Genomic DNA, 113495 nt, shown 5'->3' with positions numbered 1-113495 from the left:
TGTCTTTTGAGTATATGGTCCTCAAATCATGAAACATAAACACACAAACGTATAATGAACACCTTTAATGTAATAAACTGCACCTATGGTTATTACGTAGTGACATCATGTGAACTTGAGGGTAAGCGACTAAAAAAATCCCAGGACCAGTTGGTAATCATAAATTTGCAAATATAAATATATAAATAGCTATGAAAAGTGAAATTAGTTCTTAAATGTTTAAGTGTACGATTGCCAAACTAACTTTATTTTTTTCTGTTTCATCACTATAAGAACATGAACATGTATTAATAAAGTAAATAAGGTGATTTCATGATCATCTTAAGTGTACAAATAATACATAAGCGAAAAAGGTTAACACAGGCTCTTTTGCCTATAGTCTAAACTTGTGTTTAACCTCCCAGAGTCATAAGATACAGTCATATGAGCTATGGTATAATGGTCTTATTAAACAAACCCCTTTTGTGCCTTTTTTTTTCATATGGAAATATGATGTTTTTCATGGTTTGATATTCAGGTTTGTACAGTTCAGGATTTTAGTTAGACTTATTTCAGCATGTCTTCGTGCTATAAGACCTCAGCTACTTCTAAGCGATACTTGTTATGTGATAAATATTGAGAGATCCGTTGTTTATGATACATTTATTGTTTGCATTTCTGTTCAAGAATGACATCACAAGCTTAAAAAGGATACACTAGCTTTTTTCAAGTATACAGGAGACAATTGTGCTTAAAATAACTAAGCTTTGATGCTAAAAAATTAAAGGGTTAGTGTACCCTAAAATGAAAATTCCGTCATCATTTACTCGCCCTCATGTCGTTTCAAACCTGTTAGACTTTCGTCCATCTTCGGGACACAGATGAAGATCTTTTTGATGAAATCTGAGAGCTTTCTGTCCCTCCATTGACAGCTACGCAACTACCACTTTGACTCCTCAAAAAGTTCATATAGAGATCATAAAACGAATCCATATGAATTAAGCAATTTTATGAAGAGACGTGAATGCTTTGTGTAAAAAACATAATTTACCATTATTATACAAATATTAATCTCCAACACGCGTTCATGCAACGTCTGCTCTCGCGTCAACACGCGTCGTAATGCTCTCGTGAATGCGTGTTGGAAATTAATATTTTTTAAATAAAGTGGTAAATTATGTTTTTTTGTGCAAACAAAGCACTCGCATCGCTTCATGAAATTGAGGTTAAACCACTTGGGTCACATGAATTACTTTTATGATGCCTTTACTACCTGTCTGGGGCTTGAGAGTGGTAGTTGCGTAGGCTGTCAATGGAGGGAAAGAGAGCTCACAGATTTCATTAAAAAGATCTTCATTTGTGTTCTGAAGATTCTGAACTAAAGTCTTACGGGTTTGGAACGGCATGAGGGTGAATAAATGATGACAGAATTTTCATTTTTGGGTGAACAAACCCTGTAAGATGATGAAACAGACAAATATCATTGCTTAAAGCTCATTAAAACAGTGCAAAGAATAATTAAGTGTGCTTTCTATGCTTGCAGGCGTAATACACTGTACAGGCTCATGGTTGGTAGGTTGCTGCACAAGCTCCCATTGCTGAGGCTGGAAATTGGGGCCCTGAGGCCCCAGAGCTGGCTGATGAAGAAGCAGACCGACTTGGCCCTTGGTACCTTGAGGAGGAAGAAAAGAGCAAGGTTTAAATGTGGACAATTCATTTTAGCTTTCTGTGTAGCAGCTGAATTATGTACAATATGCAGGGTACTCACCACGATCTAGCTTTCATGACCCGTGATGCAGTCGACTTCTTCCTATAATGGACAAAGTCACGAATCAAGTCTTGGGTTCTTATATCTGACCTCTGAAGATCCAAGGGCACCATGGCAGGTGGAGAAATGTCCAGCTCCAGAAGCATGATGTTCTCAGCCTGTGCCAACAAAAAACATTTTTTAGTCAAAATAATATACACTACAGTTTAAAAGTTTGGGGTCAGTAAATGTTCTTTTTTTTAAATTGATCAACAGTGACAGTAAAGACATTTATCAAATGTTAAATGTTTTGAGCACCAAATCAGCATATTAGAATGATTTCTTAAGGATTATGTGACATCACAGGTCAGTTATTTTAAATTGTATTAATACCTCACAATATTACTGTTTATTTTGATGTAGCCTTGATGAGCATGAGAAAAACATTAAAAACTCTTACTGACTCCAAACTTTTGATTGGTAATGTCTTTTTAAAATTCACAAAAATATTATTATTATCATAAAATGCTAACATTTTATTTCGTAATGATTGAACATTTAAAAAATGATTAATCTCTGTACAATACCAACCCTGTATCTAGAAGGAGACCCGGTTGCCACGGCAACTTGAGCATACTGACTAATTGGTCTCTTGTATCCCACTACAGAAGTTGGCCTTCGTCGAACAAGAGGGGAGTTACTGGAATATAAGAGAAAACAAAACATAAGAATATCATCCTCGTGGTCCTGTAATGTTTGGAACAATGTTGTTCTTTCACATACTTTTCTGAAGGGAGAAGAGGTAAGACTTTCCACTGGTCTTCCTCGCTATCAAAGTTGAGACGATTTATGATCTTATTCTTTTCCTCTGGAGGAATGAAGTTCTCAATGATCAGATTTCTGGGGAAAATGTGACAAAATCGAAACCATTCAGAGAGGAGCTTTGTCTTTTTGTAGTTTATTTTAGGACAAAACTGTGAGGATAGGCGGGACGTACTTGAATTTCATCTCTCTTGTCAGCTCATTCATTGTCTGCTCCAGTTCCTGCCTCATTGTGACATGTTCATTGATGATATCGCCAATCTCAGACCTCACCAACTGCAGCTTACTGTAAAACTGAGAGGAGCAAGAGGAGTTCTTATATTTCACTCAAATTTAAGACATACAGTAGCTGCTGTAATATATTAAACATGGTTAATACAATGTACAGAACTGCAAATATTACAAACATAATTTAAAAAAGTGCATTCAAAATGTGACAAAAACTGACTGATAAAACACAAGCTAAACAAGCAATCTAAAGGAAGTATGTCATGCCATGTTGGGTTCCGGAATTAAACAACTCCAATCATTTTCTCCATAATGAAATTGATTTTGAATGATAACTTATAAACCTATAGAGACTACGATGTTGTTAATCCATGGTATTTGCTTCTGCTAAAGCCATCAACCCGCATTATTTCAGCTCATTTTAAATTATCAGTGGAATTCCTGGTGAAAAACTACATAACCCATGATTCTCTACAGAAAATTATACCAATCAGAGAGTCGGAAAAGCAACATGTGCCAAAATAGCTCTTTAGCTCCGCCCACTGAAGCCCACTGAATGATGTAATCGTGTTGTTCTCTCTACACTCTCAAAATACTGAAATGTTTGTATATATATATTTTTGCAATAAACTTAAAATATAGTTTTTATTCATATACTCAACATTTGTAAATGAGTAGTGCATGTAAATGAGTAATACCCCACTTGTGAAAGAAAGCTGATTAGGATGATGCAAGATGATGAAGGTGGTTGCTAGCAAGTGGATAAATGGGAATACAGAAGTTGTCAGGGACTTTAAACGTCTTCATGGCGAACAGGAAAACTCATTGACTTTTACAGTCTACTGAAAATAACTATTCTTTTCAACTTACAGATTTTAAATAAACACTGAAAGGGCTGTAGGAAGATTAGTGATGGTGACATTGAAGTCATGTATGGTGTAGTTCATTTATAGCATTACTTTAGCTTTTTACTAAATATGATTGTATTTAGGCTTCAAAATTCATAAAAGTTGTGTTAATTTGTGAAGATTATCTTATCTTGATGAACAAAACGTCTAAGAATCATAAACTCTTGTTGGTCACGGACCTTATTTTCTGCAATAATCCAAAAGCCAATAGAAACATCCTATTGGCTTTTTGTCGAGGGAACCAGGGCTATGCAATTATTGTACATTATCCAACTTGTTACATGACAAATTACCAAATAAATGAATACCGGGGTATTAAATGATTTGAGCAAAAATGATTGAATTATGTGAGAAAACAGAGACTATGAAGTGATAAGAAAGACATTAGCACAGTCTCAGAGATGTTTGTCTGTTTACAGTTTAGTAGTCATTTTAGAAAGATATATGACTGCAGATTGCCATGACTCAGGATGGAGTATTCATTACAAGTTAGAATTGCGAGATTCGCAATTCTGACTATTTTTTTTGACTTTAGAATTCCCAATTGCAAGTTTATATCATGCAATTGTGAGAAAAAAAGTCCCAATTTTTTTATATTCTGTGCCAGAAACGAGTTTCCATGGTGTGGAGATGAATTGTGACCTTACGCACCTTTCTAAGTTTCTTCGTCTTAAATTCCACCTCTTGCTGTAGAGTGGAGAACGTCTCTTTCAGTTCAATCGTCTCTTCATCTTGATCAAACATCAGCTGCTGCATCTCTCTTTCCTGTCTATCCTAGAAGGATTTATCGCACACATATGAGATTCTAATCCTTAAAGGATATTTATGTTATGTTATGTTATGTTATGTTATGTCTAATTTTGCACTACAGTTACCTGTTCAGCAATCTCCTGCCTCGTCAGTTCCAGCATTTTCTGCTGTTCATTGGTGTGGTCAATGATGTTTTTCCCTCCAACAAGAAGCTTACTTTCCATAGCCTACAAAAAACCATGGCACACAGTAATGATATGATTTATGAATGATATGGTGTATAATTTCCATGAAAAGTCATGTGGAAATAACTAACCTTGTATTTTTCAATAATAATTTCCATAGCTTGTTGCTCCTTCAGCAACTCTTCCACAGTCTTTGCTTTCACGTCTACCGTTCCAAGTTTCCTGCTAATATCTGGCTTGTAATTGGCAGAGGTCTTGGCCATCTGCTGCTTCCACCAATATTCCTCCACACTCTCCTCCCGAACCGTCTCAACGACCCCAACCTCTCCATCTCTCTGAGTTTCCACCTCTCCGCTACTCATACTTCTCGTAATCCTCATACTGTTTCTCCTCTTTCTCCTCCTTTCTTTTGCCAGCATCCCTCGTTCCTCGAGCTGTGCCTTCAGACGGGCTATTTCCTCTTGGAACTCGCGGAGCAGGGCGTCTTTGGGGTCCTCGTTGATCTTTGGCTTGTTCCTGATGTTCTTTGCTCTGTTGGCGTACCTCAGTGTGGTGAGAGTCTCATCGTAGTGGCATGAAGCTGGTCCAATGGTGGCCACCATAACAGTTTTAGCGTTGCCTCCGAGGGAGTCCTGTAACAGCCGAGTGAGCTTGGAATCCCGATAAGGAACATGGGTACTCTTCTCATCCACCAAAGCCGAAATAACATTTCCAAGAGCGGAGAGAGACAAGTTTATCTTCGTAGCCTCTTTAAGCCTTCGTCCCTGCACACCTGTTTTGCTTTGCCGCTCACTGCCGGCAAGGTCCACCATGTTTAACTTTCCGACACGAATGTGGTCTTTACCGTCAATCCCCATTTCGCTGCATTCAACGGTTATGACAAAAATCGCATGAGATCTGGAGCTACGCTCATTCATTTTGGTGAATCCGACAGATCTCGATTGGTTCCCCAAGTTCATGACATGTTCAATCTCCTTTATGTTCTTAGTCACCACACACGAGAGATCTTTGACATAGACGCCCAAGTCTGGATTTTCCTTGATCTCCATTTTTTTATTGTTGTCCTTGCAGAGGAGGTCTCGTATCTCTTCTTGGTATATTTCGAAGTAAGACACTCTCACGAGATACTGTTGGTTCTGAGATCTAGATATGTGAGTGAAAATATGCTGGAATGAATTTGGGATGACTCCCCTCGTCTCAGGGTTTGTGGGCACACCTTCCATTGTGTATGTTTTGCCAGTGCCAGTTTGCCCATAAGCAAATATAGTTCCGTTGAACCCGTGCAAAACAGAGTCAATAAGAGGTTTACATGCATAGTCATACAAGTCGTATTGTTTTGAACCCACGTCATAGACAGCATCAAACGTGAATGTTTTGACGAGGCTTCCGGATGATTTGGGATTACGCACGCTCACCTGTCCCAGTCTGACATCTACTTCAACAATTCTTTCTCGATTCATCGCCTCTTCCTTCTTGTTTAAAGGGCGGCACCGCACCACCACCTTAACCGCCTCTGATTTTTTGCCAATCGACATGGAGCGTGGTCGCAATAAGCTATTTCTCTTCATCATTTTTATGATAAAGCCTTTACGTCTTTAATATTCTGCAGTGTTATGGAGGCAAGGAACGATCAAATAAAATACGCACATTCATATGCAGGCTACAAATGCGCGTTTGAATGCAGCGAAATGTATGTCCGTCACATGAAAAAGTGAGCGCAGATCATCTTGGTCCAACGCCATCATTACAGTCCGCTCATGCATCGTGTCTCGCGCATCTCCTCTCAGTCTCCAGCTCTGGCTGCACAGTGCACACGCCCTGCTCCTCGCAGACAATAGGCAGAGCGCGCTCACAGGCGGCGTGATGCTGATAGGTAGATCGCGTGCTTTCTCTCTGCGTGAGGTGTGACGCATTCGGTGTGGGTTATAATTATTCAATGATAAGATTACTGGTGATTACGTTATTAGAAGTCAGGTCAGTATAATAGAGCACAGTCATTGTATATGGCTTAAACAGTTTAGGCCTATCAATAATTAGGTTATTATTTGACTAATAACCTTCATGATTGTTTGGTTTGAGACGTCAAGCCCTTTAATAGCTTAAAACATAATTTAGGATTTAGACTGATATACTTAAATTTACAATGGAAAAATGGCAACTATGAATTTTACCATAGAAACTCAATGATGATGATACAAACAAGCCTTATCTTATGGCTTTGTGTGTGTGTGTGTGTGTGTGTGTGTGTGTGTGTGTGTGTGTGTGTGTGTGTGTGTGTGTGTGTGTGTGAGAGTGCATACAGTGGCCTTCTGTATAATGCATAACTGTACGTAACTGTAGGCACTAATGTTAATATGTTAATATGGGCCTTCAGTGGCTACCACCATATTTGACCTATTAAGGACATCTTGTTTGTGTGTGTGTGTGTGTGTGTGTGTGTGTGTGGGTGGGTGTTCTGGTAAACCCTACATTATGGGGACAAAATGTCCCCCAAAGATGGCAATATCCCAAATCCTTGTCCTTGAGGGGATATATTTTGATCCCCATGAGGAAAACATCTTATAAATCAGACTAAGTGATGTTTTTTTGAAAATACATGTAATGTAAAAATACAGAAAGTTTTCTGTTATGGGTAGGTTTAGGGTTAGGGGATAGAATACAGTTTGTACAGTATAAAATCATTATATCTGTGGAAAGTCCCCATAAAACATGAAAACACATTCATGTTTTACACACTGTTTCACCCTTTACCTATTAAATTCTGTCAGATGTCCTGATTTATATACATCTGACAGAATTTTATATATAACGTGTGTGTAGGAGGAGGAACATGTTAAAAGAAACAAATGAAAAATTATAAAAAATTGCAATTATAATAATTTTTTTACTATTGTATATTTTTTTATTATTTTCTTACAGCACCAGTGTCCGTGTCCCCCAAAATAAAATAAATAATATAATATAATATAATATAATATAATATAATATAATATAATATAATATAATATAATATAATATAATATAATATAGTCAATCCGAACAGATAGGCTATTAAATGTTATTGCAAAGTAGGCCTATACTGATTCAGAATTACAATAATTAAGTTTCTAGGTAATGATGATCTTTCTTTATTAGCCTACTTTATTTCTTTTGTGACTAATGCATGCACACCTTGGAGTAATTTTCATTCATTTGCACTGATTGCTATGATTTGCATTGTTCAACCGACAGCAGAATGTGTTCTCACTGACCATGTGACTCCGACTCCAGCATACAGTTATGTTCGGCCAATGGGGACGCATGGGACTGCGCGTCCCCGCTCAGACCGTGTGGAGAAGTTTACCGGTCCGAGTGCAAAGTCTCAAGTTTCGTTTAACTTCTCCTGGAGATTCACGAGCGTCTTTTATTCCATCCCCAGTCTATGGCGGCCGGTGTTACTCTCTAATAAGTATGAATGAATGTTTCGCTGAGCTGAATTCTTTAGTGCGTGCGTTGCGCAACGGGTAATTCGCAAGTTGCCATTAGCAACAGCATTTGCGCGTTTATTTTCAACATTAATCTCTTGTTTATGACAAACGTTCATGCCATAGACATCTAAAGCCGTTTTTGTATGTTATTTTAAAAGACTATTCGCTAAACTAAATATCATTTTATTTGCCGTTAAAGACAAAAAAATGGGTTTGGGACAGAACCGTGTGCGTTTGCTGTGTATGCTGTCTTTAACGCTTGTGTTTTTCATTGTTGAAGTTGTGGTAAGCAGGATAACAGCATCTCTCGCAATGCTGTCAGATTCTTTTCATATGCTGTCGGATGTAATAGCCTTGATAGTGGCTTTGATTGCCGTGAGTTTTGCGGAGACAACTCAAACCACAAGTAAAAACACGTTTGGATGGATCCGCGCAGAAGTGATGGGAGCTTTGGTGAACGCCGTGTTCTTGACGGCCCTCTGCTTCACTATTCTGTTGGAAGCCGTCGAGCGCTGCACGCTGCCTCATGAGATTGAGAATCCACGCGTGGTCATTTGGGTTGGCGTTGCTGGTCTACTGGTCAACGTACTTGGTCTTTTTCTGTTCCACGGACACGCGGGGTTTGGAGGGCACGGGCACTCTCATGGTGGTCACTCTCATCGGGGACACGGGCACTCTCATGGTGGTCACTCTCATCGGGGACACGGGCACTCTCATGGTGGTCACTCTCATCGGGGACACGGGCACTCTCATGGTCACAGCACAAAAAGCAGACATTATGAAAAACCAATAAAGGCGCATAAAGAGGAACACAATCTTATGATAAACAGCAGCAGTTCTCAAGGAGATCAAACTTCTGATCTGAAATCAGGTAGGTGTTCAAATTAACTTTTGTAAAAAAAAAAAAAAAAAAAAAAAAAAAAAATCTATTAAATATAGCCTAGCCTATGCTTTTTCATTATAATTGTATTTAGGCTACACTGCCCAGCCAAAAAAAAAAAGAAAGAAAAAAGTCACTGTTTGGATTTAAATAAGCAAATGCTTAAGAGTCTATGATTGGATCATTATTGCAGTGATTATTATGTTTCTAGTGTGTAACTTAGCTGTTCACTTCTTAATCAACAATGTAGGAAGACACATCATGTCAAATAACCTCTTGATGGAAATAACATCGCAAGTTTATTTCCATTAAGAGGTGCATCAATTTTTGGTCAAGATCTTGTATTGACAATGCAAGAGTTTAGTTTTAGTTAAGAGTTTTATTCTTTTACAATTTTAACCTGATGAATCTTGGCTTTGTCATCCTGGAATATGGCCATGATGTGTCTTCCTACAAGCTACACACTTCATCAATTAATGTTAAAAAACTGTTGCCAAACATATAAAATGCTAACATAATAATCACTGCAATAATTATCTAATCATAACCTCTTAAGAATTTGCCTATTTAAATCCAACTTGGGGACTTTTTGGGCGCACAGTGTAATATAACACATCCATGTAAAATTATGGGTTCACAGTCTTGGAAAACCTGGAAATATTGGGGAATTGTAAATTTTTTATTGTCGTAAAAAAAAAACGTGGGAATTAATAAAACCTAAACAGGATTTCCACAGTCCTGGAAAATCCTTAAATATCAAAAGTATGATTTCAAGGCCTGCAGAGTCATCAAAATGTACAATATCTTAAAAGCTTATTGAAATGTTTATAGTAAACATACATTTGTGTAGCTATTTTGTAGTTAAATCTGTATCCAGACATCACACACGACTGGAAAAGTAATGGGAAAAACATGGAAATTAAGAAAGTGTGGGAACGCTGATATAAAAGGCATGACATTTTCAGTGCTATTGAATATTTTGTTGTTGTTTTTGTAGTTGTTGCCTCTTTTGAGTGCAATTTCTATACATTTTCTATCTTCCTCTTCATCTTTATTTTTATGATCACTTTGCGGTCTTTCTTTTTTAGACAGCCTGGACATCAGAATCACGACCAACGGCTCATTGGAGGACCTGGATCGCAGTTCTGAGTCGCAGCTGAACATGCGTGGAGTGTTTCTGCACGTGCTCGGCGATGCATTAGGCTCCGTCATTGTGGTAGTCAACGCCTTGATTTTCACTTTTGTGTGGACGCCATGCCAACCTGACGAAATCTGTTTCAACCCCTGCCGTAGCACCCACTTGACTGACCATCAACATGTTAATACCACAGTCCTGCTGAGCATATCCAAACCGCACGACAGGACCCCAAGAACCGTATCTGTAGCCGGACCATGTTGGGTGCTTTATCTGGACCCAATGCTCTGTCTAATAATGGTGTGTATTTTGCTCTACACAACTTTCCCTCTCCTAAAGGAGTCGGCTCTGATCCTCCTACAAACGGTCCCCAAACAGATCGACATGCACAAGCTGAATGGGAAACTACGGAGCCTGGATGGTGTTATAGCCGTTCATGAACTGCACATCTGGCAGCTGGCTGGGTCTCGCATTATTGCAACCGCTCACATCAAATGCGCAGATCCAGCTACTTACATGGACGTAGCCAAACGCATTAAAGACATTTTCCATGACGAAGACATCCATGCTACTACTGTTCAGCCAGAGTTTTCCTCCATTTCTGAAGGACCTGGTGATTCCCGGTGTGAGCTTTCCTGTCAAAGTCAATGCAAACCCAAATTATGTTGTAATCCGACTAAAAGGGCTAAGCCAGAGTCGGAGCTGACCAAGATTAAAGAAAAGACCTGCAGGCATGCTGTCGGATGGGGCGATCAGAAGGAAGTGGAGGAAACTGTACATAGTACAGAGATGGAATCAACAGTTTAGGTCAAGAAGGACATTATATTGCATGAGTTGCACATGACCACTTTGCTCACAGCTCACAGTGGAGATTAGGGCAATTGTCTGGATTATTTCAAATCTTCTTATTGCACAAGTATGTCTCAGAGTGTTGGTTTTGTTGAACCCAAAAACATTAGATTCCATGCTGTGTTCTGCATATAAACGTGATATATAAAAAACAGAATACAACTTTTTTTTTATATTACGTTTGTTGGTTCTTATTGCTGGCTATAGATAGATATTAAAGGGTACGACAAATAAAGACATATTGATGCATATTAATAGCAGATATTTATTTTTCATATGTATTACACTATAATCTATTAATTATAATGATCATGCACTTTTGCCAACCAATAGAGGCGTATAGTAGTTGCCAAAAGTGATGTCCGGAGGGGATTGGTTTGGGGATTTATTTTTAATGACTCTACAAGTTTGATTAAACCATCAAAATATGATGAAAATAATGATGAACTTGATTAAGATTAAGACTAAATTATTTGACAAAAAAGTTGTAAACTACAGCTAGCGTTTTTTTTATATATATATATATGCATAGAAAAGCAAAAAGCTCACAGGAAAAAGCATCCATTAACTACAACATAATCAGTTATTAATATTTCGTTGGTCCTCTCTTGTTTTTGCATGTGTTCATTATCATAATTGCTTTATATGACAGTCTGGACAAAAATAATGCACAGATAACACAAATGACTTCAAGCACAACTACGCAATTAGCTTACAAAATCTTAAGCAAATTTTTTATAAATTAAGCAAAAAGTGAAGGTCAATTTTTCTAGCCCGGACATCACTTTTGGCCACTACTGTACGTGCTAAAATGACAAAAAATACAAGTTAGATTTTAATCTGTCTATTATGGCATTGTAAACATTTTGAAACATATTTGTGGATTATTTTTAAAATAAATATATAATGCTGTATTATATTTTTAAACTTATTTTATTTTCTGCTTTTATCTTCTCAAGAAAATTATTAAATTCCTCAAGACTATTAAACTCCTCAAGATTATTATTAAAATATACATGAATATTATAGGATACATGTTTTTTTTTTTGTTTTTTTTTGGTCATGCTGCAAAAGGAACTCATGCATGTTAATGTGTCTGATGTAAAGTCGTCATGAAACGTAATTGCGTAATTTCTTCCCTATGTGACATGCATATACATATATATCCAAATGAAAGGGCTTCTCGAACAATAAAAAATGTAGGAAAAAAAGACCAAATAATTGGATCGTTGTGGTTTCCTATTGGTGGATCTCATGTGAGTGACAGGTTGCCACACCCTCACACCAGTAAACACATCATCAGACAAGAGATTTTGCTGCAAGAGGGCGGGGAGGGGAGGTTATTTTAATAAAAAAATTACGAGGGCACATGAATTAAAAAACATTATGATGTTCACAGATAAATCATTTATTATAAATGCAATATTCCATTAAAAAAGTCCATTTTGATTTCATGGTGACTTTAAACAGATGCAGCAGTCAGTGTTGTCCTCTCACACAAAATGGCAGCTTGTTCCTTGCACAGCTGTACAAACAGATCATGTCTTGAATGGACCTTGGAGCTACACTCGCACATGGGCACACAATCACTGTGATAAGTATTTAGTGACTATGTTGAATTCTTTAAATAGATTTCTACTCTTGTATGGCCATATGATGGATCAGGGGATGTTTGTTGTGAAACAACAGTATTGGGATAAGGGTGGGGAGCACTTAATGAGGACAGTGTGATGCAATCAGTAAAGCAGTGTATGGGGCCCTGTTTCAAAACAATGGAGAATGGTTCTTATTCAGTCATTGCACAGTCTTCAAATCAATTCTCTATAGGATAAGAGACCTGATGCGTGTCTACTATTGTAACAATTAATAATTGATTGACCGTTATTGACAGTTATTCAGCAATCACAAATTTAGCAGTCTTGTGCTGTTTGTGTTGCTGTAAATCCGTAAGGAGTTTTTTGCTTTTTAAAAAGATAAAAAGTGGATAAGTTCAGTTAAACTGCTGAACTGAGAGTATGATGAAGGGGCTGGGGATGACAGAGCTTATCATGTGAGAATGGTCCCGAGTTCAGATGGAACGTACAAGGAAAGTACAAGCCTTACAATGAGACCACTGTAACACACAAAAACAAAATATTAAAATAAAAATCTGCCAGAACATAGTTCAGAAATGTATCATTATTTATATTTCTTCCCAGTTAACACACAACATATAAGCTGGTCATATTTTGGTTATATGAACTTGTTGTCAACATACTGGGGTTGGAAAATGAAACTGAAACACTTGGTTTTAGACCACGGTAATTTATTAGTATGGTGTAGGTACAGAATTCGTCTTGGGAATGACAGATACAAGTCCCTCACAGTGTTCAGAGGGACTTTGAGCCATACCTCTTCCAGAACAATAATGGCCAGGTCACAAAGTATTGCTGGTGGAGGACTTGCTCCTCCAAAATGCCATAAAGTGGCTCAAAAATATTTAGATCTGTTGAATGAGCAGGCCATGGGAGATGTTCAACTTCACTTTCATGTTCATTAAACCATTCTGTCACAAGTTTTGCTGCGTGTATTGCTACATTCAGGGTACAATGTTTGAACCATTGGTGCACATGGTCCTCCAGAATGGTTCGGTATAGTCCCTATGATACCCTATGATATAATGGGGAATGCCATGATATTGCAGCCCAAACCATTATTGATCCAGCCTGTGCTTCACTCTGGACAGCAACAGCTGAAGCCTCTTTGGGGCTTCACCACACCCTAACTCCCATGGATGTGGGAAAGATAGTGAAGGTGGACTCATCACTGTCATCAGTGAACAATGCATGTTTCACGTGTTTCCACAGCTCAAGATTTGCACAGTTGGCGCCAATGAAACTGACATTTGGCATTGGCATGCCATGAGTGACCAAAAGTTTGGCTATAGCAGCCCGACCATGAATATTGACTTGTGGAAACAAGTTGAAGTGTGCATTTAATTCTGCAGTGAGGTTTTTTGTGTGTGTGGATACAGTCTGTGAATTGAGTGGTAAAAGCCTTAATTAAATCTCTTCATCACAAGCGATCGAGTCTCTTTAGAAAATTTGGACTAAACCGCTCGATTTATATGGATTAGTTTTATGATCTCTTTATGAACTTTTTGAAGCGTCAAAGTGGTAGTTGCGTAGTTGTCAATGGAGGGACAGAAAGCTCTCAGATTTCATCAAAAAGATCTTCATTTGTGTTCCGAAGAAAATCAAAAGTCTATCGGAACGGCATGAGGGTGAGACAGAATCTTAATTTTTTGGGTGAACTATCCCTTTAATGCAAACGATTTTGTTGCGTGTTTGCCATCTTGTGGATGCATGTCACATTGCAGATTGTGATGTTTATAGAATTTTATAGAATTGCAACTGATTGCATATTATGGTTAATTTATTTGACTTCAAATAAAATAAAAGTTTGGCTAACTGAAATAAAATAAGATATAAAAAACGTAAACTTATTTGAGTTAATTTTTAGTTATTTTATTTCTTATTTCCATATTTTAACTTGAAAAATAAACTAAAATGAAAACGAAAAAAAATAATGAATTAACATATAAGCATTTTAAAAACAGTAACTAATAAAAAATGCAGTGCAACCAACTGGTTGGCTGTACATAATGTACTGTATGTAAAGGGGTCCAAAATGCTTGTGTTGCCGAGTTTGTCTAATTTGATGCAACATTATATTTTTAGCATAACAAATTCAGTAAAAAGTTCAATAAGAAATTAACACACTTCTAAATATGTCTCTATTTTGCCGTTATCCAGCATGATTTGAGAAGCTTGATATATATATATAGGCTACTATAGGCAATTTTAGAGAAATAAATACATTTTTGAAATATATCCACCCATTCCCAAACCACTCATCCTTCTATAAATAGCCTATATAATTTATATAATTAATACAAGTACATTTAATTGTTTTTATTCTTCTGCTTATTTCTAGGTTTAACTGAAAAACAATACAACATAAGTTCAAGGTTTATCAATGATTTTTAACATTTTATTTAAACCCACAACAACAACAACAACAAAACCCATAATATAATGATGTATTATCTGATGCGGTCATGATATATAGAGTCGGTGGATTGGATGTGTTCAGCAAGTCTCTGGCAGTGTAGAAGTGAAACACTGAGACACTCCTTCCGCCTGCTGTCTGTCATTACACACATTGACCTCCAAACATGGCCGGCGTACGAGCCCTCGGTTCCCTCTCCAGACTCACAACCAGAAGATATACCCTGTTTCCAGGTACTTCACACCGCTACAATCTTTCCTTAAATGACTATACATCCCTATTGCATTTCGCTTATACACTTGCGTAAATAAACTACTGTGGAGAGTCATCAGTCACACTTCACTGAAGTAGCTTAGCTCACCTGCTAATTAACTCAAGGTCCAGTGATCAATGTTTTGTGACTGTTTTAAGTTTCACGCGCGTGCAGTTTACTTTACTGCGCGTGCAACGAAACGCGCACGTCTATCAATGCTGTTTAATTTAACTTAATTTATTAGCATTAGAGTTAACGCAGTGACATGTTGTTCCCATTCAAAAAAGATTGCTAATGCTGGTCATTATCTTATAATGCATGAAGACATTTTTTTTTAAATAAATATTTGTTTTATAGACTAATTAAACGTTTTTAATAATCGTTAACGCCAGAGTTGTTACCTCTGCCGTTGAAAACTGGTTTAATCGAGGTTGGTTTAATGATATCTGCTAATATATCTCTGCATCTATTAATATTATAGTTAAATTATGGCTAATATGACGGATTTGTTTACATAGAGCCTTTGCATTCATTTCATTATGTTTTCATCATTACTGAGAGGTGGATGACATTATCACTATGGTTGTAGTGTAGGTTAAGAGGAAACTAGGTTAAAGTTCATCTGTGGCTTTACTGCTAGAGTCATGTCCTCTACAGGCCTGTCTACATTCTGCTGCGTGTAATATATATTCACTGTCTTCCAACTTAGCCTGATATGACCCTCACTTCTTAGAGATCAATTTATATTAGGTATTAGCCTATGACTTCTGAGTCCATTTCTGTGATTGTACCTTCACATCACTATTGACTTTTTTTGTCACCCAATAAAGGTGTCAGCAGGCGGACCTTTAAAGTTGCTGCTTGTATGATGGGTAAAATATTTTTATATTATATGAACTGAAAGTATATATATATATATATATGTATATATATGTGAAGAGTTCAGATGCAAAAGCCTCTAAGTGCCATCTGAAATTTTCTTCTAAAATGATCATTTTAATCAAGCTCATATATTTAAGTTCAGTAATTTCACTTAAATGACAATTAATAGGTCATTTTCATTACCATTTAAGTGAATTTACTGAATTTAAATATGCAAGCTTGATAAAAATGATTATTCTAGAAGAAAATTTCAGATGGCACTTAGAGGCTTTTGCATCTGAACTCTTCACATATATATATATATATATAGTGTGTGTTAAGTTTTTATGATATCAATTAATGTATTGCATACTTTTTCATTTTTACGTCTTTTCAATATTTCCTCAGCTCGTACACACGTAAACTATGAGGTCAAGGGAGATGTAGCTGTGATCCGTGTGAATGATCCCAATGCAAAGGTAATAGTTGTCTTTGCAACCACGTTAATGCGTTCAAATGATGTCGTAATATTTCATAATGTGTTTTTTTTGTGATGTCTAGGTCAACACACTGTCTGTTCAAATGCAAAGGGAGATGACAGAAGTTATGGATGAGATTTTGGGAAACAATGCTGTTCAGGGTGTTGTTCTCATCTCATCCAAACCCGGCAGCTTCATCGCAGGGGCAGACATTAAGTCAGTATCAGAATTCGGGAACACTTTATTTTAGGGTCCAATTCTCACTATTAACTAGTTGCTTATTAGCATGCCATGCATATTACTAGGATACTGGTAGTTTATTATTGCTTATATAGCACATAATAATGCCTTATTCTGAAATACCATATTCTATATCCCTTAATCCACCCAATACCTAAACTTAACAACTACCTTACTAACTATTAATAAGCAGTAATTAGGAGTTTGAGGCAAAAGTCATAGATAATAATTAGTTAAAAGTGAGAATTTGACCCTAAACTACAGTGTGACCCAGAATTCGTAATGTGTTTATTATTGGTGGTTATGGTGATCATTATCAAATACAGTGCTGATATCTTACCTGTTATTTTTCTGCACCATGTATTTAGCATGATTCAGGCCTGTAAGACTGCAGAGGAGGTCACCGGGCTTTCTCAGGAGGGCCAGAGGATGTTTGAGAAGATTGAGAATTCTCCTAAGCCCATTGTCGCTGCCATTAATGGATCGTGTCTTGGTGGAGGCTTAGAGGTACTGCATTCATGTTCATATGTCACCATTTTTATCCACCCACAGGGTGAGCATAGGATTACTGTAACATTTCTGATGTGATTTTAAAGTGCCCCTATTATGCTATTTTAAAGGCTCCTAATTTAGTTTTAAAGGTCTCCTGCAATAGGTTTACATATATCCAAGGTCAAAAATCACTTTAATTTTCTCATAATATTCATTTGCAGCATTACTTTTTTTCTCACAGTGTCTGAAACGAAATGATTAAAGATAGTCTTTTTTTAAACCCCTCCTTTCCACGAGTCTACTCTGCTCTGATTGGTCAGACGGCCCAGTCTGTTGTGATTGGTCGACCGCTTACAGCGTGTGTCGGAAACCAAACGCCCATTACAATATCTACATTTCTGCTCTGGAAGCTTGATAAACAATACGAACAGTAACGATGGCGTCGGTTTTACCATACCAATTCAAGCCCGAGTCCTCATTCTTTTAAAGTGTATGCAAAGTGGATTTGCTTTCGCAACACAGAAAACAGCTGAAATGTCGAAAATCCCAACCAAACTCTTCCAGGCCTCAGCAACAACTACAGTGTTTGAGGGCATGTCAAAGTAAACGTTGTTCTCGGGCAGCCAATGAAGACCATAGGCTGCCATTATAAAAATTCATTATAAACTTACATAGGTTCATACAGGAAGACAGACTGGAATAACTGGCAACTCTTTTCAGGCAGTTCAGATCCATTTTGATCTTTGAAACTTTGCAGACCTTACATTCACAAACAGCTATATAACACACCACACTTTAGGAAAGTGTTTGCATTCGTTTTGTAACTTTATATAGACAAATATCTGATTACTATAAACTGATACAAACAATAACCTATGCAATAAATTAAACAATACATTTGCCTAAATTCAACACAAAAATTGTGCGTTTAGTTTTACAGACAATACAAAATTGATATTGTGTTTTATGTGTTTGTAGTTTGCCATTGCCTGTCAGTACAGAATAGCCACCAAGAGTAAGAAGACGGTCCTGGGCGTCCCTGAGGTCATGCTCGGTCTTCTGCCTGGAGCTGGAGGAACACAGAGACTGCCCAAAATGGTCCGTAATTTGCCACATACACGTTTCATAATTATTATTTGAATTGAATCTTCACAACTCAAGCGTGGTTGTTTTTACACCTTTGCTTTTATGTAGCTTGGTCTTCCCAGTGCTTTTGATATGATGCTAACAGGAAGGAACATCCGTCCAGATAAAGCCAAGAAAATGGGCCTGGTTGACCAGCTGGTGGATACTCTTGGTAAAACATTTTCTGTGTACTGCATTTGTGTGTATATATGTAAAACAGAGAAGAAAAAAATCAGGATTCTTTGATGAATAGAAGTGTTCAAAAGAACAGAATTTGTTTGAAATATATATTTTTTGTAACAACATAAAAGTCTTTTCACTTTTAAACAATTTATTGCATCCTTGCTAAATAAAAGTATTCATTTCTTAAAAATAACAATAAAAACAGGACCTGGACTGAAGAGTCCAGAGGAGAGGACTATTGAATACTTGGAGGAAGTAGCTGTGGAGGCAGCCAGAGGCCTTGCTAACAAGAAAATCTCACTTACCAAACAAAAGGGCTTGATGCAGAGTGAGTATTTGCAATGGTCGACTACTAGACGGTTGTAGAAATGATTTAGACACAAGTTATTTAGGCTTTTGCAAGATTAATATTTATCATCTTAATCAGTGTTGCATATATATATATAGCATACTTTTGCTTTATTGCTTTAATTAGTATATACAATTTTTCCTTGCAGAAATTCAAGACTACGTCATGAGTTATCCGTTTGTGAGACAACAGATCTACAATACAGTTGAGAAGAAGGTCATGACACAGACCAAGGGACTGTACCCTGCACCACTGAAAATAATTGAGGTTTGATTCTGTGCTCAATGGAGTTATCATAAATCATAGTAGAAATAGCTTATATTGAGTTGATACCTGTTTGTTTTCTCTTTCAGACTGTGAAGGCTGGTGTTGAACAGGGTCTGACTGCAGGTTACCTGGCTGAGTCACAGGTGCTTTGGAAATGTGTAAACTGTAAAATCGTACAATAAGACACAATCATGTAACTAAGGCTGCCCCCAACCGAATATTTAAAGGGATAGTTCACTTTGAAATAAAATTTTGGTATGTTTTAGCTTACCTCAAGGGCATCCAAGATGTAGGTGTCTCTTTTTCCGCAGTAGTTTCAATTTTGATATTTTTAGGTCAAACCGTTCTTGTCTGTCAGTCGTATAATGCAGGTCTATGGTCACTGTCTCAAAGAGCATGCACAGAGTCCAAATTAAAACAATTCCCCATCGTCCAAATTAAACAATTCCCCATCGTAAGTACACATTGATGGCCTAAGACACGAAACGAGCGGTTTGTGTGAGAAAACGAACAGTATTTATATCTTTTATACCTCTTGTAACACAGCCATGTCCAAGTGATCTGTGGGCGCGCGCGTTTCCTGCTGTGTGACGTGTGCGCAGACTGGTGCATAGAAATATATACTCTACATTTCGCCTAGGCTACGGCAGTTCATTGGAACGAATGTCTTTAAGGCGACATCTAGTGTATATTTCTATGCACCAGTCTGCGTACATGTCACACACCAGGATGCGCTCGCGCCCTCAGATCACTTGGACGTGGCTGTGTATAAGAGGTAAAAACGATATAAATACTGTTCGTTTTATCACACAAACCGCTCGTTTCGTGTCTTAGGCCATCAATGTGTACTTACGATGGGGAATTGTTTAATTTGGACGATGGGGAATTGTTTTAATTTGGACTCTGTGCATGCTCTTTGAGACAGTGACCATAGTCCTGCATGATATGACTGTCAGACAAGAACGGTTTGACCTAAAAATATCAAAATTGAAACTACTGCGGAAAAAAAGACACCTACATCTTGGATGCCCTTGAGGTAAGCTAAAACATACTAACATTTTATTTCAAAGTGAACTATCCCTTTAAGAAACATTCCTCAGAGATTTTGCTCCATATCGACATTATAGCATTACGCAGATTTGTCGGATTCTGTACGTTTTCCGTTATGTAAATGGTCCCTAAGGCTCTTCTCATCGACTAACGTTTGATCGACTTTTAGGGGGCAGCCTTTAAACACTCAATATAATTCTGAATTATTCCACTTGACTACACTTGGAATCTGTTGTTGAATCAGATCCTCACTTGCATCTCTGATCTGGTGAATTTTTGCAGGGGAATTACAACTTAAATTTTTTCAAAACAAAGCATTTTGAATTATCTGCTAATATTCATTTAATAATATTATTTGGTAACTGCGAAAGATAATGTTATGCGTGTAGCATAATAATCTAATTATGCACTTTTTATTTCCTTTACAGAATTTTGGCAAGTTAGCTATGAGCTCTGAGAGTAAAGCACTTATTGGCCTTTACTACGGTCAGGTCACATGCAAAAAGAATCGATTCGGAACCCCTGAAAAGGAAGTAAAGTATGTATTTTCTTTGTCTATTACTATATGTAAGTTTGAGGGAAATTTACAGTTACTGCAATTTATAAGCAGCAACTTAAGTGTTACATCTATTTCCTGTAGAATAGTAAATAATTTATCTTGCTTATTGATTTTCTATTTTTAGAACACTTGCTGTCTTGGGAGCAGGTTTGATGGGTGCTGGCATTGTTCAAGTGTCCATAGATAAAGGCGCTCACATTATTCTTAAGGACACCACACTGGAGGGACTCAGTCGTGGAGAGCAGCAGGTCTATAAAGGGTGAGTATTAAATATACTGGAACTAGAGCTGTGTGACCATTCGGTAGCAATCAAAATAGAGTAAATCACCCTTTAAAAGTAAATTGATTCGTCAAATAAAGATTGTATCAATTACACCAGTAGGTGGCGACAAGTGACTGTTAAAAAATATTTGTAATTGAATCATTCATTCAAGAGATTTGTTCAAAAATACTGATTCATCTAGTAATAATACAAGTGTATTCTTTGTGAGTCATTGAATCATTCAGTCAAACAGTTTTATTATTTATTTTTTATTTATTCACTCAAATTAATTAAACATTTTTAAATATTTTTTTTTCTCGTTCAAAAACGAAACCGTTATTGTCTCTGTGTAAATTAAAAAAACGCAAATTTGTTAAAATGGTGACATGCGAATTACATGTTCAGTCTATAGGCGCGTACGTAGTGTTTCTTTACAAAGTGACATCGATACAGAATACAGCGTTTTTGTGGATCCATGTGAACGGGGATCATTTTGACAATGTTGTCATCCTGTACGCAAAAAAATGCAAAGGAAAAACGTTTCCATTTTTAGTACATCGTTGTCATGTAAATGTGCCCTGAAATAAGATTAAAATTGACAAATAGATCAAACCCGTAACCAAAGTTAAAGCTGCTTTGATGTTTTTCCCCATAATATTTATTTTTATGTATTGTATTTGAATTTTTTTTTCTTTTTTTTTTTCTTCCAAAAAATGTTTTCAGGCTAAATGACAAAACTAAGAAGAAGAGCATAACATCATTCGAAAGGGACAGTTTTCTGTCCAACCTAACGGGACAGCTAGACTACAATGGCTTTAATAAAGCCGACATGGTCATTGAAGCCGTTTTTGAGGATCTGAGCATCAAACACAAAGTCCTAAAAGAAGTTGAAGCAGTAAGTTAATATTAAACAAGATCAAGATTTCAAACTCTCTTAAATAAATAAAAAAACTTTTGATGATAACATATTTTGTCATTGTAGGTGATTCCTCCACATTGTATATTTGCTACCAACACATCTGCTTTACCAATCAAAGATATTGCAGCTGTGAGCAAGCGACCTGATAAGGTAAGAAACTTTGAATGACTTCGCAGATGTGAGAGAGTTTGAGCTTATCTCAAATTTGTGATTGTGTTTTGTTTCAGGTAATTGGAATGCACTACTTTTCTCCAGTTGACAAGATGCAGCTACTGGAGATCATCACCACTGATAAAACCTCCAAGGACACAACAGCCTCAGCGGTGGCGGTCGGCCTGAAGCAAGGCAAAGTTATTATCGTCGTTGGGGTGAGACACTGCATATTCTTCCATCAATCCAGAATACACGTTTTACGGATCTACAATCCATTAAAAGAAATGGGATGGAATGGCTAATTGCAATGTTTATCTTCAGGACGGACCAGGATTCTACACAACCAGATGTTTAGCTCCCATGTTAGCTGAGGCAGTGCGTGTATTGCAGGTTTGTGTGTTTCTATTTGAGTTATTAATTTATTCCCATCTGTTGTAAAAGTGTTATGTGCAAAAATCAGGCTATGGTGACGTTCTTCATAGAAACACACCTGTTCTCTACATACAGGAAGGTGTTGACCCCAAGAAGCTGGACTCTCTGACCACAGGTTTTGGCTTCCCTGTGGGTGCTGCTACCCTGGCTGATGAAGTGGGCATTGATGTGGCAGCTCATGTGGCCGAAGACCTCGGCAAGGCCTTCGGCTCCAGATTTGGAGGGGGAAATATTGAGGTCTTGAAGACCATGGTGGAAAAAGGATTCAAAGGTACATTCTTTAGCTTAAGCAAAAGCACACTTCAGTTTTGACGCGTATGTGTACAGGCGAATGCATAGCCTTTCAAAGTAGACCCTGTTTGATAGCATGCATGAAAAGTGTGCTTTCACACTGGCAGTTTAGTTAGAACCAGGGCATGGGTTGCTTAAAAATTGGCAATGTGAAAGCTGGGGAACGAACCCGAGGTGGTCTGAGTTCAGCTGCACTGGAACTGTGGTATAATTTGTGTGAATGAGAAAGTGACTTAGACTTAGAAAAAAAACCCTGAAAATAAAAATATTTAATGACTGTCCTATATAGTATATACAGATGACTGTACTATAGACCAAATATAATGCTGAAATGAATGTTGTATGAACCATTTATGTTAAATATGGTTTAGAAAAATCTGCAGATCTATAAAATCTATTGTGAAATGGAAAATGTGCAGGAACCCTGCAGGAATGAAAACAAATATCTTCAATTGATTTGAACTGTTGTTTAAAGGGTTACTTCAGGATTTAGCATTAAGCTTTGTATTAGTAGAAAACCTGTAGTATTTTCGAATTACCATGCTTTCCCCCCTCATATCCCCCTGAGAGGAGAGATTTATGTATTTTTTGTCTGGAAAAAATCCTCCGATGACGCAAAAATCGTCATTTTGCGTCATCGGAGGATTTTCTGGCCAGAGGCTAAAGACTACAGCCAGTAGATGGCGTTGTTCCGCATGTGTTCAGCCCGCCCATAGAGGGTGGGATCTCACTCACAGAATGTACACAGTATCAGCCGTCTTTCTTTGGAAGCTAAGCTAGCATGCTCTTGTTCTGTGGAGAAAGCTGAATAATAGGAGAAAGCTGAGTAAGTAGGGGTTACCATCTTCCTTTTCCCGGACTTGTCCGGCGGGCGAGACTGTTAAAAATGTCCGGGATTCGGCTTTTGTGTTCTACGGTCGCCATTCATTGTTTACATGCACACCTCTCGTTTCAATCTAATTGAATTAATTCCGATCGGTGAATCTGACTGTAGTGTTTACATGGACGCTAAACAAGTGCGTTTGATGCGGTTGATGTGCGTTTTAACATTGCTAAGAAAATTCCCGCTCCTCCGTGAGAGATGCGTTCTCCCGCGGCCGTCAGCCTCGTCCTGCTCGCCACAGTAAACATGATGAATGGCGACTGTAGAACGCAAAAGCCGAATCCCGGACATTTTGGGTCTCTAAATCCCTGGCAAACTCATCACTTAGGCTAGCCTTGTTGTTTTCAACTGTGCTCTCTAACCGGTAGGCGTGGCCTCCTAAGGCAGCGAAGCAAGTGCATTCTGGGAGTTGTTGTCTTTCATCCACATAAGCCAAAAATACATTTTCTGGCTTTTCTCAGTCTAGAAAGCTCCAAATTCAAAAATTTCTCCACATTTCTTCTACTTAAATGACATATTTTAAATACACATTCATCTTCCCAGAGGTGAAGTATCCCTTTAACAAAACACCAAATGTTCAGCTGACAAAACATCTTTCAGTAGACAAAAAAATTACATGATCTCTGACAATTCAGTATGGCGTCTACCCTGATTAATTCTGTTCTTTGGGTTTATTGACATTAACATGTTCAGTAAAATATTTCTTCTCAATTCACAATTTAGGACGGAAGTCTGGCAAGGGCTGCTATATCTACCAGCCAGGACTTAAAACCAGAGATGTGAACCCAGAAGTTCTGGAGATTTTGGAAACATTCAAGCTGGCGCAAAATGCTGCCGTGTAAGTACCTCAGACTGTTGTTAAAGGGGCATTCCACCCATTTGAACATTGTTTTTTATTTAAAGTGGGTCATATATGTAGTCGAAATGTAAAATAAATTTAGAATTTGGTGCCTTCGTGACCGAGGAAAGACAAAAAATAACTTCAGGACACATTTGTATGAAAGACAACAACTACCACAATGCACCACATTGCACAGCTCCACAAGCCACTCCCACTAATCCAGAAAGCGCATATCTGCCTATCAGAGAAATCACTCTTCCGTCTACAAGGCTAGCTACCACCAGAGCTTGAAATTCATTTCACGTTCACACAAAATGTCTAGTTAGTTGGCGAACTCATTAGTGCATTACTCCTCGTTTGTATTTCTTTCGAAAAGGTGAATTATTGCCTGGTACCTGGATGTTCAGTCAGAACATATGCGGTGCGAAACTAGGATAGTTCTCAACACAAACGTCCGTGTCCTCGTCTGATTCAGAGATTTCGTCCAGGAGAAATTGTCATCGTTGAAATTCTTTGCCGCAGACGGACTCTATCTCTGTGTTCGTAGCGGTTCGTAGTTGCATAGTGAGATCACCGGCGCCACCAGTCCGCCCTAACTCAGTTATTGTCATAACTGTACATCTGTCTCCACAGCGCCTGTTAGCTTAGCTTCAAACAAGATGGAGGAAATTGCTTTCAGTTTCAAAGAGTAAAGTCCCACCCACTGATCTGTAATAGGTCTGTAGCGTGAGCGGGTCCCGCCCCCTGGGAAAGATGAGGAACTAGTGTCTGTAGTCTCAACAGAAATCCCCCCCTCTTACACTTCCTCCTACAATGACGCAAAATGACGATTTTTGTGTTTGAGTGTTGCACGACCATTCAATAGAATGACTGGGTTTCTAACAATGCAAAGCTTAATGCAAATGGGTGGAGTGTCCCTTTAAGGTTAGATGTATTTTAATTCGTAAAATGACTTCTCATCAGGACAAATGCAGTGTTATTGTTTTGTAGTAGATAATGCATAGTTTATCATCCAGCAAACAGTATTTCTGCTCAATCATCACTGCTTCTTTCTGTCGCTCCACCCAGATCTTCAGACTCAGATATACAGTACAGGCTGGTGTCTCGTTTTGTGAATGAGGCTATTATGTGTCTACAAGAGGGCATCCTTGCCAGTCCAGTGGAGGGTGACATTGGGGCAGTGTTCGGTCTCGGCTTTCCACCCTGCCTTGGAGGTGAGATTCTAATATCTTAATTTATTCTTTGGATTTTTTCTTTAAAAACTGTCCTTTTCAGATTAAAGGTGCTATACTGTATGTATTTGTAAGATACCATAATATGTTTGCAGATATATAGGAAACATTTTAAGTTCACATAGTTGTTTCTATGAAAAACAATGCTACAGCTACAGCCAGTTATTCTGTGTCGGAATGTCTGTTTTTGTTTTGGACCGTGATCCTGCCCACCGCCAATTTACCCAATAGAGTGCAACAGTGCCCGCCCCCTTTTTCAGAGGCGCTGGTTCCAACAGTTTTTTTTTTTAATTAGTTTTTTCCCAGGGCATAAGGGATTTTAAAATAGTCTTCGTTAGAGAGTTATAAGACATGAGCCAAGTCAATCAGCTACGAGGTGAATCCCAACATTACAAACTCTGATTTGAAGCAAAAAAGTTTTTGAAAATCTGACAAAAAAACAAAGGTACAAGAATGTGAACTTAACGGCTTTAGTAAGGGAAAGAACTATAATCCCATTAAGCATTGCGAACAGAATAATTGAATTAAAAATGACAAAGAAATAAAAAAAAAAAAATCTTCTCATTTACGAACATTGATTATATGTATGAAAACTTATATTTATTGTTTATTGCAAAATATGCATATTTAAATATTTCAGTATTTCAGTATTTTGAGCATATGGAGATCGACTCGATTACTTCATTCACAGTGTGCTTCATGGGAGTGGGTGGAGCTAAGTGTTGCTTTTTTCGACTCTCTGATTGGAGTAATTTTCTGTCGAGCATCACCGGTTCGGATGCCACTGTTAAACACGATTATTAAAAAAAAAAAGCTGAAATAATGTGGGCTGACGGCTTCAGCAGAAGCAAATACCATGGATTAACAACCGCACTGAAGGTCTGTCTCTAAATGTTTATAAGTTATCGTTCAAAATCGATTTCATTATAGAGAAAATGAATAGAGTTTTAACTTCCGGAACCCAACTGTTGCACTCTATAGTACTTCGACACCCCGGGTTGCCAGTTGGCGGAAAACACAGCGTATTGCAGCCATGGAGGCCAGCAAACAAACTTGGTCAGATATCGTTGATTCTGCCCAACCTAAAAAGCCTTGGCATCCATCTAAAAAGCTCTATGACCAGAGGCATATTAAAACTCGTATAAATCAACTCATTAACTCGTTGCCTTACATTGCCAATTGCGCTCGTTCCTGTTGCGTTTCCTCAATCTGGCAACCAGCGTGACAATTGAGTCTGAGGAGGAGATTGCGGGGAAAATGACTCTCTCCAATATTTTGAATTTGGACTGCAGTACCCATTTTAACCACTAGCTGTCAATATTACATACTGCACCTTTAAGGTATATCAGCATTCAGTCCTTTTATTATGTGAATTGTCATTGCAGGGCCCTTCAGGTTTGTGGACTGCTTTGGTGCAGACAAACTTGTGGAGAAGATGAGAAGGTTTGAGGAGGTCTATGGGAACCAGTTTACCCCTTGTCAGCTGCTGCTTGATCACGCCAAGGATCCAAGCAAGAAATTTCACAAGTGACTTCAGCCGTCATGTGCCATTACGACTTCATAGAAGTTTCACAGATTTACGTGAAAAACAAGCAATCGATTGTGCACTTAAAGCAAGAGTTCAGAATGTCAGGGGCCTTTTTGTTCCTTGTCAAGGAAATAACAATTTCCCCCCCATAAGATGCCATGTACATGACTAATATTCAGGTAGACTTTGGCCAAGTGATAGCCTTCAACTAAATTAAACTATTTAGTTTTTGGGTTGTGTTTGTATATTAATGAACTCTTTAGGTGAAATTGTTTTCTAATGGTTGTGTACAAATAAAATGTACAGGCAGAGACATCAGGCACGTTCCATTACAGCCCGGGCGTCAAAAGAAAAACCCTAATGTATAGTCCAAAAGCACTTGTCTGTAAAATAATTTTTCATTTCAGCGAGCTTCGGTACTTGTACTCAATCTCTCTCTCTCTGGACATAGAAAGTGGCCTCAGAAAAAAAAAATGTCAATGAATTAAATGAAATGTTAAAGTCTTCTGTGATTTATGGTGTTTTTATTGACTCTGGGTCTGGAGACGGGTACATCAACATCTCCCCTAACTGTTATTGTTCGTTTGTAGTTTACCCCTAGACTGTGAATTAGGAACGTAACAATTGGGGGCTCGTCCGGGATCAGCAGCACGTGTCCGTAATCTGCACAAACAACGGAGAGAAAAAGAAACAGAAAACAAACAAACAAACACCAGAATGCAGAAACACATTAAAGAAAAACGCACGTCACAAGACGTAACAAGTGGGACCATTTAAGCATTGTGAACTTCTTTTTCTGATGTAACGCTTATTTAGATGTTCAGAGATGTTATGATGCATTTCAAATAGGGTCATAATATGTACCTACTGTACCAAAACGTGTATGAAAAGTATAGTCATTTTATAATGATAAAGCTACAAGATTGATGCAATTATATTAAAATAGGATGTACACTCACCTAAAGGATTATTAGGAACACCTGTTCAATTTCTCATTAATGCAATTATCTAATCAACCAATCACATGGCAGTTGCTTCAATGCATTTAGGGGTGTGGTCCTGGTCAAGACAATCTCACATTTTTTCACGCACAACCATTTCTAGGGTTTACAAAGAATGGTGTGAAAAGGGAAAAACATCCAGTATGCGGCAGTCCTGTGGTCGAAAATGCCTTGTTGATGCTAGAGGTCAGAGGAGAATGGGCCGACTGATTCAAGCTGATAGAAGAGCAACTTTGACTGAAATAACCACTCGTTACAACCGAGGTATGCAGCAAAGCATTTGTGAAGCCACAACACGCACAGCCTTGAGGCGGATGGGCTACAACAGCAGAAGACCCCACCGGGTACCACTCATCTCCACTACAAATAGGAAAAAGAGGCTACAATTTGCACGAGCTCACCAAAATTGGACAGTTGAAGACTGGAAAAATGTTGCCTGGTCTGATGAGTCTCGAGTTCTGTGGAGACATTCAGATGGTAGAGTCAGAATTTGGCATAAACAGAATGAGAACATGGATCCATCATGCCTTGTTACCACTGTGCAGGCTGGTGGTGGTGGTGGTGGTGTAATGGTGTGGGGGATGTTTTCTTGGCACACTTTAGGCCCCATAGTGCCAATTGGGCATCGTTTAAATGCCACGGCCTCCCTGAGCATTGTTTCTGACCATGTCCATCCCTTTATGACCACCATGTACCCATCCTCTGATGGCTACTTCCAGCAGGATAATGCACCATGTCACAAAGCTCGAATCATTTCAAATTGGTTTCTTGAACATGACAATGAGTTCACTGTACTAAAATGGCCCCCACAGTCACCAGATCTCAACCCAATAGAGCATCTTTGGGATGTGGTGGAACGGGAGCTTCGTGCCCTGGATGTGCATCCCACAAATCTCCATCAACTGCAAGATGCTATCCTATCAATATGGGCCAACATTTCTAAAGAATGCTTTCAGCACCTTGATGAATCAATGCCACGTAGAATTAAAGCAGTTCTGAAGGCGAAAGGGGGTCAAACACAGTATTAGTATGGTGTTCCTAATAATCCTTTAGGTGAGTGTATATTAAAATATACATTTTGATATTAGGTTCAATTAAGCTCTACAGCTTCTTTATAGTGACTTGAATATTGCAACAAAAACAGTATGAGAACATTTAATTTAGTCCATTATTGTAGCTTAAACTGTCTCTGTCTTTCCTACAGACTTTCCTAAATGCAATAAGCTAAATTGAGTAGAAAGGCCATCGTTATTGATGGGCTATTATTAGCTTTTTCTTACAGAGAGAAAACTGAATCTCCTACTGGGGGCGCTCTTTTGATTAATCAAATAAATTCTAAATAATACATAAATGAAATATGCACCCAATCTGGAAATATTTGCTAATTAATCAACTTGAAGTTGTTTATTTTGTGATAACTACCAAGCTGATTATACAGTATTACACTGCTACTTACCAAATAAATATATTTATTGGCCAGTGTTATTTTAGTTATCTATATACAATTGTAGTTTTTATTAATATTTTTATATTGGTTTTTATTTTTTTATTTTAGTTTTAGTAATTCTAGTAGTTCAAATTATTTTATTTCGATTATTTGCCTAGGCAACATTTCTAATTTTCAGATTTTAAAACTCGAATATTCATACTTTATTTCATCTTTATTTCAATTAACAAAATGTTGTTGTTTTTTTTTTTACTATAGTTTTAGTTAACAGTAACAACACTGTCATGGACATGAAATATTGATTTTATTTGAAATTTTACATTTTTTTTTTTTTTTTTTTTGGATGATGACGTCCCAATGTGATCACACCTCAGTCCAGTAGATAGCGGTAATGCACAATGATTGCAAGCTGCCAATAAAATTTACCGAAGAAGAAGAATCCTGCCTCCCGGAAGTTTCCCATTGATGATGTTGGCGATTACAGCGCGCTGATTTGCTCGTCCGCAATATTGCGCCTCTGTCTAGCGTTCAGTGAACCGAGTGACCGAGGATGTGAGGCTGTCTGAATTCCCCATTCGGCTCCTTCAACATGAAGAAGAGAAGCGCGTGACCGTGAAGTGAGGTGAGGAGAGTGTGTGATTTCATCAGGATGCTCAGGCTGTTCGCGGCGCTGATGATTGCTGGGCTGCTGCTCGCCTGCTTCACTACCTGGCTGTTTGACAGCTATGACACCGCCTGGCACCCGAAGCGCAGTTTACACCAGTCCAAGAAGATCAGCCCACCGTTTCCCAGCGGGCAGCGGGACAATATATTTTGGTTTGTGCAGGTAAGCTCTAAGCAGTGAATGAGATCTGTCATTAGGCTGTCAATGAACTGATCATGTGATCGATCGGGGAATGGCTTTTATTTTGTGCTCTATCATAATAATTTATCCTTCGTTCAGGATTTTTTGTGCGTAAAATTTACATTTTTAGGTGATGCAGTTTACAGTTATAGGTGTTACAAAAATGAAATGAACAATTCTTTGTAAAGGACACATATCGCACAATTCCAGTGTACTCAATTATTTGATTTAATATTAAAGGGGTCTTATAATGGCCTTTTCACAAGATGTAAAATAAGTATTTGATGTCCGCAGAGTGTGTATGTGAATTTTTAGCTCAAAATACCCCACAGATATTTTTATATAGCATGTTAAAATTCTCACGTTTGGAGTGTGAGCTAAAACGCACAGTTTTTGTGTCTGTCCCTTTAAATGCAAATGAGCTGCTGCTCCCGCGAAAAGGGGGAGGAGCTTCAATTACCTCCTCACACAGACATGCACTGAAAATTTCAAAAACTTTTAGCCTTTTAACTGGAGTCAGACAAAGATGGAGAGACTCGAGAAGAAGTGACAAACATGTAAAATTCAACAGGACATTTCTGAATGGTCAACTGATGAATTTATGTAGCTTATGTGTAGTTATCTTCTAGTCATTGATTAGCATGTTCTGTCTTGATAGTCTGTAAATCATGTTCCCAGGGGTGGGGTTTATGCAAATGTTAGGGTTTGTGATGTCACTAACCTGGAGGAATGTCCTGTTGTCCCAACCTGCCATTTGTTGTAATCCTTAAAAAGCAATTTCTTTAAAGGAAAATATCTCCCTTTGCTTTGAACTTTGAGCGTCGTAACTTTGCAGATGTTGTTTATGATCAAGCAGCAACATTACACACTAACTAAAGTTAGAAAAGTGAAATCATAATCAACCACCCCTTTAATATTAACTTTTCTATTGTCATAAGAAATATTGGGTGGGCCTACAACTCTAGCCTTAAGATTTTCCTCTAATGAAAATTTAGAGGATTTAAAAAACTAGTCTTTGGGATGTGCTGGAGTTGGTCTTCACAGAGTGCTCGACTCTTGCATTGTCAATACAAGATCTTGACCAAAAATTGATGCACCTCTTGATGGAAATAAACATTGTGATCCCAACCAAACCTGATGAATCTTGACATTGACATCCTGGAATTATTCAGTGGAATATGACCATGATGTGTCTTCCTACATTGTTGTTTAAGAAATGAAAAGCTACACACACTTAGGGTTAGAAGAACTGTTGCCAAACATATAACATGCTAGAAACATAATAATCACTGCAATAATGATCCAATCATAGACACTTCAAGTCCCCCTGTAGTCAATAATTGTTTCCCTTAAAACTCATCTTTGATCACCAAAATGACATATTTAAAGGGTTTTTCCTTTATTTATTTTTTTGGCCGATTTGTGTATATTACATTATACATTCAGTATTTTTATTGTAATTGAATTACACAATTTCAGTAAAAACAATATGTTAATGCTGGGACAACTTCAGCAAAAGGCATTTTATAATATTTAATTTATCTTGGAGTAAATTTGTTATATATTTCTTTAGAATAACTGTATTATTAATCTGTTAACAAACGGTTAGAGCTACAATTTTAGTTGATGTGTCTTTCACATATAAATCACTTGGGGGTCCTTTTGGCCCGTTGTACCTTGTCATAGAAAATAGTTCATAATTGGTTCTTCAAAGATGAGTAAGATATGACTCTTGGAATAGTTATTTTTATAAGAACAATTTAATAAAATGAAATAGAAGGCTTAATTACTGTGTGTGTCCTTCACACTCCACAACACAATACTCTAACTCTACCATTTCGTTGGTGTGTATTTTGATGAAACTAAATGTTAAACTTTCATAATTTGTTAATTTTTTGTGTTATAAAATAGTATATTTTTATCTACTGTATGACATCCTGGAAACAAAAAGCATGTCACTCTGATGTGTATGTACAGTGTGGATAAAGCCCTTATGTTATAGTTTGTATGGTAACATGAAACCTTCAGCTGTGTACTAACTCACACATAAGAGATGCCTCCTCTAATATGCCACTGACACTTGTTCTATAAATAGGCAAGTAAGTTTTATGTGTGAGATTTCCAACACCCACTGTTAACTACACACAGGCCTGCATGAAACTCATTATGAACTGTTTTCCAACTGTGCTGATTTCTCTGTGTAGGTGTCCGACATACATATCAGTCGTTTCCACGATCCGAGGCGCATTCCAGACTTCGAGAGGTTCTGTAGTGACACTATTGATGTGATAAAACCTGATCTTGTGCTAGCCACAGGTGAGCTATGTTATTTATAGATAGAATTCGATTTTTATATGCAACATAAAACACATAAACACGCACATGTCTTTTACTTCGACTATTTAACAGGTGACTTAACAGATGCAAAGACTGAGAATAAAATGGGCTCTCTTCAACATGAAGTGGAGTGGCAGGCCTACCACAACGTCCTTAAAAGATCACGAGTGCTGGAACGTACAAAATGGATTGACATTCGAGGAAACCATGGTGATTATTTTTTATGATTTATGATTAAAGGGATAGTTCACTTTGAAATTAAATTTTGGTATGTTTTAGCTTACCTCAAGGGCATCCAAGATGTAGGTGTCTTTTTTTCCGCAGTAGTTTCAATTTTGATATTTTTAGGTCAAACCGTTCTTGTCTGACAGTCATATCATGCAGGTCTATGGTCACTGTCTCAAAGAGCATGCACAGAGTCCAAATTAAAACAATTCCCCATCGTCCAAATTAAACAATTCCCCATCGTAAGTACACATTGATGGCCTAAGACACGAAACGAGCGGTTTGTGTGAGAAAACAAACAGTATTTATATCGTTTTTAGCTCTTATACACAGCCACGTCCAAGTGATCTGAGGGCGCGCGCGTTTCCTGCTGTGTGACGTGTGCGCATCCTGGTGTGGATGCAAACCGCTCGTTTCGTGTCGTACGAAAACCCTTTAAGGATGAAGTTTTGAAAATATCAAGGTTTACCCTAACACTCCAACCTGATCTATTGGACCTGAACCTGAACAATGTAACTATTTTACAAGGCGGCGATGTTGTATGAGTTCGTACGGTTCATTTCACATCATACGTTTTTTAGAAGAAAAGTAAGCATGAAAGTCCATCCCTAAACGCAACCCTCACTGGGGTGTCCATCCCTAAACGCAACCCTCACTGGGGTGTAAGCCGATCTTACAAAAAACAATTAATTTGAATTAGCTACCAATTCGACAAAATGTAAAATAGTTACGAATTGCCATGAGATTGTGTTGAATACTCAATTGTGTTGAATACTGACTGGTATACTGACCCAAAATCACAGCTGGAGCCACAGCAAGAAAGGCCTTGTCCACACTAATACATTCTCAATTGAAAACGCATCTTTTTCTCTCCGTTTTGGCCTTCTGTCCACACTGAGGGTCTGTTTACACAACACTGATTTCAACTAAAAATGGAAAACTTATTATGCGACAACGCCATTTTGGCGGCCTGAAAACGTAAGCTTTTGAAAACGGGTTTCAAAGTGCATGTTTTTGAAAACGATACCGTTATCGTCTCCATGTTAACTATAAAAACGTGAGTTTTTGACTACAAATTTGTGAGTACGGTGACATCATGCGCATGCAAATTACGTGTTCAGTCTTTAGGCGTGTAGTGTTTCTTAACAAACTGACATCGCCAACTACTGGCCTGGCAGCAGAATACAGCGTTTTTAGTTATTTTCACAGATCCATGTGAACTGGTTCGTTTTAAAATCGTTTTATCATTGTTGTCGTCTGTTTTAGACTGTACATGTAATGGCCATTTTGAGCGCGACCTGGACTCAACAGTGAGTGGTGGGACATTTTACTAATAAAATGATCGTGCCAGTAGAATAACGTGAGAACTTTATTATGTCTGCTCTCTCAGTATCACCTAGTGAGCTTTTATACATGCACAGTAATGTGATTTAATTGTTTTCAGATGTTTCAGTGTGGATGTGAAACTTTTGGAAAACGCTAGTGTGGATGGAGAGCATTTTGAAATGAAAACGCCATTTAAAGGGATATTTAACCCAAAAAATGTTGTCATCATTTACTCAACCCTCATGTTGTTCCAAACCTGTATGATTTTGTCTTCTGTTGAACCCATTGAATTCCAAGGTGTTTTTTTTTCCTACTATGGAAGTCAATGGGTGCCATCAACTGTCTGGTTAGCAACATTCTTTAAAATATCTTGTTTTGTGTTCAGCAGGACAAAGAAATTCTTACAGGTTTGGAACAACTTGAGGGTTAGAAATGATTTTTTGTTTGGGTGAACTATCCCTTTAATATAGACGTAGCCGAATGGAGATTACATACAGCTGCATATTTCAGTGGGGTAGGAAAAATATTTCAACATTCCAAAAATGACCCACTTTAGCTTTGTTTTCTATTGTCAGTTGTGTCCAGATTTCATCTTAGACATGTCTGAAGGTTTGGGTGGGAGATCTAAATAAAGATCAGAATTGAGTTTCCTCTTCGCACGTCACTGTTTGTCAGGGACAATAATTGTACATCTTGTCCCAGTGTCTGTTGGCAATAAAACAATTAAAGCAAAGACAGCTGGACACTATTATGTCACACTAATGACTTGAAATGAAGCCCAGCTCTATTAAACAGGATATTGCCTGCTTGTTGTGACACAAGAACAAACTTCGATGGATTAATGACAGCTTTGCCATCATGAGGCTGCTTATCATCTTATTACTCTCGTTATCTTGATTTAAAGGGATAGTTTAGCCAAAAATTAAAATTCTGTCATCATTCAGACAGCCTTGTTTTAGTATATATTAATATTTTGGGTTCACTTTTGTTTTTATATTTTTCATTTTAATGTTAAAGTTTTAATCATTTTTAATACATATATATTTTTTTTAATCTCTATTTTATTTTAGCTTTATTTCAATTATTGAAAATAATTTTTTGGGGGGTTCATAGGTTTAGTTTTAATTAACAATAACAACACTGTTACTCAGCTACTCTTCAAACCCATATGATATTTTATTTGTGTCTGTCATACACAAAAGGAGACTGAATGTTCATTCTGCACTTTTCCATAAATCTGATTGCGATAATATACGACAAAATACTCATAAACTGCATTCCAAAACTTCAGAAGCCATTTGATTACTTTGTGTGAGAAACAGACTGAAATTTAAGTCTAAATTATACTGTAAGAATTATATTTCGCCATAGTTCTACTGACATATATCCCTTTAAGCTTCTTTTTACAACCAACCAGATGTGAGTTTGCAAAGACAAGTCAGTACTAAAACAGAAAATGCTATGCAGCACAGCAGAATCACAGCCAATCAAAATACATGTTTAATATGCAGTTAATGTTTCATCTGGTATAAGTATATAAATATTGAGGTACAAAAATGGCATCAGCATCTCTAATAAACTCGCATAGCTCACATATCATTTTTCCCCTATTCCCATTATCCCATTTCCCCACAGGTCGTGTAACTGGTATTACATTACGAAAGCTGCCAGACATGTAATAAGAGCTCCATTATCAGTTATTTTGTCCCCACTCTTCTTACATTTCCAGGAAATCTTGACTAATATTCTCCTCTTGTCTCCTCAGATGCCTTTAATATTATTTCTCTGGAGAGCGTGAACAATTATTACAGGTCTGTACAAATATGACAGATGCAGAACATAATGGCTATAAAGCTACACAAAGGTTCAGATATTAAAGTCAACATCCCTTTACTTTTTTAATGCACGTTTAGTAGTCATGTGAAATGACTTTTCCAGTCAGACCAGTTATACAAGATTTACACTGACTTGTCAACTGTTTTTTTATATCCATTCCTGAATACTTAGGAAATACTCTGCCAATCAGAAAGTTGGATCCTTCCACTACATACACAGAACCCCCTTTGGGAACTACTCGTTCATTTGTGCCGATGCCACTCTGACCCCTGGACCCAAACGGCCCTATAACTTCTATGGGATTATCAATCAAGTAGGAGATATGTTCATTTTAGCTTTGCTTATGTAAATGTAGAGCTGCACGATTAATCGTTAAAAGAAACCGCTTCACAAACAGTCTTTTAACCACACAGTATAATTACTTCTGTTACAAATATCCATATTATCACAGAATTACTGGGGTTAAAGTTTATAGTTCTGATATAAACACTGATGTCTATGGAAGTGATCAGAATAGAGCACTCTTTGAAAGTAACATGGCGCTTCAACGACTGTATCAATTACATCGTTACGCCAGTAGGTGGCGACAAGTGACTGTTAAAAATATATTAGTCATCCATTCAAGAAGTTCGTTCAAAAATGCGGATTTATCCTTTAGTGAAATGAGTAAGTAATGAATGTTTGAGCGAGTCATCGTTTTCTTTTTTATGATTCATACAGATTAATTAAACATTTTAAATAGACTGCAGAAATTAAAATTTTGTTCAGTTGTCTGCTCGGAATCGGCAAAAAAAGAAAAAAAAACGTGATTATCAAGTTGTCCAGAATCGTGCAGCTCTATGTAAACATGATGACAACTTTCTTTTTGGACTGAAATATGAATGTTCCCCATAGACTCAGATGGACATGTTGGCGACCTTTAGAGAGGAGAGCTTGAGCAGTAACAAGTCCATCTGGTTTGGACATTATACCACATCTACTGTCATCTCTCCCTTCCCAGGAATCCGAGAGCTCATGAGGTTTGGAGAAATCTCACAGTAACTCTGTCATCCAATTCGATTTTTTTTTTTCTTTTCCCACTGATATCTGGCACAAATCATATTTACTTATGTTGCAATATGCTTATAAATAGTAAAAATGTTTGAGATATATATTTTTTTAATATGATTTGGCTAAACAGCATAAGGTTGTCAAATATGATTACAGTTTACAGTTAAACGTTTTAATATATATTAAAGCTGCAGTCCGTAACTTTTTCCCCCCAGAATTTATATAATATAAGCGAGTACATCATGAATCCATTTTCCAAATCGTGTTTTTGTCTTATCCTGAATCACTACGGTACACCTATAATAAATGTTTATATTCAGACTATTTTAGACTGGTTCAGGTCGTACCAGTGCGGAGTAGCCCAGTACCTGCGTGACTCGTCATAGACATAAACAGAGCGAAGTAGCTCCGGCTACACTGTTTTTCCGCAAGACACATGCAGTTATGGACATTATTGTGTACACAGTACATATTGTCTTTAGTAAATGCAAGCAAATGGGTAATTGCAGCCTATAAGTCCATTCTTTTCAGTGCAAACACATCGTATTCTGTTAAACCTTGGAATTTCATCCATTGTGTTTTTTACAGTACAGCCGTAGCGTATTTGTGTGGGCACCTACACACACTAGGAGGCTTCATGCCAGTACTGCACAGTCGACATCAAGGAGGCACGATGGAGTTAGAGCTGGGAGACTGGATGGAGAACCGCAGGTAAGTTCACAAAGAACGAGGCCCACACTCAAGGGAATGCCACACGATGTAAATATAGCTGACTGTGTGAACAAGTACAAGAACAACAGCTGATATATGAGGAAGATATTTTGTTGTGCCCTAACTTTTATATATAAAAAAAAAAAAAGGAGTCACATGCAGTTCTCCCTTGGTTCAGGTACAGGATATTGGCTTTCGACCATGACCTGCTTAGTTTCTCTGATTTGACGTTTGAGGACTGGCCAGCTGTGCTGATCACCAATCCCAAAGACGCACAGTACCTTCACCCAGGAGTGGAGCCTCTGGGTCGTATCCGCAGTTCCACGCACATCAGGTGTCTCTGTGTGTGTCCTCTTGAACCTTCAAGAACCTTCACCAAATGTTGATTAGAGCTGCACGATAAAATGAGAATCACAATTTTTTTGTTTCAAATAGAGATCATGACTCTCCCATGTTTAATGTTTTATGTTAAAGGGTTAGTTCACCCAAAAATGTACATTTTGTCATTTATTACTCTCATGTTGTTTCAAACCCGTAAGACTTTCGTTAATCTTCAGAACACAAATGAATATCTTTTTGATGAAATCTTAGAGCTTTCTGTCCCTCCATTGACAGCTACGCAACTACCACTTTGATGCTTCAAAAAGTTCATGAAGAGATAAAGTAAAAGTAATCCATATAAATCAAGTGGTTTAGTCCAATGATCGCTTTATATGATGAACAGATTGAATTTAGGTTTTTATTCACATATAAACTTTCAACAACCAATGAGGTTCTTTCACGTGTTACTCAGCATGTTTGAGCTTCAGCAAGAACCATTGAGCTTCTGTTTATGTTTGATGATCAATGTTTATATGTGAATAAAAGCCTAAAATAAATATGTTCATCATATAAAGTGATTGATTATCTTCAAAAAAATTTTTTACTAAACCGATCAATTCACTTGGATTAGTTTTTATCTCTTTATGAACCTTTTGAACCTTCAAAGTGGTAGTTGCGAAACTGGAGGGACCGAAAGCTCTCAGATTTCATCAAAAAGATGAACGACATTTTTTTCATGAATGAACTCTTTCATGAACGAAAGACTTACAGTACGGGTTTGGAGCGACATGTGGGTGAGTAAATAATGAATGATTTAATGACTCACTCTTAAAGACTTCACTTGTTTCATTTCTGGATTAATCAACGTTTTTTTAAACTAATCTCATGAATGTATGATTCAATAACAAATATGTTTCTTAACGTCACTTGTCGCCACCTACTGGTGTAACGATGTAATTGATACAATTGCTATTTGATTCGCCCAGTTACTTTCAGGTTACTTACTTTTAAATGTTGCAGTGTGATTTGGTCATAGGTTTATTACTAGACACAAGCGAATTGTTGTCATTATGAGATTGCGTATGTGTTTCAAATCAAGATTACGATCTTTTAACGATTAATCATGCAGCTCTAAACTTATGAAGCATTATTGTCTCTCATCTAAACCTCACACTGTCTTGTCCCGTCATACTAAAAATGCCACATTTTGAAGATGCACTTCTTGTTGCTGAATGTGCCATGTGTCGGGTTCTGTAGGGTCCTGGCCTTTTCTGAATCTCCGATCACGGCTGTGTATGTGAGTGTGGATGGAGTTTCACTGGGAAAAGCGGTCAGCGCTGGGGATCCTTTATATGTGCTGCTCTGGGATCCAACTCTCTACGCTACTGGACTGCACACTATCAGAGTAAAAGTGGAGGTGGGTAATGATTAGGTAATCAACCCTAAGTATGAAACTTTAGGGTGTAACCATTCCCTCAAACCACGCGACTTGAGGAAAGGTGTGTTATTATTTTTCTTAACAACTGGACAATCAAATTCCGTTTGGTTGATGATAAATTGAGCAAAAATTCCCATAGAACTATAAAGGAGGAATATTTGTTGACAGAATATTATACAGATAGACTTAAGCAACCACTTAGAAAACACAGAATAGCAACATGATTAAAACCACACAGAAAACCTTAGCAACTGCATAGTAACACCCTGGCAACCACTCAGAACATCATAGCAACCTCAAAACAACATGCTTAAACCACTCAGGAACTTCAATCACATAGTAACGCTCTGGTAACCACCCAAAATATCCCAAGCAACTGCAAAGCAACATGCTTAAACCACTTAAAACCTTAGCAACCGCATAGCAACGCCGTGGCAACCACCCAAAATATCCCAGCAACCGCAAAGCAATATGCTTAAACCATTCCAACCTTAGCAACCACATAGCAGTGCTCTGGCAACAACCTTGAACACCCCAGCAACTGCAAAGCAACATGCTTAAACCACTTAAAACCTTAGCAACCGCATAGAAATACCCTGGAAATCAACAAGAACACCCTAGCAACCTAAATTAACATGCTTAAACCACACAGAACCTTAGCAACCATATAGCAGTGCCCTGGCAACAACCCAGTACACTTTAGCAACATGTTTAAACCATTCAGAACCTTAGCAACCATATAGCAACGCCCTGGCAACAACCCAGTACACTTTAGCAACATGCTTAAACCACTCAGAACCTTAGCAACCATATAGCAATGCCCTGGCAACAACCCAGTACACTTTAGCAACATGCTTAAACCACTCAGAACCTTAGCAACTATATAGCAATGCCCTGGCAACAACCCAGTACACTTTAGCAACATGCTTAAACCACACAGAACCTTAGCAACCATATAGCAGTGCCCTGGCAACAACCCAGTACACTTTAGCAACATGCTTAAACCATTCAGAACCTTAGCAACCTTATAGCAACGCCCTGGCAACAACCCAGTACACTTTAGCAACATGCTTAAACCATTCAGAACCTTAGCAACCATATAGCAATGCCCTGGCAACAACCCAGTACACTTTAGCAACATGCTTAAACCACTCAGAACCTTAGCAACCATATAGCAACGCTCTGGCAACCAACAAGAACACCTTAGCAACATGCTTAAACCATTCAGAACCTTAGCAACCATATAGCAACGCCCTGGCAACCAACAAGAACACCTTAGCAACCGCAAATAAAGGTTTATAATAATAATAATAATAATAAGCTGATACATTCTAAAATAATGGCTGCCTTAAAAAACTCACACTGGGGGGTCAACTGCAGGTATTTTAAGAGAATGGCCCAGTGGGAGCTTTTCTCACCTCTTCTCTGTCTCCCTGTTCCAGGACTCGGCAGGTCGCTCAAAAGTGCGAGAGCAGCACTTCACCCTGGAGGAGGACCTTACCCCCAGCTTCGGCTTCATGCAGTCCTTCATCCTCCTCACAGACCACTACATACTGGTAGGAAAATGCAACAAAGTCATGGTGTGGTACTGAAAAATTAATCACATCATACACAAATGAGTGTTTATTTCACTCATTCTTTAAATGATCAAAGCTTTAAAAGTGTCATAATTCACATTTTTGGAGATGGATTTTCATAGATTAAGTTTGAAAGTCTGGATCTGGGACAGGAGTACAACAATAAAGGTACTGTTAATGAATATTAAATGCATCTCTGTGTTCCCACAGGCACGGATTGCCTTTGTGGCAATAGTATTACTAAACCTTGGTGGACTTGTACTCTTCAGATTTATGCCTGTATCTTCAACAAGAGGTATTTCAGTTGCTTTAACGTATCTTCTGTCCTGTCTTCATAGTGCCAAAGCATAATTGACATTTCACACTATAAACTCTTCTAATTTATCAGGGCTGTCTTCTCAAGTGTGGATCTCCCTGCATCTTGTCAGTAAGAGCAACGTGTTCTTCTACTCTCTGCTGCTGTTCAACCTGTGTACAGCATTAGGTAAGTCATTGCCTGGCACCGCTTTTACAGTTTTGCACATTGATGGAACATGATGACTTAAACTACCACTGTAGAAGGCCTGTGATCATTATTATACAGAAAGAGAGAAGTATTTTTTTCCATTCAACCATTCAGAAGAGAGAATGAATTCTAGATAATGGCATAATTGTTATATTATAGATAACTGCCTCTTAGATTTATAAATGCCTATAACTAACCCTTGACCTGCATAATTAATTTAATGAACTAAAAATAAAAATCTAATAAAATTGTGAAAGTACTTTTTTTTTAAGTGGTTGAGCATTGTAAGCAACAACAGATATATTTTCTTCAACATTATCTTTATTGATTTTAGACAAAAAAATAAAAATAAAAAATAAAAATATATATATATGCATGTCAAAACATTGGTACAATAATATCATGACATGTGAGTGATGTTAAACCAGGTTACACAGAAAATAGACTATTTGGATCAGGTTCCATACTTTGAAAAAATTGACAATTCCTGTAACCATTGTTTAAAATTAGGGCTTATAAAATCAATAGAACTGTAAATTTCAAATTAGATAAATTAAATTGAAATTTATACTGGTCATTTTTGACCCAAAACATAACAGGTGTAATTTTTTTTAAACAGTTCACAAATCAAAAATAAATATTCTGTTATAATTTACTCTAAATTAATTAATTAAATTCTAAATTTGTATGAGTATTTCATCTGTGGAACACAACATTAGATATTGTTTTTATAAAAACAAAAGTATTTGTTTTTTGCCTATACAATGAAAGTCAATGGGGTCCAAAAAACCTTCAAGCCCCATTGACTTTCATTGTATGGACAAAAAACACACAAATGTGATTTTCTTCAAAATATCTAGTGTTTCTCAGAAGACAGTAAGTCATGGAGGTTTGGAAGTATGTGAGGGTGAGTAAATGAAGACAAAATTTTCATTTTCGGGCACACTATTTTTTTTAAGCAGTCAGATCCACAGATGTGTACTTGGTTTGCTAAAGAGTTCAGTGAAGACATGTCAGGGTGAACTCAGTTGCAACGTGTCCTTGCGATTACTGTGAAGAAGGAACATTGTGCTTTGTCTGCTGGTTTTTCAGGTCCATGGTTCATTGGGGAAATCATAGATGGACACAATGGAGCCTGCTTTGCCTTTGGCGTGTTTGTGGATGGGCATTTCCTTGAAGGCAGTCTGTCATATGTCGTGGGAGTCATGCAGGTAATTCAGGATTTAGGGTTGGGAACCGAGAAATAACCGGTTCTTGGTTTCTTTTCTGAAATAACCGGAACCGTACTAAATTTGAAATAGAATTGACTGTATAACACTGAATGTCACAGAATAGGACTGTATAATTAATATATGAAAAAAAAATACATACATACATTGTTGTGTTTTCAGCATCTGCTGTCTCACTATACGAGGACATGATAACATAAACTTATGTTTACATAAACATAAACTTAACTAGCTTTTCACCATTTTGTTTGATAAAATGAATGAAAGGCCTTGCTGTATTGTGAATACAATCACAGCTGAAGGGCATTGTTAGGCACAACGCAAAGTACCTTATTGCTTTTAAGGTAACCACAAATTACAAATATGGAAGCTGAAAATATATGTATTATGTTGCTCTTTTTGAAGCAAAACCATTAAATTCCATCCTTCGACCCGAAAAATAGTCCCTGACAATATATGAAGAGTTCAGATGCAAAAGCCTCTAAATGCCATCTGAAAATTTCTTCTAGAATGATCATTTTTATCAAGCTTGTATATTTAAATTCAGTAATTTCACTTAAATGGCAATGAAAATGACCTATTAATTGTCATTTAAGTGAAATTACTGAACTTAAATATACAAGCTTGATAAAAATGATCATTCTATAAGAAGATTTCAGATGGCACTTAGAGGCTTTTAATGAGACAAGATCACTTCATATGATGAACAGATTTGATTTAGGCTTTTATTCCCATATAAAATTTGAGCAGATAAGCTCAACCGAACCTGCTTGACGTGTGAGAACAAACCTCTTGCGAATTACTCTCAACACAAGAACAAACCTCATTGGTTCTTGCTGAAGCTCAAGCTGCTGCGTAACACGAGAATGAACCTCATTGGTTCTCGCACATCAAGCGAACATGCTTTTGAGTTTGTTTACCACAAATGATGTGTGAGTTGATGTATGTTTATATGTGAATAAAAGCCTAATTCAATTTGTTCATCATATAAAGCGATCGTGTCCCTTCAGAAAATTTGGACTAAACCACTTTTACAATCTCTTTATAAACTTTTTGAAGAGTCAAAGTGGTAGTTGCGTAGCTGTCAATGGAGGGACAGAAAGCTCTCAGATTTCATCAAAAAGATCTTCATCTGTGTTTTGAAGATGAACGGAAGTCTTACGGGTTTGGTTGGAACGACTTGAGGAAGAGTAATAAATGACAGAATTAAACATTTTGGGTAAACTAACCCTTCAACCCTTCAAACTAACCTAACTCCAACCAGAAACTTTCTTACAATTCCCAACGCTAACTATAACGGGTGAGTCATAACATGCCGTCTGTCATCCACAGGTGCTTTTCTTCAATATGCCGCTCACTTATTACCTCTGCTGGAGTCTTCACCACAGGTGTCGTGGCACCAACTTCCGCTCACAGATCTGCCGGCCGGGCTGCCGCTGGAGGACTCTGGCCGTGCACTTCGGCATGCTGGTCCTCATGATCTGGCAAGCCTATTCTTGCTACTTCCTGCTGGAGACCTACGGGCCACTGGCCTTCTTCCTGTCTCCCGTACGTACCTGGGCCTTTCTCATGGGCCTGCTGTTGGTGTACAAAGCATGGTGGGGAACTCCTCCTCGTTTCAAGACCAGCCGCCCATTGTGACGCTGAGAGGGGTCTTTGTTTTGTGCCAAGCTCTTCCCTCCTTTCCCCACTGTCTTCACAGTCATCAAATTGCCAATCGTTCCCATTACATGTTAGTATATAGAAAATAGCCTTTAGTTAATATACAAATCCGTTGTGTGGAGCGATGATGTCATCACACATGGATGATGGAGCCGTTTACAACCTTTGACGCTCAGACACGTTGGTAGTTTTCATAGCCAGTTCCCACCATTGTGAACCCAAGCAGTGTTGAAGTCCTGACAGATGTGTGTGGTTAAGCATACCTATTACTTTGATCATCTGCACATTATGTTCTTGCCAAATTATGTTTGTTTTTATGTGTGAGGAGCAATCAAGAAAGGAATAAGCCTGCCTGATATTCTTAATGATTCTGCACGAAACTGCCACTACACAGAGAGGTCATTTAATATGGATCTTCTCAAATGTTTTTAAAGCATATATCACACTGTAAAGAGGGGAAGATAGCTCTTTCTCAATTTTCTTACACCTGTACACAAAACGGTTATGTGATGAAGCTGGCCATTACTGCAAATTGTTTCAGACGGAATTGTTTCATACACCAAAAAAAGCTGAAGCATCAAGCTTAGATTGGAACTCTGTATGTGAGCATAATGGGACGCTGTTCAGCCAATCAGAACTATAATGACCAGCATTATCCCCACTTATTACATGGCTATTTACCAAAATACCCACATTTTATTATGCTAGGAAAACCTGTACCGTCACACGAGGGGCATGAAATTGCCTGGAATAATGTTAAATTGTGTAGTTTAGTGGTCATTACACAAAAGTATTTGACATAGAATGCCAACATTGACCAGAAGATGTCAGAATTATAGGGTTAGTTCACCCAAAAATGAATATTCTATCAATTTCTCCCCTTATATTGTTCCAAACCTGGAAGACCTTTGTTTATCTTCTAAACACTAATGAAGATGTTTTTACAGAAGCTCAACAATACTTAACGTACAAGAGCAAACCTCATTGGGTTTGAGCTTCCATTGTACATATTTGATGTACGTTGATCGATGTTTATATGCGAATACAAGCCCAAATTACATCTGTTCATATAAAGCGATGGTGATTCATATGGATTTCTTTTTGAGGTTTTTGTGGAATGGCCTTTGAATGGAGGGACAGAAATCATTACAAATATCTTCATTTGTGTTTCAATGATAAACAAAAGTCTTGTGGGTTTGGAGTGACGTGAGGGCGAAGAATTGATGACAGAATTTACATTTCTGAGTACGTTTTTTCCAAATAAGTTTTGGTATGTAACTCAAAGTAAGCCTCTTCACTGCCAAAATATAATCCACCATCTGCTGTGGAAGATTTTATCTGCAATTTACTCAAACCTATTAAACGTTCAAATGCATATTCCAAAAAAAGACTGTTCTCTCAAAAGGAAGAAACCACTATATTTATATAGATGAGCATGAATGTAGAACGTTTTCGTATAATGCACAATGGTTCGTAGTCACAGTTAATAAGTAATACACTAATGGCCACTTAATAATACACATCTAAACACATGCCAGACATTTTGGCCTGCTAAAGTGCACGTGCCCATGTAGAATAAAACACTGAACACATGGAAACAATCAAATGTGCACGATTCTGTTGCATGTTTATTAGAGAAATGTTTAGCAGCTCTTTTCTAGTTGGTTTTGCGCAGTTGCAAACCACACAAACCTAAGGACAATGGCCATTTTGCCCCCATAATCCACTTGACAAGTGACAGAAAGAGCTGTGACAAGAGTTTCTGGTGGATTCACTGTTTTGTCAGGTCACTCAAGGTCTCTGTTCTCTCTCAGGAAAGTAAAGACTTGAACAATAGGCTGCTCTAGTTTGTCTTTCAATGACCTGAATGTTATTTTGAAAGAGTTTTGTTGCAGTTTTAAGGCACATTATAGTGAGAATGAACATTTTTAGAAGATTCAACATTTACTCAGTACTTGTAAATCTAGATTTGTGGTGAACCAATAGGACTTTGAATGTCTGATGATGAAATATCTGCTTATATGTGATTTGGTTTTAATTACTGTATTGAATTTTGAACTTATTTTAATGTATGCATCCACATTGATATTGTAATGTATATTCCTTCCAGTTGTTCTGCACTGTTTTTATGGGCATTCTCTGTTTCTGTGATCATGTGATTTTTGTAGTTTCACTGATGTTGGAAAGTGCTGTTCACAAATATACAAAAAATATATATTTTCAGTGAAAGATTAACACATATTTACTTCTAAACATTTTCTTTATTCAGATTTACAGCTGACATGGTTGTTTTTCCACATGAAAATGACCTCAATTTATATGTGTCACATTTCTGCAATCATCTTGCATTGGAATTGATTTATCTGGCTGTATTCATGTACTGTACAACAAAGTAAAGGGGTTTCATATTGTGATTTTCATATTTTGTGGCGTCTTTTTTGTGTAAAGGTATCAAGAGTTTGTAATATTATTGTCTTAAAAAAAAAAAATATATATATATATATATATATATATATATATATATATATATAATACAATTAATGTACTTGTAAGAGATAAAGCTAACCATTTTCAAACTAGCCACCATCTTGATATTTGGCACATATTCTGTTAAAACATTTGTGGTCAGTAAGAATAAAAAAAAAAAAGAAACTAATACTTTTACTCAGCAAGGATGCATTCAATTGATTGGAAGTAACAGTAAACAGTCATCCAAAAAAATACTGAAACAATTGTATCACAGTTTCCACATTAATATTAAGCAGCACAACTGTTTTCCACATTAAAAATAATAAATATTTCTTGAGCACCAAATCATATTAGAATTATTTCTGAAGACTGGAGTAATGATGCTGAAAATTCAGCTTTGTCATCACAGAAATAAATTACATTTTAAAATATATAAAATTAGCTGTTTTTACTGTATTTTTGATCAAATAAATGCAGCCTTGGTGAGACAGACATAGTTACATTTATTTTATGAACAAATTATATACATTTTCAGTGGCAAACCTCAAGCAGTCTTTTAATCAAACTTTTATTAAAACAAAAATCAACTTTAATCAAACAAAATGTTAAACTTTTGATATGTTACTTAAAAATTACATTAAAATTAGTTTAAAATGGAAATTTAGAACAAGGCCAATTTTAATTCATTTTATTTTATTTTAAACTTCTCATTTATCTGATGCCTTTATCTATAGTGACTTCCAGCACACTTAAAGGGGCAGCCCCACTGAAGCAACATCAAATGTCTTTTCAATAGAGTGCTTCATAGTAACCTTTGAGTTACCAGTCCAGATTCATAACAACTACACCACAAAACTCCCACAAGGCCTCCAGATGCAGATGTTTGTGTCAGTCTGAAATTTTGACAACTTGTTTACCTACGTTGCCCCCGGTCATCATGGAGCAGAACGCCTCTGAAATATGCAAGTATAGTATTAATATAATAAAAAAAGGACGGTTCATACAATATGTATGCAGAGTACATGAGAAATGAATGACAATAACACACTCTCACCTCCCATGTTTTCTATACCAGTTACAACAGTTTCCAACACCTGTCAAATGAAAAGGAGGAATACGGTGAACAGAAGGTTTGTTATGTTTTGGAAACATGGCTGTGGTAGATTTACCTTTATCTGGCCCATCTTTACCCAGTGACTGAGCTGCATAAGACCTTCTTCATGTTTCTCCAAGTAGTTCAATACAACAAATCTCTCCCTGTGAACATATAGTGCGTACAAGTTGGGAATATAAAAATTATATGTCAAAAATAAAACAGACATTTCTGTGATTATTTCCTGTATAATGTGTTAAAAATAACTCAACCGTGGCTCTCTGTGAAACACCCGAAAAACACCTTTTTTGTCTTATTGCGCTTCAACGGGCAAACATGAAATTGTCAAAATGCCCGTTTTTGTCAATTATCTTTGTAAGCACAGTCTTAAATGAGTTAAAAAGTTTTAAATGGATGTAAAGAGTTGGAGATAATCAGATTTGTGGCAGATCTATGTCGTGTGCGTCAGGTCTTAAAGTGACAGTAACCTAATATTCCTGCTGCTGTCTGTCATTAATATTAATCAAAGGACAAAAGAACAAGAGAAAATCCCTCACTGCTCTTGATTGGATAACTTTTGTAGAAATAGTCTTCATTCAATACAGTGAAGACTGTGCAGTGTTATTTTACATTAGATTACTTTATTCATTTTCTGTACTATTTCTTACCTGAATATTACTGTTAGACCTACCAGAAAATCTTAAAGCAGTGTTTATTTCATTTGTATCTTTATTCTATTGTATTCATTTGTGCCATCACTTGTAATTTTGTTTACTGTTTACTTCAACATACATACTGATGTTTGAACTTTATATTAGTTAGGCTAATAGTTTTTGTTGTGATATTAAAATTGTAACTGAGAATTGTGAAATTTCACTGGTATGTAATGTGTTGGTCTCATTATTATTATTATTTATAAAAATACAATGTCTAGTAAAAAGTAGACTTTTTAGACAATTATCTGGGTAAAAAGGTAAAAAAAAATAAGAAAAAAATATGGCTTTCAATTATACTGTATCGATGAATGCCTATAATTACTCATTTCTTTCCCAGAAATTGAGAAAAAAATGGATAAATCACAATTAATTACAGAAAAATGCTCGATTTATTTGTATTTTTGCAATAGATTGACAGCACTAGACAAATTCATATAAAGAAAACCACAAACATACAAATGTATTAGCCAACAAACTAGGTCCTACTAGTTTCTCTCTAATACCTTGTAATGTTGTTGCGACGCAAAGCATCTTGGGTATGCTCACTTAGAGGAGGAGGGTAAGGCACATCCTTATTGTACTGTGAGATTTGGCCACACAGGATCACATGACCACCGGGATTCATCTACACAGCATGAGAATTGCACTTTAACACAAAAACGACCCTCCGAAATTGACCAAAAAAAAAACAGTTGTAAGAAGGCAGCACATACTGTGAGGACTGTACCTGTGATATAACAGCATCGCTGATGGGACCGCCTACATTGTCAAAGTATACATCAATGCCTCTGGGGCACTGCTCTCTCAGCGCTGAGCCGATATCTCCAGTTCTGTAGTTTATCCCTACTGTAAAACCCAGCTCCGTTACCAAGGTCTGGCATTTCTGGTCGGAACCGCAAATGCCCACGACTCTCTCACAACCATCCAATCTGCCAATCTTGAACAACAGAGGGGAGAATTAAAATAACATGGCAAGGACAGAGCAAAAATGATTTAAGTTAAGAATGTATTATGCATGAAGCACACAGTGTGACTTATAGCACTCTGTACAATACCAAATGAGGTCCGTTTACATGACACCGTTTTTAACTATATACAGAAAACTTTTTATGCGTTAAAGGGATAGTTCACCCAAAAATGAAAATTCTGTCATCATTTACTCTCCCTCAAGTTGTTCCAAACCTGTATGATTTCCTTTCTTCTGCTAAACACAAAAGAAGATATTTTAAAGAAGGTTGGTAATTAAACAGTTGCTGGTCCCCATTGACATCCATAGTATTTTTTTTTTCCTACTATGGAAGTCAATGGGGTCCATCAGTCGTTTGGTTACCGACTTTCTTCAAAATATCTTATTTTGTGTTCAGCAGAAGAAAGAAAGTCTTACAGGTTTGGAACAACTTGAGGGAGAGTAAATGATGTCAGCATTTTCATTTTTGGGTGAACTATCCCTTTAATGGTGTTTTGGGGGCCTGGAAATGCAAACTTGAAAATGGGTTTCAAAGAAAAAGTTTTTAAAAAAGACGATACGTTATCGTCAACAAAACGTGAATTTGTGAAAACGGTGATGTAATGCGTATTACGTGTTCAGTCTATAGGTATGTAGTGTTACTTTACAAAGTGACATCGCCAACTACTGGCCTGGCAGCAGAATACAGAGTTTTTATTTGTTTCATGGATCCTCATAACTGGGATCGTTTTGACAATGTCTGTATGCAAAACGACACGCAAAGGGAAATAAAATAAAAATCCTATTTCATAATAACTAAATCTCTATGTTTTAGTAGAGAAAAGGCCAGTCACACATTACCTGTCCAGCAACTGACCCACAAGCTCCAGCTGCTCCACTGATGACCATTGTCTGGTGAGTTCCTGCAGTCACGTGACCCTTCTCTCTCACACCTAACAGAGCAGTGAGGCCAGGCATGCCAACCGCTCCTAGAACATATGACAGGTGTCCATCTACCAACTCTGGGTCAACCTGCAAGAACGAGTACACCACACATCATAAAGCCTCATATCCATATACATCAGAGGTCTATTTGATCAAACTGAAAGACTATTTGATAAACATTACACCTTTTGTAAAAGGCTGCCATCCATCACATCGTAGGTTTGCCAATGCCAGTTGAAGGAGGTGACGATATTGCCCACAGATAAAGCCTTGTTCTTGCTGGCCTCGATTACACCAACTCCACCTCCATCCACACACTCATCTAATCTACATGGCAACAGGTAGTCTGCTCCAGTATCATCGTTCATGCGACAGCGCTGAATTGAGTTTGGTGTTGTATTGTTTCATAAATAAGTGAATAAGTTAATGCTTGATGATAATAAATTCATTCAGGCTGATATTTGTTGTGAATAATATGCATGATGTGTATATATATATATATATACACACATGCATATATATATATACAGTACTTTTCAAAAGTCTTAGGCATGTTAATACCCCCCCCCCCCCAAAATGGTTTTAAGTCAGTTATTCATATCTTTTACTGTAGTGTGTCAGTAGGAAATATCAGTTTACATTTCCAAACATTCTTTTTGCCATTAATTGTAATAATCCAGTGAGATTTCTGTATGCACAAGGAATCTGACAACAGCCGGTATGATCTGATCTCACCATCATCGAGTCCGTCTGTGATTACATGAAGAAACAGAAAAAACTGAGACAGACTAAATCCAGAAGAACTGCAGGAACGTCTCCAAGATGCTTGAAGAAACCTTCCTGCAAAGCTACAGTACTGTGAAAAGTACAGGCACTTGTGTTAAAATGCTGTAAAGTGAGAATGCTTTCAAAAATAAAATCTTATTTTAGAATAAAAACTTCTATTAACGAATTCAAATCAATGGTGTAATGTTTAAAATGGCTTTTGTCCAGGTACACTTGCGTATAGTTTTTCAGGCAGCTTTGCAGGAAGGTTTCTTCAAGCATCTCGGAGACATTCCCGCAGTTCTTCTGGATTTAGTCTGTCTTTACATTATGTCAGTTACATGCCTAAGACTTTTGCACAGTACTGTATATATACTCAAACAAAATAGACAAGTATGTACAGGTGTGCACTCACACAGAATAGAATAGAATTAACAGGGAATGGAATGAAGAGGTAGGGTATTGTATTTACTTCATGAAAACTCAAACCACATAAAAGATAATAAGAAGAAAGAATGAAGAATGAATGAAGTAAGGAAGGTCATCTCACCATGTAAGGGTCAACTGAAAGAAAGAGTGTCCGAACTAACACTTGCCCTTCTTTCAACTCGGGGGATTTCCTAATCTCTTCTACACGAAAATTCTCTGGAACCGGATGACCATTTTTTCCTGATCATACAGGGAAAACCAATGAACTGGAGACCCTTGCAGCACAGTGACGTCCTGATTAGTGGACTATGTTATTGTTAATTATGTGTAAACTAAGCAAAATCATCAACATGGTTTACCTGGTCGGGAGTGCAAAACAACTCTTTTAACATTTAACATTTTCCTTTTTATTTTATTACTCAAGGTTTTTAAGACTTATAATGCAACTCTCAAAATCGTGCTCGCAGCGACTGCATTTCTTCCTGATATAATCACATGACACCCAGGCGCTCGTCTGATTGGCTGGAAGATAGTTAAAGGACTGGTCGCATGTGCTGTGATGATGGGAAATCAGACTCACGAATCGGTTCTTTCGAGCAGTTCGTTTTAAAGAACCGGTTCTTTTTACGACTATATGGCCTAGTTTCAAAGACAGGGTTTACAGTACACTAAGACAGGATTAGGCCTTAGTTCAATTAGGACATTTAAGTAGCTTTTTTAAACGTGCCTTAAAAACATTAGAGGTGTGCATCTTGAGACAAAACAATGGTACTGAGATATTTTAAGATATTTCAGTTCAAGTTGCTTTCAGCTCAAACATGCATTTTAGTTTGGGACTAGCTTAAGCCTCGTCTATGAAACCGGGGATATACATAATATACAACAAAAATCATAAAAATAATAAGCAGATTCACAGTATTTTCATGAGTTCATGTAAGTTTGTTGCAGCTTTGAAAAAACAAAGTCATTTACAACCCAACTTGAATTTACATTGAACAATACTATAATACAGCACTGTTTTGACTCAAACGTTTTATGTGCATCAATAAAATGCTATTAATAGCAGCTTACTCGTCTCTCAGTTCAACGAGTCGGAGTTGATAATCACTCGAACCGATTCAGTCCGATTCGTAAACGGAATAAAAAACGATCCGACTCAAAAGATTCGTTTACAATTCGGAGATCGCTTGTTTACTCTGAGCACTAGTGCAAATCTTTAACATTCGATTTCTTTATGGGATCGTTTAAGGCCTATTTTGTTACAGTACTTGTTTCAAAGGAGACATCTATGACTCCAAGATGTGGAGTTTACATTCATTGAACTCGAGTAGCCGATGGTAATATTCATATGTGATCGTAAATATGCCACAATTTTACTAAACGTGTCTCCTGTATTGAAGGTGCAAGAGACATATGACATCACTGTGCAATTTGCAGCGGGTGGCGCTCTTCTTACCAACGAGGAAGTGACGCTACAGTCAAAGGCTTAAAGTTTTTTTCCCCCTTTTTTTTCTTGAAAGCAACACGAAAAAGATCTGGATCGCTGGAGAATCGTCGCAGATGTCTTTACAGGTAATGTAATGCGCAATAAGTCATTCTAACTAGACCCAATTCGTTTGTATTCCCCCTCGTAAAGCGTTTATTTGATGAGTTTCTGCAGGACGTCGAAAGAAGACCTTGCTCAGGAGCATGAATTCAATTGGGTGGTTCCATACTTTTGACAGAAACAATCAGATGCGCTTTTACAGTCGTTATTACGAGTGGCGAACCTTCTTCATACGTGCATAATTGCACGAGCGCAGCGAGCATTGCAACTACACATGTGAGCGGCAACAGAAAGTGCTTATCGTTAGAATAGTTGTGTTGCAACAAATGTCTAATGTCTAAATGCATGCGTTTCCTTTAAATCAGTGATGGTGTCAGCAGCGCGTATGTCAGATCTGTACCTGCAAAATGATGGATCATGTTACTGTTGTGCAACATTTGGTGGTGTTGCAACAACTGTGTCATGTAAACTTGTGTCAGCCTCCCCCCCTAAGAGGCGCTTACTGACTGAGGGCAGTCCTTTTCACCTGGGACAAAATGTAATTGTTTATGTACTTGCAGTTTGAGATCTGGGAATCAATCATGCATGTACTGTAGCTATTAAATAGGATGCAGGCACGCGCCCATCTGTATTTTACGATTAAGCATGCAGTCTGCATGCATAAGGAACTTACATCTGATTCCAGTATTGTATGAGAATAATGTTTTACGCACCCGAATAGCATTCAAGGTATCAGATTTTTTTTACTGAGGCTGGTACACTCAGCACATGCCATACCCGGTGAATGGGTGGCATGTCTGATGGCTTTGCACTTTATTTTAAGGCACAGCAGAGAGAGAGAGAGAGAGAGAGAGTGTGTGTGTGTGTGTGTGTGTGTGTGTGTGTGTGTGTGTGTGTGTGAGAGAGAGAGAGAGAGAGTCAGTCAGTCAGTCAGTCCACAAACTGACACGATGAGGCCTATGGGTGTCTCCTTACTCTCGGCAGCACATGCTTGATCATGTCCGGGCTGCTGAACCTCTGCACGAATGTAGAAAAGGCATGATTGGAGTTACAGAGTCCAGATTCAGAACTTTCACAACCGCTGTAAAAGGCAGTCTGCCTTGCCTTGACACTCTGCTTGCTCCTACATAATCATGTTCACAACGTTCCCTTTTTATATTGATAACAATCAAATCAGTGAGAATGGATTAGGGCTATTGTCTGTGCGAATTCTGTTGGTGTAACATAAATGGAACTGTAATTCAGTGCTTTTTTTCCTCTAAGTTTCTTAGATTGTGATAATATCTGCTACATGTTAGTTAATAGATCCATAATGTATCCTTAAACTGTGTAAATTGGTGTCTAGTTCAAAAAGTGCTGTTACAACATATCCCAGTGAGTTGCGGTAGTTTTAACCAGGGTGGAGGTGCACATAATATATGTACACATACACACACACACACACACACACACACACACATACACACATATATATATATATATATATATATATATATATATATATATATATACACACACACAGTACCGGTCAAAAGTTTTAAAAATGACCATTTCTAATCTTTTTGAAAGAAGTCTCTTATGCTCATCAAGCCTACATTTATTTGATAAAAAAATACAGAAACCATGATTTCTGAAGTGGCACTGTGACAGTGACATTGAAGACTGGAGTAATGGCTGATGAAAATTCAGCTTTGCATCACAGAAATAAATTATATTTTAAAGTATGTTAAAATAGAAAACCATTATTTTAAATTGTAATAATATTTCACAATATTACAGTATTTTCTGTATTTTTTTTAATCAAATAAATGCAGGCTTGATGAGCGTAGGAGACTTCTTTCAAAAACATTCAAAATAGTAATGTTTCTGTACTGTGTATATTACTAGAACACAACTTCCACGTGCAATAACTGCATGCTCCTATGTTGTTGTTGAGAATATTTTCAACAAAGTTTTCTACATTCAGCATTAAAGAGGGCAAATTTTATCATTCAGATGAACGGTGTATATGCATTTTAAACACATTATGTTCTTAGTTCATGCAATGAATGCATATCACTGAATTTATAGCATAGCCTATTTAATTCAACAGCTCAGGTAAAGTTAATGGTATGACCCATTTTAGGGGTGGCAAAAATTATAATTTAAAATTAGTCAGAGCTAGAAAATTATCTTCATATTTACAGGTAAAGCTTAATATTACAGGTAGACTATTTCCAACATCTTGTTTTGCTGTCCTTCACGGGGGATCCAGCCGTATTTATTGGGGACAGACCCTACCAAACCCCCCCATAATTTGCACCCTGGTTGTAACAGTCATAAAACATGGACATTTTAAATGTTATGTATAAATTTGTTGCAGCTAATCTAATCAAAAAAATAATAATCACACCCCATAATCACTCCAATTTCATTTTAAACATTTTAATTGAAAATGTCAAATATAAATAAGTTTAATTTTAATTCAAATGGCAGAGCTAAAACGCCTCTAAAAATGAAAGATAATGTTTGCTTTTGTCACTCTCACTGAAATGTTGGTCTGTACAAAATAAGCTTGTGCAGATATTTAACCTGCTGTCTGATCCATCTTTTAACATGATCACAAATTAAAATAGGCTAATACAATTATAGTCGTCTTTTTTGTCCTATATCCGGTATAGTTTTACACTATCATTCACCTCAGGAGTGTGGTGGTCATGGGTGATTTCCCATGTATCTAATTTCTGAGTAGTTAAACGGTTGTCTTGAGTTGCAACACACTCCCTGGTCCCCCCCCCCCTTCCCCCCCCCCCAATCCAAACAACCATGCAGTTTGTTTGTTATGAAAAACATATAAAATTTCTCTCATTTGCTGGTTTTCCACTAGTTTCAACCACGTGTGTCTTGTCTTTTGCTCTCTGACCACATCTGAAATCACTGACTCGATTCAGGTATGAATGGGGATGTTTAGTACATGCCATGTTCTGAAGAACGTTTCCCAGTGACGGAATTTCCCGCATGGCTTGTGCATTTGCTGTAACTCACAGCGCCCCGCATGGAAGGGGAAAGACCTTATATGGCAGCGGAAGTGGGTGTGGCCAACAGGACAGTAAGGGATCACAAGACTTCAGCTGAAAGAGAATGTGTTGTTCCATACTCCGTGGACGAGTGAGCTAGATTGTTTTTGAGCGATTTGATTCGCATGCGCGTGCAATAGTAACGAAATCGAGTGCAATTGTTTTGGAAAAAGCCTCGCCATTTTGTCAAAGAAGCCCTCCATTTCTCGGTGGTTTCACTTGCACAAGGATCTACCTCTTGACTTGAATATTACTGGAGTGAGGTCAGCATTGCATGACTCAATCGTGGATAAGCATGCAGTCATTTCTGTACTGTTGCATTGGACCTCGGCTTGCAGTTGTTCTTTCTTAGGGCGACGTGAGGCGCAGAAAATAACTACGGTAAGGATTATTTTTTTTAAATGGATTATTTAATGCTTAAGACATTATGTTTGGCCAATCGAAACCATGCAATTGACAATCCTTCGCAAGTTGTTGCAGAATATTATTCGCATCCGAGCGTGCGCTGCGTGTGGCTCGATCTTACTCCCGGGTAATAAGACTGAAAGCAAAAACTAACTCCCAAATTACATTCACCAGAGTTGACAACTAGGAAAGGACAGGACGGGGGCTTGTCATTTACCACTTTTATTATTTTGCTGCTCAAGCATGCTTCATAGTGTGTATTGTTGTCTGACTTTGTTGCAGTGTGACACGGAATTAGTGACTGGATAATCCCTTTTCTGCAACAAAGGACTTCTGGTAAATAGCGCTGAGCTGGCTTCACTGGGAAGGGGGGTCCAGGAAGGGCACCCATGTAGTAGCCTATGCAAACGCACGGTCTGTGTATCAAAGCCTTGAGCTGTTTACCCAGACGGGGCGATTTGAACGCGTTACGACGCGCCATGATACTAGTGTGTTAAATGTAAAATGTTCTGTACTCACACTCGTGTTGTCCCGAACCCGTGTGACTTGCTTTGTGGAACACAAGACAAGACGTTATGCAGAATGACACGCGTCTTTTCCACAAAATGAAAGTGAATGGTACTCTCATTCTGCATAACATCTCCTTTTCCACAGAAGAATGACAGTCACTCAGGTTGGAACAACACGAGGCGGAGTAAATTATGACAGAATATTGATTTATTCAAGTATATAAACTTATAAAAGGCGGCTCGAGACCCCGTCCTGTGTCTACGCCCCCTAGAATGCTGTCTAGTTAGGCAGCTCTCTAGGTTTTGATCCACAACCACTCTCTGATGGGAATTCACTCATGCCTCATCACTTGAGTCTGTTCTGCATTCGGTCGCGGTTTAAATTAAGAAGTAGGTTCGATTAGGTAACCGTGGGCTACTTTAAGTTACAAGCTTAATAAACGCGTTGTCAACTGTTAAAACCCTGGCTTGTGTAACCTTGCGTCGCTTGCTTATGTTGTTTTGCTAATGTAATGACATTCGTGTGCTTTCAGTGAAAGAACTGAACGCCATGCATATTTATTCAATAGGGTTTGTAATTCACTGAAACGTGTTAGGTGAATTTGACCTACAATATGGTCTTATCACTTTAACTGGACGTTGGTTTGGTTTATGCAATTGTTGTTTACATCCCCGCGCTGTTACGTGTTTTTCATTGCGTTGCGACACCACTGAAAATACTGCTTTGAGTATGCAGTATTGATACACTTTACTATGTTGACCTTAACGATACTTTTTTTCCTACTAGATGATTTGGCCAAAATGTAATGTAAACAAACACGACTGAATGTTACTTTTGTAACATTACTTTGTAGAATTCTCAGTGCTGTGGGTTTGATTTAGGCTACTCAACAGCAACAGTCACCATTAAATCAATTGACAATTCTTGTTTTTTTTAACGGAATATTGCAGTATTTATTATAAATTAATATATAAAATTCATATGCCCTCGTAATCTTTAATCAAAATAACGTCCCCTCCCACTTGCAGTGATCTCTTCTCTTCATTGATTACGTGTTTACCTGCGTGAGGGCGGGGCAACCTGCCACTCATGAGATCACAGCAATAGCAAACAATGATACAAAGATCCAGTCAATTATACATTATTTAGATAATTGGTCAAAAAATAAATCTGTTGAATCCAATTATCTTTCATAGAACTCAATAACGAATAATATATTGATATTAAATATTAATATATTTTATGTCCAATTTTAGTGTGTTACTTTCAATAAAAATGTGGGTGTTTTTTATGGCTTGTATTTTTTTTTTATTCAGTATCATTAATTTATTTTGAATTTCATTAAAGTATAATATTAATACAGTTATATACAAAAAAACTAATTTAAAATAAGAAATGGATAATTTGTAATAAGCATTTTCGGTTTTCGGCCAAGTACATTCAGAATTTTCGGTTTCGGACAAGAATTTTTAATTCAGTGTTTCCCTAATAGTAAGTGTAGATAAGGCTGTGATAGGGCCAGCCGGTGGTGTTGGGGTTTTGGTTTTGTGGGTTAAATAAAATTATTGTTCAAACACTTAACTGCACAGGTAATTGTCAGTTTGATCATTATTCTATAGGCCTATCTGTAGCACACACAAGATCGCCCACACACAAACATACAGGAGCATAGAAGCTTCTTATCTACATGACATTTATATTTTATGTTGCATTGCACGGGAAAGTGAAACTGAATTACCGGCTTGTGTGAAATGCGCTATACAAATAAACTTGAGTTCCATAACTTCCCTAGTGAATACAAACTGTGAGATGAAGTCTGAAAAACAGTTCGATGTTTCTGAAGCTAATAAACGCTTATATAGCCAGATCACAAGACAGAATACAAAGCCGACATATGGCTTAATCTAAATTTATGGGCTTGTGTACCCCTCATTCGCCAAAAATTCAAGTGTTGCGATATTCACAAAATAACATGGTTTCTAAACTGTTATTTCTTTTGTAAACATAGCTTTGTACTTAACTTGTTTCCCAATATCTACATAAAACGGCAACCATCATATGTGCAAATCATTTTTTTTTTTTTTTTTTTTTTTTTTTTTTTTTTTTCTCCATACCACCACCGGTGGTATCCTGCCACCATGGTGGTGCAGTTGTCACGCTCACCTGCACAGCCCTAAGTATAGAGAACCTTTGTATTGGTCATTGTAATAAAACAAAAACCCATGGGAGATGTGCACTACAGTGATTTTACCACAGGTAATCTGTGTTGATAAAAGCAGAGACGCTAATGTTCAACAAATAAAATTATAAGAATGAACACAATAGAGGATTCCTAATGAATATAGATCACAAAAGAATAATGTTAAATCATCAGATAGAGAGCTTATAATTAGTGTAGTTTATAATTTGTTTGCATACATATATGTATCTCATTTAAAAAAAAAATGTATGCAGACATTTGAGATTATTAATTTCATTATTCATTTGGTTGCTGCATATATGCATACACGTATAACAACACAAGCCCTTCATGATTTGTGAAAGGAGGGTATTTCAGGTTAATGGTACACTTTTATTGATTTTTAAGTTAATATTTGGATGCTGCTAATGAACTATGGGGGGGAATCACCTTAAACATTTTCATTGTGAAACTAGGCTAGTACATTTTCACACTCTCTGTGGGATTATGTGTGCAACTGTACCTCTCTCATCATCTTACTCACTTTCACTGCACATGATCTAGAAACAGTTATTTGCAGTGACATGCACGTTTCCCCCCTACTTACTAGTTAGCATTCTTACATACGTGTCCTTTTAGTTTGTTGGTTGCTAAGAAAAGTTTGTTAACTTTCTGTGCATACTGAACTTATTTACTTGCTTGAATGCAGTTTGTTCAACGTAGTTTTATCATGTGCACTAAGCTGCTAATGGCACAGCTCCCCCAACCCTTAACAATTCCACCTTTCCCTTTTAAATCCTTTCTCTAGGGCCCTATTCATGAAGTTGCTGAAATGGCTGTTTCAATGAACCCCCACTAAGCCCAAAGTACTGACTCTGAAGGCTAACCATAATATTTGTGACCACTTTCTTCTCAGGTTGTCTCCCATGAATAAGCAACAAGTTAACCTAAAGACTTCTCAACCCAGCTTGGCATCCCAGGACCTGAAAAGTTGGCAGTGAAGAATAAAAACAAATAGACATGTTTGAGCTACACCATAACGAAACTACTATTTCTGCACAGGAGATGCTGCAGTTTTGTATTTTAAAGCTTATTTGCATTTCTACTATGTTGAGTAGGTTTGGATGACCATCGACTGCCAAAATACTGGATAAAACTAGGGTTCTTTGTCTAGGGCGATACTCTGAGACTTTTCATTAAACCAGAGAAAGCTTAGTGTGGTTTGGGAATTTGAACTTGTCTCCATAACCACCCACTCCACCACTCCCCAGAACCTATATTCATGAAAGTCATGAGTTTGCAACCTCAACCGAAACCAAACGCAAAGAGAACGGGCAAACGCATCACTTTCTTCAACGATCAGGGTGTGGCAATGAAAGAGGCCTCTCAGCATACAGAGGCCTACTATGGCATTGGGGTCCCTCCCTCAGGGCCAGGCCATAATGACAGTGGAGGTGTGGAAGGCTCAAATGCAGAAGCACCACATATGTACCTCAATTCTGTCATTTTCAGCCCAGAGAAGGGTGATCAAAGTCGTGGGCACTACCAACAGACGGTGCCCATGAAGTGGTCGCATCAAGACCCGTCTTTGCAGCCCCAACAGCGACCAAACAATTGGTCACAGGGTTTAACAGCATGGTCCCAAAACTATGCCCCTTACCTGGGGGCTCAGACTGTATTTGCAAAGCAGATGCATGAGGGCATGTCAGTACAACAGCAGCAGCAGCAGCAGCAGCCCGAGCCATCGACTATTAGGGCAACTGAAAAACAAGGGGCTAACATAAGTGGACAGACCTTCAAGGACACGACCAAACCTGGCCGGGGCATGGACTGGGAACAGCAGCAAGCTTTTCAGCAGACACAAAAGCCTGGAATGTTAAATCCACAGCAGCACGGACAGTCCACCGCTGGAAATTCTGTGCTGCAACCCTTTCAGTTAGCTTTTGGACAGCCCAAGCAGAACTTGGTAGCAGGTTACTACCAGGTAGTTCAGGGCAATCGGACCTTGCCAAATTTGAATTACAGTACACAGACGAATTCTCAGCATCATCTTCAGCAACTACAAGAACAGGAGCAACAGCAAAAGCTGCATATGCAGCGACAGATGTTTCACCAACAACGGCAGCAACAGCTGGAACAGCAGATACGACAGCAGCAGCAGCAACAGGTACTTCAGCATCAAAAACAGTCACGACAAATATCGCAATCACAGTTACAGCAACAAGCACAGCAAATAAATAAGACTCAGCAACAGCAACCACAACAGCATATGCAACAGATTCAAATGCAACTTGACTTGGCGCAACTGCAAAAAATATCTGAGCAACCTCATCAAAACCAACATGTATTGGAAAATTACTCTGATGGACAGCAGCCACATGCCCCTTCACTTGATCAGCATCCCCCGTCATTACCAGGACAGTCCCAAGAGATCACTAATCCCCCATCAACACAGACTAAGGATTCTGTCCCTCAGCCTCCTGCAACTGGACCCCAGCAATCCACTGACAACCAACAGCCTGGGCCCCGGAGATCACGTCGGCTTTCAAAAGAGGGTGGAGGCCCCGCCTCAGATAACCCATTTGTCATGCCGACTGATCCTCATGCCCAAGGCTCTCAGAACGGGGCTTCTGAGACCATTGCGGTGCAAGACATCCGGGCCGCTCCGACAGGTGTAATCCAGAGCACACGCCGTAAGAGAAGGGTGTCGCAAGAGGTCAACCTGGAAACCTTGGCTCAGAAGGCTTCGGAAAGGGAATCTCTTCCCTCGCGGAATGTCAAGGTAAGACAATTGACCGTTTTTTCAAGTATAAAGGAGAAATAAAATTTGTGTTTTGATAATTCATTGTTAAATAGTCAAGATGAAAGGTTGGTCTGTGACTTCACACTTGTTTGGTTCGTTTGGTCCGGACCAAAAAAACATTTAGTCCTGGTCCAGTTAGCATTCAGATTGCCATTTTTATCACCGAACCAAAAAATACTGAACCTAAAGGAATAGGGATATGTTCACAACCTGATTGGTTGGCTTTTGTAACATATCGCCTATTTTGAGACAGAACTTATCGAACATCCAAAACAATGCTGTGTGCTAGGATAAATGCGCTCTTTGTATCTGCGTAGCCTGCATATGATGGAATTTTGACCAGCTGAGAACTAGTGAAGAGCTTTAAAATGTGAAAAAGAGTCAAAACAGTGGCAGGAATCCCTCCATCACACACACAAATGATCTGCTGCCAGGAGACACGGTTCTGATGCCTGTACTGAACTGTGGTGGGCAAACTCGCAACTATGACGAGAAAAAAATTGTCCTGTTTTTGGTTTGTTTGCATGTATGGTGGTCCGTGTTGCGTTGGTTCATGCGCACCAGGGTTCGGATGGCAGCGTTCACACGTTCAGATGAACTGCACTAACAGAGCAATCGCACCAGAGTTCGTTTTAATCGGACCAAACATGCCAAGTGTGAACACTCCCTTAATCACAAATTACCCTTAGCCGAGGGAAGTTGACATCATTATCTGCTTAACATTGTACAGTGAGGATGCACAACCTGTTTAAAATGCGTACAAGTTCTACAGGTTTCTCAGTTGATACAGGAGTGTAAAATTAGTAAAGGACTGACACTGACTGTCGTCATCAAGTCACATGATCCAATGAACCAAACAAAAGCTTTTCCACACATCTGCAACCACTATCTACTGACTGACTTCTCATACAAATAACAGCAAGTGCACCCCACCCTCAGCCCACTGGCCTTCCTGTGCACTGATGTACATATAGAGCTATATTTCCTTTTGTCGAAATCCAAAAGCACAGCTCTGTCCATAACTCATTTTAAATTTGTGTTGTCACTGAGTTAATACTTGCTTTGGAATGGAAGATTATAAAGAGATTTCATCCTATTGCATCTATGGACTTGTGTTAATTGCTCGGTTTGTTCATTTTATTGCGCACAGAGAATTAGCGCAATTAGCAATCAAGTTTAACGAGGAGATCTAAGTGTTTCTGGGCCACACTATTTAGTTCAGTCTGCTTTTCCTTGTTACGTATACAGCCTTTGAAAAGGACAGCAGCACTCCCTAAAGACATCCAGCTGAGGATAACAAAGAAAGGGTGTGTGTACATATACTGTTGATCTGTGGGGCAGATAATGCACAGAACACAAAGTGCAGTCCAGTAAAGAGGCTACAAATCTCATGTCAGCTGATGCCAGCTCCTCGAAAGGAGTAGGTGCATTAGTCAGTGAGGTTTTTTTTTGGTCTCCTGGTGACGACGGGTGTCAGTTAAACCTTCCCTACTACAAACACAGGCTGAAAAAAAGCTCTTGCTCAAGGGTGAGTGAGCTGCAAGGGCTTCATGTACTAAGCTGAATACCTCAGTGGTGCCAGCAAGGCCAGAGTTTAGATAAGACAGGCCACATCCTCAGGGATTTCTAGATTTTCACGCAACTTCCAGTTAGTTACACTGTACTAGTGACGCATATTTCATAGTATTTTTACACAACATGCCAATGCAGTTTAAGCAGTTTTCTTTAATGCATTACTTAAAGTTAGCAATGAGAAAAAAACAGGAATTGCCTCTCCCAGAATACTTTTTTTTTCTGACGTGAACATCGTGTTTTTGGGGTTTTGAAATTGACAGACATTGTGAAATTGCTAAGAGTGCCATTTTTTTATGGTTCTTTTTTAAGTTCCTGTTTTGTGTAAAAGTATGGATACAGTTCAATAAACCTAACATAGAAGGAACCCCTTCTGTAATCGTTAACTTACCTACTGGAGAGTGTCTGGTTCTATTGAACCTGAGGTTTTCTCCTGTGGTGCCATGCCAATGTGTTATTCACTTGTGACACCGATCTATACATCCACGTGCAATCTGTTGCTGGTCTGCAGGGCAAGATGTTTTATCCTGGTGTAGAAATTAGGTCACAGTTGATTCATTAAGTTGTTTTTGAAAATAGACCTCAGTTAACCTCATTTCCTGTGCTAATATATCTTATCAGCTTTTAAGCACTCTCTCATTTCTCATTTCACATGCATATCATTTGTACCTACAGAGTAGAGGAAGGATGCACTCTGCTGAGATTTAGGTATTTTGTTTAACCATTAATTTGACTGTGTTAATCATGTGTTGACAGCAAGAGCCACACAGGCCCTGGAGCCCCCCTGTTGCCCCGACAGGTCCAGGTCGAGGGGCAGCTGAGGTGGAGCAGATGAGTGCCAAGCGGCCTAGAGATGACAGCCTCATGCCATTGGTCATTCCAGTATCTGTGCCAGTGAGGCAGACTGATTCCTCATCCCCGGATCACGAGCAGGCTTCCCTTTCAGCTAGTTGGCCATCACGGCCTTTGGGCACCCATGACATGAGCTGCTCCGATTACAAAACCTCTGTGATTGTTACACGACGACGTTCACTCCGGAACTCTCTGTCTGAGAGCTCAGGCCAGGTGAGTTCACGAACTGACCTAATTTATCAAAACATTTCTATGCCCATGACGATCTCTCTTTTTGCCCTCTGATCTATTCCATTCCCATCTGTTAAACCCTGGATTAAAACGCCCCATTAATCCACAAATTCCTCCCGACCCCCCTGTCCATTCTCTTCACCCTAATCCAACCTTCCCCCACCCCATTTCACTACCAGATTTAGGATTTCTGACAAGACTCACCAAGATCACCCAGATTACATATGGTGTATGTATTTTTTCCACACTATCCATCTTACCAACATCTAATTTCTTCTACAGAATGGTGGAACTGAGAGTGGAAGTGAAGCTGACGCCAAATCGGCCAAAGCCAAACGACGGCCTCGCCCAGAACCGCTCTTTATTCCCCCACCCAAACTTGGCACTTTCATCGCTCCACCGATCTACTCCAGCATCACACCTTACCAGAGTCACTTACGTTCCCCTGTCCGATTGCCTGACAACCCCCTCAACATGCCGCCTTACACTCCCCCGCCCATCCTCAGCCCGGTTCGAGAGGGTTCGGGTCTTTACTTTTCCACCTTCCTGTCGGCCGCTGCTGCTGCCGCAGCAGCAAATAATCAAGGGCTACCTCCACCAGCCACTCCCAAATCTGCAACCCGCAGCCTCCTGCGCTCCAGTGAGTTCCCTTTACTGTCTCTACAAAGTACACAGATAAAATTTGTGAAGTACTACTCTAAATGAGTTCAGGTAGTGCGTTTAGAATTGAATGATTTGAAGTTACCAAATGCAACCTAAAATTAAGTTCTGTTCCAAAACCTAGTTGTCTGCCTAGATGCTAAACTTCTAATGCAGTGTTCTAACCGTATTACAATCTTATAAGGGACTGAACAGATTTCTAAGCAGTCACTCATGTGCATCACACAAATAGCACTGCCCAGGCGAGGCGCTTGACTGAGTAACTTGATGAACAGTTGCTTCCAGTGGGATTAGCATATTTTGCTAAGATAACAACTTGATATTCTTGATATACTTCCTAAAATAGTCATTTTTTTTATTTAGCTGGAAAAATGCTTAAATATTTTGGGAGATTTTGCAGTCGATAAAATTATCTGGATCCACCGTCTGATTAGGCAACCCCAGAATGCATTAGACATGCTATGCTGCCTTTTAATTAGATACTCAAAATATTGAGCAAAATGAGGTATCTTAAAATGAGCTGCTTACTGTTTGTAAAAACTTTAAACGCTGTCTAAGTAGGCTCCTCATTAGGTTGTGGAACAGACTTAGTATATGTTACAACAAGCTAGGATATGTGCAGTTAGACATAATTGTTATGCATATCATGATTAGGAGGACATATAATAAGAAACAGTGTTTACTTTGAGTCTAAGCACAGTCTTTTTGTTTGTATATGTTCAGACAGCAGTGATATTACCCCTCCAGTTCTCTCTGCTATGAGTGAGGCTACACCTGTCAGCATTGAGCCGTAAGTACACACGCTATTCAAATAACACCCCCACACATTGCGCTTCATTAGTTTCCCTAATTAGCTTACGCTTCTAGCCATATAATAATTTTTTTCACTTTATTAACCTTGACTTTTGATTTTAATTTTGCTACTTTAATACTAGATTCCATTCAGCTGACTGAAAGTCAGTGGTCTGATTAGCTGTCTGTTTCCTCTTACTGTTTGGATGGCAGTTATTACTCAAAATAGTAACCCAGAAATGACTTTCATATATTTTCTACAGAGATGCAGCTTTACACAGCATAAAAGCACAACTCAAGCCTGCTGTTGCATTTATGCTGCTGCTTTGCTTACACACTGCTAATGCATGTGGTGTAAATGGGCCTTACAGTGCAGATATGTTCGCATTACTTTATTGTAATGGTAATCCATAGTCTGCAGATGCAAAATTCATGGTTACAGTGGAGCTGGTTGGGGAGCTGTTATGTCATGTGCAAGTCTCTCTGTTAGTGTGTTAAAGGGAAATGACATCTGAATGGGTTTCTTGGATCATACATGGGAAATTTCAGAGCTCTCTTTTCAAGAACAGAGTAGGAGGGGGATGGTAGCTGAGCAGATAGAATTATGGGATATCATCTCTGACTGGTACCAGCTGGTTTATCTAATGGTCAGAACAGTGTTCGGTTGAAATTCTTTCTCTCTTACACGCATACACAGACACAAACTCTCTGTGAATGGCTGCAGATCCTTTCATTTTGGAGTTGGCCAATGCACCACGAAAGCACATCCTGGAACAAAATAATAAAGCACAATCTGTCTTGCCTTATCCCCAGACCTTGGCAGTCAAATACTAGAACATTTGGCTTTGGAAAACATGAGGTGTTAATTTTATGCAAAGACCCATGGTCAGAGTCTACTCTCATGAATGTTTGATTTCTCAAAAAAAGAGAGAGAAAAAAGAGCTGACAGTGAGGAGCAATAAATTAATTCAAACAGCAGTCTGAAAATCTTTGATAGTCTGATTCTGATTCAGTTTGTCACTAGTGGCTCAGACTCGTTTTAGAAACAACACAAACTACTTGTGGAATGAACTGGAGTGGAATGCGATTTGTTTTCAGGAATTTCTCATTTTATAGAAGTCGTGCCTCATGTTTAGCTTCCAATAGCTTCCAATCAATCCCTGGCGACAAAAGCTTTTGGAGATTCATTAACTATTTTTAGTTTCTTACATTCTCAAATCATGCTCATCAGGCTTTGCTCAAACTTCATATTTATTGCTCTATTCCTCATGCGTTTGGACCCCATTATTTTTAACAAATCATATTCATTTTGAGTGGATTGATACAGCAGCCTGTTTATATTCATTCTCTCTTTTTCAGTCGGATAAACATTGGATTGCGGTATCAGGCGGAGGTCCCAGAGCTGAGAGAGCGCTCGGCAGCGCAGCACGACCTACACAAGGCTGAACTGGTGTGGGCGCCACTGCCTGACCTGGAGGCCAATACTCAGGAACAGCAAAGAGGTTTACAAATTACACAAAACCACCTTAATTTCTTATATTTATTTCTCTCTTATTATTATTTAATCAATTAAATGAATGAAAGGAAGTTGCAGGATTAGTTTTTTTTTTACAGCTTGCCTTATTAATTTATAACTAGATCTGCGTGACTGAATGTTTAAGTCTGTCTTTTCCTGGAAATTCTGTGTGTCCCAGCAGTGGATGACCTCATGCACCTGGCGTGCTCGAGTGCGTTGTACGGAGGAGGGACCAATCAGGAACTGGCTTTGCACTGCTTGTATGAATGCAAGGGTGAAATCATGGTGAGTATCATATAATGCAGTAGCACACTGGGATAGCTTAATTGCACTTCCTCCTGTATTGTATACCAATCAAACCGGTTTACACTTGGCTGCTTCTCAAACTGCTGATTATTCAGAGCAATGGATGAAGGGTTTGTCACATGAGAGGAAGATTAAATTATGTGGAATTATTTTTTGGAATTAATTATGTATCACAAAGCCTGAAAAGACAAAGTGTTTATGTGACTAATGCGTGCAAACACATTACATGCACATGGAAAGTGAATGTAAATGACATGGTCTGCATTGTTTCCTTGAACAGCGTTTTACTTGTGGCCATTCACACACAAACATGCATGTGACAAAGCTATACATTTAAAGTCCAGGCTCTAAATTTCCTTTCCAGCTAAGATCTGAATAATCCCAAATTAATGTTGAATATACATTTCAGTAAAAATGCATTGTACATTTTGGTAACTCTTCACAATAAAGTTCCATTTGTTAACATTAGATAACCCCATTAGGTCTCATGAAATAATAATGAATAACAAAAATATATATAAATATACAATTGTTCACTCACTGTTAATCAGTGTTGCAAAGTCTGCGGTTTTCCCGTGAAATTGGACTACTTTTCCACTGTTGCCTCAGGGTTTTTTTTTTGTAGCAACCCCCAACCCTAAAAGCGCATCTACTACACTCTTAAGGCCTATTCACACTGAGGACAATAACTTTAATGATAAAGATATAGTTCTTAAAATCATATAAAAGAATAGTCCACACTTCAACTATAATGATAACGGCACAGAGGATCAATAACATTGGAGTCACTTTCAGAACAATTTTTTCCAGTTGATGAATGATAAAAACATTGACAGCCAATCAGAATCCATCCTGCTTTAAAGAGCACGAGCATTTAAAGCTGCAGACGACAAAACTGCAGTACGTTTATTTTCAGCTGGTGTAGATGCTAATGTAGTATTCATTATAGTTAGTTATCTTTTATCTTTTCGCTGCATTTGAGAATCAACAAGCGACAAATAAACTGTACTTATTTATAATTCCTGTGCAAGTACATTGTGAAATGCATCGCTTTTCATTCGATATGATAATTGAATTACATTTAATATTGATATATACAATTAATTGTGAATAATTTGATTGCTTAAATAGCATATTGTGTAAACAAATCTATTTGTTTAATAGCCCTAGCTTATTCATTTATGACAGCTGATTGGCAGTCGAGGCGAAACCAATGCAGCTGCATTCTGCTAATTGATGACCCTTGTTATATGAAAACACAAACAGTGCGTGTGCTTTGATAATTCTTTTCAACGTTCGCTCAGTTGAGCCAGCAGCTGCAACAACACAACAGCCAGCCGCTTACTGCTGAGCTGTCACACTGCCGCCATAGCAACCACCTGTCAATCACAGGCTTGTGTCCAGAATCACACGCTGAAGATGACTGAATTATGTGCGTTGCATTTCTAAACCAAATTTTAGTCATGCATTTGTTACACTGCAAAATAACATGCTGTTTGTTGCTTTGTGGTTTATGTCACATGTGAACAACTACTGCAGAAAATGAAAGTCAGCTCGAGACTCTGAGTGGTGTCTGTAAGGTTTTTGGTGTTTACTGAGTTTCAGTGATAACCAAGATGGACTGAAAATGGTTTGATGCCATTGCTTTAAATAGTGTTATCTTGTTGCATCTTAGGTTTTGTAATGTCTGGTTGCTAGACCTAGATTGTTTGTTGCTTTGTGTTTGGTGCAAATGAGCCATTTGTATTGTGCCACTTGCAAACATGGTTTCGACGTAGATATTTTGACAGATTAACAGGTACATAAGACAGTAATGGGCTTCATCAGAAAATGTTTAATTCCAAACAGGTTGTCCTGCAATGCAATGATCTGTCATGTCATGTTAAAGTTTATTATGGGTTGTTAATGCCAATTCAGAAGTTGACATCACCCTGGTTCCCGCCAATATGATTTTTCAGTTGGCTTTTGGAATTATTGCATCTCTATTAGAAATCTACAGGTAAATTTTAAGTTGGAATGGTTTTAAAAGCATGTGTTTAAACAACAAATCTCTGAAAGCCAACTAGATGCATTTCCCTGCTCGGTGTTATGACATTTAGGCCTGGTTTCACAGATAGGGCTTAGATTAAGCCAGGTCAATTAGGACATTTAAGTAGCTTTTATAAACATGCATTAAAAAAAAAACTGGTGCGCATCTAGAGACAAAACAATGGCAGCTGGCATATTTTAATATGTTAAAAACAGTTAAAACAGCTCAATAATGCATTTTAGTCTGGGACTAGGCTTAAGCCTTGTCTGTTAAACTGGGGTTTAATGTCTCTGACAACCTCAGGACAACCAAAAGCCATATAGTTACATTTTACCATGGTAGTGAGATGCTATATGCATGTGTTTTTTTACCTGTGGTCTAAATGTAGGATACTATGGATGACCAATGCTTAATTTGAATAAAAGTAGACTGAAACAGAATATTTAAATTTGTTTAAATATTTAGTTACAGATGTTACTGTTTTTGTTAATGAACATAAATTTACATCTGCATCCCAACTCAAGCTTCATTCTGTCAAATGTGCTTTTCTAAGAGAAAAACATTATTATTAATATTGCAGTCTGCACTGCAAACTGTGCCGAAGGTACGCGTCATCAAAGTCAGGCAACACAAACTATCTCCCGTTAGAACATGCAGAAATTAAGAACTTAATTTTTATATTAATATATTTATTTTGCTAAGGAAAAAAGACTGGAAAAGGATTTGACTTGAGTTAAGAAAAAATATTTTATTGTAAATGTTTTGAATATTCTACCTCAGATTTGAGAAATGTTCAAGAAGTGATTCTCATGTTCTGACGATACAGAGTAGTTTAAAACCACAATTAACTGTGTCTGGTTTCTACATCTTTCACTCAGGAGCAAAGATCTGTAGTGCTTGTCAATTGCCTTGTTCTCCGTACAACTCTCTGTACACATCAATAAAAGTGGCAAAAAGGCCATACATAATAAAAAAGCACACGTTAGAGCTCGTTGACCCAGAAAAAGATAGTGCCCTCGATTTATCGCGCCCTGAGAAACTGCATGGAGGAACGATGCAGAGAGAACAAAAGGGATCATCCAGCGACTTGCACGGCTGGGATAAACGCCTGCAGCAAAAAGCCTTTTACACATGTTGATAAGGATATAGCGATGGTCTAGCAGAATTGCATCTCTCCTGCACTCATTAATCTGTTCATATCCACTCTGGGACATAGCATGTCCTGTGATTCTCCCACTTGTGACCCTGTCTCTATATCACACCGCAGCCAGTTGTGTTTATTCAACCGTGCTAATTTTACTTTCTTTTTCATTTTCATAGGGAGCCCTCGCCTGTCTGTTGTTAAAAAAACCCATCTTTCCCAAAGCGCACCCCTTGGCTGACTACCACTACTCTGGTAAGTCCCTCTCACCGTCAAACACACTTTCCTTTTCTTTCACCTTTTTTTTTTTTTGCCGGGGTGACGTGAGTTAATCCGTATGGCATGCGGTCCCGGTACCCCGTCACCCCCTGCGCTGGCATTCCAAGCCATGCTCCCTGTCTCCGTTATAAACAAAAGCAGCTGAGGAGTGGAGTTCAGCGGAGGGGAGGGGTTCGACTGAGAGATGGGTTGACAGAGTGGGTTGCTGGGTAGAGTATGGGAGTGGGTGAGAGGAAAGGAGGGGGAGTGTGTCTGTGGCATGTTGTTAAATCCTGGGTGAAGACAGCGGCATCATTGTTTGTCTGGACATGTGTGTGCTGGCTGTTTGCCCTCTCTCTGTCCTTTGTGCGTGAATGTATTTGTGTTAGCGGGTGGGGGTGGTCTAGAAGCAGCTACATGGTATCTGACTGTGTGGAGCGTTTGTCTGTCCCACACAGGCTCTGATAGCTGGACGCCAGAGGAACGACGGATCTTCAACAAAGGCATCGCTGCCTACAAGAAGGACTTCTTCATGGTTCAGAAAATGGTATGTACAGGTTTTAACAAACCCCTAACAATAAGCATCAATCACCCACACAAATCATATAATGCAGCTTGAGGATGTGTGCTATTACTTTTCCAAAAAGTCTCTGTGTTGAAGGTGAGACATATATAGGGACATATTTATTATAGAGACTTGACTATAGCTAGTAAGTAACCATCTAGCAACTAGGGCTGCACGATATTGATATATATATATATATATATATATATATATATATATATATATATATATATATATATATATATATATATATATATATATATATATATATATATATATATATATTGATATATAATGTATGTATATATATATCGCATATCGGAACACTGCTGTTCTCTTTCAGAAGTTGTAGGGATGTTTTCTTGTCACAAAAATAATGTGAAACACACACATATACATATAACCTACATGCGTGTTTCACATTATTTTTGTGTCAAGAAAACATCCCTACAACTTCTGAAAGTGAACAGCAGTGTTTTACTGTAGCATAAGCCTACATTAGATTTATTTAACAACAGAAACTGAATAATCAAATGTAAAAATAAAACACTGCTTAGTTTTTACTGTATGAATTAAATATATACTGATTCTTATTAAAGCCACAAAAGTTATTCAGCCAAGAGCAGAGTGATTTTCTCTTTGTCTTTTGTTCATGACCACAGTTATTGCAAGCCGTTGCGATATTCATCTCGCGATATATACATTTGCAATATTTCGATATATTGTGCAGCCCTACTAGCTACCTCCCAGATCATCTTAGCAACACACTAACATCCACCTCAAACATCCTAGTAACTCTAGCAACTATCTAGAACATTCAATCAACCACATTTTAACCACAGATTAAAAGCACTTAAAACATTGTAGCGCCATCCTAATAGTGTTGCATAACATACCGGTACTAGAAAGGTATCGTGATACCCTGCTATTAAAAACAGTACGGTTCCACATTTTATCAGTACCAATACTTTAAGAATGACAGCATTCTAATAAGAGCTGTATTTCATAATTTGTCACATGTGTGACAGTGGCACGTGTGCAGAGCTCTGCTTCCACTCCCTGCAGGGACTAAAATATTTCCACACAGCACATGAGAAAATAAAGCGTCGGCGTTTAATGTTTAAAAGACTTAATAAGATCAAGAAGCTTAGAAAAAGAGCTCATAGGCGCTGCTTGCGCTGCCCGGAGTGCGCGCAGAAAGACGCCTTTCAGATAGCATGCAATCGCGAATGGTCAAAAATATGTCAAAATACACGTCCTGGCGAGTATCAGTGCAAACACAGTCAGGTGTGTGTTAAGTGAATGTAAACAGTTAAGAAAGAAATCGTGTGTGTGTGTGTTCCAGTGTATTGGATCCATGTGTCGGGTCTCTAAGTGACAGCAGCATAATAAACCTGCTGTAATTAATGTTAATCAAAGAGAAAATCACCCACTGCTTCACTGAATAACTTTAATCTATTTATTAAGAATCAGTGTTAAGGTAAATCATAGAGTGAAGTTTTTTTTACATTTATTTAATTTATTAATGCTACTGTTAATTAGACCTAATGTACTCTACCTGAAAATTTTAAAGCACTGTTTATTTCATTTGTATCTTTCTTATATTGAATTTTTCATTGTAATTTGCGACTTTTCTTATTTTAAAGATAAAAGATTAAATAATTTTAAATATATTTTAAGATAAAATAAAATAAGTATATTGTGATATAAAATTACATACAAATATTTTTGTGATTGTGAAAGTGGTTAGGGAATGTGATTGATGGTGTTTTTTAAAATACATTTATAAAACATTACATTTTAAGTTCTGTCATTTACTTTTACTGGTGTTTTAGTTTTTTGCCATGGTATAGATTTAGTATTGGTATCACGATATTTCAGTTGGGTATTGCAGGGAAGTCATAAGTTTGGTATCGTGACAACACTACATCCTAACATCAACCCAGAACATCCTAGTAAAACATTAGCAACAAACTACAACACTCAAACAACCACATAGTTCTGGCAGTCCAACTTTTTCCTGAACCCGGAAGTCTCGCAAATAGCAGAATTATTCTTTACAGTCTCCGGTGTTTCTAGTCAAATTAGTGTTTTTTTCATAGCCGATAATGTAAATCACCACTGACACCCTAGCATTATAGCAACAAGTTCTAGCTAATGCTGAGTTGTTTTCATGTTTGACTTAAGGTGAGCTCCAAGACGGTGGCTCAGTGTGTGGAGTTTTACTACACGTATAAAAAGCAGGTGAAGATCGGCAGGAACGGAACACTCATATATGGAGAAGCAGAACCACCAGAAACTAAACCCACAACAGAGGAGGAAGTGGACAATAAAGTGAGTTCCTGTGTCTTTGTGCGTACGTGCATCTGGTTGATTTGATTCTGTACTAACTAGTGCAGCACCGTAATGCTTCTTCTCCATCAGAGTTCACAGAAGTTTGAATCACGGAAAGACGACGAGGAGAGCAGGAAGTGGGATGTGTCATGTGACAGGAAACAAGAAAGCAGCCCAGGCAGGGTGACACAATCTCTACAGGCCACTGAAAATGTGAGTTTGGAGAGATTTGTACAAAGTTACATGAGGTTACAAAAAATGCATGGTGCCTACAGAAAATTAAATTGTTTTAGTTCTCCAGTGTTCATCCCCAGTTCTGGGGAGGTTTGTGTAGTTTAGCACTGTAGGATCTTTATAGCACCATCTAGTGGTTTACTTTATTACAAGTTTATCCAGTGTAATTTATAGTATTTATCCTGTTGGAGGAACCCAGATTTAACTTGCTGAAGGGCACAACGGTGAACACATAGATGGGTTTGAACTTACAACCACAGAGGAAGTTCCCTGTGTCTTATATCTGTATGCGTTCAGCTGTGCTTGTTTACACTAACCATTTGTTTCCTGTTAGGCTCCTGCCGTCTTAGTCTTAAGAAGTCAGGAGGACAGCACTAAGGATCCGTCCACGTTGGGGGTCAGTCATCCTCCTCCACCACCACCATCTAAACCTCGCTCTGAAACCACAGGCCGGAAAAGTGTGGCTGGCAACACAGGAAAAGGACAAACTAACCAAGAGGGTGAATTTCCCTGCAAGAAGTGTGGCAGGTCAGTTTATTGGGATACACACTCAGTTTTACGCATTTACTCAATTTACTAATAGTGTAACATTATTTAAATGTACCTTGTTTTATTTATTTACTGAATTAAAAAAATTAGATAAGGTACATTTAAATAAATTATTTAAATTTTCCTTTTTATTTATTTATTAATTCGTTTTAATGCATTTTATTTGAATAAATGAAATACGGTAAATTTAATTAAGCAAATATGTAGTTAAGTATATTGATTAATAAATCAGGTACATTAAAATAAATATTTAAATTAAATAAATAAATAAATGAATTTATTTAGTGTATCTGTGTTGTACTGTGCCATTAAATGTTTCTGTTTATCACAATGTGTGAACTACAGTGTTGGGGAGTAATTAACTAAGAGTTTGCGACACTTCTAACTCAACCACATTTGTCAGTTGTGTGACAGTAGTTCAGGTGTTTTAACAATAGTGTAGAAGTAAAACGCTAGCTTCTCCATCAAGTAGCATGTAGAGTGACAAATTTTAGTTTAGTTTTTTTACATTGTATTGTGCATTCAGCTTTACAGTCAAGCAAACTGAGATAATAATCAAACACACTTACAAAGGTGTCTTGAATCTATTTTTATCATTGGAAATCTGATTCATAGCAGATGGTTCCTGTAGATGTTTCTGTTAAAAATTGAAACATCACATCATTTTCACCTTTGTTGCCATTGGCTTTTGGCTTGCTTAGTTGGGGACATTAAATTTAACATTTCATTTAATATTCAACAATAATATTGATCTGCCTGCATTGACACCCTTATATGAGAACTGAACTGAGCTGGACAATGACATATATATATATATATATATATATATATATATATATATATATATATATATATATATATATATATATATATATAAAAATTTATTAACTTTTTTACAACAAAAATGAAACATCACTGAACTTACTTGAGCTGGACTGTGACGCTATTTTCTTCTGGAAACAAACTTTGTTGCGTTATTGTCCTGTTATCTCTGTGAAGCTGCTTTGAAACAATCTGTATTGTAAAAAGCGCTGTATAAATAAATGTGACGTGACTTGACTTAAAAAAAAAGAAAAAAGAATCACAGATTCAGTTGCTGGACAGAAGTCCCTGTGCAACATTTTATGTCTTTTTAGCAATGAAATGTTGTTAAATTCTGCTGTTTATTATTGTTGTTAATTATATGATTGGTTCATGAATCTGACTGATCTGGTTCTCTGGTTCAGCTCATTGTTCTACAGTACATGTCTGATTCATGAACATATTATCTTTTTTTAGTTCCTTGATCCAGATCATAAAACCCAGTCTGTACGATGCTGTGTTCACAAATCTGGCTGATCCACTTCTCTGGTTCAGATCACCACTGACTCATAGATCTGTGAATCATTCTCTGAGTCAAACCTTTGCATTGTATCCGTTGATCCAAGTAACAAAACCAGTCTGAATGATCGGTTCACAAATCTGACTTAGCCAGTTCTCGGGTTCATTCATTCAATCTTCAGGTCTGATTCGTGAATAATATAATGCTTTAATCAGATGTTTTCAATTAGTCTGTAAAATCTGTAAAAGGTCTGAATGATTATTTCATGAATCCAACCGATCCAGTTCTTGGATTCAACTTATTATGAACGAATCATTCTTTTGAGTTGGATGTTTACAATGAGTCAATTTGCAAAACCAGATTGGCTCACGAATCCGGTTCTCGAGTCCAAATCACTGACCTAAAGATCTGAACTCTGTTTTCTCCAGGATCTTCTTCAAGGTGAAGAGCCGCAGTGCCCACATGAAGAGTCACGCTGAGGCGGAGAAGAAAGCAGCTGCACTCCGGCAGAGGGAGGCCGAGCAGCGTGTGGCAGCCGCCTTGTTAGCCGCCCAGCAGAACGGAGCGATGGGGGATCAGGGCCGATCCAGGAGAGCCAGCAGCGACGACTCCTCGGAGGAAGAGGAGGATGCAGATGATGAAGACTGGCACTAGCTAACAATCTCCTTTGCATGGCAGAGAAAAGACTTATTTATTTCGATTTTACCAGCCAACAAAATCCCATCCCGAAAGAACAGTTTCAGGGACTAACTCACTCCCGTCGAATGTTTGTGTGAGTGCGTATGCGTGTAACGTGTGTGTATATGAGACGGACAGAGACCGATGCTGTAGAAGCATTCAGGGGCTTCATGTTCAGACATAGGGCTATTGGGAGTGTAAGCCATGCCATCTCAGTGTGAGTGTGTGCGCGTGCGTGTGTGTGTGTGTGTCTAAAAAATGCACTTTCGGACTCATCCAACACACACTGATCTGACCGCAGCACATCTATCCAGTGTCTGCGCACAGAACTCTCTCCGGTGAAATGAACTATTACGGACGTGGACGGACACAAAAGCAAGTGTGCATGCGTGTTTAGTCTTTTCCTCCTTTTTCGCAATGAAAACGACGGCATCTTTCTCTTCCACGTGACTGCCAAACGCTTGCACAACTGTGCTTGTATGCCTGGTCTTGATCTCCAGTGCTGTAATTTTGGGCTTTCTGTTTTCAGCATTTAAAGGTATAGTTCATCCGAAATGAAAAATTCTGTCGTTTTTCTCACCCTCATGCCGTTACAAACTCGAATGACTTTCTTTCATCCGTTGAACACAGAGAAGTTTAGTGGAATGTTCATGCTTCGCTTTGCCATATAATATTGCTTACTTTCAATGTCCAAAAAGATTTTTTTTTTTTTTAAAAAAGCTAAAAGTACTCCAGATAACTATTGTGCCATATTCCAAGTCTTCTGAAGCCAAACAATAGGTTTGTGTGAGAAAATCTTGACTCATCTGGACAATTGATATAAAGCTGAAATAAAATATAAGTATTAGATGAAAATCTTAAATGAACATAGGCAAAAGACTGAAATAATATAAGATTAAAGTACTAGCTACTGATACTTAAATTACAACACTAGAAAACTGAAAATAGCTTTAATAATTACAATAAGTAGGCCTATATATTATGGAAATCTAAATAATACTAGAATAACACATGGGATTTAAGAGCCATGGCAGGGTATTTTTATGGAATAATGACTTAAATTGTTTTATATATATATATATATATATATATGAACATTCAGCTTAACACCAACTTTAATGTTCGCCGTCAGATACGGCTTTGGAAAGACTCGAGGGTGATTAAATGATGTTAGGATTTTCCTTTTTGAAAAACTATTCCTTTAATATGAAATGGTGACCTCGCTAAAGCCTTCAATGTTTTTGACACTTTCTATCTTTACATGACAATCACTTTTTTCAAAGGTCTTTTTTTATACTCCGCAGATTATAACGGTTGTCCTTGATATAATCATTTATTGTTGTTATCATTACTGTTATTATTAGCTTTGTACGGTTTTATTACAATTATGTTGGGTTTTTGTTTGGGAGGGTGGGGGGTGGAATTCTTTTTCTCATTTGACTTTTAGTTTTAGACGTTTGCTACCTGTGTTTAAGTGAAGATTGCATATACTTGCTGAGAGCGTGATTTATAAAACCACACTGTAAGTGCAATAGCAATAGTGGGACTTTTGAGTTTACTCCCACTCCAATTTTTTTTGTTTTAATTTATTCTCAGCGTCTTTGAACAAAAGTATTAGATAATCAACTTATGTTATAGTGTAAGAACAAATGTGAGATCTGATGGTTGGTGAGTTTAAGGGCAGTTGAAGCAGCTTGGGTTTCTATCTCTCTACTAGCCAAACACTTAAGCACTTGGCTTTGTCTCCATGGCAACAAAGAGTCTTCTTTTAAAGGATAGGCACACAGGGGATTTCACAGCCAACAGTAACAGCTCCAATTATTGCTAATAACACAGAAGTCTTCTATGCAGTGTGTGTGTGTGTGTGTGTGTGCACGTGCGAATGCATGTGTGGCTGTGTTTATTTGCATGCATGGTTGTGAGTAGTTGATGCACCAAAACAGTTTCAAACTCAAAGCCAAGTGAGAAAAAGAAGCTTCCTAGAATATTTAATGTCTCTTTTGTTATTTTAAAAAAAAAATATATATATTATATATACTTGTTCATATATGTGAAAAGACTGGTTTGCTCTTATATGAAGATATGGGCATTTGTTGAATGATTTAGCCAAGCTTTTTGTTATTGTTGTTGTTGTTGTTATCGAGAGATGAATATTCAGAAAGGACAGTGAAATTAATTCGGGGAATGTTGTATGGGTGCACCTCCTGTTTCTGTCTTTCATTCAGCCAAGGGAAATTCTTCTGTAGAGGAATATAAAGTATGAAAAAGGCTTCTATAACTGTATGCACACTTTCTATGCTATTTTCATATGGGCTTGTACACTAATGATGGCTGTGGAAAGAACTCTGAAGTGCTTTTTACTACAGTATAACTTATTGTGTTTCCGCTGTGTTTTTATCATGTGTTTTAGAATAATAAATAAGAAAAAAAAACACAATAAACATGACAATATTTGTAAACAGTATTTGGGGAGGAAGAGTGTATTATAATTGGCAAAATGATGTCTAGAGGACATGAATAAAAAAGATCAAGAGAATCATTTAGATGTTTTTATTATATTTTTTTCTCCAGCGCACTGAATGTCCACATGGTGGCATTGTTGTCTACATCATTTTTTCACACTAGAAAAGCTACAGTGATCATATGAAAATATGCAAGTGAGAAAAAAAAATCGTATTAATGAAATTAATGAAGTATAAACCGTTAGTTCATAAGAGAAAGTCTACATAGCCTAAATGTGAAAATATAATAAAATAGCAAGTGAGGCAAATGGAAATATATAACTGCAGGTTGCATAACTATTACTGAAAGAACATCATAAAATGCAGATATATATATCATCCTGATAGCAATCACTAAGATAAAGTGTGGTCTAAATGTATTTATATCTATATATATATATATATATATATATATATATATATATATATATATATATATATATATATATATATATATATATATATATATATATATATATATATATTAGGGCTGGGTATTGACACAAATTTCACAATTCGATTCGATTTCGATTCACAAGCTTGCAATTCGATTCGATTACGATTACGATTCGATTCGATTCAATATCGATTATTTTGGATATCAGTTACAATACATTGCAAATTTTCTCAGGGAAAACAAATCTCTTAATGCTGTAAACCATGGGAGTCAGTTGTAGCCTATAGGCTTCATTAGCCTACTATAATATTGAAGGTAAAAATTAACTGATGTATACAAACACTTAAAACACACTTTTATTTATTTTTATAATAATAAAGTTATATAAAATTATATAAAATTTTAAATGATGGCTGTCATAAAAAAACTTTCCAGATTTATTCAAACATGCATTAAATATTGAAGAACATTAAAAATTATAATGAATATATAATATGGTGCATATATTTAACAAAATGCTCCTCAGTCCTCTAGAGTTAACTTTTCTAGCTGACTAACGAGTTTATGGTCACTGGATATGTTTTTTTCTGAGGTAAATGTCGTTACATGACATTGTTTACTAACGTCTTTGCACGGTTGAAACACTGATTGAGCGATTCCATGAGACATGATACGGACTTCGATAAGTTGTACTCTATCTTTTAACACACTTTCAGATGCTCATTCATGTTTATTTCGCGCTGTAACTGGTATTATTAAGGCGGAAGAGTTACTTCCGTTGCTTCTCTTGAGCTGAGCTGCGTCGGAGCGATCTCACGCCACAGCGCCAAAACGGTAATTATGTTTTTGAATTTCGTAAGAAAATGGACGTAATTTGAAATCTGAGACTTTGTTTCATATCAATAATAACAAAGCACAAAGATTATTGCGATTTATTGGATGGGATGTGCGCAACAATGATCCATTCATTCATCAACTGAAAACAGGATGATTTAAGAATCGATATTGTTTCATAAAAATGAGAATGATTAAAATCGAGAAATCGATATTTTTTACCCAGCCCTAATATATATCATCCTGATAGCAATCACTAAGTTAAAGTGTGGTCTAAATGTATTTATATCTATATATATATATATATCATCTGTGGAAGGCGTAGGACATAAAATGTTCGTCCAATTCGGACCGAATGCAATGATACAATGTCCTACCTGCCTGTCAAGGTGTATTTTCATAGTTCTGCACACCTTGCTTGCGCAGAGATCACACAACATCATCACATTTCATGTTTGCATAGTTTGACAGACATCAGTCACCGAGCACCGCAACCGAAACAGCAGCCATCTTTTACTGTTCCTCCTGAACCAAAACAACGACGCTACTTTCGCCACTATAATTTGGAAGAGATGGAAACCCGTGACCCAGTCGTGACTCGAATTTATGGTTTTCAATGACACTATCAATGCCGAATTGAATCTGCAGCAGTCAGGTGGTACAGGTCAGTGCTCTAGTTGTTTATATTCATTAGGGGCCAAGCACCGAAGGTGCGGAGGCACCTATTGTATCTGTTCCCGTTCTTATTATTAGGGCCCAAGCCCTGAAAGGGCGAAGGCCCTATTGTTTCCGTAAGGATTATTTTTTTTTTTTTTCTTCATTATTTTTTTTTTTGCCTTTTTGCCACTTTTGGGGCCCTTAACCTGCTCAAAAACTCTTGAAATTTTGCACACACGTCAGAACCTGCGGCCATCAGGGCCGGGCTGAAGCTGGTACTGGGGCGTGGCAGGGGGGCTCGACAGCGCCCCCTGGAATGGGGTCCGAAAACTTGGTCCATAAATCAAACACGCTTGCATGTAATAATATGAAACTCAGTACACATATATATCTCATCGGGCCGAACAACTTTCGTGCTCTAAGTTTTACAAAAGCCCAACAGGAAGTCGGTTATTATACGTTGTTTGGAAAACGCATACAATGGAATGTGAAATACTCCTCCTAGGGATTTCATCCGATCGCCACCAAACTCTGTGAGAATAAAGTCAAGACATTGAGGATGAATTCTTGCGAACGGATTTTTGATATCTCGAACGGTTTGGCCGTGGCGAGGAAACAAATTTATGGCGAATAATGGGACACAGGAAGTGTGTTATAACTTCTGCATACATTAACTGATCTTGATGAAACTTCAGCAGTGTGTTCGTTGTAAGAGGCCGATCACATGGATGTGACTATTGTGAGTCAAAGTTATAGCGCCACCAACTGGCAGCAGGAAGTGTGTCACTTTCAAAATGCTTTGAAGTCACCCTCTTAATTTTACCCGATTTGCTTCAAACTTTATGTGTATAATGTAAACACAGGGCAGATGTAGACCTGTGAAAGGATTATTGATATCTTAGATACTGTTGCCGTGGCAACGCATCAAGTTTTAATATTCTTTTCGGATGCGTTTGAGACTCTTAACATGCTTGAAATTGGATGAAACTCGACAGACACATAACACTTATTAGCCAGTAGACATGTGAAAAGTTTCAGAAACGGGCGTGGCAGGGGGGCTCAACAGCGCCCTCTTGAACAGGGTCTGAAAACTTGGTCCATATATCAAACACGCTTGCATGAAATAATATGAAACTCGGTACACATATAGATTTCGTCGGGCCGAACAACTTTCCCTCTGACAAGTTTCACGCCAGCCCAACAGGAAGTCAGCTATTATGGGTTGTTTGTAAAACGCTTGCTGTGGAATGTGATGTACTCCTCCTAGAGAATTCATTCAATCACCTCCAAACTCAGTCAGCATGAAGTAAAGACATTGAGGATGCTAAATTGCGGACGGATTTTTGATATCTTGAACGGTTTGGCCGTGGTGAGGAAACGAATTTATGGCGAGAAAAGAGAGACACGAAGTGTTATAACTTCTGCATACATCAACTGATCTTGATGAAACTTCAGCAGTGTGTTCGTGGTAAGAGGCCGATCAGATGGATGTGACTATTGTGAGTCAAAGTTATAGCGCCACCAACTGGCAGCAGGAAGTGTGTCACTTTCAACATGCTTTTGACAAAAGTGGGGGGTTAGTTTTAAATACAGTAAAAAAAAAATGTTTTTATATTGTTCTCATCAAGCCGGACAACTTTCTAATTTACATTCATTAGCTCAGAGCAAAAGGAAGTCAGATATTTTGGTCTGAATGTGGATTTTTTTGCAAAATCAGCCTATGAATTTTTAGCCACTCCTCTTAAACTATTTATTTTATTCCCACCAAACTTTTTCAACATGATGAAAATACATTAAATATGCTAAATTGTGAACGGATAATAAATATCTCAAACGGTTTTGCTATGGCGAGGGATTAATGTCCAAAAAGGAAAAACTAAAAGCCTCAAATTTTCTAAAAATGTAATTATATACCATTTATTTCTATATAAAAGTATACAAACATCACAACTAAACATTTTATTCTTTTTTTTTCAATTTAAGAATGAATTTTAAGTTTAAAAACTGCCAGAATGGTTGTTTAGTCTAAACAATACATAAATAAAGTCAAACATAGTGCTATACTGCCCTCTTGTGTTCAAAATCAGGTAGGCCTATTATATCTATATATAAATATACTAGGTATGTGACGGTGAGAATATTTTACCACCGGTTAACTGACGTGTGACACCGCTGGGGGCTTTTTAATCGCTAACTTAAAAACGAAAGTAAAATATGTTCGTCCGCACTGACATTTATATTGGTTGAGCGAGCGTTTCAAATGAATTCCTATGGAAGTAGGAATTAACTGAAAAACGTTCACTCTGTTCTGCTCATTCCTCGCCGTGGACGTGCACCGTTATGAATGCCCGTGCAGCCATGAGCATTTTAGTTTCATTTTAAAATTAGCGCCTTTCGGGGGGTGGATTGCTTGAAATTATTTTACAAAAGCACAATTTTGTGTTTTATTGCAACTGTACACAAATATAAGTTAACGCTTTGCAGTTTGAATGTCGTCCTGTATAATGATGGAGTATGTTTTTATGTGTCTACTGTTCAATCGCGCCCACGCCACACACACACACACACACACACACACGGTTTACTATCTTTGTGGGTACTCTCCATGGACTTAATGGTTTTTATACTGAACAAACTGTATATTTTATCTCCTCACACTAACCCTACCCCTAAACCTACCTATCCCATAAAACTTTCTGCATTTTTACATTTCCAAAAAAACTCATTCTGTATGATTTATAATCTTGTTTACCCATGGGGACCTCTATTTAGGTCCCCACTGTGACACGAGTCCCCATGAGTCTGTGTGCATTCAGGTTAAAGTCCCCACCGGGATAGAAAAACATGAACACACACACACACACACACACACACACACACACACACACACACACTCCAGCATTACAATCTTGACATCGCAGCCTGTTCATTATAGCCTTAATAAAATATAATAATAAAATAGTTAACCTAACATATAAAAATTACACTGCTCTAAATAGTCAGTAGTACAATTCGTACATTCACAGTAAGCACCGCTCGCTCCACTGTGATGTTTCCAAGCAAATTTTTGCGCATGTGAAGAGGATGATTTTTTCCATCAATATTGGAACACGAGTGAAGAACAAAGCCTATAATAAAGAATAGTTTAGCATCCAAATACATCGCAAATGTTGAAACATTTTGATTCTGATGAGAGGGTTACGTGAGCCCAACACTGCTTACTTTCATTTTTACTTTTACATTAAATTTAAAGGATTTGTTGTGGAATATTTTGAGTGTATCATAAAATCTGAATAAAAAAAAAAATAATAATAATAAAAAAAAATGAATGAATGAATGAATAAATAAATAAATATATATATGTATGTGTATATATATATATATATATATATATATATATATATATATATATATATATATATATATATATATAGCTGCGAGCAGCGATAAAGGGCCAAAGCCGGCGGCACCGCCACCCTAAAGGCACCGGGGTTGCGGTGCCACCGGCTTGGGCCCGTAATCGCTGCTCGCAGCTATATTTATTCTTCTTTTTCTTCCGACTTGGCGTCTATGGCAGCCCATAGAGCCGATTGCGGGAAAGTTGTTTTGATTTGACATTCTGATAGAGGACAGTGCCAACATTAAATACACCAATTTTGGTGTTTCTAAGTCATTCCCTCTAGCGCCACCACCTGTCCAAAATTTCACTTTCATTTTGCTAATAACTTTTGAACCGTAAGGCCAATCAGTAAAATCCTTTTTTACTCTTATTCCTGAGCTCATGACGATTCGATTGCACCCTATGAAGTAATTTTCCGTCATAAAAATATGGCTGCCATTTTGAAGTTTTCGAAAAACCTACTTTTTCGAACTCGTCCTAGACGGTTTGTCCGATTTGCATGAAAATTGAACCAGATCATCTTCAGGCCGTGCTGACCAAAAGTTATGGAATTCAAGTTGATTCGCTTAACCATTTTCAATAAACGCACAAACAAATTTTACGTAGCGCTAGGAAAAACAGTTGTAAGGCTGTATCTCCGCAACGGTTTATCGTATTCAGACCAAACTTGGTACATGTACTCACAAGCATGACCTGAGGCAACCTGCTGTGTTTCGGCACAGCGCCACCTACTGGTCCGGAGATATGAAAAATGGCTATTTTTGCTTATAACTTCTGAATGGTTTGTCCAAAAATCATAAAATTGGTCTCGTTAGATTCAGGGCGACATGCCGAGTTGACTGATATCCAATTTTACCATATCGGCCATTTTGACTGTCGGCCATTTTGAATTTTGTGCTAAAATGCTGTATTTTAAGAACGCATGAACGGATTGTTATGAAACTTGGTATGGGTCATCAGCACAATGTCCTGAAGGAGCGTGAGAAGTTTCGAAATAGCGCCACCTAGTGGTGAATTTTTTTTTTCAAACGCTTATAACTTTGGGTGTGGTCGACTTATTTTCACGAGACTCATCTAGTTAGTCTCCTGAAACCTTGCCGAGTCCTACGATACCAAACATGCTAGGTTTCGCCTTACGGTTTGTGTAGCGTTGTGATTTAGCGCTTAAAAAACATTTGGCTATATCTTTGAAACCGCTAGTCCGATCGAGACGAAACCACCGTCAGAAGTTTGGAAACATAGGTCGATAGCTATACGCCAATGCCCAAATGCGAAAATATTGATGTTTAGGGGTACTAATTTCCAATCAAAGTCATGTGTCAGTCATTTTTTTCGTGTTTTTTCATATAAATGTCTATAACTCCGAAGCGAATTGAGATATTTTCACCAAAATTGACACACATATGTATGGGCTCACTCTGAGGACACGTAAAAAAAATTGTGGGACTGAGCCTCTTGGTGGCGCTATAATTGAACAAAATATGAAATTCCCATTGACTTCAATACAGTTTTGTGAAATAAAATGCTATACTAAACAAATGCATTGGTGTAATATTACGAAACTCAGATTGTGTCATCAGCACCATCCCCTGAAGGCAACCAAAATATTTCAAGACAGCGCCACCTAGTGGTTAAAAGTTATAACAAAATTTCCAAAAAGGCTAATAACTTTTGAATAAATCTGGCTATTGAAATGCCACGGGTCTTAATAGATTCCTTGGGTCAAGCCGAGAACATAGATACCAAGTTTTCCTTATTTGGCCAAACTTCCTGTCCGCCATCTTGATTTTCATTCAAAACCTACTTTTTCGAACTCCTCCTAGACCGTTTGTCCGATTTTCACCAAAATCGAATCGTATCATCTCCAGACTGTGCCGACAAAAAGTTATGGATTTCGTGTCGATTGATGAAACCGTTTTCGTATAGCACAGCAGCAAAGTTGAGGCATGATGCCAAAATGACTATTCAGGCTTTATATCTGCAATGCCTCGACATATTGACACAAAACTTTGTATGTGTCACTGTCTCCTTACTCTGACCACACCACATCAATTTCGTAACAGCGCCACCTTTTGGTCAAAAGTGACAATCCATTAAATCATATTTTGAATCACTTTTTACATGATTTTTCAGCCATTTCGCCTAAAATCCTCTTTAAATGTCTTTAATTGCTCATTGTTGCAGTTGGTCTGACACTTTCAGACATGTCGGCATGTCTTGTCGTCTTATTCTGCTTGGCCCCGGTAATTGCTGCTTGCAGCTATATTTATTATTGTAATGTTATGTGCTTTGAGACATAGTTTAACGCCGTGACGCTTTTGTTTGCACCCTGTTGTGTGTTCAAGTGTTTTGAAGGAGGCTTTGGAGGCTCTGAAGGGAGGGTGAGATCTTATTTCAAAGCTAGCTTGCTATTGCTAGCCTCTCTGAAAATGGCCTACATTGAAGTAGGTGCTTATGTCAAATAATTAAATGTTAAATATGAGACTCACCAAATTGATTCCCGTTCCTTTTTGGAACAGAAAAGTATTCCATAATGATGGAATAGGAGTTAATTTTACAAATCGAATGATAACTACTTTGGGGTGCTAAATTGCGTCTAACTAAATTAACATATTCTTAAAAACTATGAATACAACAAAATGGCGTAAATTTCAGTTTTTAACAAAACAAGACTGACATGGAAGGCTTAACACGTCAGAACCTTATCACATAACCAGATCAAATCCAATACAGTAAAATGAAATAAAGAAATAAAACATTGGGGGTGGAGGGCGTTGCATTTCATACTGCATTTCTGAATAAAACAAAACCATGTATGTGTGTGTGTACATGAATCACGCACAGTTGTGCTCAACTTTGCTCGGGATTTCAAACGTTTTTTCTCTACCACTGGGTGGCGCCAAGATCTTCCAAATAAACCTCCATGACATCTTGCAATCCAGTTGTTTCTGTTTTAAGCATCCATGCAGATGGAAACCAATTATGTAATTTTGTCCAGAACATTCCGATAGATGAACAAGATTCATCTTAGCTAAATATGTGCAAACAAACAGAGTATTACAAACAAATATGTCACTTTATACCTTCAAATGAAAGGGTAGGCCTACGTTTCACAGAGCTGTATTTAGTCATGCGTGCATATGAAAAGTCAGAGCAAACTTTTACTGCAAAACCAAAACCATTTGTCTTAACAAAGAAATGTTGAGAACACATAAACACCACCTGCACACTGACCAGAGCCACCAATCATACATCCACCACATACTGAGGTTTGTTGCGATGATGAGAAACTTCTCGTAGGTGTGTTGACTGTTGCTGCGGTTCTGAGCAGATTCTGGGCTGTGTAGGTAAAGAACTGACTGATGTATTTCAAAGTGTGCACCAGGGGATTTTGGGAGAGACAAACGAGAACAGTGTGAGGTGGTTTCGTGCACATTCTCACTCCCTTTTCCACCCACTTGGAAGAGATGCAGAGAGAATATGGCCAACATAATCTCTGTTGAGAGAAGATTGCAGTTTTTCTTAGACAACATATGGAAGCAGTCAGAGATCATAGGGGATCAGTTTTGTCTTATAGAAGGATACACAAAGGAATCAGCAATGTCTGCTATGCAAACTTCAGGTGAAGTGTGTTTGGAGGAAATTCCACCATGGCCATTTGTAACAGATTTGATAGGTTTGTTCATTAATCAGTGGAAAGCCCACAAATCATGATCTCCATCGCTTCGGCCCGATGTCCCTCAGGGCATGTTAAAAAAAGACATCAATACAAGGGAGATGTTTACTGGCATCAGATTGTACATCAGAAAGTTGTGGAATCACGCTTGAAGTGTATGGAGGAAGAGCTGCTTTAAATATATAAAACTTGAAACAGATCCACTTAACATATGTTTGATGAATCTCCTGACTGGCTGAATCTCACAAAAAAAATTTTTTAGGTTCAACACACTCTCATGGCAGTTCATATCTGTTTGGAAATTTGAATTGAATTGGTGGCAAATTTCTATTTGTAAGATCTTTTTGTAGATTTTTGCAGGATCTCATACTTATGAGTGTTGTATTTAGGGGTTGACTTTCATACTTTTTTCTAAAAATCATGTTTCAGTATAAATCAAATTGTACAAATTCATATAAAATCACATGTTCTATAATGAAATCAGGTTGCCAGGTCACATTTTGCTGAAGATCAAAAGAAAAAAAAGAAATCAATGAGAAATTTTATAAAGAAAATTACTGTATTTTGATTACCATTCATATTTATTTATTTATTTTCAGTGGTGATTCTCATTACCATAATACAGTAACTTGTATTTTTTTAATGGAAATCAGCATAAAATTAGTACAACAAATAATATATATATTTTTTTTACACATTATTGTAATAAGAATGAGATTTCTTGCAAATAATGTCACCATACAAAATATATATATATTTTAAATGTGAATTAAAAAGTCATATTTACTGTCTTACTTTTGACAGATTTTTTATGATTCACCTGCATCAAAAAATATCATGTACACTATTGTTCTTCTAATGTAACATATCCACTGAGTTATAAACAGTTGCTGTGTGTGTGTGTGTGTGTGTGTGTGTGTGTGTGTGTGTGTGTGTGTGTGTGTGTGTGTGTGTGTGTGTGTGCTGTTTAATGAGTATAACCTCTCTTAGTAATTAATTTAATAGACACATTGCATCTTGGGGGAAAAATACTCAGAAGGTAGTGGACCAGAGGGAAAGTCTTGCAGTTAAATTCCCGTTATATTTACAACCAAACCTACAATTATAGTGTAATTTGCACTGGATACCATCTTGTTTTATCACTTTCTTAACAGAAGGGCCGCGTAAAAGACAATGGGAGGCTGCCTGCAGGGAGGAGTTCGGACTTGAATTTTATGTTTCATTTTCAGTCTAATGGACCCTTTTCACAGAATGTGTTTCCACAGTTATTCTAGTATTTTTGTTTATATTTTCATCAAAAAAAAATTATGTACATTTATAACAGTATTCTGTTATCATATATTATATACATATTATAAACAGTATAGTTTTATTACTATGGCATAAAATGACAGAGAACTGGTTAACGCTGCTGCGTGCATGTTTAATTCATTTGCTATTAGAGCAAATGGAAACGCAAAAAAAAAAAAAAAATGTTGTTGTAGATTCTGTTAACCACTATAGAAGTTTACCATAATTTATTACAGAATGTCAAAGGGATCCATTTTGGAATAATATCCACTGTTTTTCTTACTATTTTTGAAAAATAGTATGCAGTGTATAATGTGCAGTATTGTTTAAGTATCCTATATTTCAAACATAGTCATAGTGCAAACATAGTGCAAGGATATCATCACATCCGGCCTCTGGGATTTTGCAGGAAGCCCACCCTGTTTGCTAATTAACACAATAAGAAAGACAGATGTGCACCCCTCACACCTCGCAGGTGCCCGTAGATCCTCTCTCACTCCACTCATATTAACACACACTGACTGACTCATTAAACACGATGAGAAATGCGCAGCTCATCGCAGCAGATTGCTTCCAGCCTTGCTTCACCGTTTGTGAGGAGAGAGCAGCAAGTGAGTGAGGGTGGATACAATAAGATCAGACTGAAGGGACAGAACATTTAATTCAACAAATATTATGTTGTGCCAAAAGAGACGAGGACCAGATTCAACATCAAACCACAGCTTCTCCCTCATGTCACATTCTGGCAGGGCTGTCTGCAATCAATAGAACTCTGTTGTACTTTCTTGGACAAATTTATGCGCTTGAAAGATTTATTTGGAAAACCTTTTGGAAAATTCATTCCGTGTTGAATGGTCTATCGTTGCTTTAGTTACAGCTTCTCCGAGCTCTGCACAATAAAACTAATCACACAGTAATCATTTATGCTTATTGTTGATTATTAAGATTTAACTGCATGACTTGTAATCCCCACAAAAAATGTTAGGAATTTTCCTAATATCTCTTACACTCTAATCCCATTATATTACTCAAACAAGTATTAAACTTTGACATGTATGATACTTCAAATCATTCATGTTGTTCAGAAGAGGTGTGCTATTTTTTTTTTTATTAATCAGACTTATGCTTTTGGCTTCATGGAACAGGCAAAAAACTATATATTTAGGCTACATGAGCCATATGGATGTAAGCCCGAATTTCAGATAGACTTTGAAGTGGATCCTTCGACTTGGGCCACCTAACAACTGCTTACAAACATGCTAACAAACACTCCCAACACCTTAGCAACCCCATCACAACATGTTATACAACAACTCAGGAGTGCCGTTCCCAAGAGCATCCTTAAAGTTATAATACTTCACTTAAAAATTTAAACTCATTTATTCACCCTCAAGTTGTTTCAAACCTGTATGAATTTCTTTCTGCTGCTGAACACAAAGAAAGATATTTTGAAGAATGTTGGTAGTATTTTTCTTCCTTTGTGTAAAAAATATGTAGTTAATTGTAACCAGTTGCAGATTATTACAGTACAGGGAAAGCACTAAAACTGAAAAGACAAAGTAGGGACATGCTTTGTAAAAAGGCCCATTTGAGAAACCGAAAAGAAAATAAGTAGTGTGCTGTGGTAAAAATGTCATTTTTAAAACAGAGGATAAGCTGAAATGTGCTGGAAACGGTATGTACTATTACTTGTTCCATGTAGTTGGCTACAAACTTTTATATGAATTCCATAACTCGTGACTCTGAGCATCTTAATAACACATAAAACTGCAGTGTTATTCTTGGGCAAATGTAATAATCCTTTTTGGTCCGTTGCATTGCACTGCTTGCCCATTTAAAGTCACTTTCACCAAAGGAAACTTGAAAAATATCCTTTCATAAAACCGTTGAAGGAAACTGTGCTGCCGTTGCAACCCCGATGAGTGAAGAAAGCGAGAGCTTGATATACGAGGCCATGCAAATTTAGATTAATTGGCAGTTTCTCTATTTGAGTATGTATACCGGTATGCAAGTTTATCCCAGATAATAGTTTCAGTTCTGTTATTGCATGTAAAAATCTGAAATTTCCTTCCTGTGGGTTGCAAGTGTGAGGGTGTGTAGGCTAACCTGCACAGCTGTGTGATCTCAATTAAATTACTATAAAAATAGATGCATTTCAGTATGTGCGCGCTCAATACTTCTTTCTCTGAAAAATATTTTAAATAGCAATGCGGGGAGCAACCCCTTTCTGTCTGTCTCATTCTTTCATTCCAGATCTCACCATGATAAAGGATCGTTGTTCAGGGGCAAATGCTAAAGAGAGACATGCTGAGCCTTGGCCAAGTCACTCACTGTTGGTTTTTGTTTGTGTCTGTTACCATAGCGACCGCTGTCCTCTGACCCGCCATCAGCCGATCTGTGTTGTATGGTGGGAAGGAGTTGAAGGGGTGTAGGCACACAAGTCAAACAGTCACAGACTGGAAGTGACACTCCCTTTTGAAGCCAGTCACCTCGAAATGTATGTGGGTTTCAGCATGTGTTCATTCTGGTATGTTACCATATAAGGGTATTCTAAATAATTCAATAGTTACCGATTAACCCTTCAGGCAGGTTGTTTCCTGGTCTGCCATGATTTGGAAGTGGCTGGACTCTGAGGCATTACTCTAAATTAACACTGCTTGCATGAGACTGTTTCATGTTTCTGGAACCGTGTCAGTGATGATTAGTTTTTCAATAAAGCTCAACATCTGTTGCTTCACCTCCTCTCAAAGTGGAAATTGCTCTGTTAAAGAGCCATCTTGCATGATGGGGCAAAGGGGCAATATTAACACTCGCCAAGTGCCAATTAAAATAATAATAAATCGCCAGTTTTTGGCCTAAAGCTTTTCTTCTTCTCCACGTGAAATATTTATCACATTAAGCTTCTAAAATGAAAACAGAAGTAACAAAATCATGATGTATCATCTCATATATGATGTTATAGGCTAAGTGACACATTTTGTCACAAATGTGTAGGAAACTATCTTTAGCTGCATTTACATGGATCCTAATAATCCTTTTGTAACCTCGTCAGTCGGAATGAATTGGCCAAATTTTGTAAAATGTGATTAAAACTTTTCTAATCAGTTCGATAGGAAATGTAAACCGAAACTGGAACGTTCTGCGTATGTGCAATGACATAAAAATGTCATAATGAGTTGGCTTAGTCCGAAATCGCATACATCCCTACTATATAGTAGTGTTGTTTTTGGCAGCCTGTTTTAATTTTAGTTTTAGTCTAGTCTTTGTGTCAGGCTGTCATTTTAGTTTGTATTAGTTTTATTAGTCACATTCATACTCTTTTTAGTCTAGTCTAGTTTTAGTCGACGAAAACTGATGACATTTTAGTCTAGTTTTAGTCAACGAAAACTGATGACATTTTAGTCTAGTTTTAGTCGACGAAAACTGATGACATTTTAGTCTAGTTTTAGTCAATGAAAATTGTATTTTAGTCTCTTTTTAGTAATGTGATTCTATTTAACCCAGTCAATATAGAATATCAAACAAGGCTATCTTTTTATAGGCTATTTAGTAGGCCTATATTTAGGGCTGTGACGGTGGCAGGTTTTTTTTTACCACCGCGGTAATGGACCAACTACCGGCGGTGGTTGGGGGGTTATTTAAAAAAAAAACTCGTTTTATATTTCCACACAAAGACGCGTGATATACACTCTGCGCTTTGAGAGGGATGTGGGACACAGGCAGGAAAACACGAAGATATCGATCTCTTTATGATATCTTTGTGTTTTCTACTTGATGTAAATTGGTTTGAAGAGCGAATTTTATCCTCCACAAGGGCGAAATATTTAGGCTATGTTTGAGATTGCGCTGACAGAGAAAGTGAAACTAAAAATCACCCGCGCGTGTGAAACGCGCTTTACAACTAAACTTGACGCGCCCTATGTCTAATATAACAAGCACAAACTGTGTTAAAAAGAATTTGACATGCAAGTACAAATGTAGGCCATCTGTCCTACAGCGTTTTTCTACTTTACCTCAGTAAAGAATACGAATATAATAGGCCTAATTAAAAGCGAACCAAGAAACGTTTATAATACCTTTAGAAAATGGGTGAGACGTGACGTGAGTTAAGATTTGGGAAAAGAAACAAGAGATTCCGTGCAGGGATGAGTCACGATTTTTGGATATTCGATTAGTTTATTTAATTATAGGATATCGAATAGATTGTGCGATTATTCTCTAAAATAAAATCTCCATGTTCTGGCGCTGATGCGGTGACGTGTTCATGTAACCAAAGACGCTGCCAATAACATGCAGCTGTCACAAAGAACCGGCAAAAGTAATGATTATGAATGTGTCAAATACATCAATGAGACATTTTAATAGAATAACTAATGGAGTAATATATTGTTAAATTCGCTGATAATCGGGTGACCAGATCGCAATCCAGAATTTAAAGCCGACAAAGCTATGGGTTGGGTTCACGCACAACTCTCTCATTCGTCGTGACGTTATACAACCCAGTCTCACGGCAGTTCGTGACATAGTCACGAAATTTAATCTATTGATTCGTGTTCGTGGACACGATTTTCCCTATTTTTTCGTGTCACTCAGCACGACTTTCAATCTAATGTATTTCAATGGGACGTATTTTTCGTGCCTGCACCACGTTTTTCTTTCGAGAGCACAGTATTGTTTTTTCTCAATTGTAATTCATTTTGCTAAGAGCTACATTACTCAATATTTAATCAAGAGATTTTAATCGTCGTTTTTATTGCTTTATATTCGGTTGGCTACTCAACATTAATCTATTTATTCGTGTCCAAGGGCACAAATATCCTTCTTTTTTTCGTGTCACCCAGCACGACATTCAATGTATTTCAATGGGACGTATTTTTCGTGCTTGCACGTCTTTCTTTCGGGAACACACAATTGTTTTTTCTCAAATGTTGGGCTATTCCTTTTGCAAACTTAAAGGGCTACATTACTCAACATTTAATCAGGAGATTTTAATCCTCGTTGTATTGTATTCGGTAGGCTACTCAACACGAATTTATTCGTGTCCATAGGCACGAATTTCCTTCCTTTTTTCGTGTCACTCAGCACGACTTTCAATCTAATGTATTTCAATTGGACGTATTTTTCGTGCTTGCACCACGTTTTTCTTTCGAGAGCACAGTATTGTTTTTTCTCAATTGTTATTATTTTGCAGACTTTAAGGGCTACATTACACAACATTTAATCAGGTGGTTTTAATCATCTCTGTATTGTATTCGGTAGGTTACTCAAAAACAAATTGATTCGTGTCTATGGGCACGAATTTCCTTCTTTTTTTCGTGTCACTCAGCACGACTTTCAATCTAATGTATTTCAATGGGGCGTATGCACCACGTCTTTCTTTCGAGAGCACACTATTGTTTTTTTCTCAAATGTTTGGCTATTCCTTTTGCAAACTTTAAGGGCTACATTACTCAACATTTAATCAGGAGATTTTAATCCTCGTTGTATTGTATTCGGTACGCTACTCAGCACAAATTGATTCGTGTCCATAGGCACGAATTTCCTTCCTTTTTTCGTGTCACTCAGCACGACTTTCAATCTAATGTATTTCAATGGGACATATTTTTCGTGCTTGCACCACGTTTTTCTTTCGAGAGCACAGTAGGCTATAGTTTTTTCTCAATTGTTATTAATTTTGCAGACTTTAAGGGCTACATTACACAACATTTAATCAGGTGATTTTAATTCTCGTTTTTATTACTTTATATTCGGTATAGGCTACTCAACATGAATCTATTGATTCGTGTCCCTAGGCACGAATTTCCTTCTTTTTTTCGTGTCACTCAGCACGACTTTCAATCTAATGTATTTCAAAGGGACGTATTTTTCGTGCCTGCACCACGTCTTTCTTTGCAACATGGTCTCACCCCTATTCGTCACATAGGCTCAGCATAGGCTATGCCGTTTGGTCATTTCCCCCTCACGTCCAAAGCCGACGTTGAGGGTACCCCCTATTCGTCACTTGACAACGGAGAGGGTCGTCCGATAGATTTGAGTGCAAATCACTCATCTTTGAATTTTGAACTTTTATTATTTTCCTAAACCTAACTCTTTTTCCTCTCTTTTTATATAATTTTGGGCTACATTAAAATTACATAATTACAAGACGGTATATTTTCTATTTGCTTAAAACATTCCTTCATTTAGGTGGGATATTTTATAATTTTCGATCACATATTGTGGTAATTTCCCCCTCACGTCCATAAGCCGACGTTGAGGGTAGCTAGCTGAAACCCTTTTCTAAATCGGTAATATCACGATTTTTCCTCTTTTTTATATTATTGTGGACTACATTAAAACGACATAATTGCAGGACTGCATATTTGCTGTAGGCTTAAAACATGCCTTAATTTATTGTGGGATATTTTATAATTGTCGATGTTATTTCAAATTGCAATGGCTTATAGTGAGCCTACTTTTCTTTTTTTTCTGCGCCCCAAAAAAGAAAAAAGAAAAAAAGAATAGCCTACTTTTATAGAACTTTCATCTCAATACTGTTTATGCAGTTGTAATAAATTAATTATATAGCCTACTGCAGAAATGTTTATATTACTTTATATGGACATATCCTTTCGCAAAGAGATGGATGTATTCTGGGAAGTGATATGTGTTTAAATGTAATGGCTACATACTCGTTTTTCCTTCACTTGGACATTTATGCTGACCCCTTTAAAATTGAGCACGGATATAAAATATTAAGACTGTACTTTTAATTATGATTGATATTTTGGCGCAATTTTGTGCAACACGTCACTGTGTGCGACCATCGCAGAAACCATTGCCCAGCGCGATTCCACCACGGTAAGTCGCTTACAACAGTCTAATAAGCAAGATGAATTCATAAGCATTATTTACACGTCCAAAATGAAGAAAATTACGAGTTAAAAAAAAAAAAAACATGTTCTAAGCCTAGATATATAGCTGTAGATGTATATATACAAAATAAAATTATGAGTAACGTTAGCCTATTTCCACATAAAAAAAACATGTTGTGATATATATATCATGTCCACATGATGTAGTCCACATATATTTTGGACGTGTAACTGCTTATTGAGAATTTATTGGGGGAATAGTAATTGGGGACATTTAGATGATGTGATTTTCTCTCGATCATCGTGGTTCACACTCAACGTCACTGTAATGTGTTAGTAATAACAATATTATCACTTGGTCTAACGTTATACTGCACATAACGCTGCCTTTATGGCGAACCCCAGGCACATGTTACGCGCCTTTAAAAAAAAATGTTAACTTACGCGACTTTTAACAGTAGCACAGGAAATAGAAACAACGTGAATCTGTATTTATTTATCCTAAGCATTTACAAGAAAATGGGAATCACTCACTATTAGGGTACACTTTTTAAATCTTATATCAACAACACTACATAATTAACATTTTCTGTTGTTCTCCATGCAGATCCTGTCAAACATATCACCTGTCGAACCTATCCGAACCTGATTTTCAAAACCCAAAGGCACTTTTAAGAGCCAACCTCTATCTCTTCATTATTTTCTATATCTTACATCCTCTCTTTCATCCTCAATCTTTATCTATCTCACAGTCTTTATCTATTGCTCTTTCTTTCCTCCCTGTCTGTCTTTGTCTAGCACTACTTGTCTGTCTTACCCATCTTTGTCAGTCTGTCTGTTTGTATCTGACTGTCTGTCTGTCTGTCTGTCTGTATCTGACTGTCTGTCTGTATCTGACTGTCTGTCTGTATCTGACTGCATTGCAATGGCCACCAAGCATAAACTTGATTCAAAGGATCCCCACTACCAAGAGGGGAGACGCATGGCTCTGGAGCTGAAACATGAACACATTCTAGCTGAAGCCAAGGTTAGAGTTTTTGTACACCTCAATCATTTTATAAAAACAAACATAAATTAAAGTAAAACGTGATGAGGAATATGTAAGAATGATGAGTGCAGAAGATTTTATACAGGTATATTGCATGATGCATCCTGCCATGTTCTGTGACGTGTTAATAAGGGAATATAATAATAATAATAGTAGTATATGCAGTTCCATCCCTCTGAGTTACAGAGACTTGGAGAATCTATTCCAAGGCTCATTTAAGCTGTTCAACACCTTACTAACACACTATGTTGTGTTTTCCTTTCACAAGTTACCTGCCTTTTGGTTACCGTACTTTTATCAACATCAGTCTTACAAGAAATATTCACTCCAATACACAGAGAGCAGCTGATGAGAGGAAACGTGTACGAGACCCTCCACACACCTCTAAAAGGGACTCTGTAGGACGTGGTAAGCCGAGGGGGAGGCGAGGAGGGCGACGCCATGCCTCCGCTACAGGTTATATCTGAATTATTTGACATTTGTAGGAGGAATTTACAATGATAATGTTGGACCAACTCAAATTAGAACACTGTAATTGTTTATTGAGAGTTTAAGATATTCAAATAACTAAAAAAACATTAGTGACACTATTGTAGAAGACACTACCAAGTACTTAACAAAAATATGTCTGATTTCATAAATTGTTTAGTATATAGTTTGAAAAGAAGAACAAGAATAGAGTGTGATAGCCTAACTTGTTCTTATTCTTCTATGTGCTGTTTTACAGCCACATACCCCACGGTTGAGGGCTCCCTGTCATCCAGTGTGGAGGTTCCACTTACTGCAATCTCAACAAAACTAAATCCTCAAGGGGAATTTGGTAATTCACAGTGATTAATTTAAGCTTGCACAGTATAAAAAAAGTGTTCATTCTAATACTGATCAGTTGACTTTTAATTGTTCCTTATCTAAATTATCCCTTACCGCTTTATTTTTGGATTTTCTTTACAGAAAAAAATATGGAGAGGCTCTCTGATATTTTGGCGTCATGTCCTTCTGCTGCTCAGCCTCAAAGTAGCTCTGCATCATCATGGTCTTTTCGGCAGCAGAAAGCCTCTGAGCGCTGGAAAGAAGCAAGACCATACCACCTAAAATGCCTTATTTCAATAGAGGCTGTTGGTCATCCCCTGTGTTGCCTTTGCAACGAGCCTGCTGTTATTAGGTTGGTTTTCATTAATATCAAACTTCAATTACCCAGGGTAGGTTTGCAGAGTGCCCTGCTTTATAGGCTAAGATGCATGTCTTTTGGGATGGGAGAAGACTTAGATACCCAGATGAAAAACACATTAATGAGAAAAGTACATCTAGGACCTTCTTGCTGTGAGGTGACAGTGCTAAACACTGAGGCACTACGCAATCCTATACAATAAAATCAAACCTAGTAAAAGGTAAATAGCTTAAATAGAGTGTACAGTACTTTATATGAGTTATTCATATAACATATAATAATGTATTATATTATAATATTAATTTTATATATATAATTTTCTCCTTAGGTGCAGGGAGTGTCTTCCTGAGGAGTGGTTCTGTGGGGACTGTGATGTATTGCATCACAAAAAACATCCACTCCACAACAGGGAATGCATGATTCGTGGTTTTTTTGAAGCCATTCCTCCGACCACATGCATCATTAAAGGGGAGGATGGATATTGCACCCATGAGCAAGGTACGTTCTCACGAAAGCTTTAATTTTGCTGTTCAATGTGTGTCTGCAGACAGTTACAGATAATCTAAATGATTGGTTTTCCTTCTTTTTGCCAGCTTGCATTTTGCCAACTGTGAAGGTGCCAGACTGCTCCTGTGGAGGCACAAACTTCACTGTGTTACCAGGCAAACCAGTGATTTTAATTACCATCAATGGTAAAAAAAATAAAATAAAAAAATATATATATATATATATTGTAGATGTGATGTTTTTCACACTATTGTGCTGTGGCATTGTGCTTACAATTGCAGAAGTGACAGAAATATGGAATAGCACATGGTAATGTTATTAACTGAAACAAAGACAGATGTTTTTTTTTTTTTTTTTGTCCTAGCATCTTTCCAGCATGATGTCCAATCAACACAGCAGTGTGGAATTTAGTGAATTTGAAAATATAAATGTGGGATTATAGGAACTTGCGCAATGTCTCTTAACCATTCACAATGTGCATAATGAACTAAGTGTTGTAAAATTAAGTATGTGGTAAATGTGTATTATATTTTTAATTATTTTTTTTTGTTCCAAGGGCGTTTTGACTTGCATCAGCCATTGTATGAATGTCAAACATGCCAGCAGCAGTGGACCCCTGACTTTAAAGACCTCCTAAGAAGTGGATATTGGCCAGCCTCCGTCACCAATTCCACACTTTATACACTGGACCTCTTGAGCTCCTTTCAGGAACTCAAGATCATCTCTCCGGGATTCTCCAGACAAGCCTTCGCAAAGCTGCTGGAACATCGCACTAAGTGTGGAGGAAGAGTAAGTGTAAATGTTATTACCATTTTATAAAAAAAATTCCATAAGCAGACAATATCAAAATACTATTTCATTCTATATATTTTCCAGTCTGGATCTATCAACGGCGATGCACTGCAGCGTAGCTTCTTAGAGCTTTCGTATGCATCATTTGAGGAAGACCAGCTCTGCTGTAGTGCTCCTTTCACCTGCCCAGCCTGCACACCAGAAATGTTGGCTGTTTCAGCAGATGGAAACAGAAAGCTATATCGCTTTCGCCGAAACGGAAGGTGATCTTTCTTCCAGTCTTTTTATTGATTTATTTTCTTACTTCATATATTTCATGAATGGATTTTCTATTTTTCTTTCTTCCTCAGCTCTGATGATCCTGGCTTTTTTGAGGGGCTCTTTGTGGCTGAAGACAGCGCGGTGTCTAGATTTGTCGACACCATACAGAAAGCAGTGAAAAATGCAAGTTGACAAAATAGTTGTTACAATAATAAACGTAACCCCCACTTCAATTACTCCTGCATATCAATTACAAAATCAAAATGCCATATATTGAATGACACCATTGCTTTTATTTGATTTGTCGTGTTTGTTTTGTGTTTCATAGACACAGGGAAGAGGCACATGTGGGGACTCCCAGTGGACAGCAGCGAGGGAAACTTCAAGGAGGGCTTCAAAATTGGATGAAGAGGGGATGGAGGTTGCTGTGTGTCGCCATGGGTTCCTTTTGAAAGCCCTTAATATGTACAGGGGGGAGATATTTGCCTACCCTCTGTACCTTCAGAAGGAGCTCATGCCAGCCAAGGCACAATTCTTCGCAATGGACGTGGCATGCAAATACTGGCCATACCTGGAGAAAGTTGCTAGTGTCCTTCCTGCTCTTCAGGAACTGACCACTATGAAACCCTTTCTCAGTGTAATGCATGCTCGAGCCCATGCTACTAAGTGTGAGGTGTGTATAATATTTTGGCATCTTATGTACATTTGTAATATTTACAAGCACATTAATAATATTAAATATAAGTTAAGCTACACTATGTTATCTTGTGTTTTTGCATAACCATTTCTTGCATGGAATGTAATGCCCTTTGATGCAAATTGTGGTTTGTGATATTGGGCTATATAAATAAAATTAAATTGAATTTCTTCCACCCTTTACTAACAGATTAATTGGAGTGGCAGGAACCAGGAAGGAGCAGGGACTACCGCTGGTGAGGAGGTGGAGCAAGTGAACAGCTACCTCTCACGTTGTGCCCTGACGACCAAATATATGTCCAAAGCAGGTGACCGGAGTTTGCAATATTCTTGTAAAAAATTTTTAGATTGATCATCATAACCTCATTATTTGCTTTCAACAGCACGGGTGGACATGCTTACGTTGCATGCAATGGGGTGGAACGAGAAAAAAAATATCTCTTTACATCAGGCACTTTCCACAAGATATGTGAAGGTAAGTCTCATATTAATTGTTTTGTGTGTCCTTTTGTTGTGTTTACTTGGCCTGTTGTTAATCAAGTTTTAATCCTTATTATTGTATAACACTGTTCATCAGACTTGTCAGAGACTCCATGATGAGACTGCAAGGCTAGCTGACCTAAAAACAGAGCTAGATTGCACAGATGAAGTGGTGTCACAGTGGCTATCTGATGTAAAGGAATGGGCAGCTGGTGGTAAGCATGACCAGATAAAAGAAACAACAAACATCCCTTTCTACAATCTAAATTTTATGTTTGATATTAAAGAGCAGCAAAAAATAGTAGGTTGATCATCATCTAATGTGATGCCACATTTATGATGTCAGGTTTATTAGTATATTCCAGTTTCCTGCAGGAAGTGCACATACAAAGTTTAAATAAGTTTGATTAAAAGGTTTTACATGAAATTCAAGCAGAGAAACGGTTCTGTGTTGTTTTAACAGTGAATTTGCTTTCGTTATATCTTCTACAGAGACACCTGATACATCTCGTGCCAGTCAAGGCACCACACACAGAGGACTTCAGCAGTCAATTGAGGGGCTCTACCTTAGTGTGAGGCACCGGAAGCGAACCCTCTACCGTCAGAATGGTATAACTATATAATATAATATAATAGGTTGATAAGTTCAGGCTACTGTATGCATCCTACTCCACCAACATGGAATTAGCAAATAAGTGTAGTAGCACAGTTCAGCTCAATCGTTGAATTCTGTTCTTTAAATGACCAGTCTGTAGGATTTAGTGGTAGGAATTAGTGGCATCTATCAGTGAGGTTTGACGATTGCAACCAGCTTCCCTCACCTCTATCTTTCCAAGCTACGGTAGCCGACGAGAAAATGTGAGAGGTACTATCTAGTGTTTGTTTGTCCGTTGTGGGCTACTGTAGGAACATGGAGGTGCAACATAGAGGCCTCCGTGGAAGGGGAACGTATTTAGATAAAAAACTGCCAATTCTAAATTAATTAATGCACAATTATTATTTTCAGGCAATCATGAAAATCATGCAAATAGATTCCCCCCTAAATGTTACACCTTGGACAATTTGTTTCCCATGTCAGTCTACATTATAATTTTCACATACTGTATTTCATTATGTTTTCAATAACTGCAGCTTTGCTTTTCAATTTTTTGGTGCTATAATTTTTTTATTGTTGAAGAGTTCTGTCAAAAACCTCTGCCTCTGTACTTCATGTCTTTCTAGACAGCAGCAAGTTTCGCCATCGCCTTCGAAGGAAGCTGGCAGAAGACAAAAAACTCCTTCTTCAGGAGATACAGAAATACAATGATCTTGTACTAGAATCGGCAACAAACATTGACGTAGCTGTGGTGGAGCATTCCCTAACTGGAGAGAGTACTGTGTCTCAAATATGGCCGTGGGAGGTTCATGGCAGTGGTATGTCTGTTTGTAGATGCTTCACAGGAATTTATTTACAGTTCTGCTTTATAGAGTATACTGAACTAAGGCATGCATGTTACATATTGAGTGTTGTAATATTAATTTAGTTTAATGGTGTATTTTCAGTTTTCTTATGTATCGATTTGATTAAAAAAAAGTCAATGTTTGCAGTGATTATGCAAGATTGTCTCATGGATACATGTAACTGTTATTGATTCTTAGCAAATATTTCGATCAAGAAACGAGTGCACGACCAAGTGATGTTAACAAGGCGACTGCATGAGGAAACAAGCGTTTTGGTGTTGGAGATGGCACAACACTGCACGTGGTTGCAGAGCCTGGCAATGGTTCTCAAGAACAAGTTGGCTGAGGAGGGTAAGTTTAATTAAAACCCTGTCCATCTAATGTGTTTAAAAAAAACATACAAAAAAACACATCAGTCACAGAACTTGGATGGAGTAGAACGGTTATGGCTCTCTTTGCCGTGGTCCTTTGGGATATACATAAAATGGGGATTACAATTGTTACTGTAGCTATGGTAACAAGTCAGTAAGGTTGTAAAGATTGATGCTTGAAAGATGTGCAGATATGTTGTATTATGGCTGTTACTTGAAAGCGTAAATGAACAAAAGAATTTTGACCATTGTAATTTGTGTCCTGATATGTTACATGGGGTTAGCATAACATCAAGATTAATCTTATTATTATTTCCTCCAGTCAACATAGAAAACCTTGATGGTCAGGAACTAACACAATGTGTTACTTCAGCATAACTGTAGTGAAGAAGAAAACTGTTAACTTAAAACAGCTATCAGACATGGGCACAAAACGCTTATATGCTGCTTTGGGCCTCCCTCCATAAAGTCATCTCAGTGAGCCGTCATGTTGCCTCAAGTCGTTTTATACAGAAGCTAGCCTGGTCCCATGTCAGCGATACACATAAAAATGGCAACCATCCTGCTATGTAGATTTTAATAGGTTAGTTCTTTGGCCTTATTGAATAATCTTAACATAGTTTGTCTTTAATGTAATCTCTTTTGTATTTTGAGACGTAGACAAGGGAAATGAGGGACTTTGCTGTCTCTTAAGAAGAAGACTGTCAGAGGTGTCAGAAAGGTTCCAAGTGGTCCTCCAACAGTATAAGACTGCCTTAGGTCCTGAGGCCTCTGTCCTTCTACATGTTGAAGAGGAAGATCAAAGTGGCCTCAGTAGTCCAGACACCAGTGAGGATGAAGAGGAAAACACAATTTAGGTCATTTATTTATTTATTAATATGTATGTTTGTTAGTTTTTGGAATAACCCCCTAATACTGTTATTCTTAGTAATTTATTTGTGTATTTTATTTATGCTAAAACAGCTGAAATTCAGCCTCTTATTATTGTTTTCTGTATTTCCCCAGATGGAAGCTGAACGAAGGACTGTGTTGAAGGAAATGGACTTGCCCTATATCTGTGTATTATTAGTATGCTGATTTACCTCATCAAAATCTGTGTGCATTATATCTTGTTGAAAATTCAAACTGTAGGTGCGTCCCAATTCGCATACTATCCATCCTAAATAGCATTCGAAAATAGAATTAGTACGTCCCAAATCGTTGAAATGAGTGTTCCAAATATACCCGGATGGTCTACTATTTCCGGTCAGAATCCGAAGTGCAGATCGATGCACACTATAACGGCTAATATTGCCCACAACCCATCGCGCGTTGGACGAGGATTCGGTTAGAACTACAAACACGAGTGAAAAGTGTTAAAAAACTACAGACATGGAGGACGCGTGAATCCAGCGGTTATGTAGAGAGGTTTAGATAAAGGGGTTAGAGTGATTAATTATCAGTATCTAACCTGACGAAAATGTATTTATTCAGTGTTGTCTACATTATATTGCATCTGCAGATGCATTGTGGACTTTTGTAAAGATACGTTTTAGCCATTAACTTTTACATCATTATATTCAAATTGCAAACACATGAGGAGAGTCTCCGCATGAAAGACCCACGACTGGCAGATCAACGTGCAACTACATTTCTCTCCGAAACGGTAGAAAATAAAATTAGATTGAATGGAGAATTTTAACAAGATGATTGACAGGGCAGTTAACGGTGACATGATGCACGCGACAGATCTGTCCATTAAGATGACAAAGTAGTATGTCCCAAAGCTAGTATGTCCTAAATTTAGTAAGCACATTGCACAGTTCAATGAAGATGCACAAACCTACCAGTATAGGTGCACCAATCTTAGCCAAAAATGTCAACTTAGCATGTATGATATTACCAGATGTAATTACTGGGCTCACATGATATTTGGGTAGTGTATTCATACTCTTTTAAGAGAGACTCCCCTTGATTGTGGTGACCCTGTGACCTTTCCTTTTGCACCAACATCAGGCCAAACTTTTGACTTGCATACAACAAATGTTATGAACCAATTTTTGTATTTTGCTGAGCAATGAATCATGTCATTTTTGTTGACCTCATGACATTCCCTGTAGCACAACCATTAGACCAGAATGTAAAATTTGACATTGTATTTGATATTGTCTAATTGTGCAGATTGCCATGAAATCTTGTAAGCACATGATGACTTTGGTGACCTCATGACCATTCCTTTATCATCACATTTAGGCCATGATGTAAAAACTCATTCTTGATTACTTGCATTTCTCCACATTTACTTATTCTGCGGTGCAGCAGCAGTGTCTGTGTCTGTCTATGTCATTTTTTTTTTCAGAGGCTGCCTATGGATCGCTATTTGATTGAGTGTATTATACTGTAGGATATAACTGTTGTGTAATTTTATATTACTGCACAGATGCATTATAGTATGTAACAGAAAAATACACTGTTTTTTTGTTATGATTATTCTTTATTGTATATTATTACAGATGACTTGATTCTCTTTTCTGCTGGAGCTTTTCAAGTGAACTTAACCTCACAGTCCAGTGTTTTTTAAATACAGCCTTATGGCTTGTTTGACAAATATGCATTTGGTGTATTTTCAGTAGTATTGTTGTAAAAGACAAGAAATAAAGTATTTCCAAAGATGAGCATTTTATGTTTTTTTCTTTTTCATCCATTATTATTGAAAAATAAGATTTTATATTTTTATGGTTGATAAAAGTCAATAGCTGGAGAAAAAAAACATCACGTATTTATATGTGGAATTTTTTTTAATTTAACATCACACTGCATTATTAATTCATTACTTTAATGCATGTCTTTTTACTTATTTTCAAACCAACCTGGCTTGTAATTAAACAAGATCGATCTAGTATAATAAGTAATGTGTATCTAAGGTGTGTTAAGGCATGTTACAGTTTTACTCGATTGCTGAAACACTAACCCTAACCCTAAAATTTCAAAACCATAACACCATTCATCAAAAAGCACACCCTTTTCCCCAAACTATAAACACTATTCCCCAGTTTTGACACATGAGTAAGATTTCTTGAACTTTCACTGCAAAACTTTACACACATATCCCTTCATTTATCATTGCCGTACACAATGTTGTAATTTAGAAAGCACTAGCATTCAGCACAGCTTCAGCTCAATTAGCACACAATCACCCAGGAGGAAACACAAAGAGTCAAAACTGGTCACACAGCAATCGAGAACCTTCAATATATCGATGAAAGGGATAAGATGAGAGGGGGAGGAGAAGGGGGAGGGCAAAAAGACAAGCAGTCTCAGATGAGATTTGTGCCTTTTTAGTTGACCATGTTCTTGTCCATGGTAGGCTATGACTAAGGAGGCTGGGCGACGAGTACAGCCAAACTTGAGAGTCACTTCACCGTCGCTTCCATTACAGTTTTTCTCAATTGTTTACACACAAATACTGGTACTTGAGACACAATGAGCACAACATGTAACGCATTCACGAACCCCCTGAACCAATTCTGCGAAACTACAAGGACAATTCCTGCTTTACACTCAAATTGCAGTTCTAAAACCATTTTCAAAACACTACACACAATTCTCTGCTTATGGCACAATTTTCATGCAGAAAATCTCTTGTTTTCACAAGGAACACACTGCCATTCAAATATGCACACTGACTCTTCATATGGGCAAACACCCGTCACACAGTTTTACAATTAACAATCAGAGCTTTAGCATAAAAGAGCAACAGGTCAGCTCTTCAATGGGGCAATGGATGCCAACATTTTTTACTGTAAATGTACACAGGCAATTCTTCTGTTGTTTTGTATGTAGACAACTCTATGTACAACTTTTTAATTGGTTGGGATGTACACTGTGTACATTGTTTTTGTGGGAACAATAAAATGTATTTGTTACCGTGTATTTGTGTGTTCTGAGTATAAAAACAATATTCTCAGATATTTTACAACATTTATGTATGTACTGTCTGTAGTAAGTGTAACACTGAACAAGAAAATACCTAAGTCATTATGATGGATGGAGAAGAAGTGTTTTCCATTCATCATAGTGTTTTACACTGAACACATCAGTGTTCAACTGGTTCTTATAAATGTCTATTCATATGATGGTTTGTGTGTGTCATTTGAAAACAAAATACCATTTTGAGAAGAAATAACATTGTTTTGAATGTAAAGTTTCATTTTGCAGGAGAATTGAGGGGTTTTGCCCATTGTGTGTGTGTTTTTTGATTTGTGTGTAGAGTTCTGAGAATATGAGGCATGCTTTCAGAAAATGTGTGTAAACAATCAAGAAAAACTGTATCAGAAACTTCAGGGAGGAAAAAAGGTACAGTAGGGGTCAGACTGCTCTCTACTGTAACTTTTGAGTGCTGTACTCTGTGCTGTGACTACACATACTGTACATGTATGGTGGCTGTTGCACTATACTACTTTAATGAAAAGAAATGCATCAAATTGCCTCACATACAGATATATGCTTCCATTTTATAAAAAGGATGCATTATCAGTGCTTCTAATTTTGTAGGACACGATGGATTGGAAGAAGTCTGCCTGCACATTTCATTTCATGCGTCCCAGGGGATTTTACCCCCAATGACTGGTTAGGACCAAAGATGGGATGCTGGAGCAGAATCATCTTTATTGGTGTTATTTGGTGTATTGTTTTGTATTAAGGAATGAAAAAAAAAAAATTTTTGTTGTGTTTGAATTTTTGAATTTTTGAATTTTTGTTGTGTTCATCATGTGAAAACGTTTTTGAAGGAGAGAACCACAACCAACATCGCTTGCGTATTACCGCATTAGTTTTTGTAGTATTGGTTTGCATGTAGCCTATCTCACCAGTGTGTATTGTAGAGTGTGTTTGTTTTTGAGATTCTACATGGCTCCTAAAAAAACTACAGTTTGTGTATATAGTGATAGTAATGATCAAAATAAAAAAAAATCGCTAGGATCTCAGGTCATTAAGTATATTTAACTGATATTGTAGTTGTAGGACAACCATCAGGGCCATCTCCAATGTACGCTATTTATAAACTACAATTCCCACAAGAGACGCGCCATAGAACTTCTTACAAAGTGTACAAATCAGCCACCATACTTGTAGTTCTTCTGGTTTCCCGACCAGGGTTATAAAAATGTGTCTTTACTATTATATATATCAAGAAACATACATTATACAGCCAAAACATACATTATGCTGCATTTAGATGATCAGGGTGAAACAAAATCGCCAGGATTTAACATCTGTGGTTTTAGCTGGTAGGCTATAGGCTGTAGCCTACAGTAGAAATGAATTCGAGTTTGTCGGCGGGAGTTTAGTCCTTCAAAGAGCGACCTTTAATTTTTTATTATTATTATTTAATTATGGCCTCCACGTGTTTGTTTTGCCCCCTGCCCTGATGAATGTAATAAACTGCTGTGTATAAATATGTCAGCATTAGGAGACAAAATGTGCGATATACTGTCCAGATCAAGACCTTCACAATAAATCAATATTTGTCTTTTAACTAGTGACAAAAACTGTTCTATTCTAGAAGCTAAAATCATGGTGATCCATGTATCTTTATAATTAAATCAGTGTGTGTGTGTGTGTGTGAGAGAGAGAGAGAGAGAGAGAGAGAGAGAGAGAGAGAGAGAGAGAGAGAGAGAGAGAGAGAGATCACGTGTGTGAGAGAGATCAAAGTGTGACAGATGGAACTGGTACTTCAGCCAACAAGCGGCTCCGCACAGTTCTATGCTTTATCTTTTGAAATATATAAAACCATTTATTTTATTTGGATTAAATATGCATGTTTTTTTCATCAGATTTACCAATTGTTATAATTTGTTTGTGCTGGTCAATTATGAACAATAGATAAAACTGAACTGCAAGCAAAAACTTGGGGCCGAGGGGTCACTGTTTCAAATATTTGAGGGGCTCCTCCCCAAACAAATGTAACCTCACTCCAATTTTTTTATAAAACTTGAAGGCCCTGATTAAATTATATATAGGCTACATTTTCATTTAAAAAGAATCCACTTGTAAAGTTAAACAAATTCCACATATAAATATACTCAATGAAGGTTGTTTCTTTTGTCTCAACCACATCATCATATTGTTTTGAATTTGATGTATGGAAAAGTAAAAACAAAAATTATCATCTTTTGCAAGTGTTATCATAGTGTATTTGTGGTCTTTCACAAAAATATAAGTGAAAATACACCAAATGCTTATGTATTGCTTTATTACTCACAAGAGGCTTAAAGGGTGATCAAACAAATTTATTGACAAGGTGCATGACAAGTAGAAACTATATAGTCTTTGGCAATTGGAACACATCGAAACATCGTTCTTTTAAAGGTGTACTGTAGAGAAATGCATGATATGAAGAGGGATATCCCCTACATGGAGCCGACACTGGTGGTGGTGAAGGGGTGAGTAGCAATGCTGAGATCTGGATGAATGTGGAGCTCTTCTCCTGATGAGCACAGCGGAGGGACCTATGACACGATTGGCTCAAGAGGGTTGAGAAGAAAATACATTTGGTTTAAGACGTAAAACGCCCAGTCAGCTGATGAGTTTGGAGTAGAAGAGAGTGAGAGAGAATGTAAAAGATATAAAGTAATGAGTGAGTATAAAGAAGGTCAGTCTTATTTGTTGAACTTCATATTTAAGCTTCATGTCAAACAAGCCATAAGGCTGTATTTCTTAACAGTGCACAGTGAGGTTAAGTGAACTTTGAAAAGCACAGACAACAGAACATGAAATCAAGTTACGCGTCAACTGTAATAAAATAAAAGTGCAATGTATAATCATGAAATATGAAAACATGCTTTTGAATAACATCTGAAGAAGAAAATTCAGTTGGATTAAGTACATTTCTAGTACAGCCCTCTCGAGATTAAACTCCAGGTCACATTCTTGGAGATTTTCACCTTTTCATTACTACAGAAAGATGAGATACGACTTCAAATGCAAAACAGAAACAATTGAATAAATACGCTGAAACCAAAATGGAGTTCAAAACATACATTTTATTTATTTTCATTATTTCGGAGAGAATCCTTTGGCTGCCAGGACTGGGCCCACTGCTCACCACTAAAAACAGAAGGGAATTTTTAGGGAATAACAGTTTAATTTTCCATCTATGAAGGACCACCACCTTCATGCATGCATTAATGGTGGTGGTCCTTCATAGATGGAAAATGAAACTGTTATAGTTCTGTAATGATGTGTGCTTTACACTTGTTATAATGCTTGTTTAATCTGAAACAGAACGGATTAATAGAAAAAGTATTGTAGCCAACCCCCCTATCTCTAATTCATAAAGCAGAAGAACAGAGAAATACTTACCATACTGGACAGGGCTCCCAGTCAACCAACATTTCTGCTTTGCCCTATCAAGAAAAATAAATAAATAATTCCATTCTTAGCATAAGGCTATTATGTCTGGTTATAGGCACTGAGTTTCATTGATACAATGGGTCATTATTTTCAGTAGACACTCCTTTCTAAACTGTAATTCAAAAAAGACCAAACACATAAAAAGCATCTACCTAACAATTATGGTATGTATACTGTAATATGTATTTGCCAACTCACAAGGAAGTTTCTAAATCCTATATTGCACTCTGCATACTGCCTACACTCTGCAGTTCCTTTATGACTGTCTAACCTTTCTCACTCTTTCTCTTACTACACTCCTGATGGGGAAAGCCTCTAGGCGAGTGTGGTAGGAGCAATCTGTGAACAAAAACACGTTTCAAATACTTATTAGTTAGTTTAGGAACAAAATAAACACAACTATGAAGACTTACAACTATGAATCACTTTGTGATTTTCTAGGCTGATATGGCTAGGAACTATACTCTCATTCCTGCGTAATAATCAAGAAACTTTGCTGCCGTACCATGAGTCCAGCAGACGTAATGATATGACGCAGCGCCTGAAAATAGTCCCCAGCTCGGTAGACTAGGGTCGACCATTTTCAGGCGCTGCTACATATTACTGTATTTTGACTGTACAACTATGGGGGAGTTGTAAAATGAGCCTATTTCCAAAAAAAGTGGAGTATCCCTTTAAGTAGGGAGCAGACTTGCAAGGATGACAACAAGTGATGTTTATCACTAATCAAAACATGTACCATGGAACCAAATCACTAATTTCCAATGTGGTATGCTTGCTTGAATAACCATACTACTGCTAAGCCACAGCTCACAACTGAGAATACTCCACTGCTGCTGCTTCTACTACTACAATGCATTTTGGTCAAATTAGACTAATTAAGCCTGTTGGATTTTATAGGTTGTCAATTGTACTAATCTCACTATTACTATTATGTACTACTATTATTATTATTATTATTATTATTACTATTCTATATCTATTATGAATAATCATGGTTATGTGTGCTACGCTGGACTAGCTGGACTGGTCAAGACATTTACATATTGTTGCCCTGTTGCGGGTCGCTAAGTCGCTTTGGATAAAAGCTTTTGCTAAATGATTAAATAAATAAATAAAATTTTGACTAATTGTCTGTTTTAAGTAGTTAAAAAAAAGCAATGGAACTATAGCAAATAAACCGGGGTAAAAGTTGCAATGTATAGCAAAGTATCAATCATTGCATTTACATGCAATGCACTTACTCTTTTGTGACCTTTTCCTTTCCGGCATATGCCTTGGTCCCCCTGTGAGAAAAAACAAAAAACAAAAAAACACATTTACATTAATTAGACAAAATGCACTTTGTAATGTCTTTTCAACATAAATATGTGTCCCTGACTCCCTGGTGTGTCTAGAGAGTAGAGACCCCTGAAATATGGAAAAAGACCATCCTCTATTTCAGTTAATGTGTCTGCAAACACGCTGTTTATATTTGGCTCCACATTTTACATGACATGCAGGCTGAGGCTCATTAGAATAGTAATCATAGTAGGCTTATAGAATACTCCATCTAAAACGACTCGTTTCAGACAGGGTCTGCATAAAGGACCAGTTCAAGATAAATAAGGATTTTTTTTTAAGGATAATGCAAAGCTACTCTAGTGGACTATCAGAACAAAAATATAGAACTGGAAATTAGCATAATAGGTCCCCTTTAAATTCTATTTGCGTAATTCATTTATTTACTTAAAGGGTTAGTTCACCCAAATATGAAAATTCTGTCAGTAATTACTCACCCTCATGTTGTTCTTCCAACCCCGTAAGACCTTCGTTCATCTTCGGATCACAAATTAAGATATTTTTGATTAAATCTGAGAGCTGGATCACATTTCCATAGGCTACTAAGGGATTGAAACTTGCTGGCCCAGAAAATGTATTAAA

The 113495-nt window shown here is 37.6% G+C and overlaps 8 protein-coding genes across 18 annotated transcripts in view; 5 read left to right on the top strand and 3 right to left on the bottom strand.

Annotated features, from left to right (window-relative positions):
* Positions 1-1542: 1542 nt before the first annotated feature.
* On the bottom strand, positions 1543-6190 carry kif3cb (kinesin family member 3Cb; the record flags this gene model as incomplete). The annotated part of the gene is made up of 8 exons (XM_081394049.1): positions 1543-1651; positions 1748-1905; positions 2318-2426; positions 2510-2626; positions 2724-2842; positions 4336-4458; positions 4560-4661; positions 4751-6190. 8 exons carry the CDS (start codon positions 6188-6190, stop codon positions 1543-1545), a joined length of 2277 nt encoding a protein of 758 aa, XP_081250175.1.
* A 2103-nt stretch (positions 6191-8293) lies between these two features.
* slc30a1b (solute carrier family 30 member 1b) lies at positions 8294-10908 on the top strand (the record flags this gene model as incomplete). The annotated part of the gene is made up of 2 exons (XM_081394317.1): positions 8294-8957; positions 10055-10908. 2 exons carry the CDS (start codon positions 8294-8296, stop codon positions 10906-10908), a joined length of 1518 nt encoding a protein of 505 aa, XP_081250443.1.
* Positions 10909-15096: 4188 nt separating this feature from the next.
* Positions 15097-27911, top strand: hadhab (hydroxyacyl-CoA dehydrogenase trifunctional multienzyme complex subunit alpha b). Its single transcript, XM_081348058.1, has 20 exons — positions 15097-15233; positions 16084-16125; positions 16523-16593; positions 16676-16809; positions 17202-17340; positions 18304-18423; positions 18520-18622; positions 18839-18961; positions 19131-19249; positions 19336-19392; positions 20728-20837; positions 20983-21117; positions 21844-22015; positions 22103-22189; positions 22267-22407; positions 22514-22582; positions 22700-22895; positions 24522-24636; positions 25708-25853; positions 27257-27911. The coding sequence occupies exons 1-20, from the start codon at positions 15167-15169 to the stop codon at positions 27400-27402; spliced, it is 2292 nt and encodes a 763-aa protein (XP_081204184.1). The 5' UTR covers positions 15097-15166; the 3' UTR covers positions 27403-27911.
* A 2363-nt stretch (positions 27912-30274) lies between these two features.
* On the top strand, positions 30275-47328 carry tmem62 (transmembrane protein 62). The gene is made up of 14 exons (XM_081347667.1): positions 30275-30673; positions 32896-33007; positions 33101-33238; positions 36345-36390; positions 36587-36728; positions 37310-37434; positions 38054-38176; positions 38355-38510; positions 39755-39914; positions 41378-41491; positions 41723-41807; positions 41901-41996; positions 43110-43228; positions 44579-47328. The coding sequence occupies exons 1-14, from the start codon at positions 30497-30499 to the stop codon at positions 44885-44887; spliced, it is 1902 nt and encodes a 633-aa protein (XP_081203793.1). The 5' UTR covers positions 30275-30496; the 3' UTR covers positions 44888-47328.
* Positions 47329-47858: 530 nt separating this feature from the next.
* On the bottom strand, positions 47859-54414 carry ptgr2 (prostaglandin reductase 2). 7 transcript variants are annotated; one of them, XM_081347291.1, is made up of 9 exons: positions 52631-52787; positions 52393-52511; positions 51263-51827; positions 50994-51164; positions 49914-50123; positions 49690-49811; positions 48547-48634; positions 48432-48471; positions 47859-48330 (listed from the first exon to the last, which is right to left on the bottom strand). In XM_081347291.1, exons 3-9 carry the CDS (start codon positions 51443-51445, stop codon positions 48266-48268), a joined length of 879 nt encoding a protein of 292 aa, XP_081203417.1. In that variant the 5' UTR covers positions 51446-51827; positions 52393-52511; positions 52631-52787; the 3' UTR covers positions 47859-48265. The 7 variants fall into 7 exon arrangements, with proteins under 7 accessions (XP_081203417.1, XP_081203415.1, XP_081203416.1 ...); XM_081347289.1 differs by lacking the exon at positions 52631-52787 and adding an exon at positions 54218-54414 and having other exon boundaries at positions 47862-48330; positions 51263-51454; XM_081347290.1 differs by having other exon boundaries at positions 47862-48330; positions 51263-51454; positions 52631-52783.
* mideasb (mitotic deacetylase associated SANT domain protein b) lies at positions 53712-78742 on the top strand. 3 transcript variants are annotated; one of them, XM_081347287.1, is made up of 13 exons: positions 53712-53843; positions 60884-62749; positions 65099-65407; positions 65708-66065; positions 66809-66875; positions 68237-68379; positions 68572-68678; positions 72049-72124; positions 72586-72674; positions 74880-75026; positions 75117-75239; positions 75595-75788; positions 77559-78742. In XM_081347287.1, the coding sequence occupies exons 2-13, from the start codon at positions 61250-61252 to the stop codon at positions 77782-77784; spliced, it is 3339 nt and encodes a 1112-aa protein (XP_081203413.1). In that variant the 5' UTR covers positions 53712-53843; positions 60884-61249; the 3' UTR covers positions 77785-78742. The 3 variants fall into 3 exon arrangements, with proteins under 3 accessions (XP_081203413.1, XP_081203414.1, XP_081203412.1); XM_081347288.1 differs by lacking the exon at positions 53712-53843 and adding an exon at positions 56900-57254 and having other exon boundaries at positions 68575-68678; XM_081347286.1 differs by lacking the exon at positions 53712-53843 and adding an exon at positions 56900-57254.
* Positions 78743-98227: 19485 nt separating this feature from the next.
* LOC308679838 (uncharacterized protein) lies at positions 98228-106834 on the top strand. Of its 2 annotated transcripts, none has more exons than XM_081347613.1 (18): positions 98228-98444; positions 98804-98921; positions 99193-99285; positions 99417-99627; positions 99962-100131; positions 100227-100325; positions 100697-100929; positions 101017-101195; positions 101283-101376; positions 101522-101866; positions 102080-102197; positions 102273-102364; positions 102467-102584; positions 102862-102978; positions 103591-103782; positions 104008-104160; positions 104835-105037; positions 105186-106834. In XM_081347613.1, the coding sequence occupies exons 1-17, from the start codon at positions 98343-98345 to the stop codon at positions 105035-105037; spliced, it is 2637 nt and encodes an 878-aa protein (XP_081203739.1). In that variant the 5' UTR covers positions 98228-98342; the 3' UTR covers positions 105186-106834. The 2 variants fall into 2 exon arrangements, with proteins under 2 accessions (XP_081203739.1, XP_081203740.1); XM_081347614.1 differs by having other exon boundaries at positions 98229-98444; positions 104841-105037.
* Positions 106835-111077: 4243 nt separating this feature from the next.
* The window catches only part of LOC308679833 (uncharacterized protein), an 8597-nt gene continuing 6179 nt past the window's right edge, over positions 111078-113495 (bottom strand). The window contains exons 6-9 of one of the 2 annotated variants that reach the window (XM_081347603.1): positions 112817-112858; positions 111844-111911; positions 111522-111565; positions 111078-111266 (exon numbers count right to left, since the gene is read on the bottom strand). In XM_081347603.1, coding sequence (XP_081203729.1) covers positions 111203-111266; positions 111522-111565; positions 111844-111911; positions 112817-112858 — 218 coding nt within the window. In that variant the 3' untranslated portion in view covers positions 111078-111202. The remainder of the gene's footprint in view (positions 111267-111521; positions 111566-111843; positions 111912-112816; positions 112859-113495) is intronic. The other variant, XM_081347604.1, reaches the window with a different exon arrangement.

Source organism: Scardinius erythrophthalmus, assembly GCF_964197995.2.
Source record: "Scardinius erythrophthalmus genome assembly, chromosome: 19".
In the NCBI taxonomy this organism is placed as follows: domain Eukaryota; kingdom Metazoa; phylum Chordata; class Actinopteri; order Cypriniformes; family Leuciscidae; genus Scardinius; species Scardinius erythrophthalmus.
Note: the sequence above shows the minus strand (reverse complement) of the source record. Positions and strands in the feature narration are given on the sequence as shown.

What these genes read in the sequence shown, in the direction of transcription:
- hadhab (XM_081348058.1), top strand. Translation starts at nt 15,167, where the DNA reads ATGGCCGGCGTACGAGCCCTCGGTTCCCTCTCCAGACTCACAACCAGA. An exon ending in ATCGCAGGGGCAGACATTAA is followed by an intron (nt 16,810 to 17,201) that starts GTCAGTATCAGA and finishes CCATGTATTTAG; the next exon opens with CATGATTCAGGCCTGTAAGA. An exon ending in TGAGCAAGCGACCTGATAAG is followed by an intron (nt 22,190 to 22,266) that starts GTAAGAAACTTT and finishes GTTTTGTTTCAG; the next exon opens with GTAATTGGAATGCACTACTT.
- tmem62 (XM_081347667.1), top strand. Translation starts at nt 30,497, where the DNA reads ATGCTCAGGCTGTTCGCGGCGCTGATGATTGCTGGGCTGCTGCTCGCC. An exon ending in TCACAGACCACTACATACTG is followed by an intron (nt 41,492 to 41,722) that starts GTAGGAAAATGC and finishes GTGTTCCCACAG; the next exon opens with GCACGGATTGCCTTTGTGGC. An exon ending in GCCTGTATCTTCAACAAGAG is followed by an intron (nt 41,808 to 41,900) that starts GTATTTCAGTTG and finishes CTAATTTATCAG; the next exon opens with GGCTGTCTTCTCAAGTGTGG.
- ptgr2 (XM_081347289.1), bottom strand. Translation starts at nt 54,281, where the DNA reads ATGACACAGTTGTTGCAACACCACCAAATGTTGCACAACAGTAACATG. An exon ending in CGTCGCAACAACATTACAAG is followed by an intron (nt 48,635 to 49,689) that starts GTATTAGAGAGA and finishes ATATGTTCACAG; the next exon opens with GGAGAGATTTGTTGTATTGA. An exon ending in TGGTATAGAAAACATGGGAG is followed by an intron (nt 48,331 to 48,431) that starts GTGAGAGTGTGT and finishes TGCATATTTCAG; the next exon opens with AGGCGTTCTGCTCCATGATG.
- mideasb (XM_081347287.1), top strand. Translation starts at nt 61,250, where the DNA reads ATGAAAGTCATGAGTTTGCAACCTCAACCGAAACCAAACGCAAAGAGA. An exon ending in TCTTCATGGTTCAGAAAATG is followed by an intron (nt 72,675 to 74,879) that starts GTATGTACAGGT and finishes GTTTGACTTAAG; the next exon opens with GTGAGCTCCAAGACGGTGGC. An exon ending in CTCTACAGGCCACTGAAAAT is followed by an intron (nt 75,240 to 75,594) that starts GTGAGTTTGGAG and finishes GTTTCCTGTTAG; the next exon opens with GCTCCTGCCGTCTTAGTCTT.
- LOC308679838 (XM_081347613.1), top strand. Translation starts at nt 98,343, where the DNA reads ATGGCCACCAAGCATAAACTTGATTCAAAGGATCCCCACTACCAAGAG. An exon ending in ACATTCTAGCTGAAGCCAAG is followed by an intron (nt 98,445 to 98,803) that starts GTTAGAGTTTTT and finishes TCCAATACACAG; the next exon opens with AGAGCAGCTGATGAGAGGAA. An exon ending in GTGGGAGGTTCATGGCAGTG is followed by an intron (nt 103,783 to 104,007) that starts GTATGTCTGTTT and finishes ATTGATTCTTAG; the next exon opens with CAAATATTTCGATCAAGAAA.